The sequence below is a fragment of the Schistocerca gregaria genome, chromosome X, assembly GCF_023897955.1.
Source record: "Schistocerca gregaria isolate iqSchGreg1 chromosome X, iqSchGreg1.2, whole genome shotgun sequence".
Taxonomy (NCBI): Eukaryota; Metazoa; Arthropoda; class Insecta; order Orthoptera; family Acrididae; genus Schistocerca; species Schistocerca gregaria.
Window position 1 is genome coordinate 864203090 of NC_064931.1, and position 144179 is coordinate 864347268.

The 144179-nt window shown below is 41.5% G+C and overlaps 1 protein-coding gene and 1 non-coding gene across 3 annotated transcripts; both read right to left on the minus strand.

Moving 5' to 3' along the window:
- Positions 1-54378: 54378 nt before the first annotated feature.
- On the minus strand, positions 54379-107036 carry LOC126298368 (biogenesis of lysosome-related organelles complex 1 subunit 3). 2 transcript variants are annotated; one of them, XM_049989669.1, is made up of 4 exons: positions 106381-107036; positions 106212-106308; positions 88278-88412; positions 54379-55283 (listed from the first exon to the last, which is right to left on the minus strand). In XM_049989669.1, exons 1-4 carry the CDS (start codon positions 106453-106455, stop codon positions 55039-55041), a joined length of 552 nt encoding a protein of 183 aa, XP_049845626.1. In that variant the 5' UTR covers positions 106456-107036; the 3' UTR covers positions 54379-55038. The 2 variants fall into 2 exon arrangements, with proteins under 2 accessions (XP_049845626.1, XP_049845627.1); XM_049989670.1 differs by having other exon boundaries at positions 106212-106290; positions 106381-107013.
- A 26283-nt stretch (positions 107037-133319) lies between these two features.
- Positions 133320-133425, minus strand: LOC126300045 (U6 spliceosomal RNA). Its single transcript, XR_007552866.1, has one exon. It is a non-coding gene; the product is annotated as a U6 spliceosomal RNA (small nuclear RNA).
- Between the last annotated feature and the right edge of the window lie 10754 nt (positions 133426-144179).

Below are 144179 nucleotides of genomic sequence, written 5' to 3' on the forward strand. Positions count from 1 at the left end.
GAAATCAGTACCCAGAACAACCACCTCTGGCCGTAGTAACGGCCTTAATACTCCTGGGCATTGAGTCAAACAGAGCTTGGATGGCGTGTACAGGTACAGCTGCCCATGCATCTTCAACAAGATACCACAGTTCATCAAGAGTAGTGACTGGCCACAATTGACAAGACGTTTTTCAATTGGTGAGAGATCTGGAGAATGTGCTGGCCAGGGCAGCAGTCGAACATTTTCTGTATCCAGAAAGGCCCGTACAGGACCTGCAACATATGGTCGTGCATTATCCTGCTGAAATGTAGGGTTTTGCAGGGATCGAATGAAGGGTAGAGCCAAGGGTCGTAACACATCTGAAATGTAATGTCCACTGTTCAGAGTGCCGTCAACGCGAACAAGAGGTGACCGAGACGTGCAACCAATGACACCCCATACCATCATGCTGGGTGATACGCCAGTATGGCTATGACAAATACACGCTTCCAATTTGCATTCACCGCGATGTCGTCAGACACGGATGCGACCATCATGATGCTGTAAACAGAACCTGGATTCATCCGAAAAAAAGACGTTTTGCCATTTGTGCACCCAGGTTCCTCATTGAGTACACCATCACAGGCGCTCCTGTCTGTGATGCAGCGTCAAGGGTAACCGCAGCCATGGTCTCCGAGCTGTTAAACCATGGTGCTGCAAACGTCATCGAACTGTTCGTGCCGATGGTTCTTGTCTTGCAAACGTACCCATCTGTTGACTTAGTGATCGAGACGTGGCTGCACGATCCGTTACAGCCATGCGGATAAGATGCATGTCACCTCGACTGCTAGTGATACAAGGCCGTTGGGATATACACTTCTGGAAATGGAAAGAAGACCCCCCATACTTGCTCCGGACACTGCGAGAGGACTGTACAAGCAATGATCACACGCACGGCACAGCGGACACACCAGGAACCGTGGTGTTGGCCGTCGAATGGCGCTAGCTGCGCAGCATTTGTGCCCCGCCGCCGTCAGTGTCAGCTAGTTTGCCGTGGCATACGGAGCTCCATCGCAATCTTTAACACTGGTAGCATGCCGCGACAGCGTGGACGTGAACCGTATGTGCAGTTGACGGACTTTGAGCGAGGGCGTATAGTGGGTATGCAGGAGGCCGGGTGGACGTACCACCGAATTGCTCAACACGTGGGGCGTGAGGTCTCCACAGTACATCGATGTTGTCGCCAGTGGTCGGCGGAAGGTGCACGTGCCTGTCGACCTGGGACCGGACCGCAGCGACGCACGGACGCACGCCAAGACTGTAGGATCCTACGCAGTGCCGTAGGGGACCGCACCGCCACTTCCCAGCAAATTAGGGACACTGTTGTTCCTGGGGTATCGGCGAGGACCATTCGCAACCGTCTCCATGAAGCTGGGCTACGGTCCCGCACACCGTTAGGCCGTCTTCCGCTCACACCCCAACATCGTGCAGCCCACCCCCAGTGGTGTCGCGACAGGCGTGAATGGAGGGACGAATGGAGACGTGTCGTCTTCAGCGATGAGAGTCGCTTCTGCCTTGGTGCCAATGATGGTCGTATGCGTGTTTGGCGCCGTGCAGGTGAGCGCCACAATCAGGACTGCATACGACCGAGGCACACAGGGCCAACACCCAGCATCATGGTGTGGGGAGCGATCTCCTACACTGGCCGTACACCTCTGGTGATCGTCGAGGGGACACTGAATAGTGCACAGTACATCCAAACCGTCATCGAACCCATCGTTCTACCATTCCTAGACCGGCAGGGGAACTTGCTGTGCCGACATTGTGCATGCTCTGTTGCCTGTGTCTATGTGCCTGTGGTTCTGTCAGTGTGATCATGTGATGTATCTGACCCCAGGAATGTGTCAATAAAGTTTCCCCTTCCTGGGACAATGAATTCACGGTGTTCTCATTTCAATTTCCAGGAGTGTATTTGCAGAAATCGGCATTGGTCCTGCACTGCTCGGAGATCCGTAAGAGGTAACTGCACCGTCAGTGAGGGAGGGCACATGTGGTGGGAACAAAAGCGTTTGATAGCCGGAGTCATGCACACTCCTAACCTCACTTATTGTTGCAGGCTCGAAAACGTCCAGCGAAATCCGCGTAATCGTCGAGTGAGAGGCATTGTGTTGCAGTCCTGGCGGGTGTACATCTCCCACAACACAATGCATGTCAATCACAAAATCCGGCGTTAGGCGTTGGCCGAAGTCATTGTTCAAATGCTGTGTCGATGTAATACACGCGAAAATAACCGACGCGGAAGTTGCGGACACAGTAAAACAGCGAAAACGGAAGATGTTACAACTCCATATCAGAAGGTTGGGTGTTCAGATCACGTCGGGGTGGCCAGTGAGGGAGAAGTTCAGGTCGGTTACACCAAACAACACTCCCATTTTGGAGTAGTTCGTTTATTCACCTAAACACATCAAAGGCTTACGAAGAACTGACATGGCGGAACTGCCCAAAGATAACGCTTAGCTTAGTTCAAAGACAATACTCAGATCGATGCTGGTGTCGGCCTCATTTGCGCCACACCATCAATATGTCACCCACATAGATTGGCAGTTCGCTCAGAAACTCTCTACATAAAACATGATCAAATGCTCTTATAAAAATAGCCACAGAAATGATTAGACAAAAAGGAACTATCTTAAATTGGTAGCATCTACCACAGAATAAGAAAGCAGTATACTGCCTACTCTTCTTGGCTAAGGGAATTTGCCACAAACCATAAGTCAGATAAATATTTGATATTATTTCAGTATGGTGTAACTAATAGAGTAAATCATCCATATTTTCTGGATGGTCTTTTTCCCAACAGATTATGGTATTCACCCTTCCTTAGTGAAACAGCTACATGTTATAGCCTCTGCATGAATGGTTTATGTGGCTTAACATTTATAACACATTCGAAGTCATTCACCCTTCCTGCCACATCACAAAATACATAATTATATTCACATAGCAGATCATGCAGTTCCTTCCTTTGTCCTTCACTTATCCATCAAATATTATCAGTTTTGTGTTTAATTTCTGACATTGTCTTCTTCATATCTCTGTGGCTTCCCACCCACTTTTCACTATTTTCTCTTGCCCTTTGATCCACCAGTGATGCTATCATCATTTTACCTGTTAATGGCTCCTTGTAGTTTTAACTAAATTAGCCCCTCTTTCATCTATTTTTAACTGGTTTCTTTTACAGTCTAGAACAGTTCCTACATCGGTCATTAAATCCATCCCAATAATAAAACTCATACATAGCTCAGAAATAATCACACAGTTGTGACTAAAGTCAATACCACCTATCTTAAAACACAGCATTACATGGGTCCTAGCAGGTTTGCTTAACCTCTTAATTGCACCCCTAATGCACATTCCAATGACTGACAATTCCATAACTTGTGTAATGGATTTCAGATGTCCATAAAACATTCCAGAGATCCCACTAATCTCACTGCTTGAATCAAGAAGTGCTTCAGTCTCAAACCCTCCAACACTCACTTTAATTTTTGGTTGTAATTTTACCCTATTACTTCTAAAAGGCAATCAAGCAGATCCTTCTCAATGTTTTGAAATTCTTCTGTGGCAGCTTCCATGGTTGTGATATTGAAATCTCCCCCTATGTGATTCATTGCCTTATTGCTACCCCCAGAACTAATATTACATTTTAATTCAACACAGTCTACTTCCTCATTTACACCTCTACTACTTGAATCTCTTGTTGTATCGACAACAGACAACAAAACATTGCTGTCTGCCACACCTGTTTCATGAAAGAGTTCCTCAGTAGCTGGCAAATAATTTTATATTTATTTCATTTGCCCCAAGATAAATATTTCTCCATTTCGCTTCAGTATTTCTGGTGACCTGGCCTTTTCTTATTGCTCTAAACTGCTGACTATTTTTATGAATTCCTCACAAATTTCATTTCTCGCTGACTTTGGTACCCTAAAAGATGAAATTTAATTTTGTTTACAATTTTCACTCATATTCTTACTTATTGCTACCTCTACATTTCCATTTGTATCAGATACATCTGACAGTGTCCCCTCACTGCAATAAATTTCGTCTTCTGTGTATGTAGAACTATTTACACCAATAACATCTACATTGCACACAGGCTCTGCCTCTGCAGCACTACTGATTACAACAAAGACATCTAAGGCATTGCTCCCAATAATGGCTTTAGAAAGATCTCCAGTAATACCACATGCACCATTAATATTATTAGGTGGATCTGCTACCATTACCCCGTTTACTGCACCCTGTACACTAGCATCAACATCAGCAATAGCACATGCAAATCAGCAACTTTCTTGACAAAAGATTCAAAATTCACATCACCATCAACAACATTTGAAATATCACATATAGAACTAGCACAAGGATTATTAGCACATAAAGGATCCACCCTTCCGACATTTGAATGCATAGAAACACGACTTCCAGTAACTTCATTTACAATTGTCTCATGCTGCTCAGTGAAAACACACTTGACCTCTTAGCAACAAATTATCCAGAGTTAATAACGAGCATGAAAACCGATTCAGGGATTAGTGAACACAGGGTTATCGTTGTGAGATTGAATACTGTAATCCCCAAATCCTCGAGAAATATACCTATTCAAAAAAGCAGATAAAAATTCAGTTGGCACCTTCCTGAGAGGCAATCTCCACTCATTCAAAATTAATTATATAAGTGTAGACCAGATGTGGTTAAATTCAAAGAAATACACTCCTGGAAATGGAAAAAAGAACACATTGACACCGGTGTGTCAGACCCACCATACTTGCTCCGGACACTGCGAGAGGGCTGTACAAGCAATGATCACACGCACGGCACAGCGGACACACCAGGAACCGCGGTGTTGGCCGTCGAATGGCGCTAGCTGCGCAGCATTTGTGCACCGCCGCCGTCAGTGTCAGCCAGTTTGCCGTGGCATACGGAGCTCCATCGCAGTCTTTAACACTGGTAGCATGCCGCGACAGCGTGGACGTGAACCGTATGTGCAGTTGACGGACTTTGAGCGAGGGCGTATAGTGGGCATGCGGGAGGCCGGGTGGACGTACCGCCGAATTGCTCAACACGTGGGGCGTGAGGTCTCCACAGTACATCGATGTTGTCGCCAGTGGTCGGCGGAAGGTGCACGTACCCGTCGACCTGGGACCGGACCGCAGCGATGCACGGATGCACGCCAAGACCGTAGGATCCTACGCAGTGCCGTAGGGGACCGCACCGCCACTTCCCAGCAAATTAGGGACACTGTTGTTCCTGGGGTATCGGCGAGGACCATTCGCAACCGTCTCCATGAAGCTGGGCTACAGTCCCGCACACCGTTAGGCCGTCTTCCGCTCACGCCCCAACATCGTGCAGCCCGCCTCCAGTGGTGTCGCGACAGGCGTGAATGAAGGGACGAATGGAGACGTGTCGTCTTCAGCGATGAGAGTCGCTTCTGCCTTGGTGCCAGTGATGGTCGTATGCGTGTTTGGCGCCGTGCAGGTGAGCGCCACAATCAGGACTGCCTACGACCGAGGCACACAGGGCCAGCACCCGGCATCATGGTGTGGGGAGCGATCTCCTACACTGGCCGTACACCTCTGGTGATCGTCGGGGGGACACTGAATAGTGCATGGTACATCCAAACCGTCATCGAACCCATCGTTCTACCATTCCTAGACCGGCAAGGGAACTTGCTGTTCCAACATGACAATGCACGTCCGCATGTATCCCGTGCCACCCAACGTGCTCTAGAAGGTATATGTCAACTACCCTGGCCAGCAAGGTCTCCGGATCTGTCCCCCATTGAGCATGTTTGGGACTGGATGAAGCGTCGTCTCACGCGGTCTGCACGTCCAGCACGAACGCTGGTCCAACTGAGGCGCCAGGTGGAAATGGCATGGCAAGCCGTTCCACAGGACTACATCCAGCATCTCTACGATCGTCTTCATGGGAGAATAGCAGCCTGCATTGCTGCGAAAGGTGGATATACACTGTACTAGTGCCGACATTGTGCATTCTCTGTTGCCTGTGTCTATGTGCCTGTGGTTCTGTCAGTGTGATCATGTGATGAATCTGACCTCAGGAATGTGTCAATAAAGTTTCCCCTTCCTGGGACAATGAATTCGCGGTGTTCTTATTTCAATTTCCAGGAGTGTAGTATCAGCAGCAATTGAGAGATTTATACCAAATAAATTAACAAACGACGGACACAAAACGGGTTAGAACACTGTTGCAGAAACAACGAAACAAACATGCCAAATTTAAACAGACGCAAGATCCCCAAGATTGGCGATCTTTTACAGATGCTCAAAATTTAGCGCGGACTTCAATGCGAGATGCCTATAACAGTTTCCACAACGAAACTTTGTCTCCAAACCTGGCAGAAAATTCAAAGAGAGTCTGGTCGTATGTGAAGCTGCAAGAAACAATCAATGCCTTCTCAAGACGATAGCTCTGGAGATACTATCGAAGACAGTGTTGCCAAAGCAGCGTTTCTAAACACAGCCTTCCCCAAATGCCTTCACAAAAGAAGACGAAGTAAATATTCCAGAATTCGAATCGAGAACAGCTGCCAACTTGAGCAACGTATCCTTGGACTAGTGAAGCAAATTACATCACTTAATAAAAGCAAGTCTTCTGGTCCAGACTGTATACCAATTAGGTTCCTTTCGGAGTATGCTGATGCATTAGCTCCATACTTAAAAATCATTTACTACCGTTTGCTCGACGAAAGATCCGTACCCAAAGACTGGAAAGTTGCACAGGTCACACCAACATTCAAGAAAGGTAGTAAGAGTAATCTACTAAATTACAGGCCCAAATCATTAACGTCGATATGCAGAAGGATTTTAGAACAATATATTGTGTTCGAACATATGAATTACCTCGAAGAAAATGGTCTATTGACACAAAGTCAACATGGGTTTAGAAAACATCGTTCCTGTGAAACACAACTATCTCTTTATTCACATGAAGTAATGAGTGCTATTGACAAGGGACTTCAGATCGATTCCGTATTTCTGAATTTCCGGATGGCTTTTGACACTGTACCACACAAGCGGCTCACAGTGAAATTGTGTGCTTATGGAATATCGTCTCAGTTATGTGATTGAATTTGTGATTGGATTTGTGATTTTCTGTCAGAGAGGTCACAGTTCGTAGCAATTGACAGAAAGTCACCAAGTAAAACAGAAGTGATTTCTGTCATTCCCCGAGGTAGCGTTATAGGCCCTTTGCTGTTCCTTATCTATATTAACGTTTTTGGAGACAATCTGAACAGCCGTCTTCGGTTGTTTGCAGAAGACCAAAACTAACTGCAAAACGACTTACAAAAGATATCTGAATGGTGCGAAAAGTGGCAGTTGAGCCTAAATAATGGAAAGCGTGAGGTCATCCACATAAGTGTAAAAGGAACTCGTTAAACTTCGGTTACACGATAAATCCGTCTAATCTAAAAGCCGTAAATTCAACTAATTACGTAGGTATAACAATTACGAACAGCTTAAATTGGAAGGAACACACAGGGAAGGCTGACAAAGGACTGCATTTTATTGGCAGGACACTTAGAAAATGTAACAGATCTACTACGCTTGTCCATCCTCTTTTAGAATACTATTGTGTGGTGTGGGATCCTTACCAGATAGGACTGGCGGACTACATCGAAAAAGTTCAAAGAAAGGCAGCACGTTTTGCATTATCGCGAAATATGGAAGAGAGCGTCACAGAAATGATACTGGATTTGGGCTGAACATCAGTAAAAGAAAGGATTTCGTTGCGACGGAATCTTCTCACGAAATTCCGATCATCAACTTTCTCCTCTGAATGCGAAAATAGAAAATATTTTGTTGACACTAACCTACATAGGGAGGAATGATCACCAAGATAAAAGAAAGGGAAATCAGAGCTCGTACGGAAATATATGTGTGTTCATTCTTTCTACGCGCTATACGAAGTTGGAATACAGAGAATTGTCAAGGTGGTTCAATGAACCATCTGCCAGGCACTTAAATGTGATTTGCAGAGTATCCATGTAGATGTAGATGTAGTAGTTTTATTTATTATTTTTTGTTTACACATCAAGTTCCGTAGACCAAATTGAGGAGCAATCTCCAAGATTATGAAACGTGTCATTACTTGAAATTACAACTTCAAAGTAATAACAGGTAAAAATAAAACGTTTATGAACCCAAAAAAAGTCAGTCCATAAGTTTAAGTAAACACAATCAACAATACAACAAGAATCAGCTTCATTTTTCGAGGGACTCTTCGACAGATTGAGAAAACTCTTCAGTTTCGATTTGAAAGTGCGTGAATTAGTGCTAAGATTTTTGAATTCTAGTGGTAGCTTATTGAAAATGGACGCAGCAGTATACTGCACACCTTTCTGCACAAGAGCTAAGGAAGCCCGATCCAAATGCAGGTTTGATTTCTGCTGAGTATTAACTGAGTGAAAGCTGCTTATTCTTGGGAATAAGTTAATACTGTTAACAAAAAATGACAGCCAGGAACATATATATTGAGAGGCCAATGCCAAAATACCCAGACTCGTGAACAGGGGTCAACAAGAAATTAAAATGTCAAGTTTGGTTGAATTGTGTGCTAGAAACTGTAAAAACTGAGTCTTACTGTGATTTAGCATTACTTTATTTTCTACAAGCCATGAACTTAGATTACGAACTGCATTTGAAACTGAGCCAATGTTGCACACAGCATCCTTTACTACCAATCTAGTGTCTTCAGCAAACAGAAATATTTGAGAGTTGCCCTTAATACTAGAGGGCATATCATTTATAGAAATAAGGAACAGGCCTGGCCTCAACACTGATCCCTGGGGCACTTCCCAATTGACCATACCACACTCACACCCCACATCACAGCCATTGTCAATACTGTGAATAATGACCTTTTGCTATCTGTTGCTAAAGTAAGAGGTGCACCAACTGTGAGCTACACCTCATATTCTGTAATAGTCCAACTTCTGGAGCAAAAATTTGTGATCAACACAATCAAACGTCTTAGTTGCATAAAAAAAATACGGCTAGTATTCAAAACCTTTTGTTTAACTCATCCAGTACCTCAAAGAGAAAAAAGAATATAGTATTTTCAGCTGTTAAATGACTTCTAAAGCTGAACTGTACATCTTATAGCAAATCATGTGATATAAAATGATCAATTATCCTTTATCAAACAATGAAGGCATAGAAATTGGTATAAATTGTCTACATTATCCCTTTCTCCATTTTTATAAAGCAGCTTTACTACTGACTACTTTAATTGTTCAGGAAACTGACCATTCCTAAGTGAAAAATTATGAATATGGCTAAATACAGGGCTAAAATGTGCAGCAAAGTACTTTAATATTCTGCTAGGCACTCCATCATATCCATGAGTGTCCTTAGTCTTCAGTAATTTAATTACTGACTCAATCTCCTCGTTGTCTGTATCACAGAGCTGTATTTCAGATATCAGTTGTGGAAAGGCATTTCCCAAGAGAATTATATGATTCCCTGCAGAAGCTAATTTTTTATTTAATTCACCATAAATGCACAGAAAATGATTGTTAAATACTGTACATACATCTGATTTAACAGTAACAGAAGTATTTTTACTATGAACTGTCTTTATATCGTCGACCTTGTGCTGTTGACCATAAACTTCCTTCACAACTGACCATATGGTTTTAATTTTATCCTGTGATTTAGCTATTCTATTTGCATATCACATACTCTTTGCCTTCATAACAACATTTTTAAGCACCTTACAGTACTGTTTGTAATGGGCTACTGTAGCTTGACTGTGACTACTTCTAACATTTCGATATAATTCCCACTTTGTTCTGCATGATATCCTTATCCCACTAGTCAGCCACCAGAGCTGCCTTTTACTACCAGTACCCGAGTATGAGAAATGTGTTAAGAAAAGCGTTATATTTATCATCTATGTTATTGGCACTATAAACATCCTGCCACTCTTGTTGTTTGACAAGATTTAAAAAAACTCTCTATTGCTGTTCAATAAACTTTCCTACGTATTTTGTAATTATATTTCACATTTCTTTGAGTACAAAAGCCTTTTCGTGTTAAAATCTGCGCATCATGGTCTGAAAAGCCATTCACCCTTTTACTAACAGAATGCCCATCTAATAATTAAGAATGAATAAAAATATCGTCTATGGCTGTGCTACTGTATCCCTGAACCCTATTTGAAAAAAAAAACACAATCTGCATCAGATCCTATGAATTTAGGAGATCTAAGAACATCCTTTTTTCTTCCACCATCATATACAAAATTTACATTGAAGTCACAACATATAACTAATTTCTGGTACTTCCTATAAAGTTAATCAAGAAACCTCTCTAGCTTGAGCAGAAATGCTCTGAAGTCAGAGCTAGGGGACCTATAAACAACAACAATTAGAAGTTTAGTTTCACTAAATTCAACAGCCCCTGCACAACATTCAAATATCCGTTCATTGCACTGCTGTTATACATCTATGGACTCAAATGGAATACTGTTTTGTACGTACATGGTCACTCCCTCATCGTGCATTCAGCTCCTTGAAAAACAGCCAGCTAATCAGTACCCTGGTAAAGGAAGCCTCTGAATTGTCAGATTATTTATGTGGTGCTTTGATATACCAATACTTCCAGAGTTAACCCCCTATAAGCAGTACACTAACTTTATCTTTAATACCTCTTAAATTTTGATGAAATATGCTAATTCATTCTCTGCTTGGAAACATGATATCCTCTGAAGGTGAACCCTTAGTTGGAGGGACTTCCTTTAAGCAGGTACAGCTATCAGCTGACTTCAATCTAAAACAGGTGCACCTCTAACACCAACTACTACAGGAATTTTTCCATGACTGGTCCCATCACCACCCACTACGCTATCACCTATGAGCTTTGCCAGTCTCCCCTTCCCATACCTATTGAGGTGCAGGCCATGCCTAGTGAAATACGATCTACTAATACACACAACTGGCACCACTGAATAGTGACCTATGCCTTCTGTCATCAGTGCCCTCCCCGGCCCCAATGTTAACTAACATGCCTAACAGCCGCCTTTAGATGAGGCTGATCATGACACTGAAAAACTTGCACGAAATGCACATAGTGCCACCAGTTTGAGCAGCTATCTTTAACAGGTCACCGCCTACATCATATTTCCTGTCCCTACCAAAACTGTTTCCTGGTCCAATCACTATCAGTTCTTGATCCTCCCTTGTAAAATTCCTACATGACTCCCCTATGCAATCAGTCACCTGAGCCAACCCTGCACTGGACTTCACAATGCTGGTGATGTGGTACTCTCTTCCAAACACCTCCTGCAACTGGTGGCCCACACCTCTACCATGTAAACTACCTAGCAGCAGAACCTTCTTCTCTCTGGTAGGCTTTGCAACTGACCTAGGCCTCGTAGCTGCTGAGGACTCCTGCATGTTTCCTACACCTACAGCTACAAGAGGCTCCTCTCCACTCAACTCTGACAGTTGGTCAAATCTACAGCATATACACGAAGTATAATTGTCTGAATACCTCCTCATCCTTGCTGCCTTCTTACCAATGGCCAGTTCCCTTTCCCCACCACCCTTCACTCTCCTCAACTTATCTAGTTATTCTTTTGTGTGTTGTGATTGCAACTGAAGGGCACAAAGATTACACTCGTGCTCCTCGATCAACTTATTGCTACTACAGATTCTGCATTATCGGGAGAGGATCTCGCTAGAATGCCCACTGGCTTCCCCACTGCATTCCCCCGATGGAAATACTTTGAACAAATCCCACACCATAACCCACTACTCAAAAACCTACGACAGAGCCCACATTTTTCAATCATGGTAAAATTTTAGAGTTACTGAAAAAAACTATATATCTACAATACCTAAGTTCAGTTACACCAGTAGAACTATTTATAGAACTAACAATAGTGGTCTCAAAACGCTCTCTCTGCTAAGAAAGCAACTACTTGTATTAACACCACTAAACCGCAACTAATACCAACACCAACAAAACTTCACAAAATTATTATGTAAAACTAAAAATTCAAGGGGCCACTGGAACACGCAATGAAGTTGAAACACTGAATGAAAATTTTGTTGAAATATTTCACTAGAAACAACAATAAATGTCACCTGAAAATCCCAAGCTTTCGATGACTACCTTTACCCCTGACGAAGATGACGGAGGTAGTCATTGAAAGCTTGGGAAGATATCCAAATTTGACGCGGCAAGTAAACCGAGAACTTTTTATGCAAGGACTCCGTCGCGAAAGACTTCGTAGCCTGTTAGTTTCCTCTACGGGGAGGATGTAGCACGCAGCGTTCGTCGGCTGGAGAAGCTGCGCTTGAAACAGTCACAGCTGCTGAGTAATCTGGCTTTTCTACAACGTTGTCGTAACAAGGAGGCTGTATGAAATTTCGCAGTTGTCAAACATCACATCCGAACATCTGCAGTGAATAGAATTTTGCGGAAGTCATGTCATGCGATCGTCAGGGAGAGGATACATCATACGAGGTATGAACTGGATGCCAACGCTCGCTCCTTATGTAGTTGCTATCGGTTTTTGTCTGCAGTTTTGGCACCTTGGGACTGGGGATGGGTAGACACGACCTTGGCTGCACATCAGCGAGATAATTTAAGCAAGACTACAGCAAAACAGGCTGATAAATTTGTGCATCTAAACCGAGGAAAAGGAATTTCGGGGTCCAACGACGCACATCGCACTGTTATCAACTTCTCCGACAAGGAAATTGATAACGCCACCATCTCGGTTCTCAGCAAGGGACTGAACTTTTCTCCAGATCCACAAAAGCTACCAGTGGCCGAGATTATCAGTGGAGCAGAACAAGCGGTTCGGCACCTTTCTGAAGAGGCTGCAGATGAGTTAAGATTTGCAACTAGTCGTATTTTAGCAACAGCCAAGCCGAGTCGAATGTAAGCAGAGTAGAGAAACTGGCATTAAAATCGTTGGGGAAGGATGAAGAGTTAGTTGTACTACAAGCCGACAAAGGGAATGCCACAGTTATCCTCAATGCTACCGATTATCATAAAAAAGTGGCCATATTATTGGAAGATGCCACGCACTGTATTCATAAACGAGATCCCACAGCAGCACTTAGTAGGAAGACAGGGGAGCTACTGAAGAACTCTGGCCTCCCACAAGAACTAATCAAGAATCTACGACCAAGAGAACCAAAGCCACTCAGGTTATATGGTCTACCCAAAGTCCATAAGGATGGGGTTCCGTTGAGACCTATTGTTAGTGCTATTGGGTCTCCTACATATCGATTGGCAAAATACTTAACCAAATTATTAGCACCTATAGTTGGCCACCGTAGCCATCATATTAATAACTCAAAAATGTTTGTTGACATTATAAAGCATATGAGGATAGGTCCGAATGACATCATGATCAGCCTAGATGTGGTCTCTTTGTTTACAAAGGTGCCGGTGGGAGATACGTTAAAACTGTTGGCTGCTCATTTCTCTCCTGAAATACTGAAATTATTTCGACGCACTTTGACGACCACTTATTTTTTGTATGGTGGAAAATATTATGAAATGACTGACGGAACAGCCATGGGTTCGCCACTGTCACCAGCCATAGCTAACTTCTTCATGGAGGATTTCGAAGAACGAGCGTTGAACAGTGCTCCCTTACGTCCATCCTGCTTCTTCAGGTATGTTGCCGATACATTTTTAATCTGGCCACATGGCAATGAGGCACTGCCGCAGTTTGTTGATCATTTGAGTGGTATACACCAGAACATAAGATTTACAGTGGAGGTGGAGAAGGATGGGAAGTTACCCTTCTTAGATGTGCTGGTGGAGCGAAAATCAGATGGACGTCTCGGACATTCTGTGTACAGCAAACCGACGCATACAGATGTATATCTAAACGCGCGTAGTTTTCACTACCCAGCTCAGAAGAGAGCTATGCTGAATACCTTGGTACACAGAGCAAGGACTGTTTCGGACAAGGATCATCTCGGCTCGGAGAAAACCATCTGACGACGGTATTCATAAAAAATGGATATTCCGATCGTGATATCAGATCTACTCTGGCGATGAAACCAAGGAAGGACGCTGTTCGAACATATCAAGAGGACCAACACATCGCGCGGCTACCATTCTGCGGTGCAACGACCAGCAAGATCGGCAGAGTCCTGAGCCGGCAGGGAATCAGACCAGTCTTCCGGCCATCCAGGGAGATTAAGGAAATGCTGCGACCCGTGAAAGATAATCTTGGCCTGAGAGTACCGGGAATTTACAGTACTCCTTGCGAGTGTGGCAAAAATTATGTGGGCCAGTCTATGAGAACTGTTGTCGATCACTGTGTGGAACATCAGCATCACCTGAAAGGTATCTAGAAGAATCAGCGGTAGCTGAGCACAGTTTGTTAAATAAACATAAGATTTTATTCGATGAAACAAGACTACTTGTTCACGCTTCAAACTATTGGGACTCTCTCACTCATCAGGGAAGCAGTTGAAATTAGACTCTGTGAAAATAATTTCAACACAGACTCCGGTTATGCACTCAGCAATGCATGGAAGTGTGCAATTGATAAAGAAAGAGCGCAGAGGGAGACTTCTTACATTCCTCGCAGTTCTCCGCCTGTTGTGATAGATGGCGTTGCAAGGAACACTGGATAAAGCGCGCAAAAAAAATCTATCGATATAGAGGCCGCCACCTCAGTACGCGCCGGTTTCACCATGACGTCATCCAGCCAATGAGAAGCCGTCCATTGTTTATGAAAGGCTTACATAGACATCCTTGGACTAGCAGAGACCTGGACCAAACCTACCGACAACATGAGACTAAATCGCAACTATGACCATTAGGCCAAACACCGACCTGACGGCAGAGGCGGCGTTGCTATATACACCAAGAAAACCCTGGCCACCCAAGAGGTCCCACACCCACGTCAATATCAACATCTAGAGGCAGTCATGATATCCATATCCCGCCCCAGACGCAGACGCCTCATTATATCCTGCCTATACAACCCACCAAACACTCCACTTCCAAGATCCTTCCTCCGCTACCTAACAACCTTTAAAGAATACTTCCTCCTAACTGACCTTAACGCAAGACACAAACTACTAGGAGACACCACACACAATCAAAATGGAACCGACGTACTTGACTTCCTCACCACCGAAAACGCAACACGACTTCCCATCAATACCTTCACCTTCATAGAACACAACAGCTGCTCCCTACCCAATCACATCCTATATAGCCCCTCCCTCTCTGATACCATCACCAAGTATTCAGTAGGTGACACCCTTACCAGCCCCCACCTACCCATCCTCTTCAGCACCACTGCCATCAATCACCCTCCCCCAGCACCCACTTCCTGAACGACAAAACTCTACAGCAAAGCTGACTGGGTAAAGTACAAGGGGACCAACAACAATAACCTACTAGCCTCACTAACCATTACCGACACCGACGACCTTAATCACATCAATGACAAAATAATAGACACCATCAAGACAGCCATCGACGCAGCCATCCCCAACAAAACCATCGCCTTCTTCAAACCACACCTACCCCCGAAATACTCAGACTGATCCGAGAAAAAAGAAAGCTCTACCGCGAAATCAACAAAAACAGAAACCCCGACCTTAAAACAATTTGGAACAGGCTGAACAACGAAATTAAGCGCTTCACCTCTGAACACCGACAAAAACAATGGGATGAAACCTGCTCCAAACTTGACTACAGACAAGAACGCAAATTTTGGAAGAAGTTCAAGACACTCATGGGACAAAACACTAACAGGACCTTCAAACTAAACGTAGACAACTCCCCAACCACCAACCCCACCCAAGTAGCAGAAGCCTTCAAAACCATCTTAGAAGACACCCACAAATTTCCACAGGACCCCCTATTTACTGAAACATTCTACCACACAGTCGCCACAGAACTCCCGCTGCTACTCGTCTCCCCCACGGCCCCCAGTGAAGAAGACATAAAACTGCAGAATGCAATCACTGAGAGAGAAGTAAAAAAGCCATCTTCTCAGGCACGAATTCAGCCCCTGGCGAAAACGGAATACAGCGACTACATCTCTGCAACTGCCCCCTCAACACCATTATCCCCCTCCTCTCCCTCCTTTTAAACTTCTGCCTCTCCCACAACACCATCCCCACAGCGTGGAAATCCGTCAAAGTCATCATGATCCCCAAACCAGGTAAACCCAAATCAGATCCCAAATCCTACCGCCCCATATCCCTCCTTGATGTCCTCCGTGAGACCTTTGAGAGAATAATTACAGACAGAGTCACACACTTTACCGACAAACTCCAACTCATCCATCACCACCAGTCCGGCTTCTGCAAACTCCACTCCACCAATGATCCCCTTCTCCGACTCACTTCAGACATAACAAGACACCAGAAGCTTGGACAGTGCATGCTCGCTGTCTTCCTGGACATCGAGCGGCCATTTGACAAAATCTGGCATGACGGACTTTTATACAAAGTGCTAAAGACAGGCTTCCCACCTCAAACAGTACGACTAATCCAAACCCTCTTACATGACAACCGCTGCCAAATCCACATCAACCAAACCACCTCATCCCCTTTCTGCCCCGAAGCAGAAGTAGCTCAGGGCGGGATTTTCTCACTCCTGCTCTACTCCCTTTACACCATAGACATCCCCACCCCGACAAGAACAACCGAACAACTCCAGCTATACGCAGATGACACAGCATATTGGAACTCAGGACCCTCGACAAACACCATCAACAACCAGACAGCGACCTACCTAACCAAACTAGAAGACTGGATGCGACAATGGCGCATTAATCCCAACCCCACCAAAACCCAACTCATCCTTTTCAAACACCGCAACATCCATAAAAAGACCAACCAAAACGCCAACCACATCTCCCTCACGCTGTGGGGTACCCAGCTCCTCCCCTCCTCCAATGCAAAATACCTGGGCGTCCATCTAGACAAATACCTTAACCTGATCAACCACATAAAGGAGACCCTGAGCAAAGTCCGTCAACACCAATCCCTCATACGACGTGTCCAAGGGAAATTCATAGGCTGTAACGATAAGACAGCTATAAATACTTACAAAACGTTCGTCCGCCCACTATTCGAATATGTGGCAGCACCTCTCGCCTGCATCTCCAGAACCCAAGCAGAAAGAATCTACTGCACTGAGAGACGAATTTTACGCAGCATCCTATGACTCCCACCCTCCACCCCAGACAAGAGGTCTTTGAGGAAGCAAAAGTAACACCCATTCAAACAAGACTAGCCATCCTGAGAGCCCACAATGGGAAAACCACCCTCACCTCCCGACATGACCTAAACACAATATACACCCACACAACCAGACACAGAAACAAACCCAAACACAAATACACCTACCCACCCAGAACAATCATAAACAACACCCTACACACCTTCCCTGACACAATACACCAAAACGAACACGCAAGACAAATACACATACAGAACAACGACACTCCCACCCCTCCCCACCTCCAGGCGCTGAACCCCGACCGCCCACCACCATAAACCCGAACTAGTCAGTTACAACCAAAACGGCAAATAAATCCGCTTCCATTGTCACCCTAGCAACATAGGAACAAAACCCATCACTCAACACGTACAGTGGCCTGAGCTCACATACAAATATAAAGTAAGTCAATGTAAAGTTGTATCAAAGCAGCCCAATCACACAACTGTTAACCCATTCCCATCCCCTCTCAGGCCACAGGTACTAGGTACCTCTGTAAGATACCATCAAAATTCAATTTCCATATTAAGAAAAATACTACTAGCTTATAAAATAGGGTAAAGTTAAATAAAAACGAAATCACTTATTAAAATCAGTAACTAGGCAACTACTTATTTCTTGAAAAATTGTAATTAGTCTCTAAGTTAACAAAACAATCATATATTGCTAAAAGCTATTAAAGGAAAACTGTAATTAGTATGTAAGTTAGCAATAAGTTCAATATAAATAAAGAAAAGCAAAAGAAATACCCTCACCTCTGGCCCCAATAGAGCAATAAGCTATACAGCAGCCCATTCGCCTCCCTTAAAAAAAAAAAAAAAAAAAAAAAAAAAAAAAAAAAAAAAAAAAAGTCCACGACAGTCAGTTTTACCCCTGACGAAAATGATGGAGGTAGTCATCGAAAGCTTGGGATTTTATCCAAATTTGATGCGGCAAGTGAAACGAGAACTTTTTATGCAAGGACTACGTCTCAAAAGACTTCGTAGTACAGTGAGAAAATGTTTCAAAAATTTACGACGTAAGCACACTCATGAATAACAGACCACTGAAGTCAATAACACAGGAAGAAGGACTGAGATTAATGAAAATCCTCAAATAAGTTACTTTTACAGCAAATATTAACACAAAAAACTTTAAAATAAGTAACTGAACACCAAAACTTTATCAAATTTGACGAGTAATTTCAACAGCAGTCCAGAACATGTGATGTCACACCAAAGATCGAAAACTGACACACACTCTCAACTTTTCTATTGTCAGCTGCAATATCAGAACAAACAGCACTATGGTACCTCAAAATTGCTAGACTGCCATTTCTATTATCATAAATATTTGAATCTTCACCATTCACTCCATTACTTGATTCAGCCCCTATTGAAAGAGATCATTTACATTTTCATTGACATTCTTTACTTTGAATTTTCTCCTTTTCTTCCCAGCACTTTCAAAAAATTCTCCCCAAAATTCACCTTCACCCAAAGTCCCCTCCATATGGAATGAATTAAACTGCCTACACATAGGTTCCTTAGTCAGACTTTTCCTCTTGGTCCTTTTCCAAGCCTTGTCAGTCTTTATCCCAGCTCAGACCTCAGGTGGAATACCTATTCTTTTCTCCGGTTGTGAGATCTGTCTGCTCCCCAAGCTGTCCCTTCAACATGATCATATTGTGATCTATTGTAATCCCCTCTATCATTTTATCCTGAATTTCTCCTACCAACATTCCTGGAATCTCTGTGGCAGTTTCTGTTGTCATCCCTGTAATTCCTCTTCCATCATGATTTCTGTCATTTTGGAATTTTTTTCTGTTTCTGAATGGTAAAGCAGTATCTGTATTCCCAACGTAATCAAGGAATGAGTCTACATCATCTGCTGGAGCATTTTTGAGATCCCATTGTACATTTTCAGGCAGTCTCCTCTTTCAAGTGGAAATTATGATCAATGGCCTCATTGGCTTGTCCAAATATGATAATTTTTCTATTTCCCTCACACAAAAATCTCTCATATTTCACTTCCCTGGTCTATATACAGTCCCATTTAAAAAAAATATTTTGGATTCTGGGTTGTTTTACCTCTCCCTGGTATTTATTTAAAAATCGCCTCTCAAAGTCTTCATAAGTCATAAAATTGTTCCAATTTTGGTTTGCCCATGTCAAAGCTTCCCCTTCAAATGCCCCTGTCATAATCTTTGCAAATCAGTTGTGGCGCCGATGAGGTCGACACAAGTATCGATCTGAGCATCATCTTTGAACTAAGCAAAATATTATCTTTGTGTAGTTCCGACAATCCAGCTCTTCGTAAGCCTTACTTGTGTAAAGAGAGGAATAAATGAACTCCTGATTGTAAGGTGTTGTTTGATGTATCTCATCCGAGCATCCACCTCACTGGTGACCCAGAATTGTAACGTCTTCCGTTTTCGCCGTTTTACTGTGTCCACAGCCTCCACGTCGGTTATATTCAACACAACATTGGAACAATGGCTTCAGCCCAACTCCTAAAGCCAGATTTTGTGATTGAAATGAATCATGTTGCGGGCGACGTACACCCGCCAGGACTGCAACACGATGCCTCTCACTCGACGATTACGTCGATTTCGCCGGAGGTTTTCATGCCTGCAACAATAAGTGTGATTAGGAGTGTGCATGACTCCAGCTATCAGACGCCCTTGTTCCCACCACATGTGCCCTCCCTCGTCGACAGTGCAGTTACCTCTTACGGATCTCCGTGCAGTGCGGGATCAATGCCGATTTATCCAAATGCTTCATTGGATAACCTGCCACCTCGAGGACAACGGTTTGCCACGCCGCAATCTGTGCAGTACCGCGCTGATTCCTGCCACGTGGCCGGAATTGCTTTGTTCACAGGTCAGCCTCCTCAGCATCTGCCCACAACCACGCCTGCCTCAGTTCAGCATCAGCACATGCCTTCCTGCTTCAATACATTGGCCTGCAACAGCAACAATGGCTTGGTATCTGTGCCTGGCCTCCATCTCCGTCCTACTGCTATGCCTCAGTGTTTTGTGTCACGACATTCACCTTATCCGCACACTGCTTTGAGTGAAGTGACTATTAACAGTGAACATTCACGCATTCCGCCCAACGTTCGACGTCATTTTCCTCACTGTGCTACTGGACAGCCCGCACCTCCGCAGCCTCCCTGCAACACAGGTGGCTCCAACTCTGATCGCACGTCGAGTTTTCCACGGACTGGCACGCGTTTTTCAAACTTTGAACTTTTTTCTCATCTGTCGCCCCTGCGCCGGCTCCAGTCGAACTTCCGCAACCGCAATTGACACATTACGGTGTCTCACCCGCATCGGCCTTCCGCATTGTGACGGATCGCACTCAACCACAACTCGTCACCTTCACGCTGCCACCCGACCGGACCTCATTGCCACATACCCTAGAGACACACTCTCCTGGAATACTGCAGCAACAACAGCTCGTTTCAGGCACTGCCGCAACAAAATCAACTCACCCTGTTCTCCCGAACGTTCTGCAATGCTTACCGACGCTGCCGCCGTTCAATCCCGACAGGGCAACAACCTGGTTCAAAATTGTGGACGAAGTGTTCGACCATTTCAAATTCGACGAATCAACCAGATTTCTGTGCCTTATCACCCACCTGCACGACCAGGAGGACTTGATTGCTGACCTGGTCGGTGCCCCAAACTCTTCTACCCAGTACATTCTAGCCAAGAAGACAGTTCTACGTCGGCTTGCGCGCTCAACTGAGACAGCAATACGGCAAGTGCTCCACGTCGAGCAACTAGGTAATGACAAACATTCACAACTTTGGAGACGGCTACAGGCACTGGTCAGGGACGATCTACTCTCTGACACAGCTCTCCTCGCCATCTGGACAGATGAAGTACCTCCCCACATCCGCTTTGCTCTGGCTCAGAGATCTCCCGAACCTGTCGAGCAACGAATGACAATTGCTGACAAACTACATAATGCATCACTGCTCTATTTCGCCAGCCACTGCCTACCTGGGAAGTCTCAGGTTCAGGCTCCTCGTCACGCGGCCAGGGCCGCACTGTACTGACTGTTCCACTAGCTCCAGGACGCAGTATACAAACAGCTGGGACATCACCGGCTCTGCCCTCGGTCACACCCCCTCCTGCAACCAAACTGACTGCAGCCACCAAACCTCAGCCCATCTGGAAACGAACTTCCCGCAGGAAATGCAGCCGCACTACCCATACTGTTACTTCCACACACAGTTTAGTGAGGTGGCACGGAACTGCAGACCACGATGCAACTTCGGCTCCTGTGCACCGCCGAGCGACTGCCACTGATAACACAAACAGTGCACTGGCGCCAAGCGCTTCGCCCACGACCGTGTTGCCACAGGCTGCAACCTCAGACAATGGACTCACTAACACTTCACGAGCTCTACCAAGCTCACCCAACCACGATGCCACTGCTTCGGGCTGGCGGCCATCTTGTCACATTGACTCCGGGGACACTTCACCGCCTCGGCTCCCGTCAGATCCGCCGAGTGGCTACGAACACCATGACCACGCCTCGAATGCTCCGCCCACCTCACATTGAAAACAAACCACCTCCCGTGCCGCTGGCACCACTTCTGTCATCACCAATGGCACGGTTCACAAGCTCCGCCTCACGCCAGGCCCCCCGATCTCCAGTAAACTACGTCGACTTTGTCTCCAGCACCTCTCGACCCCAAAAAGCAGATTTATGAACTTCTAAGCTCCGGCGTCATCGAACCCTCTGCCGGCAGCTGGTCTACGCCCATTCATATGACACCCAAGGAAGATGGGTCGTGGCGCATGTGCGGAGACTACCATCGACTAAATGCATGCACAATTATGGACATCTAACCCATTCCCAACATTGCCGACTTTACCAGTTCCCTTGCAGGTGGGACCACGTTCTCTGTCATTGATTGCAAAAGGGCCTACCACCAGATCCCCAGGGCTCCTGAAGACATCAAGAAGTCAGCAATCACCACCCAAATCAGGTTATTTCAGTTTCAATTCATGCCATTCGCTTCATCAACGAAGTGCTATTCAGACTAAAATTCTGCTTTGCATATCTTGATGACATTCTTGTCCTCCGTCAAGGACAACATTCGACATGTACAAACTGTTATGGACACTATTGTGGCAGCAGGCATAAAAGCCAACCAGGACAAATTGCAGCTACTTCAACCAGCTGTCACTTTTCTTGGTTTTCGGGTCACTGCTGACGGCATTTCACCGCCCCCTGAGAAAGTACAAACAATACTAAACCTACCCAGACCTTCGTCATTCAAAGAGCTCCGGCGCTTTGTGGGGACGGTTAATTATTATCGCCGTCATCTACCTCCAGTTGTGGAGATTCAGGCTCCAGTGACGGACACCTTGGTAGGCACCAAAAAATCTTCTTGCCGAGGCCTGCACCATCGTGCATCCTCATCCCAATGCGCAGCTTTTCATCACCACAGACGCGAGCGATACTGCCATTGCCGCTGTGCTTAGCCAGACAGTCGACGGCCAAACTTCACCTCTGCAATTCTTCTCGCACAAGCTCACCAATGCACAATGGAAATATTCCGCGTTTGACAGGGACTTGCTTGCAGTCTACGAAGTAATAAAGCATTTTAAGACCGACGTTGAGGGACGCCCTTTCTATGTTTTCACAGACCACAAGCAACTGGCTGCGGTCATTTCAAACCTGCCAGCTGACCCACCTCCTCGCCGTTTCAGATACATGGACTACATATCTCAGTTCACCAACGATGTCAGACACATAAAGGGTGCTGACAATATAGTTGCTGATTTCCTTTCATGAGTCGACGGCGTTCATTTGCTGTTAGACCTCTCTGAACTGCCTAACCTCCAACCTGCTGACAAGGACACACAAAACCCGATTTCATACTCTACCTCTTCACTATACTTCGTCCGCACCACCTTCCCATTCATTTCTAGTGAGATCTGGTGCGACGACAGTAAGGGCATGTTACGCCCTCTCATACCAACCACACTCCATCGAGCTATCTTCAACGCAATGCATAATTTTTCCCACCTGGGTGATCGTGCGTCCACCCGCCTCATAGTGGAGCACTTTGTGTGGAGATATGTCAACAAGGACTGACAGCAATGGGCACACTCCTGCCTCATGTGCCAACGCTGCAAAGTACACAAGCACACTTTACCTCCCCTCGGCGCCTTTTCGATCCCTCCTGGGCGTTTCCAGCATATTCACATTGACATTGTTGGCCATCTCCTCCCCCCCCCCCCCCCTCTAACGGCTTTCGTTATGTTCTCTCGTCTATCGACCAAACAACTCGCTGGATCGAGGATGTTCCCCTCCCCAGTATCACGGCACAAACTGTTGCTCGAGCTTTCGTCAAGTCATGGGTATTGCGTTTCGGATGTCCAGCTATCGTCACGACTGAACCAGGGCAGACAATTTGAGTTGGCCCTGTTCAACGAGATTTTTAACATTTGCGGCATCTGGCGCATCCATACCACAGCATATCACCCACAAAATAACGGGCTAGTTGAGCACTGGCACCGCACTTTCAAGACGGCTCTTTGATGCCACGACTCTATTTGGATGAAGGCCCTTCCCCTTGTGCTGCACGGCATTCGTGCGATCTATAAGGAAGACCTCGAAGGCACAATAGCTGAGTTTGTATACAGCCAGAACACTGTTCTCCCTGGCGAACTTCTGAGCCCTTCCGCTTCTCCCCCTCAGTCTGACTTACCTTCCTTTGTGGACCACATCAGACGCCACTTTATCAACCTCCACATCCCTCCGCCCGCCAGCCATTCCCGCCCCAAGGTTCACGTCCCGAAATCTCTGAACAATTGGGAGTATGTCATGCTCCAAGATGACACTGTCTGCGCTCCCCTCCAACATCCATATACCAGCCCGTACCGAGTTCTCGTGCACTCAGACAACACCTATGGCATCCAGATAAAAGATTCAGCTTTTACAGTCTCTCTCAACAGCCTTAAGCCTGCTCATGTCGAGCCTGCTTCTACCCTCCTTCAGGCCCCAACCACGCCACTCACTGTCGTGAGTCACAACACTCCGACCACTCCCTCCACATCATACTTACTCACTCAGTCGAGTGACTTCCAGCTCCAATTGTCAAGCTCTTTTCCGACCTCGCCCTCCACTCCGGTCTCATGCACTCCGTCAAGTGATCACATGCTCCCCACATCGAGCTTATCTACGATCACGCCCTGGCCACTGGGCCCTTCTCCGGTCCCTTTGACCTCTCCCCCATCACCTGCCTTGCACTGTCGAGGTTTCTCATGCCCCCCAATCTTGAAAGTACCTTCGTCCGAGGTGTTTGTGCCTGTCCCCCCAGACATAATCCACAACATCTCAATAATATTATGCGATGACACACTGTTCGTGGAGTCCGCAGGTCGTGCAGTAGTGTTCTTGCTTCCTGCGCCTGGGTTCGATTCCCGGCGGGGTCAGGGATTTTCTCTGCCTCGTGATGACTGGGTGTTGTGTGATGTCCTTAGGTTAGTTAGGTTTAAGTAGTTCTAAGTTCTAGGGGACTGATGACCATAGATGTTAAGTCCCATAGTGCTCAGAGCCAGTTGAACCAAAACTGTTCGTCATGTGTTTCCCTTCATCCGGTGCTCATGACACAACCTGCACCATTCCCTGCCACCTGGTGAAATGTGTTCCCCTCTCGCCTGACGTCGACCTGGACATGCTTCGTGTGTTCGCCACGCCCACCAGAGACATCATCGTCATCCCTCTATTCCTTCCACAAACTGCCAGCCTACCTGTCATCGCACGACCAGCACATCCACGACGACGCCTGGCGCCCTTCAATGACTTCCAAGTTCAGTGGCCGGACCTTCCTTCACGACATCTACCCACACAGCTTCCCCACGACGCTGTCGAGCTGACCGTGGTCCACACCTGCCGATGCCATAGTCATCCCCCGCTCCCCGGGCTCTCCTCTGAACTGCGGAAGGGGGGGGGGGGATGGCCTATGTTGCGCCGATGAGGTCGACACCAGTATCGATCTGAGCATCATCTTTGAACTTTGTGTAGTTCTGCCATCCAGTTCTTTGTAAGCCTTACTTGTGTAAAGAGGTGAATAAATGAAGTACTGATTATAAGGTGTTGTTTGGTGTATCTCACCCAAGCATCCACCTCACAGTCATTCCATCCACAAATTGATCTCTAAAACATGCAACAAAACTGGCAGGGTGACATATTCCATCATTATTAAAACAATTTTCTGAACACTGTCTATGGGCAGCATATTTACTATATTGCTAATGTTTCCATGTTCCATCCTGGCTACCTTTGACTCTACGTTTTCCATTTTCTTTGATATCACAGGATTAATGTCAAGCTTTAATAAACTCACATTACTATGTACTCCACTAACATTTTCTGTTATACCAATATGATTCCTTTCGAACTGCCCCTTCAGCTGTTCCTCCAATTTGGAATTTTCAGCTGTGCACTTTTCATTCAACTTAACAATTTCGTCCCTTATCTCTGCATTTAATCTGACACATTCCTATTCATTTCTATCTGTTTCTAATCTTAGCTTGCCTTCCGTTTCTGACAGCCCCTGATGTAATCTCTCCTCCACAGGCTGCATACTCTCTATTCCATTCATACTACTCTTATCTTCTTTTACTTGTTCATTCATTTGGCTCCCTTGAACATCATTTACAGTTTTATGCAATCAAGCAAGAGAGCTTAAAATTTCTTTGAATGTACCTACATCAGTAATGTCTATTGTAACAATAATATTTTCGTCTGTTGATTCCACATCACTTGCAGCATTACTTTCTGTTGTTGGTTCCCCCATTATGATAAACAAAGGAAAGCAAACACAAACATTTGTAGTACATGACAATAAATGTTACACATAGCAAATACTCGAAGATTTACTAAACTTTAGAAGTTTTTGTCTCTGTTACTGCACTTCATAGTGCCAGAAGATGTTGCTGCACTGAATCTGCCGTTGTCTCTTGTTGTGCTGTGCTTCTGCTGCCCACGTGGTTCCTGCTGCTTTATTTGCTGCCAATCTCCAGTTGAAGCACCAAATTGTCATTTAATCCTTCTTCACTGCTTCTTGCTACAACCAACACTGCTTTTGGGTAATCTGACACGAGTCAGACATCAGGGACGGGCCCCCATTTTGTCAGACCTCCACTGATAAGTGCTTACGAGGTTACTGTCAGAAGTTGAAAGAACTACATAAATGTACTTGCTGAAACGTGTAGGAAAACATGAATTGGGAAAGGATAACAGATATCCACTGAGAAGTGCTTACGAGGTTACTGTCAGAAGTTGAAAGAACTGCATAAATGTGGTAGGAACATTACAACATTTTGATATCCTGCTCACTACGAAAATCTTGTCATTGTTTTCTGTTAACTTATTGGGTCTCGTGACGAACAATTTTGCTTGGCATCTGGCCAATACTAGGTTACCTGATATTTGTTCACTTAATGCAGCTGCTTGGGCTAAATAAAAATCACTGTTTTAAAACATATTACTTTAACCCAGTTAAATGCTCACATCCACAATCCAGAGCTGCTCAAATGGTAAAGACCCCAAGCAAGATGCATCTGGCCCCGCACCACTTGCACTGCTTCTCTCACATTCTGACACACAATGTAGTCTGTCCAAAATAACAAAAATTTCTACAACTTTCCAACATTCTGGCATTCTAAAACTATTTTCTATGGCTAAATGTTGCTGCTCTTGAGTAAATATAACTACTGTATTTGAATTCTAAGGACAATTCTTATAAGACATATGGCGGATGGCTACACTATGTAAGCATACTGATTTCCTGCAAAAATAACCAACATGTGGAGATAGCATCTTTGCATTATTTCAAAGAGCCTCTATGATGTTGTCTGCCCCTAACCATTGATGTTATTGTAAAGTTATACAGTGAACCCAGGCCTCCAGCAGAGGGATGCTGAGGGAGGGGCAGAAAGAATGGAAAGTGGTCACTACCACAGAGGTCATCATTGACTCTTCACTCGATGGACGGGGGAAGACGAGGGCTGCAAATGGATAGGTCAATAGCCGAGAAAGTTCCGTGAGTCACACTGAAGTGTGTGAGGGCACCAGTATTCAAGAGGCAAAGGTCAAGTTGTGCTGGTAAGTTTACGAGGTCTCTACATGGCCAGTGATTGTGGTTCCATCCCACAAAAGGTTATGGGTGTTGAAATCATCCAAGATTAGGAAAGATTGGCGGGGGGCTGAAAAACCAATGAAAACAAATCAATATGTTCTGAGACACTTCACCTTCAGATTGTAATATCCTGGAATGCCCTTACCCAAACAGCCACAGCCTAACAAGGTGTATTGTGAGGCTGAAGTTTGCTATATAGAGTGTCCAGAACAAACGTACAAATTCTGCCTGATGTCCTGTCATACGTAGCATGATTCATATAATATCCTTGGTATCCATGAAAGGCCAGGGCCCAAGCTGCTGGAAACCAAATCTCCTGGAGGCCACTGCAGAAGACAGAAAAGTGCTTAACACATGTTGTAGCTCAGCGAAGTAGTGGGAAAAACTGCTACAATTCCACTGGAGAATAATGTTGTTATACTATGAGGCCATGATGGGACCAAAGAGGAGGGTTATGTGCTAGGGTTACCTGCTGCCATTGGTTGAGGGGTTATGGCATCAATACACATAGATTCTGGATGCCATTGTATGGTGCAAGCTGGGGCCTCAGAGGCCACTAGAATTTCCACAGGAGTGGAACACATGGGATTTGGTAGCATGGGAGTTCTTCTTGGAGAACTTATTTTCTGTGGCTCCTTCAGATACTGGCTGGTATCTGGTTGTAGACCAGCTGAAACCTTGGAAGGAAGTGTCCTGAGAGACCCCTTCCTGGTGACAGAAGCTGGAGGAAGGTGATTTGTCTCTGACTGGAAGGTGGGGACCAATGTTCCTGATGGATGGGATGCCAATGTTCTAAAGCAGTTGTGGGGAAAGCAGAAAAAGGAGGGCTCCCAACTATGTGGGAGGGGGCAGGGAGCATGGTGAAGTGGCCTTGAGGACCCACTGTAGGAGATGTAAAGGGTGGCAGTACTGTTGCCAAAGAGGGCAGTGTTGTCATAACTGTAGTATATGACACTGTTATCCATGCTGGGTGCAACTGCATGTACTTCTTCATGGTCTCTTGATGAGTCAGTTTGTCCAGTCTCTTGTTTTCTTGTATCTTCTTCTCTCTCTGGAAAATGATGCAAACCGGTGAGCAGGGAGAATGGAGCTTTCCACAGTTGATACAGAGTAGGGGGAGGGGGGGCACAAGAAACAAGAAGCATTCAGATGCAGTACTTGTCCACAATCTCTACAGATGGGGCTAGCAATGCAACATGAAGACATGTGCCCTTTGACCTTTTCAGGCATGAATTGAACTCAAAGGCCATGATGAAGGCACCAGTAATGGCCCCATTGTCCTTTGACCCCCTATGTACACTACAGAGTGTGCACCCCATTACTCCAAGCTGGTGTGTAGCTCATCATCAGATTGCAATAGCAGGTATCAGTTGAAAATGATGTTCTGAACCATATTTAGACTATTATGAAGAACGACAGTTGCTGGTAAGTTGCCCACCTTGTTACAAGCATGCAGTACCTGTGACTGGGCAGGGGATGTTGTTTTAATCAAAATTGACCCACTTTTTATTTTAGAGATGGCTGCTACTTCCCCAGACTTGTCTTCTGTGTTCTCCACAGAGAATAAGGGCTTTCTGGCCAGGAAGGAATCCCCATCAGTTCTTATGCAAACTAAGTATTGGAGGGCGTTTCTCCCTGCTTGCTACTTAGTTGCACACTCCTCCCATGGCATAGCCAGGGAAGCGAAGATTTGAGACTTATATACCTCTGCATTAAACGAGGAGTTTCCTTCCATTGAGACAGCTGGGGCCATATGGGCACCAGGGGGAATACATAGAAAGAAGGATCCTTTATTGTATGATTATATGATAGTGGAACAAACACTAGTAGCAGTTACTTGTGTAATATATCTGGGAGTATGTGTGCAGAACAATTTGAAGTGGAATGATCATATAAAATTAATTGTTGGTAAGGCAGGTCCAGGTTGAGATTCATTGGGAGAGTCCTTAGAAAATGTAGTCCATCAACAAAGAAGGTGGCTTACAAAACACTCGTTCGACCTATACTTGAGTATTGCTCATCAGTGTGGGATCCGTACCAGATCGGGTTGACGGAGGAGATAGAGAAGGTCCAAAGAAGAGCGACGTGTTTCGTCACAGGGTTATTAGGTAACCGTGATAGCGTTACGGAGATGTTTAACAAACTCAAGTGGCAGACTCTGCAAGAGAGGCGCTCTGCATCGCGGTGTAGCTTGCTCGCCAGATTTCGAGAGGGTGCGTTTCTGGATGAGGTATCGAATATATTGCTTCCCCCTACTTATACCTCTCGAGGCGATCACGAATGTAAAATTAGAGGGCGCACGGAGGCTTTCAGACAGTCGTTCTTCCCGCGAACCATACGCGACTGGAACAGGAAAGGGAGGTAATGACAGTGGCACATAAAGTGTCCTCTGCCACACACCGTTGGGTGGCTTGCGGAGTATAAATGCAGATGTAGATGTAGAGATAACTCCATCCGCTTCATTTGCGACTCATCTGCTGTGGTGCCACCCACTCTTTAACAGGGGCTTTCACCATGGGGGCCAACCAGTCTCAGCAATAGCTAACTGGCCAGTAATCTGTTGCTCAGAATCCCTATGCCCCAGTCAAAATGGGCACATACTTTTTGGCATATATTGGGAGATTTCAGCTCAGGCACCACTCGTGTGATCCCTGCATGGTCTGGAACCTACTACCATGCAGGTACTTGACAACACTCCCACAACAGGATGACTACCATGCTGGGTTTTGAGTATGTTACCATATTAAAGAAAATAGTGAAAAGATGGAAAGGCACAAAGGTGTAGGGTACACTGCATCACACCACCTTCCACGTACAAACAACGCTTCTGGGGACTTTTGAAAATTGGTGGCAGGTCAAACCCAACAATGGGGATCATGTGTTTATTTAATGAAAAGTAGAAAATGCTGGAAGTGGAAGCTTGAGTCCTAAATCATAAAGCAGGTCCAAGCAGGGTCCGCACTAAGAAAAATATGTGATGGAGAGGCACAGGGGGAAATGGATAGTGGAAATATATAAGCTTGCAGCATGGAAAGTACCAGCTTGCAAGAGGGGTGATCCTGCCATGATAAAAAGCTTCAGACCAATCTCAATAATTCCATTCTTTGATAACTCATTGAGACTGAATGAAAGACCAAATCTTAAATTTGAAATAAATGAACTCTTCTGAGATGCACAACAAGGTTTTGGGAAGGTAAATCTACAATAGCAGCAGCATTAGGTTCGGTTACTGTGATAAAGTCCAGTTTTGAAGAAAAATAATCTTTAGTACTGACAATTTGTGACCTTCATAAGGCATTTGAATGTATTCCTCACAAGATCCTTCTATATAACCTCAGTCAATATGGAGTTGGAGGCACTGTTCTGTCAACCCTCAAATTTTATCTGGGAAACAGAAGACAGATCATCTCAGTCCAAAGAGTACTATCATATGAACAGAAGTTGGAATACGACATGCCACAGAGTTCAGTAATGGGCCCCTCCTGTTCCTAGACTTTATAACTGACTTAGCTCTCATCAACAGGTCTTGCAGTTTGCAGATGACACAACTTTGTACTCAAAAGTCATCAATGCCAGAAAGGGTCAAGAAGAAGCAGATGCTTTATTTTATGTGAAAAAAGAATGGTTTGTTACAATCAAAATGAAAATCAATGAACCACAAACACAAAAACTGATATGTAGCCTCAGTGACACAGGCTAGTCAAGATCATAACATTGAACACAAGACAGGAGCACTGCAGGCCATTACTCAAAAAATTGGGAATAATTACTGTTTATAGTTATTATGCATTTTTGTACTTCCTTCATGTTAAAGAAATTTAAATTCCTTCAGCAAGAAGCATGAGATACATGACCACAACACCTGCAACAAACAGAGCATAAGCATACCAGCCTGTTGACTGTCCAAAACAAGAGATAGCTTTCTGAACATTGCCATGAGAATGTTTGGATCACTAGCATGGAAATATAGGTCCTGTGACTGGAGAAATTCATGAACAAATTTTCAGGAGACTTAAAACTGTGTCTGCAACAGTCCCATCCAGGAATGTTTTGACTGTGAAGAAAGTGAATGAATTTATTGAACTTTCTCCAAAAATAGTAAATGTCAAAACTAAAATGTTAATAGCAAAATAAATGTGTCTGTAATAAAATGCTTAATTATTAAAGAAATTTTTGTAACATTACTTATTAACTGTATTTTAATACATCAGTCTGTAATTTTTGACACTGTCTATCCAGCCACTGCTGATGAACAACAGTACTTGGTAATAAATAGTAATAATAATGGTAATTTTCACCTTCCAATCTAACCTACATCTCAGACTACAAACAAAATTTCAGGTGAAAGATGTTCACTATCAGACTCACTCAAAGCAGGCCATATTCTTAACTGAATAACTGGTAAACAATTAACTACAGTTTATTCTCAGTTTGCCTAAAGAGTTATATTTCATAGAAAGTGAGTAAATTACTATTAGCTAAAAGCACATATTGTGTTTGAACTTAAATGAGCATATCGATTTGTCTTCTGAATACAGAATCACAAATCAAGTTCATTAAAACCATGCTCTGTGTGAGTTAGAGTATTTTGTCATAACAGACTTGGTAGTTAAGCACTTTTGAGAATTTCAGAACAAATCATCCAGTTTCTTTTTTTTTTCAATAGAAACAAAGACATGCTGTAGCATGACATGAAATCCTTGAATTTTTCGTGTTTAGTACAACAGTAAAAACGTGACATAAATTCCATTACTTTCTTGTCATCTTCTGTTCATTCAAATTCTTTGCCAAACTCTGATGCAGACTAATGATAAATGTTTCATTGAGCAATGAATTTTCTTGTCAACAATTGGATATCACTCAATTACAGTGTAGGGATTTATTTGAATTTAACAAGATAGTGGGATAACATTATTTTAGTAAATCATAATTAACAAAACTCAATACACGTAGATAGTCAATTTTTATTCACCTAAAACAACAACAACATGGAATGTTGCATGCACACACACAGAAATATTGCCATAGTGTACAAAAAACCTCCTTTATTTACATTAACAATATTAGGAAAAGAATAGATTGCTACTTACCATGAAGATGATATGTTGAACTGCAGACAGGCACAATGAAAAGACTGTCGCACAGTTAGCTTTAGGCAAAAGCCTTCTTCAGGAAAGAAGACACATACAAGCAAGCACACTTCACTCACACATGAACGCTGCTATAAATAGTGGCCAGGTGTGCATGAGGTATGCTTGCTTGTATGAATCTGTGTGTGTTTTCTTTTCTGAAGAAGGCTTTGACCTAAAGCTAAATGTGTAAGTCTTATTGCTGTGCCTGTCTGCAATTCAAAGTGTCATCTTTACGGGGAGTAGCAATAGATACTTTTCCTAATATTGTGGATATTCCAACATGGGGATTCCTTTATTTGATTAACATTTCATAAGCTGTCACGAAATCCTCCTCCCCATTGTGGAAAAAAATCTAGCTTGAATTTTAGCCTTGGCATTCACGTTTGGTGTATTTTATTGTGAGAAACACAAATCCCCATTCAAATCATGAATAATCTTCTTCATACATTTCAGACTTTTGGCCTTCATTTGCTGACCACACTGTGTTCTTTTACTGAGTGCAACTATAGTTTTGCAGTGAGATATCGCATCCTGTTCAAACATGTTCGCAGATTTTCCTCAATCACATATTCATGATCTACACTAGAGAGCAACTCTTCTAGACAGCACCAGACATGGATTTGACACAGGCACGTGTATGTTTACAAATATTAAAATTTAAAATGTTGTCTAAACAACTGCATTTATATGAATGCACAATATATTTCAGATATTACACTTCAGTCAACATTTTCTTTCACATGTTAGTTTGAGATTTTGGTATACTTCTGAACTAATGGAAGAAAGCACTTCCCACAATCCTTCACCCCTGCAAAAATCATGTAATTTGTTATCTCGCAGCTATTATTGTTGCTTGCTTTCATTTATGATGCCCTAGAGCATTCTTTAGGTTTTGAGAGCTTCAAAAAACCTTCAAAAACTTTGTCTATCACTAAACACAACACCACATTTAATGAACTGTCCATCCTTCTGCATTTTTTCTAATAGGTAACTGTATTTAATTACCTTCTGTAGCAACTCCAAGTTATTGTTTGTATGATTGCCTAATTGGTGCCTAAACCAATATACCCACTTTTTGGCAGTATGTCCTATGAATTTACTTTCCAAATTTAACAGTGTCCGGATCATGTATGAGGGTCATTCAATAATTAAAGAGACAAATTGGTCTGGAGAAAAATCATTTATTTTTACAAAACAATACTTTCTCTACTTTTCATTATAATCCCATTGAACATTTATGCACTTATACATCTACATCTACATCCATACTCCGCAAGCCACCTGATGGTGTGTGGCGGAGGGTACCCTGAGTACCTCTATCGGTTCTCCCTTCTATTCCAGTCTCGTATTGTACGTGGAAAGAAGGATTGTCGGTATGCTTCGGTGTAGGCTCTAATCTATCTGATTTTATCCTCATGGTCTCTTCGCGAGATATACGTAGGAGGGAGCAATATACTGCTTGACTCTTCGGTGAAGGTATCTTCTCGAAACTTTAACAAAAGCCCGTACCGAGCTACTGAGCGTCTCTCCTGCAGAGTCTTCCACTGGAGTTTATCTATCATCTCCGTAACGCTTTCGCAATTACTAAATGATCCTGTAACGAAGCGCGCTGCTCTCTGTTGGATCTTCTCTATCTCTTCTATCAACCCTACCTGGTGCGGATCCCACACTGCTGAGCAGTATTCAAGCATTGGGCGAACAAGCGTACTGTAACCTACTTCCTTTGTTGTCGGATTGCATTTCCTTAGGATTCTTCCAATGAATCTCAGTCTGGCATCTGCTTTACCGACGATCAACTTTATATGATCATTCCATTTTAAATCACTCCTAATGAGTACTCCCAGATAATTTATGGAATTAACTGCTTCCAGTTGCTGACCTGCTATTTTGTAGCTAAATGATAAGGGACCTATCTTTCTATGTATTCGCATCACATTACACTTGTCTACATTGAGATTCAATTGCCATTCCGTGCACCATGCGTCAATTCGCTGCAGATCCTCCTGCATTTCAGTACAATTTTCCATTGTTGCAACCTCTCGATACACCACAGCATCATCTGCAAAAAGCCTCAGTGAACTTCCGATGTCACCCACCAGGTCATTTATGTATATTGTGAATAGCAACGGTCCTATGACACTCCCCTGCGGCACACCTGAAATCAATCTTACTTCGGAAGACTTCTCTCCATTGAGAATGACATGCTGCGTTCTGTTATCTAGGAACTCATCAATCCAATCACACAATTTATCTGATAGTCCGTATGCTCTTACTTTGTTCATTAAACGACAGTGGGGAACTGTGTCAAACGCCTTGCGGAAGTCAAGAAACACAGCATCTACCTGTGAACCCGTGTCTAAGGCCCTCTGAGTCTCGTGGACGAATAGCGCGAGCTGCGTTTCACACGACCGTCTCTTTCGAAACCCATGCTGATTCCTACAGAGTAGATTTCTAGTCTCCAGAAAAGACATTATACTCGAACATAATACGTGTTCCAAAATTCTACAACTGATCGACGTTAGAGATATAGGTCTATAGTTCTGCACATCTGTTCGACGTCCCTTCTTGAAAACGGGGATGACCTGTGCCCTTTTCCAATCCTTTGGAACGCTTCGCTCTTCTAGAGACCTACGATACACCACTGCAAAAAGGGGGGGCAAGTTCCTTCGCGTACTCTGTGTAAAATCGAACTGGTATTCCATCAGGACCAGCGGCCTTTCCTCTTTTGAGCGATTTTAATTGTTTCTCTATCCCTCTGTCGTCTACTTCGATATCTACCATTTTGTCAACTGTGCGACAATCTAGAGAAGGAAGCACAGTGCAGTCTTCCTCTGTGAAACAGCTTTGGAAGAAGACATTTAGTAATTCGGCCTTTAGTCTGTCATCCTCTGTTTCAGTACCATTTTGGTCACAGAGTGTCTGGACATTTTGTTATGATCCACCTACCGCTTTGACATTTCTTAGGATTTTCTGCCAAGTCAGTACATAGAACTTTACTTTCGAATTCATTGAAAGCCTCTCGCATAGCCCTCCTCACACTGCATTTCGCTTCGCGTAATTTTTGTTTGTCTGCAAGGCTTTGGCTATGTTTATGTTTGCTGTGAAGTTCCCTTTGCTTCTGCAGCAGTTTTCTAACTCGGTTGTTGTACCACGGTGGCTCTTTACCATCTCTTACGATCTTGCTTGGCACATACTCATGTAACGCATATTGTACCATGGTTTTGAACTTTGTCCACTGATCCTCAAAACTGTCTGCACTTGAGACAAAACATTTGTGTTGAGCCGTCAGGTACTCTGTAATCTGCTTTTTGTCACTTTTGCTAAACAGAAAAATCTTCCTACCTTTTTTAATATTTCTATTTACGGCTGAAATCATCGATGCAGTAAGCGCTTTATGATCGCTGATTCCCTGTTCTGCATTAACTGATTCAAATAGTTCGGGTCTGTTTGTCACCAGAAGGTCTAATATGTTATCGCCACGAGTCGATTTTCTGTTTAACTGCTCAAGGTAGTTTTCAGATAAAGCACTTAAAAATATTTCACTGGATTCTTTGTCCCTGCCACCCGTTATGAACGTTTGAGTCTCCCAGTCTATATCCGGCAAATTAAAATCTCCACCCAGAACTATAACATGGTGGAGAAATCTACTCGAAATATTTTCCAAATTATTCTTCAGGTGCTGAGCCACAACAGCTGCTGAGCCCGGGGGCCTATAGAGACATCCAATTACCATGTCTGAGCCTGCTTTAACCGTGACCTTCACCCAAATCATTTCACAATTCGAATCTCCGTCAATTTCCTTCGATACTATTGCACTTCTTATCGCTATGAACACGCCTCCCCCTTCACTGTCCAGCCTGTCTCTGCGGTATACATTTCAATCTGAGTTTAGGATTTCATTACTGCTTACATGTGGTTTCAGCCAACTTTCTGTCCCTAGTACTATATGGGCGGTGTGACCGTTTATTAATGAGAGCAGTTCTGGGACCTTTCTATAGATGCTCCTGCAGTTTACTATTAGCACATTAATATTGTTATTCCCTGTTGCATTTTGCCTACTCCTGCCTTGCCGCGTCTCAGGAGACATCTTGTTGGGCCTAGGGAGGGAATTCTCTAACCTAAAAAAAAAAAAAAACATGTGCACTCCACACGTACTCCGCTACCCTCGTAGCCGCTTCCGGCGTGTAGTGCACGCCTGACCTATTCAGGGGGACCCTACATTTCTCCACCCGATAGCGGAGGTCGAGAAATTTGCACCCCAGCTCTCCGCAGAATCGTCTGAGCCTCTGGTTTAAGCCTTCCACTCGGCTCCAAACCAGAGGACCGCGATCGGTTCTGGGAACGATACTACAAATAGTTAGCTCTGATTCCACCCCGCGAGCGAGGCTTTCCGCCTTCACCAACTCCGCCAACCGCCTGTACGAACTGAGGATGACCTCTGAACCCAGACGGCAGGAGTCATTGGTGCCGACATGAGCAACAATTTGCAGTCGGGTGCACCCAGTGCTCTCTATCGCCACCGGTAGGGCCTCCTCCACATCTCGGATGAGACCCCCCGGCAAGCACACAGAGTGAACACTGGCCTTCTTCCCCGACCTTTCCGCTATTTCCCTAAGGGGCTCCATCACCCGCCTAACGTTGGAGCTCCCAATAACTAATAAACCCCTCCCCCCGTGTGCCTACTCGGACCTTGCTGAAGGAGCGGCCACATGTCCACTCACAGGCAGAGCGGGCGATGCCACACGGCCAGCCTCCACATTGACCCTCCGCCTCGTGCGCCGCGAACGCCGCTGAACCCGCCACTCCCCTTGGGGAGAGGGTGGCCCAACCGCGCCCGGTACCCGCGAAGATGTCTCGACAGCAGGGACAGGCTACAAGCTTTTTTATTCTGGCTACAAAGAACTCTTTATCTTGATATTTTAACCAATTTCCCACAAACTTTTTCACATCCTCATTGTCCTGGAACCTCTTCCCATGTAATGCCCCCTTCAGAACACCAAACAAATGGAAATCACTAGGTGATAAATCAGGACTGTAAGGGGGATGATGCAGTTCTTCCCAGCCCATTATATCAATGTTTTCATGGGTTAGTTGAGCAATATGAGGATGTTTGTTGTCTTGCTGGAGAATCACATGTCTCCTCTGAGAATCACGTCATCTCTCTCTCATGGCTGGCTTCACTTTGTTTAAAAGCAAATCCAAGTAGTACTGGTTGTTCATTGTATGCTGCTCTTCAAGGTAATCACAAAAACTGGACACCAACAACATGACATTTCCTGCTAATTCTTGGGTTTTGAATTTTTTCTTGACAGGTGAGTTGGTGTGCTTCCACTCCATGCTTTGTCTTTTTGGTTCTGGCTCATAATAGAGAACCCAAGTTTCATCACAAGTTAAATTTTGTTGAGGAAGCACTAACTTTCTCTTTCATAATGCACACTCTCAACCTTGTTTCCTCGTGTAGCCACTTTAACTCCTTTGGGACCCATCTTGCACGTGTTTTGCAGTACTTCAGCTTATTAGATAATATTAACTTACCAGTACTAACTTGAACCTTATCAACTATCATTTCTATAGTCACATGGTGGTCAGTACGAATAATGCCATCAATTCAACTTTCAAATGAGGGAGTTGAAACTGCAACTGGTCGACCAGAACAGTGTTCATCAGTCACTGAGACGCAACTATTTTTGAACTACTCTACCCACTTGTAAAGATTTGTATGATTCATACAAACTTCACCATAAACTTTAGACATTGTACAGTATACAGTCACTTGTTTCTCACCTTCAGCAAGTAAAAAACGAATAACATAATGTTGTTGAACTAATGTGGATGTTTCAAACTGACTCGCCACCTTGAAATCTATTTTTGAGGTTATAAACAAAACAATGTTGAAACATTAGCTGATCAGGGCTCATCCCAGTGATGCCAACTTAAACCCATGAAAGTACCAAACTTGCCCTACTAACAGTTTTTTCCTCAGACCAATTTGTCTGAATTTTTATTTGAATGACCCTCGTAATAAGTCTTCCATCAGTTTCTCTAGAATACCACTAAAAGCATTGTTATCCAGTTCAGTCTGAAACTGATTCAGTGAACTGAACCCTGCTGATTTCTTCTCACTACCCCCCACAATTCTCCTTAAATTCTGAGACCAGTTCTGCTGTATATACCAAGAACTCAGCAGCTGGTTTGGCACAGGTGCCATTACTGCTGACCATGCTTCATAAAAATCTGGAAGTATCATCAGAGACAAAAATTTTGGTGTTTACACATTGGATATAAAAAGAGGGTGCGCAGTTATCTCCCCTATTCAAAAATCAAAATGCAATGGGCATTCCAGCACCATAGATATCAACAACCATAATACACACATCAAAAAAAAGTTTTTCATTACTCTAGTTCCCAGAACTCCTGAAGATAGGCATTGACAGTGGATATAGTATTACAGACACAGTCCCTTTGACTGTTCAGAGATGTCACTAAACCTGCCCAAAGATGTAAACAAGCATGCATGAGCAGCACCTATTAGACGGAAGGGGTCCGACAGCCAACCAGTTCCAGTCATTTCACCAGGAAGGAGGTACACAGCTCATGTTGTCTGTGGTTCAACCATGCCTAGATGGTCAATGCCAAGGTTTGATTGCATCCACATTGTTACTTTGTGCCAGGAAGGGCTCTCAACGAGGGAAGTGTCCAGGCATAACGGAGTGAACCAAAGCAATGTTGTTCGTACATGGAGGAGATACAGAGAGACAGGAACTATTGATGACATGCCTCGCTCAGGCCACCCAAGGGCTACTACTGCAGTGGATCACCGCAACCTATGGATTATGGCTCAGAGGAACCCTCACAGCAGTGCCACCATGTTGAATAATGCTTTTCATGCAGCCACATTATGTTGTGTTATGACTCAAACTGTGTCCAATAGGCTGCATGATGCACAAATTCACTCCTGATGTCCAGAGCAAGGTCCATCTTTGCAATCACAGCATCATGCAGCATGGTACAGATGGGCCCAACAAGATGCCGAATGGACTGCTCAGGATTGGCATCAATTTCTCTTCATCGATGAGTGTCGCATATGCCTTCAACCAGACAATTGTCAGATGTGTGGAAGCAACCTGGTCAGGCTGTATGCCTTGCACACACTGTCCAGTGCGTGCAGCAAGGTGGATGTTCCCTGATAATTTGGCGTGGCATTATGTATGGCCGACGTACGCCGATGGTGGTCATGAAAGGCGCTGTCGGCAGCATATCGGCAAGGCATTCATCTTCATGGACGACAATTCGTGCTCCCGTCATGCACATCTTGTGAATGACTTACTTCAGGATAACAACATCGCTCGTCTAGAGTGGTCAGCATGTTCTCCAGACATGAACCCTATCAAACATGCCTGGGATAGATTGAAAAGTGCTGTTTATGGACGACATGACCCAACAACCACTCTGAGGGGTCTACGCTGAATCACCATTGAGGAGTGGGACAATCTGGACCAACAGTGCGTTGCTGAACTTGTGCATTGTGTGCCATGGCAAATACAGGCATGCATCAAAGCAAGAGGATGTGATACTGGGTATTAGAGGTACTGATGTGTACAGCAATCTGGACCACAACTTCTAAAGGTCTCACTGTATGTTGGTACAACATGCAATGTGTGGTTTTCATGAGCAATAAAAAGGGCGGAAATGATGTTTATGTTGATCACTATTCCAATTTTCTGCACAGGTTCCAGAACTCTTGGAACTGAGGTGATGCAAAACTTATTTTGATGTGTGTAGTAAAAAGCTGAAAATCGTATGCAGTCAAGGCATTAGTGCCATCCATACATTTTCTATCTTCTCCATACTTTAGAAGTTGTTCTGCCTGAAAGTCTGTCATTATAATAACAATGGAGTTTTCATCCTAAAAAATTAGGATCCACTTTTTTCTGTTTAAAATACAGTACTTCATTCCTTCAATCAACTATTTCACACTCACTGCACGATTTTCATGTTTCTTTATTGTATAACTAATATCAGAATCCCTATTTACATTATGCAAATCTTTTTCCTCAAGAACATGAATTCTCTCCACACTTGCAGTGACTGGGGCACTTGATACATCTTGCAGAACTTCTGCAACACCCATCCTAACAGAAGAAGAAAATGATGCTACTTGTCTATTTAGATAAATAAAATTCATAATTTGATTTACAAAAAGAGTTGCATTTTTCATTTTACCTACCAACTTTGTTCTCTCATTCCTATGCAGACACATTCTTCCAATATCTTGAGTGTCCCCAACATATTTTGGAAACAATTTTGGGAAGCATTTGTTGTCTGTTACAATCACTTGCATGTTAGGTGGACACTATGATGCAACAGCCTCCCCCAAGATCAGTATGAACTGTCCAATACCACCTTACCTTATATGCGTCTGTGTGTTTATCATACAATTCAGTGCTGCCTAGGGCCTTTTATGTGTATTTTTATAGGTATGTTCAGTTCAGTTTGCCCAAAAACCTATTCTTCTTTGTAAATACATATAGAATATTCTGGAATGACGTACATTCTCGTGATTGTTAATAGATTGTTGTCATTGACAAAAATATGTACATATGCCAAATTAAATATCAGATTGTGAAATTGAAGTAATAAATGTTTAGTAACAAATATTAAGAAGCTGTGGAAATGTTAGCATAAATAACTAACACCTCTAATTACCATAATTGCAATTTGTAAATTCACGAACACAAAAACCTCATTACGACTCAAATGAAAATAACAATCATCATCCAGTGATGTAATTTCATTCGTTATTCATTTTTATGTAATTCATTGTAATTAATTATGCTTGTAAATAATGCAGATATTTACCTCTTGTTGATTACAACACCCAAATTTACAAAACTCTGATATTTAAGAAAACGTGTGTATTTAATTTATGTCATCTGATGAAGCACGAGGTGTATACTTCAAACAAAATGTTAGCAATAAAATCCATACAGTCACTAATTAGGAAATTAAAATAAAATCAAAATAATTGTTGAAATCAGAACGTGAATTTATTTTCACACTTAAAACCAAGATGATGATAAAAATATTATGTTATTTGTCATTATATTTTTAACCTGTACAAATGTAACAACAATTAATTTAGACAAAATTGTTTTTAATTGTAAGTTACATTTTGCAATAAATTAACAATGGTAGCGATTGTTAAAATGGTACTGAAAGCTACGCAGCGATGCTGTGTGGGAGTCAGTCCTGTTTAATTCAGGAGTCAGTGCAGTTCAGTTTGATTTTGTCAGTTGTCAGTTCTGTCAATCAGCTGATGTCATAGGTCGCATGGAGGAGTCTTTCCTGAAGACCCAACAGCTGCTTCCCCTGGCCTGGTATAGGTTTATAGATAACATCTTTGTGGTCTGGACTCATGGTGAAGAAACACTCCTTAATTTCCTCCATAACCTCAACTCCTTTTCGAATCTGAATTTCACCTGGTCCTTCTCCAAAACCCAAGCCACCTTCCTGGATGTTGACCATCTTGTTGAAGCTCACATCCACACCTCTGTCCATATCAAACCCACCAACAAACAACAGTACCTTCACTTTGATAGCTGCCATCCATTCCACATCAAACACTCCCTTCCCTACAGCCTAGGTATTCGTGGCAAACGTCTCTGCTCCAGTAACGAATCCCTCACCAATTACACCAATAACCTGACCAGTGCTTTCCTCTCCCGCAACTATCCTGCAGACCTTGTCCACAAACAGATCTCCCGAGCAATACATTCCTCCCCGTCCAACAACAATATTCCTACCCTCAGACCACACAGAAGCATCCCCTTTGTCACCCAATATTATCCTGGCCTCGAATGCATCAATAAATTACTCCGCCAGGGATATGACTTTCTCAAGTCAACCCCTGAAATGAGATCATCCCTTGACAAAATTCTCCCCACACCACCCAGAGTTGCCTTTCGTCGTCCCCCTAACCTCCGTAACATCCTTGTTAAACCCTACAATATTCCCAGACTACCTTCTCTACCCAGCGGTTCCTACCCCTGTAACTGACCCTGCTGCAAAACCTGCCCCATGCATCCCCCCACAACCACCTACTCCAGCCCCACTACTGGTAAAACATACACAATTCAAGGCAGGGCCACGTGTGAAACTACACATGACATTTATCAGCTGACATGCCTGCACTGCACAGCCTTTTACATTGGTATGACAACAACTAAACTGGCTGAGCGCATGAACGGACACAGACGAACTGTCCGCCTAGGAGATGTCCAATACCCAGTAGCAGAGCATGCCCTCCAGCATAATTCTAGGGACCTAGGAACCTGCTACACCGTATGTGCCATTTGGCTTCTCCCACCCAACACCAGTCCCTCTGGACTGCGGAGATGGTAACTTGCACTCCAGCACATCCTTTCATCCCGCTATCCCCCTGGACTGAACCTACATTAAACAACCTCACTCCCATTTACTTTTCAGTCTTCTCCTCTTTCCCTTTCCTCTTTAGCCATTCATGCATCTTTTCATCCTACATCTTTATACTATACACCTCTTTACTTCTGTATGCATCCTCTTTGGTTTGAAGCTGGCACAGTACCTACAGTAGAATATCTTTGGCTTCCCTCTGACAACCATACCGCCATCTTTGCTAACCTACCTGTTTTCCTTTCCCTGTTGCTTCATAACCTGGGTTGTGAGTAACTAAATTCACTTTCCCTTCTTTCCTTTCTTTCCCCTCTCTCCTCCCTGATGAAGGAACATTTATTCCGAAAGCTAGGAACTTAAATTTTCGGTTGTTTTTTGTGTTTCTATCGGCTGTACTGAGCTGAGGTAAGTACTGGCCAGCCCCTCTATCTCTTTGTTAGTAATTGTTTCACATCTTTATATGAGATTTTCCATTAATTAGTTAGATGTCAATAAATAATTTGTCAAGCTTGAAATTTTCATGGTGTTCTCATTATTTGCAGCTCCATACCATCAATGAACCACAGGCCAACGCAAGTTAAGTAGTAATGTTTTAAAAGATTGTTACAACAGGTACTGCCTATTTTATTTGTGCTCATACTTTTGACACCTGGCACCTGTTCCTTTAGCACCGAAACTCTGAGGTCTGAAAAAATGTTATGACAGTATTTGTAAGTCATGTACATAGGACCAACAAATTCATTAAACTGTGACTAACACAATAAATGTAAAATACAAACCTGCAATATATCAAATTCACTCTCTTGGCAGTCAAAAGTAGCATCATGGCTTTACTGGAGATTTGTTCTCAGTGTGTTGTAGGAGATAGTTTTGTGGGTATCTAATGGAACAGTTCCATCCATTTTCGTCTGGCTTCATAATTTGATGCCATTTTAATACACTACTGGCCATTAAAACTGCTACACCAAGAAGACACGCAGATGATAAACGGGCATTCATTGGACAAATATATTATGCTAGAACTGATATGTGATTACATTTTCACACAGTTTGGGTGCATAGATCCTGAGAAATCCATACCCAGAAGAACCACCTCTGGCCGTAATAACGGCCTTGATACGCCTGGGCATTGAGTCAAACAGAGCTTGGATGGCGTGTACAGGTACAGCTGCCCATGCAGCTTCAACACGATACCACAGTTCATCAAGAGTAGTGACTGGCGTATTGTGACGCGCCAGTTGCTCGGCCACAATTGACAAGATGTTTTCAATTGGTGAGAGATCTGGAGAATGTGCTGGCCAGGGCAGCAGTCGAACATTTTCTGTATCCAAAAAGGCCTGTACAGGGCCTGCAACATGCGGCCGTGCATTATCCTGTTGAAATGTAGGGTTTTGCAGGGATCAAATGAAGGGTAGAGCCACGGGTCGTAACACATCTGAAATGTAATGTCCCATGTTCAAAATGCCATCAATGCGAACAAGAGGTGACCAAGATGTGTAACCAATGGCACTTCATACCATCACATAGGGTGATACGCCAGTATGGCGATGACGAGTACACGCTTCCAATGTGTGTTCACCGCGATGTCGCCAAACATGGATGCGACCATCATGATGCTGTAAACAGAACCTGGATTCATCCGAAAAAATGACGTTTTGCCATTCAAGCACCCCGGTTCGTCGTTGAGTACGCCATTGCAGGCACTCCTGTCTGTGATGCAGTCTCAAGAGTAACTGCAGCCATGGTCTCCAAGCTGATAGTCCATGCTGTTGCAAATGTCGTCGAACTGTTCGTGCAGATGGTTTTTGTCTTGCAAAAGTCCCCATCTTTTGACTTAGTGATCGAGATGTGGCTGCACGATCCGTTACAGCCATGCAGATAAGATGCCTGTCATCTCGACTGCTAGTGATATGAGGCCGTTGGGATCACGCACGGCATTCCGTATTACCCTCTTGAACCCACCGATTCCATATTCTGCTAACAGTCATTGGATCTCAACCAACACAAGCAGCAATGTCGCGATACGAGAAACCACAATCGCGATAGGTTACAATCCGACCTTTATCAAAGTCGGAAAAGTGATGGCACGCATTTCTCCTCCTTACACGATGCATCAAAACAACGTTTCAACAGGCAACGCTGGGCAACTGCTGTTTGCTTATGAGAAATCGGTTGGAAACTTTCCTCATGTCACCACGTTGTATGTTTATGGATGTTCGTAAAATCATTAAAACTAAGGGAAACTAATATTTACTGGAGGGGATGTAAAAGAAAAATACCTGTTAGCTGAAAAGAAATCTGCTAAAGAGTGTCTAAAAAAAAATTTATGCTTAATACCATTAGCAAAAGTTCTTATTTGATGCACTGGAATATAAATGGCTCAAGTTCTAAATCTTCCAGCAGCCTAAGCTACAACCTCGACGAGTTACAAATTCTTCTCTCAGAATGTAAAAACATAAAAATTATTTGTTTAAATGAACACTGTCTTAGCTCTAATACAATAAATATTTTATATAAAATTGAAAACTCGAATGTTGCAATCAGCTATTGCAGGGAGAAAAAATCTCACGGAGGTTGCTGCATACTCTTTGACTCTTCTATAAGCTATGAAGTGAAAACAGATTTTAATTCTTTAAATAATAATTATGTCGTGTGATGAGGGCCTCGCGATGGGTAGACCGCTCGCCTGGTGCAAGTCTTTTGATCCGACACAACTTCGGCGACTTTCACGTCTATGGGGATGAAATAATGATGATTAGGACAACACAACACCCAGTCCCTGAGTGGAGAAAATCTCCGACCCAGACAGGAATCAAACCCGGGCCCTTGGGATTGACAGTCTGTCGGAAATTCCAGTGTTTTGTAGATAAACTAAAGAAAGAAAAGAAATAAACACTGCAAATGACAAAGAATCAACAACATTTATTGATTCAATTAAAAAGCCTGGGTTGAAACTAAATTTTTCGGAGTTCACCAGAGAAAGTATTCACTCAGCAACATACATCGACAACACTGTAACAAATTACTACTTTTGATAATGTAGATAAATTCTGTCTAGACTTGGAACTTTCTGATCACTCAGCCTTATTTGTCTCACTGCCAGAATATGATAAACATAATATAAGAAAAACATATCAAAAGAAGTTTCAGTAAAACAAATATTGAAATATTCTATGAGAAACTAATATTCTATGAGAAACTAATCCACCTAAAGGCAGCACGTCACACCAGGGGCACATGTCAATGTTCACAAAGGGCATGGTCAGTAATACAGGTGTGTCCAGTGGAAAGAGACTGAAGAAACTGTGGTGGAGCTCACAGGCACTTACCACCTTCTAGCAAGCTACTTGCTTACCTCCTGTACTAGCTGACAGATTCATCAAACTGCTGTGGTACTAACTTGGTTTCTGTACACTCTTTGTAATTATGCTAGTGACAAACTCTCGTTATGAACTCATTCCAAGTGAGAAGTGAACTGCTTAACCTACAATAATGCTGCTGATCAAAGGACTGTACTTCTGTGTTTTTGTACAGTTCACTGCTTTAATAAAGTGTGGCCTTGTGCCAACAAATGAATCAGAGCATAAAGCATTATTATTCATGTCCATTACACAGTACTTCAAAATTCATAAACTTTCATCCAACAGCACAAAACGGGAATATATTTCAAAATGATGTCAAGTAAGATGAGACTGATACACGACTCGAAAGCGCTCTGAAAGGTTTAGAAAACATTGCAGAAGTAAAAAAAGGAGATGAAGGAAGATACAGAATTCATAAGTGCCATAAGAACCTGTCTTATAGAATTGAAAACTGCTCAACGCGACATGAAAAATGAAAATGAGAAGGTTAGAGGAAGACAAACAGATGACATAAGGAAAGGGCTTCTCTACAGGACAATTGACTATATCCATTCCTCCGTGCACTAACAGGAGACAGGCAATGCTTATCAACAGAACAAATAGTGACACCCTGATACACAGAAACAAACTAGCGACAGCTGGCATCAACATACATCTCCTGCTTATGTGGCTGAGCCAATATGCAGGCAATGCCCATACAACACAAAACCACGATCGTTGAAAAAGATGGCATAAGAGACATAAAAAGGGTCATGCTATTTATAAAGGATTTTATATCAAATAAGCTAAATGTAATAATAGAGGAGAAAGTAAAAGTGTAAACCAAAATATGGTGGCAACACATTTAACAACTCAAAATGAAAACAATGAGACACACAATGAAAACGAGGACAATCATCACTGAACAGCAGAGAGTACGTCAGCAAACAACAGCACAAACACACAAAGTAGCAAAAGAAATACCAATCAAGTAAAATCTATCATTGAGACCAGAGCAGATGAAAACAATGATCTTGAATCTGCAGAAAGAAGGGACTGTATCTAGGCAGCCTAAAGAGGAACACCACTTCAGAAAATGTTAGAAGCTACCTACAGAGAAAAGGAACTGAAGATATTATAAAATGTGGAGAACCACACATGCAAGCGGACAAAAGGGCATTAAAAATGGGGTTTCCATTCAGATTTCTCAAGGATATAGAACAATTAGAATCTTGGCCACAAGGAGTAAGAATAAGGGGATTTCATTTTCTGACAACACACAACAGTGAAGGAGCAGAACTGCAATACACACACAAATATTCTCTTATGAAACATCAAAAGGTTAAAAAAAGTGATGTTATTCATACCGACAGAGTCACTAGCAAACTATGACACCATCGTCCTCACGGAAACTTTTTACCAGAAGAGTGTACTATAAAAGGATACTACGAACTTCACTCTATTGCACCCCAAATCACAGGCAGACCAGCAAAAGCAGTCTCTCGCTTCCTCAAACCATGCCTAGGATCAATAAATGAAGCAATATGAGATGAAAGCACTATTATTGTCAAAATAAATCATGTTGCACTAATAGGCATATATCACAACCACAGATGATGGTAGAAGATGAGATTTTAAGAGTAACAAATGTATTAACACAAAGATTGACCAAAGAGTACAGTAGTCTTTGCAGGTGATCTCAACCCAAGAACAGACCAACCAAACACTGAAACAGTTACGATCTTGAAAACGCTATGAGGAGGAAGACAAAGCCTCATCGACAAACTTGACCCGTAAACCTAAACAGCACCACATAGAAGAGGAGGTTAGATGACGGGCAGAATACACTCAAAGAGACCCATTTGCACTGCTCAAAAAATCAATACCACCAGCAATAAAAGGAATTTCAATGGACACATGGGAAAACTATTCTAAAGTCATCCTAAACCTCCAACACAAGGAAGCAGCCTATGAATACAGTACAATGGAAACAACAGAAAGTCAAACCCCTATAACAAGACAAGAAATACGCCAAGTGAAAAAGAAAAAAGCCTTCAGGACCTCTGTGTGTGTGTGTGTGTGTGTGTGTGTGTGTGTGTGTGTGTGTGTGTGTGTAGAACACACCAAGGAATCTTGTCACATGATGGAAGACTCAGAACTATTCAACAACTGCATGAGCACAGAAAAAGAACCACCAGAACAATGGAGAACATCAACAATCCAAATTCTTTTCGAAGATAAAGGAGAAACCTGCAACCCAGACTCTTACAGTGGCATACGCCTCGAAAAAACATTTTACAAAATTTTCATGGACATATTAATCAGCAGGTTTACTGCTAAAGTAGATGCCCAAATGCTACAAAACAATTTTGGTTTCAGAAAGAAAGGATGCAGTCTACATGCAGTGAACTGCTTAAAAGAACAAGGGCAAGACTCACTAAGGTACCCAAGGAAAAAATATTTTTTAGTCTTTTTGGACTATAGCAAAGCCTTTGACAGTTAACAGAGAAAGACTTATCTGAAAATTAAGCCTCTCAACTGGTGACACAAACCAAATAACAAAAGTACTTCAAGACATCCTAATATACAACCACATCCAAATGTCTGACAATATCGCCATACTCGAGAATCTAGCACAAACACATTGATCAGTCTGACACTGTTCAACATCAGGACAGCAGACATCATGAAGATTATCACAGACAGCCCAGCAACACACACACTTTCTGTGGATAACATGGTAATAGGTTCAGAAAATTATGAAGAGCCACAAAAGGCGCTAAACAGACCCACATCTGTGGGAAATGACCTACAAATAAACTACACCAAACGCAAACAGATGATTTTTCAGAATAGGCAGTAAACTCGTACCAAAAGACATGCTGGCCCTTCAAAACAAAACAGTGTCACTCTGCAAACAACACTGACATCATTCAACATCCATGTGAAAGAAAAGAAATTTACAACATCCAACTGCCTCAAAAACTCTCAATAAAAATGGCAACGAAACTTTAAAATGGCCAAAGCAACTTACAGGATCCAAATAATCCTTGACAAATTAAAAGTCAGTGACATAGTAATACTAGAGAAAGTCAAAGCCTACTATATGAAATTAATTGTGACAATCAGGAAGACAGCAACTTCAAGACTTGTTTACATCTTAATGAAAGAAGAAATCAGAATGCAGATGCTGCTCCTCACCATCAAGGACTATGAAAGCCCACACTAAATACTCATATAAAAACACAACTCTTTCTGGAACAACATCTATTCAATTGACACCATAATGACAACAGTGGAAACGATAAGCAACACATGGATTCCAGCGCAAGTTCTGCCGCCACAAGAGACTCCACCAGCCAAACGAAGCATATGTGAACTGTGCAATGAACACTGTGAAAGATATTGTGCAAAAAACTACAGAAAAACAACAATGCCCATAATAAAACTAAGGCTAAAGTAATGTAACTCAGCTTTGTATTTGCACAGTGAGCACATTTTCATTACTAAAAATTTCAAAATTTTATCTGGAGTAACTGTCGCATTGTGAACTTAACTTTAAATTACAACATTATTATTTGTTGCAGACATCTGCGTGGCTAAACCCTATAAGAGTTTCTGCATACATAGTAAAGTCTTAATAACTGTACTGATCAAGCCACACTTCATCTCAATGAAAACTCTGGTCAACTGGTACAATTTTATTTTTTATTTTTCACACACAGCACAGTATCAATGATATTTTCTTTAAGGAAAATAAATATCATGCATACTCTTTCATTACAACACTACTCTAAACACCATTTGTGACAACTGCACTAAAAGACTGTTCAAAAATATAAATTCAGAAGCACCTGTGGATTTCCGCGTTCACTTTCATGCCTGAAGGTTTTGAGGAAAAGGTAAAACACTACATTAGAGATTAGATGGAGGAGCAGACACTGAATTTTTAACTTTACTTTGATCAAGAAATAAAATTAGTTCTTGTGAAAGCTATGTTTTTTAAAGAATGTGCCAGTAATTTGATTACTATGATCACTTTCAGAGTGTTCAAAATATGCTACTTCGAACTAACTATTTCAAGCTACAACATCTTTAAGATGACTTCACTACTGTGGGAAAGTACGTTTTGCTGGTTAAACAAGCAAAATAAATGAAAAAATACAAATACTTCAGGCAAAGATCAAAGAAATAATCCAAGTAAGTTTTTAACAACCCTAGGTTCCTGATTCAATCACAAGACAATAAGCATGGACTATCATTGATACCATGGTAACGTGTCTTGTATACCCCAGGAATGACAGGTATCAACAGCCTCAATATCTTGTAGGGATTCAAATTTCTTAACAATTTAGTGGAAAAACAAACTTCCACAACACCAGGAAATGTTGACACTGTAAAATATTTACACGCAACAAAACTATAATGTGACAATTTGCAGTTGTGGCAATCAAGCTGATTTCGTTTTTGTATTCAAATGTAGACAGTAACCAGCTATTTTTCCACTATAGTGGATTGTTGATAGGTGGGCAATTACGACCACAGTCTCATTCACACAATTGTTCAGTAGTGTTCAGCTGACAAACTATTTGCCTCTAATTGTTATTTTTCTTTAATTATTTAGGCTTGTCAAGTTAGACAAATATCATGTTGTGTGTAGTGTCTAGTAAATACAATGTAAATAATATATCCATTTTTCATGTCAATCTAAAACTAAAAAGAAAACAATCCTTTCCTGTCCATACTTGTTCCTTGCTTGAATATTTTATGCTGTTTGTACAGAATATTCCAGTCCTACATTCACGTAATCTTTCAACTAATGCACATCAGTTTAGATTTTTTCCTCTTGCAACCCATTCATAAAGTCCTGCTATAGTGGCACAAATTGTCTGAAAATCTACACATTTTATTTTCTAAAAGTAATAGCTCACCATTCAAAGAAGTGTGTTTCAACAAGGTTGCCAACATCACTGAAGGTGTGTTTAGTGCGAAGTTCCACAGGCCTTTCCTGTGGTTCAAGAGATTTAATGTTTTTCACTTTACAGATACCTGTATTTGCCCCACTGCCATTGTTTAGCATTTTCAACCTACAATATCTGTTTCATTAGATAAAGTAATTGCTTGTAAGTTTACAATACTGCTTCTGCTGTAGTATACCTACTGGATGAATTGTCAACTTTATATTACTGTTTATGAAATAGTCTCTTTATTTTCCTTGTCTCTAGTATGTGGCAGAGTATTTCTATGAATTTACGTGTCCAGCACATATGTCACTAGCTATTTTTTATGGCTCATGAGTGATGGCCACTAAATTTTAAAACAGAGCTAAAATGTTAGATTTGTTTATATGGTTTTGCAATACAACTGTTGTTAATTTCATGTTTTTATTCTACCTCCTAATTCTCATCATAACAACAATTCATTGTATCCAAATCGTACAAAGCAAAAGGTGAACAGCCAAAATTAACCTCCTAAAGTAACTATTACTGACACAAAACTTTACCTACATTTTTCTAGGTAATTTTATGCTTTTTTGAAAATATATTGCTTTGGCAATTCATTCTTGTGTTTATCTTTAAACTCTAAGGAGATGCTGTAGGTGGAAGTGGATGAAAGGTATCATCCCGAGGTAACTCAGGCTCATCAAAAATCTCTGCAAATAATTGTTACTACACATTTATTAGACACATGAAAATTTTTGATTTTAATATACAGATACATGGTAGATAAGATATACATATGAGAACCACACTGTAGAATGGTATCAGAAATTGTTTTGTGTACGGTACATTCTGAAGCATGGTGTAACAGTGTATAAGAGGACCTGGCACTGAGGGCAGTAGTCTTGTGTTTCTCTCCAGACTCACCTCCAACACGTATCCTGCTTCTTGGAGTGAGCTCTTGCCTTGCTTCCTGGGTACTGGATACAATGCCATTCTCTGATTAGCTTGAGCCACTCCTCCCACTGTGTCGCCATAGTCAAGCACAAGCTTTGGCTTCATTATTTCCTTTGAACTCTTCTCAGTCTCCACTGTACCTTTAATGTGGATAGTTGAACGAAGAACCACATCTTTCTTGTTCTTCTGTATCAATGCTAGAACTTTTCCTTGTCTTTCAGCTGCAGTTCCCCCCTTTTGTAATTTTTTATTTCAGAGAGATCATGGCATCTCTTTTTGGGTCATTTTTACTGTTCTGTGACTATCAGTGGATTTAAAAATTAGGAAATCCACTAACTGTGGGGGTGTGTAAAAGTTCTCTGTCATCAGACAGTAGCCTTGCTTTAGGAGTGGTTTTAAAAGTTCCAAAACAACTTGTGATGACACAGGAAAATCTGTGAAGTCTGCATCCAGCTCTGTCCCTCTTCCTGTGTAAATAATCAGGACCACACATATCCACTAGCTGATTCACAGAGCATGTACTGTACCCAACCCAGTTCACCCTTGAAAAAAGCAAATTTCCAGTCACCATAATTTCAGGAATATATGAAGTTCTCAATTTATTTTCAAGGTGCTGGTAAACTGACCAAATTTTGTTCAGCTTAGGATTTGGACAATTTGAGGCATTATACACTTTCTTATCATGAAAATAAAAATTTTTGATTCGGCTAAACCTCTTTCAAGACATTATGTCATTGAAAAATGGAATTGATATGCTTGCCCACTGCAACCAGTACATCTGCAATTCGGGGTTCTGAACAACACTTTGTAAAAGGGTCAGAGCAAGGAAAATTGAAAGTTCTTCACATGATGGTAGCAAAACATTGGACCTGATGGTTGAAACATGTTGGCTGATATATTTAATGTTTCCACCTGTATCATTTTCATCAAACCCCTATAAAATAAGTGTTCAAATATTTCAATTTCATCATCGGAAAAGGAATCGTACCGCGAGGATTTTCAGCAAACAGAAATCTTGTAGAGCACAATCAGTATTTGTATCAACAACATGCCACACTCTCAGCTGAGACCAATCTATATCTGTGTGTTCCTCATGTTCTTCCTCACTTGATTAAAGTTCAAAGAGCCATCACCAAATTCTGAAACAAGAATGTCTTCCTATTGCTCTTCCTCATTGGAATAATCACTAATCATTTTAGGAGACTGCAGGCAGATGTAACATCTGCAAAAACTGCTCCAAAATACTGCAAAACAACATGGTAATGTTTCAACAACTTCATGAGGGGAAAAAAAAGAGAGAGTGAAACTACGAAAAAATGCTAACTAGTGACAGCGAAAGGAACTACAAAAGTTATAATCTGGATGCTGGTGCAGAGACATGCAAAATTTGAAGGCCCGAGTTATCTCAGGATTATATTTCTCAGCAAAACAGTTTAACCTTACGTAATCACAGAATAATCAGTTAGGAGGTATTTAAACCACTATTCATAGTCTGCTTGATACTTTCCACTTCCTCCATCTGCTTATCCCACTGCTCACTTTAAAATTTAGGTAACATCATTATAACGTATAACAAATTTGACTGCAGAGAAGCAAGAACCTCTCACTTGCTCTGCTATTAGCTCTCTACTGATAACATTTTTAACCATCACATAGCACCCACTTGTAATTTCCCCTTATGTGAGCCTTTCAGTAATATTTCTCCTTTAGCAATATGATACCTAATGTACATACTGTCTCCACTCTTGGTAATATACATATTTTGAAAACAAGCAGTCTTCTTTGTACTAATGTGTTAAATGATATACATGCCTTTCCTGTATGTATCTATGGAAATATGGGTCTTTCTGAGAAAGCCATTGAATAATTTCAATGAAAACTAAATTGTTTCATTTTTCATAAAGCGCAGTTCCCACCTTTATTTTTATATTCCTCTGCAGAATAAAAGTACTCAATTTCTTGCCCTTGCATTTAAGAACATCCACTGTATTTTGTTAAGAGATGGTTAAAAGGTACATGGTCCCCAAATTGTGGAAGTCATTATCCAATACCTGTAAATTCATTTCTCTATTTACGAGGGTTGAACGAAAAGTAATGCCTCCACCTTCGTTAATTGGGTTTGGATGGGAATATTTTAATAAATCAAATGCAGAAACAATTCTTAGAATGTGATCTTTAATTACCAATATTCACTTTTCTACATAATCACCTTAAATTGTCCTTGGGTGGCTGAATGGATTTGTTCCACATCAAATAACAAATTTGATGGTGGGTACCATATACTAAATAAACTTTTAGAATTAGAATCTTTTAGGCCCAAAGTAAGAACAGTACTAAGTCCAACTCTTTTCAGCAGTCTAGTCCAGACAATGAAATTGTCATCACCTTCATCATGTCAAGATATTAGCTCCCACCAAAAAGAAATCACATTTGCGACACACCGGATACTAGGATCTTCGATTGCCAATGCATAACCCAACACCTGTAACTCTTGGTAAACCGTAAGTGCAAAATATGCATTATGATTACAGAGTCAGTGTTTTACATATCTGTTAGATCTTTGCAACAGTGAAACCATGTTTATTAATTACAACATGTAAGTGCTATTTCATAAGAACATAAAGAAAAATATATCTTTATCAAGCAGCTGACATGCACTTGTTAGTTAATACAGCTTATTCTTCTAAAATTAATTTAACCCCCCTCCACACACACACACACACACACACACACACACACACACACACACACACACACACACACACACACACACAGACACACAGACAGAGAGTTTTTCACACCTGTTATTTCATCATAGCTATTCCTGTTCACACTGCTGAACATAAATTTGAGGTATAAAGGTAGAAGTGCTTACTGCTGCTATTTTAGTATGCAGCTGAGTGAGATGTGACTGTAATATGTGAAGAGAGGTAGCCGCTTCTTGAAGTTGTACCTGCGATCTGAGAAGTTGCTGGTTTGTCAAGTTCAGATCTCTGCCTGCACTTGTGAGAGTGCTGTATGCAAACTCTGATATATTCTTATAGAGTGAAATGTTACGCTCACCTGAAACAGTAAATTTTCAAGCATTGTGCTGTAAATTTTATTACACTCAATTCTACAAAATTAATTTTTTTTACTATCAGTCAATACTTGTCCCTTCAGAATTCATCTTTCTGTAATTATATTATCACTGGCTGCATTTCCTTTGACCCAACATCAAATTTCAACTGAAATATTCTACATTTACAATTTTTTTTTTAACAACTAATATTGTCCACAACCTTGTGAGCCTACAGCCACAGTTATAAGATTTATGAATATAACAATGCAATGACTAACATGAAATTATAGAATATTTCCCCTAAATGCCATTTCACATCTGAACAGAGTTTCTTTATGAATGCAGATGGTACGATTTAAATGTTGTTACATGAACAACAGCCTAACAGATAATAATGACAAGGGTATCAAACTACACAGTATGGTACTTTGAAGCTGCTCACAATTCACACACAATTTTAAAAATGTTGAAGGATAACCAATATATTTTAAGAGATAAAAACTGTTGTCCATAGGTGAAGCATTTCACAATTAAGAGTTTCCATCTAGATATTTTAAAATACAGAACAAAGATCAAAAAATAAGAAACCAGGTTGAGTTCAGACGACATTTTACTTTTTTCATAGTATGTTGATAGGCAAGGCCTACATTTGCGACTTGACATCTTTATGGGCAGCACTAAAGTGTTGTACGGAAAACACTAAATTGCATGATTCTGTTGCAAAGTGAGCCAATTGAAGCATGTGGGTCTCTTCATATATTGGGAGAGCTAACGCTGCGGTGATGCATTTGGTATCTCTCACGCCATGAAAAGTATTCCAGCAACTGATAGTAGATACAATGAAATCTACATTGTCATACATATTGATACCATGTTACACTTGGACAAGCTCTTCAGTGTGGTAGACAACTCCAGCTGTTGAGCTTTTCTACTTAAAAGTGCACCTAACAACTGCAAATAGGAACTCAATAAAATGAAAGTATCTCCATTATATCAAAACCAGATCAGTGATGTTACTTTTTCTACTCACATTAGAGAACAGGACAGGAAATTCAGGAAAGATAGTCTGCTTGTAAACTGAAAAGCGAGTAGCAATCACGGTAGGGGGAAGTTACCTTTCCTATAAGAATCCTGCTGCTGCCGTACAGGATCACTTAATAACCAACGTATGTAGATGTTGTCCATGTGTGTTTCTTGCATTAGTATTATTAGTAACTCTTGTCTGTATTCCAGGTACTGTTAGCACACTTTGTAGAAAATAACTCACCGGACACACATGTGCACTATGTTGCTAGTGATTCATAAGGCGCACGGCAGAAGGCTTGGTATAACTTTGTGAAGCACCTGGTAGTTGCTTCTTGTGGTTTAGTGGGATAGATATGAATGGGGAGTCACCTGATTGCTGTTTTGTTTGTAGGCGTATCCAGGATGGAACTGCACGAAAACAATCTGGCAACCTTCACTCACATTTCTACCCTCCACTCTGTTGCAACCCCAGAATACAATTTCTCTATTAATTTGGTCCTACTCCACTTAGATGTGGCACACACTGAATATTTGTTTTTAACCTATTTTATTTAAAAATAAACATTTATTTTATACCATCAATAATATTTTTAATAATCTGTTTTTTTTGCATCCACTGCAATGCAGGAACAGGATTTTTATTATGTTTTTCATGGCACTTCCTCCTGCCACAGCAAAATAAAAAATTAAAAAAATAAACTGCAGTTATATGAATTTTTTCTGCTAATTTCCCTCATTGACTCTACTATGTTACCTAGTCTGTTTATAATTATTTCAAATATAACAATGCAATCACAAATGAAATGCACTTATATTGCGTATTGCAGACTGTCTAGTAATGATCATTGGATACAGATATGGCTCTCCGCAGTCCATACATAAATTCCAGGAATGTTCCCACCAACGTTTACAAAAGCTGGCATTAACTTTGGGTATTTATTTACATTTTTCTACCTTAAGTCCTGAAGTGAATGCCTTTTGCAAATGCCAGAAATTATAATAATAAAAGAATTGGAACTAACAACACAGTGTCACATAATGAACTTATCATATTACATCTGTTTTATAAATATACACTATGTGATCAAAAGTATCCAGACACCCCCAAAAACATATATTTTTCATATTAGGTGCATTGTGCTGCCACCTACTGCCAGCTACTCCATATCAGCAACCCCAGTAGTCATTAGACATGGTGAGAGCAGAAAGGGGCGCTCTGCGGAACTCCTGGTCTATAAACGTGATCAGGTGATCGAGTGTCAGTTGTGTCATAAGTCTGTATGCGAGAGTTCCACACACCTAAACATCCCTATGTCCACTGTTTCCGATGTGATAGTGAAGTGGAAACGTGAAGGGACACGTACAGCTCAAAAGCGTACAGGCCGGCCTCCTCTGAAGACTAACAGATACCGCCGACAGTTGAAGAGGATCGTATAATGTAATAGCCAGACATCTATCCACACCCTCACACGGGAATTCCATACTGCATCAGGATCCACTGCAAGTACTATGAAAATTAGGCGGGAAGTGAGAAAGCTCGGATTTCATGGTTGAGTGGCTGCTCATAAGCCACACATCATGCCGGTAAATGCCAAACAACGCCTCCCTTAGTGTAAGGAGCGTAAACATTGGACGATTAAATATTGGAAAAACCATGTGTGGAGTGATTAATCACAGTACACAACGTGGTAATCCGATGGCAGGGTGCGGGTATGGTGAATGCCCAGTGAATGTTATCTGCCAGCGTGTGTAGTGCCAACAGTAAAATTCGGAGGCGGTGGTGCTATGGTGTGGTCGTGTTTTTCAGGGAGGGGGGCCTTGCATCTCTTGTTGTTTTGCACGACACTATCACAGCAAAGGCCTACATTAATGTTTTAAGCACCTTCTTGTTTCCCACTGTCAAATAGCAATTCGGGGATGGCAACTGGATCTTTCAACACAATCGAGCACCTTTTAAGTCATTTTCAGCTAGGTGTCTGGGTACTTTTGATCAAATAGTGTACAAAACAGTTCACACATAATGCTTCATTCTCAGTCACAATGGAAGCAATATCATAGTATTTCAGAACTGCCACTTAAAATTCTTTAAGTAAATATAAACAACGTCCTACCACAATTTTTTTAAATTTTGTGTTGAAATCATTTCCTCTACATGTTCTGTGTGTTTGATAGCCAAATCAATAGCCAATTTGATAACCAAATCAAACCACTGATTTACAAGTTTCAAGATATTATTTTAGTTATTTGTGGAACACAATCATATACTGTCCTTGGGCTCTGATCGTGTGCAGGATTGCGTAAATTTCCTCCAACTTGTTGACCCACAAAAATTAAATACAAACAGAAAGAAATAACATTTTTTGAAGTAATTCTGCTTATGTCACAAATAAAGGACAATTAAATGACAACAAGACAGACTATACAATCAACATGTGGCTGACGTCGGTAACTGAGGTAGCTGCATGTACGGAAGTGCCCTCTACTGGGACTCAGGAAGGAACAGTGCAAACATTCACTGCTGTGCCACTTGTCTGTTAGGCACGCTTGACATGAGGTGGAAGTGTCGTGTGTGCATCCTACTTAAGTATGGAGGCCAGGCCGGAAAGAGGAACAGCAAGGTGTAGTACCACTTCTGACTCTGAAAGGAGTGTCAGGAACTGAAATTCATGCCCAAATGTCTGCTGTGTATGACAAACACAGTATGTCACATGCACATGTGTTTGCAGGGAATACATAATTTCGAGAAGGTTGGGTGTCGTTTAAAGATACCAGACAACCAGGACACACTCATTGTGTCATTACCCCTTCTGTCACTGCTGTAGTTGATGCTGCCATCAGTAACAACTGACAGAGGACAGTGGAAGACATTCACTGTTCATGTCATCATGACAGTGTGTCTCAAGTTTCCAAAAATCTTGTGCATAGTCAGTTCCCCTCACCCTCATGGAGCATAATTTGAACAAAATGTCGACACCACTGCAGCACCTGGAACACTATCATGATGAAGAGTATTATTTCCTGTCCTGTATAGTCACAGGAGATGAAACACTGTCATCATTTTGAGCTGGAGAGCAAGCATCAGAGCCAAAAGTGAAAGTACAAGATTCGGCTTCACTGAAAAATCCGGAAGCCAGGCACACCAGTCACAATGACCTTTTTCTTTGACTGCAGAGGCCCACTGCTCATTGACTTTCTGGAACACAGTGTCACAATTAACCATCTGACAGTGGACAATTTTTAACTTTTCCATACAAAATAACAGGGCATTTTTATTCTATCAGCAGAATAGTTGCAAGGACAAAATTAGAGAAATGTAACAAGAAAACCAAAAAGTTATTTTAGAGCTGACTTTTAATTGACACTTAAAGAAAATAATGCGAGAAATGTGATATCTCACTGAACACTATAAAAGCAGAAGAAACACACACAAATTTTCTGAGTGTTGTATATCTCAAAGCAAGGTTCCATACACAAGCCTAGGAATATGGTTATGAAATTGCTAGCAAGAGTAGATACACAAGTAAAAGTATGCGAGAGAGACTGTAAAATATATAAAATTTGACTCCCATGTTTCCAAGTGGAAAAAATAGTGTCCTCTGATGTTCCAGAGCAATAGGAAAGGATTTAATGGCAAAATCGCACCCAACAATGTTCAAAAGCAACAGAAAAGTACTAAAAGTGAAAAATTGTACGACTTCTGATATGCAAGCAGAACAGAAATTAAGTCCAACATGATAATCACAGGCCCCGCAAAATTAATGGTAAAAAGCTAAAACAATTGTCCATGTTGCCTGCAACTGGAGTGTTAACATACAGTGGTATGTGGATGCTTTGCAGAAACTGAAGCACGCCCCCTAGTCCAAATGCCCAAGAATGTTTATGGATGGCATCATTTGTCGCACAATAATGCCTACCCCCATGCTGCCTAGGTTGTTTCGACTATGGTGCACAAGCTTCACTGGAAAACCCTCCATACAATCCCAATCTCTTCCCATGCAGTGTCCGTATTTTTCAAGCCCTCAAGAAAGACATTTTTGGCTGCCGATTTGCTTCAAATGAAGAGATACCTGCCCGGGTACAACCATGGTTCTGGAGGGAACTGCAAACAGTAATGGTGATTACTTTTGAAATACTACACAGTTTACTTACTTTTTTCTATCTGTCTTATTTTCATTTGACTGCTCCTTATATAAGGTCTTACTGCCCTTTCCAACAGCAATATTCTGTTGAAGTATATGTCCAAAAGTAAATCAAATGGATTGGGTGTTGGTAATCTGTCATCATCATCATCATCATCATCATCTAAGACTGATTATTGCCTTTCAGTGTTCAGTCTGGAGCATAGCCCCCTTATAAAATTCCTCCACGATCCCCTATTCAGTGCTAACATTGGTGCCTCTTCTGATGTTAAACCTATTACTTCAAAATCATTCTTAACTGAATCCAGGTACCTTCTCCTTGGTCTGCCCCGACTCCTCCTACCCTCTACTGCTGAACCCGTGAGTCTCTTGGGTAATCTTGCTTCTCCCATGCGTGTAACATGACCCCACCATCTAAGCCTGTTCGCCCTGACTGCTAAATCTATAGAGTTCATTCCCAGTTTTTCTTTGATTTCCTCGTTGTGGACACCCTCCTGCCATTGTTCCCATCTACAAGTACCTTCAATCATCCTAGCTACTTTCATATCCGTAACCTCAACCTTGTTGATAAGGTAACCTGAATCCACCCAGCTTACGCTCCCATACAACAAAGTTGGTCGAAAGATTTCAACATCCTATAATTTAAAGGCTGAAGTACAAGCTGCTACCCGAGCAACAGAAACTTGCCAATCGGCTCTAGATCAGTTTCTAGTGAAGAAGAGTTCACACAATGCCTCACAAAATTTTTCAATGCAGGTTTTAGTGACCGTCTTGCTCAAATATTAAGCATAAAAGAACAGGGCAGTATTATTAACAACATGTCTTTCAGAACCGCGTGTAGAAGTTATAATCAGGATAATGTAAACTACTTCAACAGCTTGTTACAGAAAGCAAAATGGTCAGAACTGTACAAAATGAATGATATAAATGAAAAATTGGACGCTTTCATCGATACATTAGCCCGTTTCTTTGAAATTGCATTCCCACTGAAAACATTAACCATACGGGGCAACTCTAGAACAAACAGCTGGATCACAAGGGGAATAAGGGTTTCAAACCAGAAGAAAAAACTACTTCATGAAATATGTAACACAAAAAATTCCTCACCTGAAGTATGCACATACTATAAAAAATACTCCAAAATATTAAGAAAAATAATAAAAGCAGCAAAAATAATGCATAATGATGAATTTATTTATAATTCAGCTAATAAACCAAAGGTTATGTTGGGTGTTACAAAAAAAGAATCTGGAGAATACAAACAACTTTGCAAAAATATAACACTATCACATAAAAATAAAAAAGTAGCAAACTCCTTAGAAGTAGCCAACGCATTTAACAACTTTTTCACAGATGTTGCTGATAATATGTTACAATCAAACTTTAAGAGTACCCAGGAAAATGAATATAAAATAAGTGCACGTAGAGGACAATGTATGTCAGTTCTGTTTCAGAAGATGCAGTAGCTAAAGCAATAAAAGGACTAAAAAAATTCCAAGTCTACAGAAAGTGACAGTATACCTGCTACAATATTAAAGAAGAGCACATCAAACCTAATTGAAATACTCGCACACTTATGTGAATGCTCACTTCAGGAAGGCACTTTCCCCAATGTATTGAAAACATCAAAGTTACTTCTGTATATAAAAAAGGTGATAAAGACAATGTAAATAACTACAGACCCATCACAATTTCCTCCTGCACCTCTAAAATACTAGAAAAAGCTATGTATGACAATCTAATGAAATTTATAAATAAAAACAGCATCCTATGCTATGAACAACATGGATTCAGAAATAAGACATCAACGACAACTGCTATTTACAAGTGCATCAATTCCATCCTCAACCATGGACAAAAAGCAAGAATTAATAGGAGTATTTGTTTACTTGTCAAAAGCTTTTGACACAGTGGATCATAAAATTCTGCTATCAACGCTTGAAAGATACTGTATTCAAGGTCTGTCCAACAAATGGATCAGTTTCTTCCTGACTAATCTAAAGCAGACAGTGTGCATCAAATCACACAAATATTTAACTAAAAACTGTATCTGAACACTTATCCGACTACAATGAAATGTGGTGTACCTCAAGGATCAGTAATGCGACCCCTTTTGTACATAAATGATCTAAACTTAAATGTTGATGTACAAAAAAACAATCATATTTGCAGATGACACAATGATTCTGCTAAAAGGAAGACAACACTGATCAGTTATAGCAGACAGTAAATGTGGCCACGAAACAACTTAGCAGCTGGGCACAGAGTAATCAACTAGTAATAAATAGCAAAAAAAAAAACATTGCACTAAAATTCTACAATGTTCCTAACAAGTCTCTATTGATGACAAACCAGTTGGTAACAATGCTGAAACAAAATTCTTAGGACTTTGGCTGCAGAGCAATGTCAGATGGACTAAGCATGCGGAATATCTCAATGCAGAACTGAGCAAAACATGTTACCTTCTTTGCTCATTAAAATCATGCTGTAGTGAGAAAACAGTAATGAATGCATATCATGCCTACTTTCATTCTCATCTTAGATATGGGGTCACCTTCTGGCGAAAATCTAGAACAGCTAATAGCACTTTTAAACTACAAAAAAGGGTCATTAGAATCTTGTTTGGGTGCAAGCCTCAAGACTCTTGTAAACCTCTGTTTAAGAAATCTGGTATTCCTCCATTACCATGGTTATACATTATGGAAAACCTTTTGTTCTGTAAATTAAATGTAATATGTAAGAAGTGCAGACTGCAAGAAAACTGTGATACACATGATGACTTTACCAGACAAAACAGAAACTTACATATAACTCAAATCAGCACACCTCTGTGCCAAAAAGGTAAGTTTCACATGGGAGTTAAGCTTTATAACAAACTTCCTGAAAACATAAAAGCTATTACAGAGGTCAATATCTTTTGAGCATCTCTAAAGTCCTATTTACAGCATCACTACTTTTACTCCATTGAAGAATATTTAAACTTACAAAGTGTGTTATATAAAAACTTATGTATAAAGTGTATTATTGTAACCTTAAATACATATGCCTAGAAATGACTTTCAGTTATATATTTATAACTTGACTTGTCCAATGTCTTATGCATAAGTTGCTTTGTAGACAACAGGACCAATAAATACTATAACTCAATCCCTTGGTCAGGGTATAAACAGCCCAATAATATATAATATATAATGTATGCCTATGGGCATGTTTTGATAGCTCACTAAAGAGATGTAAGACAACTAATTTTTCCACAAACAAAATTAATATGCTTCATCCACTGAACATTTTCATCCACACAATGCCAAGAAATTAAAATGTACCAGTTTTGGTTGCTAATGTAGTACAAGCATAACTAACAATGGTGTTTTTTTTTTTTTTTTGTTATGGTTTTAGGACGCAAAACTGCTATGGTCATTAGCGCTCGGTCTGTGACTAAGGGTGAGGGGGGGGGCAAAAAAAAAAAAAAAAAAAAAAAAAAAAAAAAAAAAAAAAAAAAAAAAAAAAACGAAACTGCAAACCAGCAGCGATGGGAGCGAAACTCAAAAAATTGGGGAAACTAAAAACAGAAGGAAAGCTAAAAAAACCACTATAGAAGGGGGGCTGTTTGACCCCAAAAAGAGCTTCAAATGACTGATGTCATCTCACTGGCACTAATAAACTCGAGAACACGATCGGCTGAGCGTGCGTCATCTGCTAAAATGGAAGATATATCAGGCGACAGCTGTAAATGGGTGCGTAATGGAGTAAAATAGGGGCACTCAAGTAAGAGGTGTCTCACCATCCACAGCTGAGAGCAGTGGGGACAGAGTGGGGGAGGATCACCACTGAAAAGATGTCGATGGCTGAAAGACAGTGCCCTAACCGGAATCTAGTTAAAATACCTCCTCCTGACGACGAGCTCGGGAGGAAGAGGTCCAAGCACAGGGAAAAGCTTTCACGTCCCGCAATTTATTATTGGGAAGTGTCAACCAATGTGCGTGCCATAAAAGAGCAACATGACGACATAAAACACTCCGCCGATCGGCGAAGGGAATCATGCGAATAGCGGGCTGAAGAAGAAAGATTGCAGCCTTGGCCGCTATATTGGCCTCATTTCCACAGATACCAACAAGGTCCTAGGATCCACAGAAACGCCACAGACGTCCCCCAAGTGGAGCAAGTGGAGGCAGTACTGAATCTGGTGGACCAAAGGGTGGACAGGGTAGAGAGCTTGGAGACAGGAGAGAGCTGAGCGAATCTGAGAAGATAACATACTGTATCCACTGATGGCGACGGATGTATTGGACAGCCTGGAGAACAGCATAAAGCTCCGCAGTAAAAACCGAACACTGGTCGGGAAGCCGAAATCGATTGGGGGTGTCGCCAACAATATAGGCACTCCCAACTGCAATAGATGTTTTTGAGCCATCAGTGCAAATAAATGTGGCATCCATTTGTGCGCATAGAGCAACAAATGCCCGATGATAAACAAGAGAAGGGGTACCACCCTTGGGAAACTGACAAAGGTCACAGAGCAGGCACATCCGGGGCCAGAGTCAAGGCGGTGCTGAACTCCAAGTTGTCAAGAGAGTTTTACGAAAGTGGAAGGAAAGAGAATGGAGCAGTTGACGGAAGCGGACTCCCGGTGGTAGCACGGAGGAAGGGTTGCCTGCATACCCTAAATCCAAGGAGGTGTCGAAAAAAATGTCATGGGTCGGATTAGCAGGCATAGAAGACAGATGACTAGCATAACGACTCAGAAGGACAGCTCGCCGATTGGGCAGCAGAGGTTCAGCAGTCTCATCATAAAGGCTTTCCACAGGGCTGGTGTAAAAAGCTCCAGACACTAAACGTAATCCACAGTGGTGGACAGAGTCGAGACGCCGAAGAACAGACGGCCGAGCAGAGGAGTAAACTATGCTTCCATAGTCCAATTTCGAGCACACTAAGGCGCGATAGAGGCGGAGAAGGACCACTCAGTCCGCTCCCCAGGAGGTGCCATTTAGGACACGGAGGGTGCTGAGGGATCGCAGACAGCAAGCCGAAAGATAGGGAACGTGGGAGGACCAGCACAGTTTTCTGTGAAACATAAGATCCCAGAATTTAGCGACGTCCGCGAACAGAAGGTTGACAGAGCCTAGATGTAAGGAAGGCGGGAGAAACTCTGTACGATGCCAAAAATGAACACAAACGGTCTCACTGGGAGAAAAGCGGAAGCCGTTTTTGATGCTCTAAGAGTGGAGGCAATCGAGACATCTTTGAAGACGTTGGGCAAGAAGGCTGGTCCGTTGAGAGCTGTAGTAGATCGCAAAATCGTCCACAAAGAGGGAGCCTGAGACATCAGGAAGGAGACAATCCATAATTGGATTGATGGCAATGGCAAACAGTACAACACTCAGCAAGGAGTAGTGTCCAACCATACATTCATGAAGAAAAAGGGGCAGCCGACTTCGAAATTCCAAGAGAACAATGTGCGGAGGATGCCTGCCCTCCAACAAGTATTGTATGCTCTCTCCAGATCAAAAATTATTGCTACTGTTTGGCGTTTCCTGAGAAAAATTTCATGATATAAGTGGAGAGAGCAACAAGATAGTCAACCGCAGAATGATGCTTTCGGAAACCGCATTGGGCAGATGTTAAAAGACTTCGGGACTCCAACCACCAGGCTAAACGGCAATTCACCATACGCTCCAAAACCTTACATACACTACTCGTGAGAGAAATTGGGCGATAGCTAGAGGGGAGATGTTTTGTCCTTTCCAGGTTTCGGAACAGGAACAATGATAGCTTTCCGCCATCGTCTGGGAAAAGTACTGTCGGTCCAAATTCGATTATAAATGCGAAGGAGGTAACACAGACTATCATATGATAAATGCAGCAAGATTTGGATGTGGATACCATCTGGTCCTGGGGCCGAAGAGCGTGAAGAAGAGAGTGCGTGTTGGAGTTCCCGCATGGAGAAAACAGTATTATAGCTTTCGCGATTTTGAGAGGAGAAAGCAAGAGGTTGCACTTCCACTATATGTTTCTTCGGGATAAATGCTGGCGGGTAATTTGAAGAGCTCGAAATCTCAGCAAAGTGTTGACTCAATGAGTTAGAAATTGCAACGGGGACCACTAATTTATCATGCACGATAGTGAGCCCAGAGACTGGGGAGAAACTAGGTGCGCCAGATAACCGTCGAATCCAACTCCAAACTTCCGAGGAGGGAGTGAAGGTGTTAAATGAGCTAGTAAAGATGTCCCAGCTGGCCTTCTTGCTATCGTGGATGACGCGACGGCATTGTGCACGGAACTGCTTATAGCGGATACAGTTGGCCAAAGTAGGATGGTGGCAGAAAACACGAAGAGCACGTCGCTGCTCACGTGTTGCATCTCGGCATGCCTCGTTGCACCAAGGAACTGGGGGGTGGCGGGGCAAGTCGGAGGTGCGAGGTATTGAACGTTCTGCAGCTGTAAGAATAACTTCTGTAATATGAGTGACCTCATTGTCAACACTAGGAAAGTGACAGTCATCGAATGTCGCTAGAGACGAAAAGTGTGTCCAATCGGCTTGGGCAAACGTCCAGTGTCTCGGGCACATATATGGCAGTTGTGGTTGCAATCTAAGGACACATGGAAAGTGGTCACTGGAGTGTGTATCAGCAAGAGCGAACCATTCAAAGCTCCAAGCTAGCGGAACAGTACTGACCGCAAGGTCCAAATGAGAGAAATTTGTCGTGGAGGCAGACAAAAATGTAGGGTCCCCAGTGTTGAGGCAAACAAGATCCACTTGGTGGAAGACGTCTGTCAATAGTGAGCCGCGCAGACAAGGACGCGGGGATCCCCAAAGCGGGTGGTGGGAACTGAAGTCCCCAACCAGCAAATAGGGAGGCGGAAGCTGACCAAAAAGATGAAGGAGATCAGCTCTTGCCATTGGTGTGGATGATGGAATGTACACAGTGCAAAGAGAGAAGGTGTATCCAGAAAGGGAAAGACGAACAGAGAGAGCTTGGAAGGAACTGTTTAAGGGGATTGGGTAATAATGGACAGTATTGTGTAGAAGAATCATGAGTCCTCCATGTGCTGGAGTGCCTTCAACAGAGAGGAGATCAAATCGGACTGACTGAAAATGGGGGAAAACAAAGCGATTGTGGGGACGCAGCTTTGTTTCCTGAAGACAAAAGATGACCGGTGGGTAGGATCATAAGAGAATCGACAATTCATCCCGATTGGCTTGAATGCCACAGATATTCCAATGGATAATGGACATAGGGTGGACAGAAAAGGGAAGAATGCGACCAAGGTTACCCTCAACTCAACAACTGCTCAGACCTTGCGAGCGACAGCATGGAACGGCACTTAGCCAAAGGCAGAAGATCCACATCCATAGGTTGTCTGGGAGCAGCTCCTGCCACCAGCGATCGGCAGTTTGATCGGCCACCAGCAGTGCGCCTCGGTGACACAGAAGATGGCCGAGGGCGGTTACCACCAGGTGGTGCTGTGGAGGAGAGACGCCGTAGGGGAGAAGGAGAGGAACTGGGTTTCTTATTAGCCTTCTTGGAAACTGGACGTTGAGATGATGGAGGAACCAATGGTTGTGAAGTTGGGGTACATAAAAAATCTTATCGAGTAGGCTCTTTTTTGGAACTCTGGGTGTCTGATTTGGGGGCTCGAGATTTAGCAGAGCCCGATGAAGGGCGAGTCAGAGTGAGCAGGTGAGAGTGGGGACGTTGAACGGGTGATCTTTGCGCTGACCGATTTGACGAGCGTGGCACTAAAGGCGAGATCACAAGTCTGCATGGCTGTCTTCTTTGTTGGATGAGGAGAGGCAAGGACAGTGCTGTATTTACCTGTGTGAGGCACAGTGGGCTTTCGACTGGCAAATAACTTTCAAGCAGCAAAGGTCGATGCCTTTTCCTTCACTCTAATTTCCTGAATGAGCCGTTCGTCTTTAAAAATGGGGCAATCTCGAGAGGAAGCAGCGTGGTCACCCATACAGTTGATGCAACGAGGGGATGAAGGTGGACAAGCATCCTCATGGGCGTCCCTGTAACACGTAATGCATTTGGCCGGATTGGAACAGAACTGGCTGGTATGATTGAACTGCTGACACTGATAGCAAAGCATAGGGTTTGGGATGTAAGGGCGAACGGAAATTATCCCATAGCCTGCTTTTATGTTTGATGGAAGTTGAACTCTGTCAAATGTCAAGAAGACAGTACAGGTTGGAACAATGTTCTTGACAACCCTTTTCATGACTAACAGCCATTACGCCCTGGTCAGACAGGTAGTTTAGAATTTCCTTGTCGGACAATCCATCTAGGGAGCGTGTATAAACGACCCCTGCGTGATGAATTTAAAGTGCGGTCCGCTTCCACCCGGACAGGGAAGGTGTGTAGCAGAGAAGCACGCAGCATTTTTTGTACCTGGAGGTCACGGACTGTTTCTAACAAGGTGCCATTTGGTAAATGGGAACAAGGCTTTACAGGACCTGCAATTGCATCAACGCCTTTTTCAATAATGAAAGGGTTAACTGTGGAGAAGTATTGACCTTCGTCTGACCGAGAAACAACAAGGAACTGTGGTAACGATGGAAGAACTGTCCGTGGCTGAGACTCGTTGAACTTACGCTTGGGAGCTGACACAGTAGATGATCAGGAAACCATTGCGGAACTATCCCCCGTGATTACCGGCATCTCCGATGGCACGCTCCTTCCTTGTGGGGGCCCTCTCTGAGGGCACTCCCGCCTTAGGTGATTGTTCACACCTCAGGTCACACCTCCCAAAAAACGGACTGAGGGACCAATTGGCACTTTTGGAAGGTATCGGCTCGGGTAATCACCCCTCCCTGAGCCTGGCCATTACCAGGGGGTACATACGTGTCCTACCTGTATACCCGTGGTGGGGAATTACGCGTTACCCCGTCACCAGCTGCGCATGGGAATGCGTGGGTCGGCCTTCGGACGCGCACAGGAAGGAAAAACGAGAAAGTGAGGAACAAAGAAAAGGAAAGGAGAAAAGAGTAAAGAGAAGAGGTAAGGAAAAAAGAAGGACAGAGGAAGGACAAAGACTTGCCAGCAGAGAAAGCATAGAAGAGAGACCGAATTACAGTTTCGAGCATCCATCTCTGGACGTAGGCACTAAACATACTCTCAGAGGGGAAGAAAGGGAAGGGAAGAGGCGGAAGTGAGGGGGAAGGGAAGAGGCGGAGGTGAGGGGGAGGGGGAGGGGAAGATGGGCGATGGGGAAGGATGCGGAAAAGGAAGGTGTGCAGCCCCGAAAGGAAGGAGGGCCACACTAGCTTGGGGTCCCGTGCCTCACTACGCACATATCCACAAAAGAGTTGTGGACCCCCTGGGAGGGGCTAGATATGGCTGTCAACAACATGTTTAGTGACATTCTCACTGACGTTCTGACCAGTGACATATTTTATTATTTCAGTTACATCCTTGGTCTCAAAATATAGCAGCTCCTCACACACACTATCAAAGAATAAGACTGTGGTGGAGTTGTGCCATGTCATTAACAACTATCTGGAAGAGAAGAAGACGAAGTATTTAGCCAGGAGGTAACCCCAGATGTACTATATTAACTGATGAATTGAAACTTTATAATCTTATCTATTGTCTACATTATCTTTGTACTTTGGCTATAATTCATTAGGTATGTGCTAAAAGATATATACATTAACCCCCCAATGTTACGGGATTTCACGTTTCCTAGAAGTAATCTATGGTTTATCAAGTCTGAAGCTTTTGTTAGAACTAAACATATACTGCATTATGCATCTCTTAGATCACCATACAACATATTTCATGGAAGAACTGTGTAATTTATATAGTCATTCTAAGCTCTTTTCTAAAAATCATGCATTTACTATAGAAGTAGTTTGTATCTCGTGAAGAAGCCACTATGCTACTAAGACTGGATAATACTTTGAAATGTTTTACTAAATGTGGAGAATAATTGATATTGGTGAATAATTTGGGACTTTTTCCTTACTTCCCTTTTTATGTAACACTTTTAGGGCCGCTGGATACATGTTCTCTCCCATACAGCAATTAAAAAGGAAGTAATATCCCTTTTAAGCACATCTTAGTAATTACAATGGACACATGATCCCATTCAAATGACTATTTATTCAGTAATAAGTGTACTACTTGGCACATATCCCACCCAATCAACTCTACAATTTTTCAGAGTTCTAAGTGATATATGGTGTGTTGAAGTTTCCTCTATAATATGAGTTGGTTGTTTAATAGGAGAAAAGGGCTTCTTACAAATATTGCACATAACATTTTTTTACTGCATCACTGGTCTACTATTTAATTTATTAGTTTTCATTGACTTAGTGGTTTCATATTTGTCAATTAGTTCACTAGATATTTTTCTTGTATTGCTAAAAGCCCTAATGCTAAGCTGATCACATGTTTCCTAAGAACTGTAATTTCTATCTCAAAGGTTTTTAAAACTTGAGTGTATTTAATAATGAAGGTTCATATTACGTATACTTTAACTACAAAAGGGCAAAGTTTCAGCCTAACATTACTTTTACTTCTACTAGATTTAAAACTTTCTACATTTCTCTGCACATAGCAGTAATCTTCATTTGTCAACACAGTCATCCACAACTCGTTCTTGTCCTGCCCTTTCACCTGCTGAACATAATCCCATTTATTATCTGCTAGAGTATTTTTAAAGGTGTTGATGTCCCTAGCAAAAGGTTATATGTAACCTGTACAGAAACCAGATTGTAGTTATAAGGATCTGGGAACGTGAAAGGGAATCTAACTGAAAATGGACTGAGGCAGGGTTGTAGCCTAGCCTTGACATTATTCAATCTGTCCACTGAACAAGCTGCAAAGAAAAATCTGGAAAAGGATTTAAAGTTCAGGGAAGCAGAATAAACACTGAGGCTTGCCACTTACATTGTAATTCTGTCAGAAACAGCAAAGACTTGGAAGAGCAGTTGACTGGAATATACAGTCTCTCAAAAGGAGGATGTAAGATGAACATCAACAAAAACTAAACAATAGTAATGGGATGTAGTTGATTTAACTCAGGTAATGTTGAAGGAATCAGACTAGGAAACTATACACTAAAAATAGTAGATGAGTTTTGTTACTTGAACAGCAAAATGACTGACATTAGTCAAAGTAGAGACGATATAAAATGCGGACTACCAAGTGTTTTTGGAAGAGAAGAATCTGTTAACATATAATACAAATTTAAGTGTTGGGAAGTCTTTTCTGAAGGTAGTAGTGTGGCATGTAGCCTTGTACAGAAATGAAATGTAGATGCAAACAGTTCATACAAGAGGAGAAGAGAAGCATTTGAAATGTGGTGCTAAATTTTATTTGATTTAATTTATTGTATGGTATACATTGCTATTCTTAGACACCTTATATATAATTTAATTATAAATTGACATCCAGACATTGAATAGAATCGATAGTCTCCTCTGTTGCAGCTTGGAAGCCATTGAAGGTTCCCTTATAAGCCGGAACTGGGCATTCTTCCACAGTGTGCTGGATTGTTTGCATTTTTAGCACTGCAGTTGCAATTGCAATTAGGAGTTGGAATCTTTCCCCATTTGTAGAGGGTGTCAGTACTTCTTCCGTGACCAATGTATATGCAGTTTAAAGCTCTCCAAAATTTGCCTGACTGATTAAAGCTGGGCAGTTTCTCATTTATCATGAAGCTTTGTCATTTTGGTGGGTGTTGTTTCCAGAGATTGTGGATGTCAAAGCTGGAGGTCGTCCTCTCTTTTGCAGGGAGTAGTGGCTGTCTTCTGCACTCCAGGTCAGCTATATCATTATGTATGGGCAGCTGAGGGTTATTAATTACCTCGTTGTGTTGTTTGATGACAGCATTTTTTCACCGTCTCTCTCTTGGTGGTATATGGCTCAGGGTTGGCAGCCACACAGCAGGGGTAGATTTTATTGTGCCACTGATGACATGCATGGTGGTGTTTAATACCACATCAATCCTGTTTGTGTATGGGCTGTTAATCCATACTGAAGCACAGTACTTTGCCACTGAATAGACAAGCCCAATTGCCAATGTGCAGAGCTTGTTTACTGCGGGGACCCAAGCTGTGCCGCACAGTTTATGGATGATGTTTCTTGTCCTCATTTTGCCAGCAGCCTTACTCAGGTGCTCCTTGTAAGAGAGCATCCTGTCCAGTGCAAATCCTAGATATTTTGGGTGGGGTGGTAGTTATTGTTAAGGTGTTTCCTTTCGAAGGTAACATGGAGCTGCAGTCTCCATTTGCAAAAGTAGCCACTTAGTTACTTCAGATCGGAGCAGAGGATGTCTTCAGTGGTCTCAATTGATCTGTGTTGTGCAGCTTGGGCACAGTCACCCAAACTTCATAGACTGTGTGTTTGGAATGTCTGAAATGTGAAGACTGAAGATCAGCAGGGCAAATTTGTGGTAGCTCGTTGTTGTGTACCTTGGTGGAGCTCTTTTTTCCTCCAGTATAAACTTGAAAAGCTCTCCCAGCAAGCAGGTTATCTATCAGTCTGGCAGTATTGCAACATGAAATTATTTGAATTAGTTTGTGCAACAGCTCTTGTCTCCAGACAGTGTCACAGGCTCTGCTCAGATCGGTGAATACAGTTGATATTTTTTGCATCAGGAAAAGCACTTGGTCAGTGCAGCTTCTCTTAGCTCGGAATCCTGCTTGTTCATCTCAGACTGATTCCAGTATTTTTGGGCTCAAGACTATTATACAGGGGTCTCTCGAGCAGCTTACATATGACACTTAGCCGTGTGGTCTATAGCTCTCTGGCTGGTTGTTTGGTTTTCCTGGACTAAGCAGCATGATGATCTTTAAGTTTGTAATTTTCTGCGATATGTTCCTTGTTGTCATTAGATTTGTATAAAACTCTGCAAGCCATTTTTGGGCATATATCCACAGTGAAGAAGGATGGGTGTATTCCATCCAGTCCAGATGCCATTCCTGCCTTGACTGTATTCAGTGCGTCTCTGATTTCAGGAGTGGTTAATTTAGAAGAATATTGACCCATAGATGTGCTGTTGGTCTTAAGGGCACTCTTAGGGAAACTACTTTCACGGCCCATTGTACTTGTATTGTTTTTGACCCTCGGAACTCTTGATGTAGCCTGTATGTGAGCTACAATCCTATTTGCATAAATATCTGCAGAGCTATGATGTAATTTGTTAGCTCCACCTAGTGTTTGGAGGGGGAAATAGGTGTTCTACTAGATGTTTTGAAATCAAGTGACTATGGCTTCAATCCATTTCTCTCGACAAGCATCGTCTAGACCTTGTAGCAGGTCATTAACAATCTTAGGCTCTCCACTCTCAAGAAATCTTTGATACTTGCTTACACACTTTTTACCCCAGCCTGATATATAATGTTTGCAAAACCCCCTTGGGACAGTGGCTTTGTTTGTTTGACTGCCTCAAAGTGACTGTTCTTTAGCACCACACAGGGACATGTGTAGCTTAGGTATGCTACAGACATGGTGCTAAAGAAGAATACTAAAGACTATATGGCTCAATCAGATAATGTACTGAATCAAACTGGGGGAAAAAGATACTTATGGTACAATTTGCCTAAAAGAGCACATCGTGAGGCATCAAGAAATCATCAGTTTGGTAATGGAAGGGAATATGTGTATGGGGAGGGGGTAAAAAATGTAGGACGACACCAAGGCATGAGTAAAGTAAGCAGGTTCAAATGGATGTAGATTTCAATAGTTAGACAGAAATGAAGAGACTTACACAGAACAGACAACTGTAGAGAGCTGCATCAAACAAGTCTGAAGATAAAAACAATATTTGTTATCCAGAGTGTTTTTACTGAGCAATTTTTTCCATTTCTGGCAGCTGCATTTACTTACTCTTGCTCTAACTAACTGACAAAATTTGTTGCAACAATGAACATTAAATTACTGTATTTAACATTACATTCTGTTACAGTTTGTAACAGTTACTCTGATGTCGGAATTTACCACATTCATAAAATTATATTACTTTCATGTATCAAAGAGTTTCATGTAGCCTATATCATTAACATTTGCATCTACACTAGGTCAAATGTAAAAACCAACAATCGTCTTTCACTGCAAGTAAAGTAATTAAGCCCTCAGGCAATAATTCTATCACTACTCTATATGAATATAATACGAGGGTTGGAACTTAAATAGTGGCAACTATTTATTCACAACCGATACAAAAGTTACATGTCCTTCAAAGTAGTCACCAGCATTGTTTAGAACCTGTTGCCAGTGATGTGGAAGGTGTAGTATACCATTAGCAGAGCCTGTTCTGTTGATGGTGCGAATGGCGCGGACTACTGTATGTCGACTCTCTGGAACAGTTCTGAAGCAAATGCCATGAAGTGGTTCCTCCATCTTCGGAATCAAATCAAAGTCATGAGGACTTAAGTGCAGGGAGTGTGGTGGGAAGTATGGTGGATGGTACAGTATTTCCCAGTACCATCAACTGAATAGAGCAGCCACAGTTTGCACTGTATGCGCCCGCGAATTGTCGTGCAAAATGATGGGTGGGTTGTGCAGAAAGTGTTGCTGCTTCTTTTGCAAAGCTGGTCACAAGTGATGCTCCAAAAACACACAGTAATACTGTGCATTAACGATCTGTCATGGGGGACGTAATGCGTTAGGATAACACTATCACAGTTGTACACAAGAATCACAATAACTTTCACCATTCTGGGGCTCTGATGCACTTTTGACTTTCGCGGCGACCCATAATCACACCGTTTGTTGGATTGGCATTTCAGTTTTGGCTCGTACGATGTGGCCAATATCTCATCCAGTGTTACGATATGGCGTAAGAAAGCCTCTCCTTCGTGATCATAGCGCTCCAAGTGCTTCCGAGCAGCGTTGCAACGCATCCAATTCCGCATTTCCATTAAGTCATGGAGAACCCATAGTCATGCAATTTTTCACATGCCCAGGTGTTCCTTCAGGATGCAAAACGCAGTCATATGCGCTAATCTAGTTTCGTGGACAAGCTCACAAATCGTGTGGCATCTATCACTGTCCACTATGCGGCAACAGCATGCACTACTACTTCAGAGACGATAGGACGACCGGCCCAATGCAGTCTGCCACAGTTTGCTGACCTTCATTGAAGGCTTTTACCCAACATGCCACTGTTCTGTATGGCAATGCCAATTCCCGGCATGCCTCTTTAAGACCAATATGACATTGTGGTGCTGTACGACACTCTGGCACATTCAATCTTGATCCAACTCCATTGTTCCTGTTACGAAAACATAGTGACACCATTACGTCATACCGCTTGATAACAAGTGACTGTTTCCCTCGATTGTGCGCATGCCGGTGACGTGGAATGGGCGAGTCCATTTGCTCAGAGGTAAGGTAGGTATGTCAGCAATGTGTGCGATCAGCGACAATAGTAGATGCCATTGCATAGTGTCTCCACAGCAGTTTTGCCACTATTTCAGTTCCAACCAATGTATATGGACAAGAATATGAAGAAAGTCAGTCACGTCTGTTTCTAAGGAATCATCCTGGCATTTCCCGTGAGCAATGTAAGGGAACTGCAGAAAAAACTACATTGGCTCTATGGGGACTTGAAGCACCATTACTCTGAAATGGGAGGCCAGTGTATTAAGGACTGTAATCTTAAACATCAAATGGAGTATGAAAATTAATCAAGAAAAAAATGAAATTATCACTAACAGTCTCAATCCTCAAATGAACTGTTAATTCCCAAGTGAAATTCTAATCAAGCTTTACTGTTTGGTGACAAGCCCATAAGGTCTGGTAAAGTAAATCTTAAGAATAATTCTCAAAACAACAACAGTCATCTCAGACAACAATGGAATGACTCTGGATTAACCCCCTGTGACTTTTGTGAAAAGTTTCAGTTTTGAATAATCTGATGTAAGAAGAATGTCGTGCAATGTTTCAAAAGTGCTTAGAAATGTTGATGTATGGAAAAGTACACAATAATTTGTATAATTTGATTCTGATTTTAACAATTCTTCAAAATCGACTTCTTGTTTAAATAAGTTTACATGGGCTATATGCTGCTGACAATATATACCAACAACATGTCGACCACATGAATTGCAGTCACATGTACCACAACATTACTGGCCTTCCCACTACTGTCCAGAATTTCATATATCTCATAGAAGCACTTTGAAAATTGCCAAAACCCATGCAAATATGAAACTGTGTGTATCAATTACAATCTTATTGCTGATAGCCCATTGGTTTTTTGCTATGACGATTTGTACCTGTTTAAAGTTCACTATTATCACAGTACCGTAAGTATGCAATGCTTTGGCAGAAGGTCAGAAAGATTTCATGAAGGTAAGTTTGAAACATAAAGAAAGTTTGTATTTAGTTTTGTTAACAAGCAAACACCACTGTTTCACAATAGATTCCTGCTTCAGGTATGCTTCGTGATGGTATTAAACTCACGACATCAAATGCAAACCATATTGCTGACAAGGAACCTGCACTTCCACTCTCCTATACAACTATTCTGCCATGCATTTGGCATAGGTTCAAGGACTTCAGAATTTTATGCATGCTTCCTCAAGCGTGACTCCTAGCTCATTGGCAATAGCTTGCCAACTATTTTTTCAGATCTTTATTTTTCTATTCTACATTAATTTTCATGTCCCCAAAACTGGTCCATTTCTCCATTGTCATACACAACACATTTGGGTACATGTATATTTATAAATTTCCAAACAAAAGCAAAATGACATGTGACTGAAGTGCTTTGGGAGAGAAGTCGGAAACAAAGGTGAGAGCAAGAGGGAAGTATTTACAGACAAGGACAGAGATATTGTCCTGCAACGTGAAATAGTCTCCACCCTTTGTGGACAACACCAGCAACACTGCACAGCCATACTGTAAAGCTGTGGTCTATTGCAGCCACATGGCAGCGATGTTGATGGAAATGTTATTGCCCTCAAATATTGTCGTAAAATATGGGGCATCTAAATGCACCTTTATAACAGGACTGATTGCATGGTCATCAATTTTTCCAGTCAAAGCATACTCCACTCAATGATGATGCAGGAGGAACAGTGGAAAATCAATACAACAGTTCACAAATGGAACACTGACACTGAATGTGCATGAGGAGGAAGCAGATGCTTAGCTAATTATTAGTATCAATGTACATAAATTATTTATTATGTTTTTTCCTAGACGATTAGATTGAGGGCCCTGGCAGGAATTTGTTGCAAGCAATGACAAATCGGCCGTCAGTGGTGGTACTTTCTGGTAGTTGAACACAATCTGTGGTGCCTAAACAGGTTTTACTGGTATGACTGAATGTGAAGCATCCATGAGCCAGCTGTCCAGAACAAATATACAGGGACAATAGTTACATTCAATAAATTCACTACACAATAGCTGTTTTGCTAGCCCGAAAACTTCCATACTGCTGCCCCAAAAATTCTTTTTGTTAATAATACAAAATTGATTTACGGTTTATTCCACAGTGCATACACATTATGCACCCAGCAAACACTGCACCACCAATATACTCATGCAATGCAATTACTTTAAGGGAAGGTTGCATTAAACACTATGATCAAATTTCAACTGCCTTATATAAATATCTATAAAAATCTTAGGCAAAAGTATTGAGAAGAGCAACATACAGTTTAATAACCACGTATCCAGCATCGAAAGGCCCACGAAGAAAACAGAATGAATAAGACAGAAACAGTAACCCAACTTCAATCACTTTGCCAAATACTGCATTGGAAAAATGAAAGAAACTGCACCCAACCACCAGTCTTTCCTTCTCATTCCACCCAGTAAGTCTCTCCTGAGCAGGGTTCTGGGTGACATTTACAAACTCTACGTCTTTTCCTAAACCTCACCAGTCCTTTGCTTTCACCCCTCTTCCTTCCCCCTTCACCTTTACTGTCAGAAGAAGCAGTCACTGGCTCTGGAAGTGTGCATACTTTAATACCTTTTGTATGTGTGTTCTCCTGCTGCTGCTTGGTGAGTAGATATTTTATCTATCCAATTACATTATGTAACACCAGAAATGTGAGACACATCAAATTCAGATGGCGTGTCCCACAAGACAAAAATAATCTCCTATAACACATCATACAATAATGCTTCCTGATACAGTTGACACCACACTAGCACTAACACAGTATCAAATGAGCAACACTCTGTAACACATTTAACAATTACATAAATGGTTGTGCAAGTCAGCTACGATGCTGCAAACTGTGTGTACTTCCATGACAGTAGTCAATTTATTTTTATTTTATTTATATGTCAAGTTCTGTAGAACCAAATTGAGGAGCAGATCCCCAAGGTCATGGAATGTGTCAGTACATGAAATTACAACATCAAAGTAATAACAGGTAAAAATAAAATGTTTATGAACCCAAAAAAAGGCAGCCATAAGTTTAAATAAACACAATCAACAATACAACAAGAATCAGCTTAATTTTTCGAGGGACTCTTCGACAGAATAGGAGTGACCCATGAGAAAACTCTTCAGTTTTGATTTGAAAGTGCGTGAATTACTGCTAAGATTTTTGAATTCTAGTGGTAGCTTATATATATAAAATAGAAAGAAACTTCCACATGGGAAAAATATATTAAAAACAAAGATTCCAAGACTTGCCAAGCGGGAAAGCGCCGGTAGATAGGCACAATAAATAAAACATTTGATGTGGTGATTGAAAATGTCTGCTTGTGTCTGTGTATGTGCTGATGGATGTGTGTGTGTGTGCGCAAGTGTACACCTGTCCTTTTTTCCCCCTAAGGGAAGTCTTTCTGCTCCCAGGATTGGAATGACTCCTTACCCTCTCCCTTAAAACCCTTATCCTTTGGTTTTTCCCCTCCTTCCCTCTTTCCTGAAGAAGCAACCGCCGTTTGCGAAAGCTAGAAATTCTGCGTGTGTGTTTGTGCGTTTTATTTTGTCCCTATCTACCAGCGCTTTCCCGCTTGGCAAGTCTTGGAATCTTTGTTTTTAATATATATATATACATATATTAAAAACAAAGATTCCAAGACTTGCCAAGCGGGAAAGCGCCGGCAGACAGGCACATGAACAAAACACACACACAGAATTACGAGCTTTCGCAACTGGCAGTTGCTTCGTCAGGAAAGAGGGAAAAATGAAAGGATGTGGGTTTTAAGGGAGAGGGTAAGGAGTCATTCCAATCCCGGGAGCGGAAAGACTTCCCTTAGGGGAAAAAAAGGACAGGTGTACACTCGCACACACACACACACACCCATCCGCACATACACAGACACAAGCAGACATATTTAAAGGCAAAGAGTTAAGGGCAGAGATGTCAGTCGAGGCGGAAGTACAGAGGCAAAGAAGTTGTTGAAAGACAGGTGAGGTATGAGCGGCGGCAACTTGAAATTAGCGGAGGTTGAGGCCTGGCGGATATCGAGAAGAGAGGATATACTGAAGGGCGAGTTCCCATCTCCGGAGTTCGGATAGGTTGGTGTTGGTGGGAAGTATCCAGATAACTCGGACGGTGTAACACTGTGCCAAGATGTGCTGGCCGTGCATCAAGGCATGTTTAGCCACAGGGTGATCCTCATTACCAACAAACACTGTCTGCCTGTGTCCATTCATGCGAATGGACAGTTTGTTGCTGGTCATTCCCACATAGAAAGCATCACAGTGCAGGCAGGTCAGTTGGTAAATCACGTGGGTGCTTTCACATGTGGCTCTCCCTTTGATCGTGTACACCTTCCGGGTTACAGGACTGGAGTAGGTGGTGGTGGGAGGGTGCATAGGACAGGTTTTACACCGGGGGCGGTTGCAAGGGTAGGAGCCAGAGGGTAGGGGAGGTGGTTTGGGGATTTCATAGGGATGAACCAAGAGGTTACGAAGGTTAGGTGGATGGCGGAAAGACACTCTTGGTGGAGTGGGGAGGATTTCATGAAGGATGGATCTCATTTCGGGGCAGGAATTTAGGAAGTCGTATCCCTGCTGGAGAGCCACATTCAAGGTCTGATCCAGTCCCGGGAAGTATTCTGTTACAAGTGGGGCACTTTTGGGGTTCTTCTGTGAGAGGTTCTGGGTTTGAGGGGATGAGGAAGTGGCTCTGGTTATCTGCTTCTGTACCAGGTTGGGAGGGTAGTTGCGGGATGCGAAAGCTGTTTTCAGGTTGTTGGTGTAATGGTCGAGGGATTCAGGACTGGAGCAGATTCGTTTGCCACGAAAAAAAAAAAAAAAAAATTATATATATATATATAGAGAGAGAGAGAGAGAGAGAGAGAGAGAGAGAGAGAGAGAGATAGAGAGATATGCCAATGTCAAAATACCCAGACTCATGAACAGGGGTCGACAAGAGGTTCGTGAACTTGCACCACTTATTGCCCGAACTGCATGTTTCTGAGCCAAAAATATCCTTTTAGAATGAGAAGAGTTACCCCAAAATATAATACCAAATGACATAAATGAATGAAAATAAGCAAAGTGTTTAATTTTCATGTTGAATGAACACTCACTTCAGATACTGTTCTAATAGTAAAAATGGCAGCATTAAGTCTATGTACAAGATCTTGAACATGGGCTTTCCATGACAGTTTACTACCGATCTGTACACGTAGAAATTTGAACTGTTCAGTTTCACTAATCATATGCCCATTCTGTGAAATTAAAATGCTGGGTTTTGTTGAATTGTGTGTCAGAAACTGTAGAAACTGAGTCTTACTGTGATTTAGCATTAGTTTATTTTCTACAAGCCAAGTCCTTTACTACAAAGCTAGTGTCATCAGCAAACAGAAATATTTTAGAGTTATCCATAAATAGTAGAGGGTATATCATTTGTATAAATAAGGAACAGGAGTGGCCCCAACACTGATCCCTGGGGCACACCCCACATCACAGCCATTCTCAACACTGTGAATAATGACCTTTTGCTATCTGTAAGAGGTGAACCTACTGTGAGCTACACCCCATATTCTATAATGGTCCAACTTCTGGAGCAATATTTTGTGATCAACACAATCAAACACCTTAGTTACATCAAAAAATATGCCTAGCACTCTAAATGTTTTGTTTAAAGCATCCAGTACCTCAAAGAAAAAAGAGACTATAGCATTTTCAGTTGTTAAACAACTTCCAAAGCCGAACTTGCGGAAAACTTTTCTAATTATTGCTGTTCTCAAGACAGACTCTCTAACTACAATGCTGGCAACCAGAAAGTGATAAGCAAAAACGTGATGCCTGTAATTAAAGTTCACTGTGCCCAATCTGATGGAGAAATAAAGTTATTGATTATTGAAGTTCATTAAGCTGAGGATTTAGGATGACGTTGGGGATTCATAGAAAATGCAGTTTACTATAACAATTTTCACTATATTATGAAAACGATGAAGCATAAAGTTTCAGACAAATGTTTGCCCAAGCAATGCTACTATCAGCGATTGTACTATCAGAGCTGTTCAGAGTCTATTGCATGGATCCTATTATCCCTAGATAACAAACTGTACAATAATTGTTATCGATGTAAATGTTCAAAGTGAATACTCACCAAAATTTGATGTTAATACTCATCAAATGCCACGCTAGTAATGGTAGAAGGTATGTCGTGTGGCACCACGTGAAAATACGACATACGCAACTGAGAATAAATCACTGAAGTCATTCTGCAGTTAACGCTTTACCACAATTCGAACTCATTGTTACGTGCATACCGGGTTACATAATACAGTATCCAAGGCTGTTCCTTGCAACAGCACAGACGCGATGCGGCTTCTGACATTGAGTGCGTGCTGATATGAATCTAGAAGAGAACTGGGGCCCGACTATCTTACAGTGCTTTTATTTATATAGGTGCAGTGCGGACTGCCGAAGATGCAGCCAACAACATTTACTTTTCTGGCTAGCCACTGGGGCTAGCAGACCACCACTTCAAGTTACTAAATAATTAATTGCTTCATTCGCTGAAGGACAATGAAGCTCTCAATTTAATTATGCTATCAGCACACAGGTAAGTATCTATAATAAAATTTTGATGTGGCTAGGTTACATACATTTTGTGAGAGAATTATTTTAGTTGCACTGCAAGTAATAGCTGAGCTCTGAACTTGTCCTTTGGAGAGATGCTACAGCTATAGTTTTATAGCTACCTTTTGGGAACTTAATATAGCGTATCTCCATTCTACCTAAATCTAAACATACTAGCTTTAATAATGAGAAAGTTTCTTCCTAGCTTTATCTAATCACTTACTTAATCTATCTTGCTTTCATACTCTTAGGACACAAAAACAGAAAATCATGAATTTCAACCAAAATATTAATATGTGAGATCCAGCATGCTGTTTCCATTAAATTACAATGAAAAAGGAATCCAAATATAAATTTTGAAGATTCTAGCTCCTTCCTGTTGCGCCAATGATTTTTATGTAAAACATCCAAATTTCGAAAACTGTTAAAGTTACTAAACTGAAACTTATCACATTATTATTTTAGCTTCACTCCTGACATGCTATTAACTTTTCAGATCATTTACTTTACTTTTAAGATATTTCACAACATTCGTGATGGCATAGCTAGTTACCGCAGATTAGGCTGGCACACAATGGAAAGCATATGAATTCTATATGGCGTGAGTAGGCTGCTTATCTATAAACTGTACATTTGATAGCAAATCATGTGATACAAATGATCAATTACCCTTACATTACACAGCCTTTTCAGTAACTTTAGCAAACACTGATGGCATAGAAATAGGTCTAAAATTATCTACATTATCCCTTTCTCCCTTTTTATAAAGCAGCTTTACTACTGACTAAGTGTTCAGGAAACTGACCATTCCTAAAGGAAAAATTATGAATATGGCTGAATACAAGGCTAACATGTGCAGCACAATACTTTAATATTCTGCTAGGCGCTCCATCATATCCAGGAGTGTCCTTACTCTCCAGTGATTTAATTATTGACTCAATCTCTCCCTTGTCTGAATCGCAGAGGAGTATTTCAGACATCAATCTTGGGAAAGGCATTTACCAAGAGAATTATACGATTCCCTGTAGAAACTAAATTTTTATTTAATTCACCCGCAATTCTCAGAAAATGATTGTTAAATACTGTACATACATGTGATTTATCAGTAACAGAACTATTTTTACTATGAACTGACTTTAGATCATCGACCTTGTGCTGCTGACCATAAACTTCCTTCACAACTGACCATATGGTTTTAGTTTTATCCTGCGATTTAGCTATTCTATTTGCACACCACATACTCTTTGCCTTCGTAATAATATTTTTAAGCACCTCACAGTACTGTTTGTAATGGGCTACTGTAGCTTGATTGTGACTACTTCCAACATTTTGATATAATTCCCACTTTGTTCTGCATGATATCCTTATCCCACCAGTAGGCCGCCCGGGCTGCCTTTTACTGCTAGTACCCTGTTTAGAATGTTCTAATGGCAAACGACTCTCTAAGAGCACGAGGAATGTTGTGTTAAGAAATGCATTATATTGATCATCTATGTTATTGGCACTATAAACATCCTGCCACTCTTGTTTGACAAGGTTTAGAAAACTCTCTATTGCTGTTGGATAAACTTTCCTATGTATTTTGTAATAATATTGGACATTTGTTTGAGTACAAAAGCCTTTTCATATGAAAATCTGCGCATCATGGTCTGAAGAGCCATTCACCCTTTTACTAACAGAATGCCCATCTACTAATGGAGAATGAATAAAAATATTGTCTATGGCTGTGCTACTGTTCCAAAAAAACAATCTGCATTAGATCATATGAATTTGGGAGATCTACGAACATCCTTTTTTCTTTCACCATCATATACAAAATTTATATTGAAGTCACAACATATAACTAATTTCTGGTACTTCCTATAAATTGAATCAAGAAACCTCTAGCTTGAGCAGAAATGCTGTGAAGTAAGAGTTATGGGACCTATAAACAACAACAATTAGAAGTTTAGTTTCACAAAATTCAACTGCACCTGCAAATCATCCAGATATCTGTTCAGTGCAGTGCTATTATATGTCTATGGGCTCAAATGGAATAATTTTTTTTTGTTTTGTTTTTGAAAAACAGCCAGCTAATGTATTCTGGTGAAGGAAGCCTCTGAATTGTCAAATTATTCAAGTGGTGCTCCAATATACCTATAATTTCAGAGTCAACACCTGTAAGCAATTCACTAACTTTATCTCTAATATCTCTTATATTTTGATGAATTATGCCAATTCCTTCTCTACTTTGAAATATGACGTCCTTTGAAAGTTAGCCCTTAGCTAGGGGGACTTCATTTAAGCAACTACCTGTTGACTTCAATCTAAAAAAGGTACAGCTCTGAACACCAACTACTACATGAATTTTTCCATGAGTGACCCCACCACCACTATCACCTACAAGCTTTGCCAGTCTCTCCTTCTGATACCTACTGAGGTGCAGGCTGTGCCTAGTGAAACCCGATCTTCTGATAGACTCAACGGGCACCAACTGCCAATAACAATGCATGTCTCGAGCTGCTACCAAACCCAGAATATTTAGCATGTATTTTTAAATTGCTATCGAGATGACAGCTACGGCAAAAGTTAAGCATGTGCCTTTCCAAAAGAACGTGAATTTTGCTATAAAACAGAAAATGTGTGAAAACTAAGGATGAAACTAGCAAACTGAATGGATGCACAAGAAGTTTAAGGTTTATAAACGGTACATTAAAAACAGGTATTACCAGATTACAGCACGAAAAAAGTAAACTGAACATGCTAAAATTTGTGTATGGTAGTGTGACACTTATAGAAAAGTGGACATCACCGATTGTGGAAGTCCAGCACGCAATTCTCATGAACGATGTGAAAAGGAAAAGGATAATGTGACTAAGGTAGAAGACGTTATACTGACACACATAAATAAGAAATTAAGCACGAATGGAAAAATGCAAATTTGCTGACCCAAAGTTATGTTTAAGTGTTTATTGAAACAAATCAAACAATCTTTGCCAGAAGATTATGGGTACGAAACTCACTGAAACGTTGCGACAAGACGACGCCACGACTCGGCTGATAACCTGAGAAGAATTCATCAGTGGAATACGCTGAGAAAGACTGCAATCGCATAAATCAAAATGACTTAAAAACTGAACTTCAATAATAGCAAACTGTTTATGCTTTCATACAGTCATGATCATGGACTTGCAAATAAACTAAAAGAAAAAACTAATAAATGTTTATGTGGTACAAGAAAGCTGGGGGAACCAGTCAGTGGCATTAAAAAGATGATGCATCTGCAGAAGTAAAAATACCTACCATGACCTTGAGACACAGTCATGTATTTATACAGAAAGACAAAGTGCCAATAATCAGTTTGCTAAAATCTGCACACATTTTAAAAACTTGAAATGCTGCTGTGAGTAATACAGGATGCAATATTCCACACACAACACAGACTACGCCTGAACAGCTTGGGAGAAGAATATCTGGATTACATAAAAACCAGGGGAGGGGGAAACCCCCCCCCCCCCCCCCCCACACACACACACTAATGTAACTCCAAAACTAAAATGATAACTGCAACATCATCACCAGGCACAACAAAAATACCTCAAAATGAAATAGAAGTGAGAACCACCATTAGTGTCAGCAAAAAAGGCAAGGAGCCAACAGAAACAACAATGGATAGTGAGATGAATGACAAGACAATGGTAGCTCCTCATCATTCAAATGACTTTTTTTGTTGAAGACAAGAAAAACAAAACTACTTCAAGGTAAGCAGTGCACCGTATAAAGGGAGGTATTACATATGAAGTAAGAAGTTACATTAGTTCATTAAGTGAGGAAAAGACATGTAGAGATATCAACTATAGAGATAAGCAACCACTGTGTTTCGAAGATTAACTATACTATTTATTTATAACTCTCTTGCAGATGAAAGATTAGAGGGTGGTTTGATTAGTCCAGTAAAAAAGAACAAAACTTCGTTTTTCATAAACAACTCACATTATTGCTCAACAGTCTCCTTTGATGGTTATACACACTTGCACAAGTGACCCTCCAGCTTTTGCATCCAATTGGAAAAATACTTTCTGTCAAACTCTGCAAAATACTCTATATATATATATACTAAGATGGTATCTGTTCTTTCGGACAGATACCATCTTAATATATATATAGTTAAGGCTTACCGGCCACTTGACCATCTTCTTCTTCTGTGCGAATGCACAAACAGTGCCCGAACTCTTACGGGAATCGGCAACGCGCCGCAAGCAATGAGTATAATGAGCGGGGGCACTACAAATGTAGTGCGGGACAATACGTGGAGAATGTGGATTTCGCGGGAGGCATGCCAGGGATAAATCCCAGCAGTTGCACTATCCTCTCTGTCCTCGGTGGCTCAGATGGATAGAGTGTCTGCCATGTAAGCAAGAGATCCCGAGTTCGAGTCGCGGTCGGGGCACACATTTTCATCTGTCCCCGTTGACATATGTCAATGCCTGTAAGCAGCTAAAATACTCTTTGACTGCAACTCACTTCTTCATTCAATGAAAATCAACCAATGGAAAATCCAGGATGAAGAGTAACAATATTATGAGAATGAAAGTTGCTACTCACCATACAGCGGAGATGCTGAGTCACAAAAAGACTGTCACAAATAAAGCTTTTGGCCATAAAGGCCTTCGTCACCCGCCCGCTTAGGCGTGCGGTCTACCACACTGCTTTCCGGACAGAAAGGCGTGCCAGGCCCCGGCATGAATCCACCTGGCGGATTAGTGTTGAGGTCCAGTGTGCCGGCCAGTCTGTGGATGGTTTTTAAGGTGGTTTTCCATCTGCGTCAGAGAATGTGGGCTGGTTCCCCTTATTCCGCCTCAGTTACACTATGGCGGCGATTGCAGCGCAAACACTTTCTCCACATACACCGTAATTACTCTACTACACAAAAATTGGGGTTACACTCGTCTGGTATGAGACGTTCCCAGGGGGGCGTCCACTGTGGGCCGAACTGCACAATAACCATAGGTTTGGTGTGGGGCGGCAGTAGTGTGAGTGGACTGCTGTGGCCTGTTGTGGGGTTGTGAACCACTGAGGGCTACGGCGGGGACGAAGCCTCTCTGTCTTTTCTAGGATCGCAGTTCAATACGGTAATACAAGGCCTTCATTAACAATAGACAACGCGCGCGCGCCCACACACACACACACACACACACACACACACACACACACACACACACACACACACACACACAGTCTCAGGCAACTGAAACCCCACTTAATGGCTGAAAACTATTTGTGACAGCCTTTTTGTGGTGCCTCAGCATCTCCACTATATGGTGAGTAGCAACTTTCCTTTCATAATCTCATTACATTCAAAGAAAACTGTTTCCCCGCATTCCAAAGTTTCTAGTAATGGAACAGGAAGTAGTCAGTTGAGTTTAAATCTGGTGAATAGGGTGGATGAGGAACCAATGCAAAACCCAACTGATGTACTTATGCCATTATCGTCACTGATGTGTGTGATGATGCATTATCTTCGTGAAAGAACACTGTTTCATGCCAACCTCAGTCTTTTTCCAGCCAACACTAGTTTCAGATGATACAGCATAATAGTGTCTGGTTATGTTTCTGCCTTTTTACTATTAATCTACGAGGATTATTCCCAGGGAATCCATCCTGGATTTTCCACTGTTTGTACTTTGAATAACAAGTTTATAATGACAATATTCCCCTCAATGTCAATGTGTGTCAAGATAGGTTCAATGAATTCACTCCTTTACACAAAGCAGACTTACCAAAGCAACACAAAAGCAATAATTACACACACACACACACACACACACACACACACACACACTTATGCACGTAGTATTACTTCATGCATTATTTATTCTATGATAAACTCACGCAATTTTTTATGCAGCAATGAGCTGTATTTGCTTTCCGATTTCTTTCCCTTATAGCCTTTTTTCAAATTTGTTGTCAGCGAAGTTTCCGAAGAAACACTTGCAGCACTACTGATGCTGCTCACACTACCAGGTTCTGAAATATAAGAAATGTACACTAGTGTTGAGACTTTTTTTTAACACAATGTACTAAAAATAACGGGGGGGGGGGGGGGGGGGGGAGGGAGGGAGGGAGGGAGAGGGAGGGAGGGAGGGAGAGAGAGAGAGAGAGAGAGAGAGAGAGAGAGAGAGAGAGAGAGAGATGGTAAGGGTACAGGCAGCAGGCAGTGGGAATAGGTTGAAGTATAGGAAAGACTAGTGCCAGTTGCTGAATGTTGTTAAGAATTAAAGACATAAATGTCATCTACCTCTATTTCTAAAAACATTTGATCTCTGCAATAACTTAACTAAAAGTATTCTCTGCATAGCTTGGAGAGAATTTAAGGTAACAGAATTTTGCGAGTTCAGTCTGTTGCACAAGCTAAATGATGAATGCCTACACAATTTCACTGTGTTAACAACTGAATAATTTTGTACGCAAATTTTAAAATAAGTAAAAAAAACTGGAACAAAATAAATTCTCCTTCCTAATCTCACAAGTGTGGGCAATAATACATATACAGTTACTGAGTAACTTAGATTTCTCAACAAAATGACAGGAGCAACACTGATCCATATGCCAAGAAACCAGAAATAGATACGATTCAAATAAGTGTACAAAGTAGTAGTTTATTCCAACTTTTTTAATTCACTGAAGGCAGTTTCTTGGATTAATTAGGAATGAGCCAATTATTTTCAGATTATTAAATAGCCACTCAACAAGTGATTAGATAAACAGTGTGGGAGGCAGACAAGTGAGTAATGTACAATAGCCCGATACTGTCCAACATTAAATGAGAGCTTACCAGCCTGAACTCAAGGTGGTGCTGCTGCTATCAATATGAAATGTGTAAGTTCAAATTTCTTTCACGTCCATAATATCACAACAAAAATTAAAACAGATACTTTAAATTTCTATTTATCTGTTTTGTTAAGTGGAGCACTCAAATGGCTTGCTCTGCAAATTCTGTGGCTTTACGTATACTCCAAAAACCCTGATTACTTGAAACTCTGAAGTATCCTCCCTCCCCAACTACAAGTACAGGTAAACTAAAAACGAGATATAAATACCTGAAAATCATGACTTTTAGCTAGAAGGCTGGAAAAATAGCAGATATACCTCTGAGAAGAACTGGAACAAAACCTTTAATTTACACACTATACAACAGCAACAATATTCCACCAGAACACACTAAATTGAGGACGGCAAGAAATCATTGCTATTATTCACGAGACGAAGAATCGGGCAAGGATTGGGAGATGTTCCCAAAAGCTCGTACCTTGTATATGCTCAGTGTAATTTTGAAAGCTTTCTCAATAAAAGCTAGGTAAGACAGGTTCAGCTGCCCACTGCAATGTCAAGTTATCAATTTACGAAATTAATTACTAATAATACGAGTAACCAACAGCACATACACAGCTTTGTAAAGGATCTCTACCACAAATTCAGCATTACTAAAGACGACATTACATATAACTGAATGTAATGTAGAGAGCATAAATGAGAGAAATTTTCTAAATGACTTGATTGTATTAACAGTCACAAGTGAATTTTCTATTTCCTGCCATCAAATGACATTCCATTGTTTGCCAATTGCTACTGGTGTTTTATTGATCTCCATTGTTTTGACAACTTATGTATTTAAATTTGTTAAATAACTTCCATAATCACAGATACTTGAAAACGAAGTAGTGGAGTGACTTGTAGAAAAAGATGGAAGAAAGTAAGTGAGGCATTTTCCCAAACATGACAATTGGATTCATCTTTCACGAAGTCCGGTGCCAGTAATGAGAACCGGCTATCGTGTAAGATTATATTCCGTAATCACAGCTCGTAATGGATACCTCAAAGCTGACGACTCGTATTGAACACTCCTCTTGACCCGACCTCTGTAGTATAAATACCAACTCACACTTGTACAGACTTTGTAACAGATGTTTTGTCACCAGTAAAAGCCTCTGCAATCCACACAGCACTTTTACTACTATCCTCTGCAATGACTTTAATCTTTTAAGATTTCTGCACTTAATTCTTTCAAGACATTATCTCACCTGGAGGGAAGGAAGGAAGGAAGGGAAGAATGAACAACCCACAAGCACGAGAGGCGCCGATCATAATATCTTACTCGATAGCTAAACTCTTGAGACATTCTAACCACCTCAAGAGATGTGAGTATTAGAAATGTTTCATTTCCAAAGTACAGCACACTGACTGTTTAAAATGATATTTTCCATTCATGTGCTGTGACATTCAAAACATTAACTTTTACTCTACATTTACACTGAGTAGCAGGGTTTGTGACTCAGTCTATTACTTTATTGTGCAAGAAGTCAAACCATCTTATCATTCCCATTTTACTCTGCAACCATGGAATAACTTGTATATCTTCTTGACAGTCATGGTGCATGACATAAAACTGCCTTGCAATAATACAATGAAGCTCCAATGAAACTGGTATAGGCATGCGTATTCAAATACAGAGATATTTCAACTGGCAGAATACGGTACTGCGATCAGCAGTGCCTATATAAGACCAAGTCTCTGGCACAGTTGTTAGATTGGATACTGCTGCTACAATGGCAGGTTATCAAGATTTAAGTGACTCAGAACAATGTGTTACAGTCAGCGCATGAGCAATGGGACACAGCATCTCCAAGATAGCAATGAAGAGGGGATTTTCCTGTACAACCATTTCATGAGCATACCACGAATATGCGAATGCAGTCTTTCTCGGCATATCCCACTGATAAATTCTTCTCGGGTCATCACTTCTGACAAAGTGTCTGAAGATGATGGGTACAAAACTTATTGAAACGTTGCGACAAGACGACGCCACCACTTGGCTGATAACCCAAGAAGAATTCATCGTACCATGAATATCAGGAATCCGGTAAAACATCATACCTCCAACATCACCAGGAGAAGATCTTGCAAGAACAGAACCAATAACAAATGAAGAAAATCATTCAAAATGACGAAAGTGCAACTCTTCTGCAAATTGCTGTAAATTTCAATACTGTGCCATCAAAAAGCGCCAGTGTGCGAACCATTCAATGAAACATCATTGATATGGGCTTTTGGAGCTTAAGGCCCACTCACGTACCCTCGAGTTGTTTCAAATTGTACTGAGCAGATGGACATGCACAGGTATGGAAACAACCTCGTGAATCCAAGGACCCTGCATGTCAGCAGGGGACAGTTCAAGTTGGTGGTGTATGCAGTTGGAGTGATGTGGAACTCCTGATACATCTAGATATCACTATGACAGGTGACATCCTGTTTTTATCACCTGCATCCATTCATGTTCATTTTGCATTCCGACAGACTTGGGCAATTCCTGTAGGACAATGCAACACCCCACAAATCTAGAATTTCTACAGAGTGGCTCCAGGAACATTCTTCTGAGTTGAAACACTACCGCTGGCCACCAAACTCCCCACACACAAACATTACTGAGCATATCTGGGATGCCTTGCAACACGCTGTTCAGAAGAGATCTCCACCCCTTTGTACTTTTACAGATTTATGGACAGCCCTGCAGGATTCATGGAGTCAGTTCCCTCCAACACTACTTCAGACATTAGTCGAGTCCATGCCACATCATTTTGTGGTACTTCTGCACGCTCACCAGGGCCCTACATGATATTAGGCAGGTGCACCAGTTTCTTTGGCTTTTAGGTGTATTTAGGAAGATACCAAATGAGATTAAATACTATCAGAATCATGAGCAGGCTAAAAATTCATGTAACATTTCTGATGACAAAAAGTGGAAAACAGAAGGCAAAAATGATTCAGAACAGTTAAAAATAAGCAAGTACAAGTAACGAAGATCGACACCTTTTATTTGGCGAGTGAAACAGTGCAACTTTCATGCTTATTGAAGTCAAAGAAAGTGATCTCAAAAATTTCAGCATTGGCTTGAGGATTCCCTAATGGAAAATTTTATGTTATCAATGATACATTATAACAGTCAACAGTTTGCAACTAAAGTTTCTCTAGGGAACAGGACATTACTGACTGGCTAAAATGGAAGAATATTTGGATTCTAGACAACATGGGTAAATTGGTGGGATTTGTGAATATGGAAATGGAATTCTAAGGCTGCCACTACATCTACATCTATACTCTGCAAACCACTGAAGTGCATGGCAGAGGGTATGTCACATTGTATCATTTATTATGGTTTCTTCCTGTTCCATTCAGTATGGAGTGCAGGAAGAATGATTGATTGAATGCCTCTGTTGATGCTGTAATTATTCTAGTCTCGTCCTCATGATCCCTATACAAGTGATATGTAGGAGATTATGGTATATTCCTATGAGTCATCATTTCAAGCTGGTTCTTGAAACTTCATTAGCAGACCTTTCATGGGATAGTTTAAGTCTCTCTTCAAGTCAGGCAGTTCAGTTTCTTCAGCATCTCTGTGACACTATCCATGGGTCAAATGAACCTCTGACCATTCTTGCTGCCCTTCTCTGTATAGGTTCATGATGAATGGTTTGTGGGGCGCGGTTATCAGCGCCCATACAAATTCCCAACCTTTGCTCAGTCCAATCTTGCCACTTTCATGAATGATAATGAAATGACGAGGACAACACAAACAGCAAATCATCTCGAGGCAAGCAAAAATCCCTGACCCCGCCGGAAATCGAACCCAGGACCCCGTGCTCGGGAAGCAAGAACGCGACTGCGATACCACGAGCTACAGACAGGCATAGGTTCAATATTCTCTGTTAGTCCTATTTGGTATGGGTCCCACAAAATCTTCAGCAATATTCCTGATTGAGTCACGAGTGATTTTTAATCAATTTTCTTTGTACACAGTGTGTATTTCTACCAATCAGTACAAGTGTACCATCTGCTTTACCCACGACTGAGTATGTGGTCATTCCATATCGTACCCCTACAAAGTGTTACACCCAGGTATTTACACGAGTTGGTCAATTCCAACAGTGAGTCACAGATATTAAAGCCATAACACACTAGATTTTTTTTTTTTTTTTGTGAAGTGCACAGTTTTATATTTCTGGATATTTAAATGATTTGCCAATCTTCACACCACTTTGACATCTTATCAAGATCTGACTGAATATTTATGCAGCTTGTTTCAGACAGTAATTCGTCGTAGATAACTGCATCATACACAAAAAGTCTGAGGTTACTATTAATATTGTCTGCAAGATCATTAATATACAACATGAACAGCAACAGTTACAACACACTTCCTAAGTGCACACAAAGTAACTTCTACTTACTCCCCATCCAGGATAACATACTCCAGTCACAAATATAACTTGACACCCCATTTAGCATTGGGGGGCAGCGTGGAGGGTAAAATTCGCAGAGGGAGACCAAGAGATGAATACACTAAGCAGATTCAGAAGGATGTAGGTTGCAGTAATACTGGGAGATGAAGAAGCTTGCACAGGATAGAGTAGCATGGATAGTTGCATCAAACCAGTGTCAGGACTGAAGACAACAACAACAACAACAACAACAACAACAACAACAACAACAACCCCCATATGAACATACTTTTGACAATACGCATAAGTGTGTCACTGAGTGAAATGCTTTTGCGAAATCGAGAAATACTGCAATCACCTGACTGCCTTAATTCAAACCTTTCAGTATGTTATGAAAAATATGAGCCGAGTTTCAAATGATTGATGTTTTCAGAGTTCACACTGGTCGGCATGGAGGAGGTCATTCTGTTAATGATACCTCATTATGTTCCAACTCAGAGTATGTTTTAAGGCTCTACAACAAATTGTTGTCAAGGACATTGCTTGGTAGTTTTGTATATCAGTTCCACCTTTCTTGTAGAACTGTGCTTTCTTTCAAGAACTGGGCATGGTTTTTTGTTTAAGGAATGTATGACAGATTACAGTTAGCCCCTCTTCTAAGTCAGCCACAGATTCAGTACAGAACCTAAAGGGATTCCATTGGACCCCGAGGCTTTGTTCAACTTCAACAATTTCAGCTGTTTCTCAACACCACTGACACTAACACTTATTATTTTTGTAGTGGTAAGAGGATTAAATTGGGACAATTTTTCCAGGTTTTCCCTTGTGAAGGAACATTTGAAAACAAAGTTAGGCATTTCAGCTTTTGCTCTGCTACCCTCAATTTCAGTTCCTGTCTCATTCACTATGGACTGGACACTAAACCTGGAGCCACTAACAGCCTTTACATATGACCAGGATTTCTTTGGCTGTTGTGAAACATCATTTGACAATATTCTGCTACAGTAGTCACTGAAGGCTTCAAGCATTGCTCTCTTGAGAGCGAAACTAGTTTCATTACCACATCTCATCTCATGTGTTGTCCTACACCTATTATGCAGTAGTTTTTATTTCTTTAGATTTGTTTACAGTGACTGTATACCATGGAGGCTCGACTGGGTACGTATCTACCCAATGTACAATAAATCATTCTTTTAAACTTGAGCCATAGTTCCTCTACATGCTCTTGAGCTGTGCTGAAAGTCTGGCATCCCTCACTGTAGCCACAACCGCATCATTGTCACTATTACCAGGTTTGATGCAGACGTCCTCAAAGAGCTCAGGACTATTTGTCACAATTAGATCCAAAGTATTTCCATCATGAGTGGGTTCCGAACTATCTGTTCTAGGTAGCTTTTAGAGAAGCATTTAGTAATGTTTCACAGGATGTCTTATCACACCCACGTCAACAGTGAAAGTGTTTCTTGAACTGGTGATGCAACAGCAGCAGTAGTGCTGAACTGTGGCACTTCAACAGAGATATTGGCCATATCATGGTAGGAACCATTCTGGATATTGCATTCAGTAATTTAAATAGAACATTGAAAACCTGGATCAGGATGACTCAGTGTGGATTAGAGCCCCCATACTTGTTACCAATAGTACCGTCTTATTCCGTTCATTCATATTGTAAGGAGGGGAGGGTGTTTTGTACTATACCACAAAGCAGTGAAAGTGGCAACTGACGGAATAGGTCAGATCCTCCCATCCCTCATCTTCCCTCCACTTTTAAGTGCCAATGAGATGCTTTTGGCCCAGTTTGGCTTGGTCCATGAGTAAGCTCTCACCGCTGCCACAGTAACATTTCCACCACGGGTGCTGAATAGGTAGCATGTTAAGAAGCAACAGCTAATAAATGAATACCTATCGTCAACACAGTTTATGTGACGATGCTGCACTTCATTTACACACAGAGCCAAATAGAGAGAGATGTACACAAGGTATGCAAATTTCTTCTGACCTTAAATACAATGGCAGCAGAAACAAAATCTTACTGGCACCACAGGCTGCAACAACAAGGACATGTTGTGTTTCACTATGAACTTTGTGAAGTACAGGCAATGGAAACCTGTGGTGAAGAAATGAAGTTTCAATCTTCATGACAAGATAAGTGGAAGAACAACTCACCAATCTGCAAGACTTTGCGAAAGCCGTCTTTTATATTCGAATTTTGTGACTGTGGAGAGTATCCTACAATGGAAAAGGTAGCATGTTTTACACAACAAGATTGCTTTCACAAGGGGGCTTCCATTTGAGTGGAAGAATTCCAAAATCTATCAGATTTAGGTACACAAAATGCAACGATGGACAATGCATTCTGATAGAGAGATCCAATATTGTAGCAAAGAAGAAAAACTATCTACAGGCCTAGTTCAATCAAAATTGCACCACAAAGTATCAAAAAGCAATAGCAGGTTTTATGTACTGAATGGCAAACAAAACAGACATTGCCATGCAGGATCATCTGACTATGGCTTTATCAAAAGAGCAAAACTAATATTTGCACCCTGCAAATCCAGCAAGAATATTTCATTAAGACACGAATACCACTTAACGTAAACAATGATTTTTATTTATTTTATCACATTATTATGTGGTTTAGGAGAAGACAGGTCATCACAATTAATGCCATTTATCACTAATCAAAAATGGAGGCAATTCCTTATTGAAGTGTGAACAAGGAAGAAATTGCATAGTGACCAGAAGAGAAACATATTTCAATTTCAGACCATTACACAAAAGTGAAGATATTAGAGGAAGTCCGGCACCTCGAGCACCTTTATAATCAATACGAACTTGACAGCTTAGCAACAGAAATTACCCATGAAGTTTAAATGCTGCCCCCTTACCACTGCCTATACAAGCCAATAGGAAATGTGTGAAACCCAGCAAAAGTAAGTCGCATTCACGAACTGCTCATTCAGAATGGAAGGTGTGAGGAAATTACTTGAAGCAATTGATGTTACAACAGAAGACTGGATTAAGTGTATATGTGACGCTGAAAACCTGCAAGAAAATGAATTTCTGAAGCAAGGAATCCGAGAAAAATGCGTTGAAAGCATTGACGTCGCTTCAAATTACTCCTCGCAGAGTGAGTCTACAGAACTGAACAATTAACATACTGACTGCTAAGAGGCCTCTGACAGTGCAGCAGAGCTGCTTATTGTCGCCATGCCAGCCACACGGCACTCAACTTGGATAACAGCAATAAATGTTATATCATTTGTTCTACATCCTCCCCAATGCTGTAAACACTATTTTCTTTTTCAAACCTATGTCCTCCTCCTCTGCCTCCTCCCCCCCCCCCCAAAAAAAAAAAGTATCAATACAAGGCAGAACAGCTACCAGGCGTATACCGCCTATGCTGGTGTGCTTGTCAGAATTAGCTTTGGAGAGCAGAGTTGGGTTGATTCGGGGGACGGGGGTGGGGGAGATCAAACTTCGAGGTCATTGTGTCATCGGATAGGGAAGGATGGGGAAGGAAGTCGGCTACACCCATTGAAAGGAAACGTCCCAGCATTTGCCTGAGACGATTTAGTGAAAATGTGGAAAGCCTAAATCAGGATGGCCGGACGCAGGATCGAACCATCATCCTCCCAAATGAGAGTCCAGTGTGCTAACCACTGCACCATCTCACTCAGATGAAGTCTTTGTCTGCTTCTTATCCTAAATTCAATACTACAGTGTGCTACCTGCAGATTTCAGATATTATCATTCTCCAGCGAACACCATGTAACATACTGAGCACTCATGTGGCAGACAGCATTGCCTGATGACAGTTTGTTGGGATTGGCTGGACACAGACACAAACTGGGAAAAGACTTCTGATATGTCGCGGCTGAGATGTGCGGCAAGATCACAAGTGAGAAAACTGTGCAGAAAGGTGGAGTGGGATGCCTTCTACACCTGCCCCTCCAGCCACCACTTTCACTGCTCCCCAGCATACTTCGTTTTTCCACCTTCAAATATGTTATTACCATTTACATATCAATTTCTATCACTTACGCTGCGCCAGTCACCAAAACATGGAACTCGTTGGTATCAGTTTCACTTTTTTGTTTTTAACAGCAACTGCATAATTGCCAGCTGCAAGAACACCCAGCATACTGCATGTCATCCAGCAATAACATTGCCTTGTCAAGAAAAATTTTATTTTAAACATTGTTTTGGGTTATGAAGTAAGGATATAAAACTTGGAGCGTTGAATCAGGATATACAACTAGATGAGGGAACATTGGCGCCGGTAAGTGTTCTTCAAATTCTTCCAGAGGGCTAATCCAATGTAGCTGTTCTAGTGATTGGTTTATGATAGTGTGTTCAAATAATATCAGGCTTTTAAAGGTATTTTGGAATGCTTTGCATATTTTGGCAGTTAGCTGTCAGCCTCAACAGCAAGAGATTGTCAGCTACAGGTACCATCTTAACAATTCTTAACGTATCTGATACTTCCGTACATTATTACATTGCCCCCCCCCCCCCAAACATTGATGAACATTATCTACAAGGTCATTTACACATACTGACTGAACAGTCCTACTGCACTTCCTCAAGGTACACATCTTACTACCTTCATAGCAGCAAAGATATACCTAGGTGTGAATATCTTAACACAATATAACACGAAAACAAGTTATTGCAGGAGAGGCATAAGCTAGCCTTGTTCACTGGAGGTTTTTTTTCTGAGAGGGTGAGGGGGGGGGGGGGGGGTGTCTCACTACACAATGTGACCCACACTTCAGTGTTGCTCACACAGCTACAATGCTTTAGAAGTCATATGTGAGAAAACGGAATTTGCACAAGCGCATTTCACAGATGTTTAAAGGAAGGCAGGAAGATTAATGTTATAGTATTGTCAATGATTCCACTACAGATGGAAAACAAGAGTGTAGTGGCTACATGGAGATTAGAATTCTCTGAAATGACGCTCGAATGTTATCACAATGGCAAGAAGATAAACAACAAACACCAATGGAGGAAGATTACAAGAAAAGAATTACTTTTACAGGTAGACCTGAGAATAATATTTCACACATGGTTCTAAAACTACATAATCCATCCTCCTGTCACACCTAATAAAGCACACAAACAAACAATATGGAGCTGGAAATAATGCACTACTTTCAACATTATGGTCTACAGAGTAGGAACGCAATTTGGTAATAAACTGAGTACGCAGTAAATGACAAAGAAGCTGTACACAGAAAAAGCACGAAGAAAAAAAACTGTAAAAAGTGACTTAAGAATCGAAGAAATGTTAAGATAAGTTCTTGGCACAATGTAGAGTTTTTAAAGCTGGCAGTGATTACAGCAAGGTTTTCTTTCTTCTTTACTTAGGTATTCTGTAATATGTAATACTCTAATATTGTTCACATAATTTTTGTAAACCTTTTTCTTCTTAGTAGTTTTATTTGCTCTAAAAAATCCATCACTCCTGACATTTTCTTCCTGTTATATCTATACTTATTTTCGGTACCTTACTCAATCAACTATGATTTTTCATGGCTTTCCCTAACCGCTGAAGCAAAGGTAGGTGATTTCTTTGAAGAGACTATTTCCACAGACAAGTAGGTTTTTCTTTCAAAAATATACAGATGTGAATGAGTAATTTTTACCCACAACAAATTCTTCTACAAACTAGCAGGAGTTGTCATGAAGAAACTTTTTTAGTTTGTTGACTAAATTTACTTTGCTGTCTGTCAAACATTTTATGTTCTAAACCACTTTATGTGCTAAAGACAACCTTAATGTGAAGTGATGAATGTCAATTTTCCTTCTGGTATGGTAATTATGTACATCATTGTTCTTGTGAACTGTAGAGGGTTATTTACAAACAACTTCATGAAGGAATAGATGTACTGCGAAAAGTAGTCACAATGACCAACTCCTGAAGCAAATGTCTACAAGATGAACGTGGGTTAGCACCATATATTATTTCTACAGCACATTTTTGAGCAACAAAGACATCCGTCCTTAAAGGTGAGTAATCCCAGAACATTATTCCCTATGACATTCATGAACCAAAATATGCGAAATAATAATAATAATAATGGTTTATTTGTCCATAATAACTTTCACAGTTGTGGACACAGTACATACACAAACAATAATAATAGTTTAGTAGTAGAAATAAAGTACATACAACGTTAAAAATGCTTGGAGTACAAACATTTAGCAATTAACAGCTGCTTTAATTTTATTTTAAATATGTTTCCTTTTAACATTTTTATGCTATTTGGCAGTCTGTTGTAAAAAAAATCTTCCATCAGAAAATGGATTATGATCAGTTGCTTTTTTATTTCTGAATTTTATGTGGTAATCCTCTTTCTTCCTTTTACGAACAGTATAGTCTTTAGAACATATAATGAATACACTGTTAGTATATTATACTTAATGATGTATTGTCTACAGGATTGACGTTTACTAATATTCGCTATTATCCTAATTGCTCTCTTCTGGGCTCTAAAAGCCCTATCCATGTATACTGTTGGTGCCCCGCCCCAAATCTCAATACCGTATTGCAGGTGGGAGTGTATAATACCAAAATAGATTTGTCTTAAGACTGGTGACACTATTATGCAAGAAAGGCATTTTAGCAGGTAGGTATTACATGAGGGTTTTTTTTTTTTTTTTTTTTTTTTTTACACACACACACACACACACACACACACACACACACACACACACACACACACACACACGTAGCTGATGTGCATCAGCTCCTTCCATGTAAGATGTTAATCAACTATAATACCCAGGAATTTATGTTTATCAACTGTTTCAATTGATAACTCTGTCTCAGTATCCACTTGTCTTGATTTGTAATTTAGCATAAACTCCATTAGAATTTTCTTTTCCTTATTTAATGCCAATTCATTTTTAGTCATATATTCTGTGATGAGGCTAGTCTTCTTCATATTATTTTGCACAGCTAGCTGTTTTGTAGGGCCCCAGCTTATGAAGGAGGTGTCGTCGGCATAATTCACAAGGTCTGCTTTTTTTTTTTTAATTATTATGTCATTGATGTACACAATGAACAGAAAAGGCCCAATAATACTTCCCTGAGGGACTCCAAAGTTAAGAATTTTATAAGATGATTTTACTGTTTGTATAAGTCCCCCGGTTGTATGATACAACTTAACACATTGTCGCCTGTCAGCAAGCTACGATCTTAGTAAGTCTAATGCCATTCCTCTGACCCCATAAGTTTCTAACTTATGTAGAAGAATGGAGTGATTTACAGTATCAGAAGCCTTAGATAGGTCTACAAAGGTGCCAATAACTTTGTTTCCATCATCAAGTTTATTCAATACTGCTTGAATAAATGTGGCTATGGCTGTTACTGTAGACTTGCCCTTCCTGAAACCGTGTTGAGAACTTTTTAATATATTATACTTAGAGAAAAATGATTCCACTTGATAAAGAAATAGCCTTTCCAACAACTTACTAAGTTCTGATGTCAATGAAATAGGCCTATAATTTTGTACATCAGCAGTTTTTCCCTTTTTATGCACTGGTCTTATTTCAGTGACTCTTAACAAGTCAGGAAATGACCCCTGTCTGAAAGAGCTGTTTATTAAATGTTGCAGTGTCTCTATTAACTCATTACTCCATTCTTTCAGAAATTTGGCTGAGATGTCATCCCAGCCACTGGATGTACTTGCTTTTAAGTTGGAGATGGTTCTCAGGATTTCCTGTTCTGTAACACACCTCAGGAAGAATGAATTACTGAGATTTAGCACCTGCGGTGGGTTGATCACATCCTCCTTACTCATCTTACTAAATTGATCTGTGAATCTCTTGCATACTTCTTTTGGGTCACTAACCCATTTTTCATTGCCCCTTATTATTATGTTGTTACACAATGCCTTGTCATCCCCCCCCCCCCCCCCATTTTCCTTCTTTACTATATTCCACACTGTTTTGCTAACATTACAGGATTGACTCATCTGTTCTGCATACTTCTGTGCCTTTAATGTCTTAAGTGCTTCGCTATAGGTTTTTCTACAGGCTTTGTATAGAGTGAAAGTACTGCAGTTTGGTGTCTTTAAAAAGAATATATAGATCATTCATGTCATTCTTTAATTTCATCACATAGGGGGGGGGGGGGGGGGTTAAGATTCCTGGAACTGTCAGTTTTCTTTAGTATTTTGACCCTTGGGCATACTTGATTTAGACAATGGGTTAATGTTGTATAAAATATTTCCCACTTTTCATTAAAGTCTTTTTCCATATAGGCCTACCTGATACCAGTTTGTGTGTGCCACTTTTTCCTTTAATGCATGATAGTCAAGCTTTCTTTTATAAGTAAATTGTTCCTTATGAGATACTATTTCTTTGTCAGTGTGAAGCTCTAAGACTAATGCACTATGATCAGAAATGTGGTTCTCAACAGTTCCAACTACAAGGTCCTCCTTACTTAAGTTTGTAATAACATGGTCAATACATGTCAGTCACCTGTAATTCTTGTTGGAGTTGAATTCATATGGTTGTAATTATAGGACTGTAATATATCAATATATCTAAGGTACCTTGCACTATTAGTTAAGGAGTCAATGTTCACATCCACTACTATCATAGTCTGTTTTTTATGAGGTGAGAGTTTATCAATAAGTTCCTCTAAATGGCAAAAGAATTCTTCCATGTTTCTGTTAGGGGATCTGTACAGGCTAGCTATGATTAAACTGCTATATCTGAGCTTTAGTCTTATGGCAGCTATTTCAAAGACCACTCACATGCAAGTTTATCTATCCAATCAATTTTTTCACACTGGACATTATTTTTGACATAAATACCAGCACCACCACCTTTATGTTGTTCCCTACAATAGACACTGAAAATTCTATAATTACTTAAATTAATGCTGCCTAATTCTTCAGTTTTACATCCTAGTTCATTCACACGATAAATATGAGGGCTACTAACACTTAGAAATTCGTCAATTTGTTCAATTTAATTGGTAATATATTGGATTTCTCATTTATCTCTCCCCAAGGTTTTCGATGATTCTAAGTCCAAATGTGGTTGAACTACGCTGTTTTAGGAGTCCCATAATATGTTCTTTTCCCAGTTTAATTTCTCACCATTTTGGAAACAGGATTACAGAAGTGTCCGATTCCACCCAACCGCTTTCATCTATGACGCCATTAACATGGGGGAAATGGCTATTTTTAGAGTCTCCAATATGGCGCCTATGGTGTCCCTACATACACACGTCAATGAACACAAAAATATGTATAAATAAGACAATAACATGTCCCTTCTTAAATACAATCAAATTAATGGGACAACCACGTGAAATGGGGGGTTTTAGGGCGGGGATAAGCTAAATATAACAGTAAAAATACACACCATATCCCAAAACAAAAAACGAGGGGGGAAAAAAAATTACAAAATCTGCAGGAATCAGACACTTCCCTTGACCTACATACGTCAACCACAGCTGACTGTAGCGAAACACCAACACCTACAGCAAAGACTATGAAAATTGGAATCTGAGATTTCCCTTGACCTATACAGGTCAATCACAGCTGATGATACCAAAACACCAATACCCACAACAAAAACTATGAAAATTGGAATCAGTTATTTCCCTTGGTCTATATAGGTCAACCATAACTATTGACACCAAAAGGCAACACCTCCAACTACGAAACCCAAAACCACAACACCTAAAAAATTCTAAAGTGAAACATACCTATGTAAGTTAAAACACATTCAATACAAAAAAAAAAAAAAAAAAAAAAAAAAAAATGCACAAAACATTACAACTCGACCAAAATAAACCACCACTACCACCACCAGAGGACAGCATCGAACACAAGACGACATCTACAAACACAACCAACTCGCTGAAATTTGGCTGATGTCCATCAACAATGTGTTAACTTACTTACTGGATGTATGAATAGCCACCTCAGCTGTATAAAATTACTGTCAATTTCATCATGATTTCGACAGCACTAAGCCAGTCTTCATCAAAATAAAAATTATATAGGATTACATGTAATCACACCATAGGTGGAAAACATTGAGCAAAAATATTCTTGTCAAACAGAAACTGTCACAATAAAAAAAAATTAAACTGTAAAAATGCAACATGCTTGTCAACTGAAATAAAATGTTCCAACAAAATACAATGGCAGCCGCGAGGTCGCTTAGGGCCAAGAACTGCATCAAACCTCTGCTACCGAGACACTCAACTCAAACTCTTCCATAATGACGTCACATACCACAACACCCTTACTTCATGGATCAAAGCAGATTGGTGGAATCAGACGATTGCATTGACCCATGGAAACTTAAGAACTTCCCCACCCTGTCTATTAATTCCTCACCATGTGTTACACATCATATGATATTTTTAAGAATGTTGCTACCATTTCTTTTGTTTCTGTATGTATGTTTGGATCCATTACTAAACTAGAGTCATCTGCAAAAAGAACAGAGTCTGCTTGTGTGTTAGACAGAAGACAGTTTACATATGAAGTGCTTATTTCAATAGTGGTACAAGTCAATTTTTGTTTATTCTGAGATACAAAGTCCTAAAGTTAAACGAGTGCTGAAAAATCTGTGCTCATTTAACTTTAAAACCTGTATCTCAGAATGAACGGAAATCTGACTTTTACCACTATGGAAATAAGCACTTCATATACAAGGAACAACGGTGAAAAAACAGTGGAACCCCATACATGATTTCTCCCCATAGAAATATCAAAGGAGTATGCTGGGTGAATAGAACTATCTACAGTCTTTTGGATGTATATGACATCACCCATTTGTTAACTATAACATCAGTCCAACAAAACGTCAATTTATCTAGGAGATTACTGTGATCATACAGTCAAACACCTTAGATAGGTCGCAGAAAATACCAAGCGGGACTATTTTATTATGTAATTTGCTTAAAACTGTGAGTGAACATGTAAATGGCATTCTCAGTAGGGAAACTCTTCTGAAACACAAACTGATGTACTGATGATATTGTTGCTAAGATGAGATACTAGTCTAGAATACATGACCACCTCTAAGATTTGGAAAATTGTCCAGCAGTGAAACAAGTTTGTAGTTATTAACATACCATCACCTTTCTTAAAGTGTAATTAAACAATGCCACATTTCAATCTGGCAAAATGCCTTGAGTTAGTGATGCATAACATATACCAGATAAGACTATGTTTATTACATGGGGAAAAAATTTTACTACTCTACTGGAAAAACCACCAAAACCAGATGAGAGTTCATTTTCAAGATAATGTATAATGTTCTTAATTTCAGAAGGAGAAGTTAGTGATACATTCATAAGACAGTGTTGTGAGTCACTTTTCCCATGTACTGCTCAGATTTTTCACCTTTAATTATTTGCACTTGTGCTTTCTACTATATTCAAGAAAACATTATTAAATCTATTCGCTGACAGCCCTCCCATTCAGTTCAATGGTGACGTTACCCTGAGTGTGGGTTCCCTATATTATACATAACCGTATACCTGTTTTTGGAATAACTGATTATTGAATCATGTGCATGTTTCTTGTTGTTTTTCCAAAAATCTTTTTTAGTAAGTCTAAATACTTTTAGTAGTGTGCAACTACTGTAGGATCTCTTGACTGTTCTTGCCAACACATTCATTCCCCTTTTCCTTTCACCTAATACTTAAATCCCTCTAGTACACCTTTTTTAAATATTTTTTATTAGATGACTGTATTATGTCCGTTCTAATTAGCTTTCAAAGAAAGCTTTTTCAAATGATAATATGAATTTAACATGGGATAAATTTTATGTTAACATTTGGTTCAACATTCATTTCATCACCATGTATTTCTTTTCAGCTCTTCTTGAACACATCTGACCTGGATTCAATTATTCTGACACCCACTGATGAGTGCCCATATTGTAAGGCATTACGTTATTTATCCTCAAAGAAATCTTGAGATGAAATTATAGTCATTCTCCATACAAAAACAGTAGACAGACGACTATCACGCTTGTGATATTATTTTGCACTTTAAATAATTTCCTTGCTCGAACTAAAGAATGTTGGAAAATTATGTGAATGTACACCACTTATAAAATGGGTATATGCTCTTCAGTACACAAAGCACATAACATGAATTGGGGCTTGTGTACTACTAAATTAACACATAGGGAAGCCCAATTTTCTTTTATCTCCCCTATGTAGTTTTAGGTAGTGTAGAATAGAAAGTAACTACGTTTAACACAAGTGGTAGGCATTATTTCTGTGCAAAAACACTTGTCATTGAAATTTGTTCTCTATTACTTAAATTGTTCATTATAAAACAAATTTATTTAGAAAATAATTTTACCACATTTTTTCAGTATTTATTAATGGACTACTGATACACTACACCTATTCCAGTCGTAAATATTACACAGAAATACAAATGCCGACGACAAAATTTACAGATGACAAGACGCAATACATGCATGGTATTGAAAGTACTGCACATTAAACTAGCTGCATAACATCGCGAATGAGTTTACCAAAAAATGTTACCCTCGCGTTCCTCGTCCGATTCGGGCGCTTCTCCTGCGACTATTATGCCTTGCAAGTTGCTAGCACTCGAAGTTCCAGCCTGTTGGAATGGAGCATCCTGAAAAACAATGTATCTACAACAGTTGCAATACATTTACCACATACAAACAATTCACGAACATAGCACTACCGAAACAGCGAATTCCTCGCCACCACTGTCAGATTCCGGAGCTTCACCGGACACAATGTATGGCTTTTTCTCCATACTCCATCAACTTGCACCACACTCGACACTTGTACCTACTACGGGTGGCAAAAAATAACGTAGGTGATACAAATAACCGGTTACTGAGAAATAACAGTTACTGTGATAACCGCTCATCTGATGTTGCAGTTACTTCAATAACTGCCAACAGTGCCTCGCGTCATCTGTTGACCGTATATCGTACTACGCTTTCGCCTCAACTCATCGGAGATCTGGCGACGGAGAGACCATTTGGAATGCGTTCTATATGTCATGAGAATAACTAAGGCGCCATCTGTTGATAAGAACTGTGTACTATTTCGTGCGCCTTCGTTACTTTTAGCAAAAACTATTAAATAAAGTTATCATCAGAGCGCTTGCTTATAGGAACTGCAGTACAGGCATTAATTAAATACGGTCGTTCCCTTCAGCCACCGCCTTATATGTCCATTTAGCTTGGACGGGTAGTGCAAAGAGAGTTACCATAAGGAATTCAAGCGACTGTGAAATCAGAGATCGGTATTTTCCTCCGGTAGTTATCGTTATTAGCTCATAGTTCTCGTTCTCTTGCAGTCATTGGGCTACCACTACAGGTAATCTGGAAGTTGGTAACGGAATAACTCTGTGTTCCTGACTCGCTGATGTTTCCAGAGAGTATAGTTACTAGAGCGAACAAATGTTTTCGTACTGCAGACTGCTTCGGAAATGCCCCTGGCCATCGCGAACGACAAATAACATGTCAGAAAGAATAACATAAAACATTTGAATACAATAATTTTTATCCTCATCATTTGTCAGGAGATTGTCAAAATATGTGGATATATAATAGTAACTGCTAATATGTACAGAATTAGTACACTGTCAGAATAAAACACAGTTATGCACTTTTAATAAATTTACCATACACAGAATACCTGATATTGACTGTTGCAACCAAATACTGTCAAAACTGAAATAAAGCATAATTTTTACTTAAGCTGGTTTAACAGTCTCTATTAAGATATTCATCTACAGAGGAGGGTTACGGGTCAATGGAAGCGTCGGATTACACCCGTGTGCTTTGACGTAAAGGTGCTGTGCACGGTGTTTATGAGTTGGTTCTCTTTGTGTTTGAAGTCGTTGGCAGCAGTGATTGTAATTCCAAACGTAAGATTTGGAAGTTTGTTCAGTGAACTATCAAGTTTTTTTGTTTATGTGTTTGGCGTTTTCGTTCGGTGTTATTGGTTTGTTATTTGTAGTGTGGTAGGATGTTTAATGTGTGTGTGTGTGTGTGTGTGTGTGTGTGTGTGTGTGTTTGGGAGGGGGGGGGGGGGATGGGTGGGTTGGGCTGGCCGATCTACTTTGCAGCGCCAGAATTTTCTAGTGGTAAATAAATTTCTTTCACTAGTTGTCATGTTTTGTGTATTTATGGAGCATTGAATGTGTTTTAATTTATGTACGGATGTTTGATTTGTGGATTTTTGAGGTTGTGGTTTTGGTTTTATTTTTCGCAGTTGTAGGTGTTGGGTTTTTGGCATTAATAGTTGTGGTGGACCTATATAGGTCACCGGAAATGACCGATTCCCATTTTCGCAGTTGTAGGTGTTGGTGTTTTGGTATCGTCATCTGTGGTTGAATTATATAGGTCAAGGCAAATGTCCGATTTCAATTTTCATAGTTTTAGTTGTAGGTATTGGTGTTTTGGTATCGTCACTTATGGCTGACCTATATAGTTCAAGGGAAGTGTCTGATTCCCTCTGGTTTTGTTGGTGTAATTGTTTTTCTTTTTGTTCGTCATTTTGTGTTTTGGGATCGTGGTGTGTTTTTTTACTTTATATTTAGCTTGTCCTCACCCTTAATCCTCCAACTTCTCGCGGTTGTCCCTTTAGTTTGATTGTATTTTTGGAGGGACATGCCATTGTCTTATTTATACATATTTTTGTGTTCATTGTCTTATTTATATGTATCTTCTTGTTTGCTGCTGTGTGTATGTAGTGACGTCATAGACACTCTTAAAATAGCCATTTCCACCATATTGAGGACGTCATGGGTTCAAGTGGACAGGTGGAATCGGATACTTCTGTATCACAAAGTCTTTCAAATACTCTGTAAACCGTGCTTTATCTGAAACTTAGTTTTTAATGGTTGCTGGCTTGCTGGCAGTTTATTGAAAATGTGTGTTCCTGAACATTAGATCCCTTTTTGAACCAAGGTAAGTGATTTTAGGTCTTTATGTAGATTTCTGTAGCTATTTCTAGTATTGATATTATGTATTGAGCTATTGCTTAGACTTGCAACAAATTTCAGTAACGAATAAATATACAAGGAAGCAGTGGTTGGAATACAAAGTTCCTCGAATAGGTTCTTACATGATGTTCTTGAATTTATACCACAAACGATTTTTATCACACGCTTTTACATGCTACAAACTTTTGCTCCGTTTGATGAGTTACCCCAGAATATGATCCCTTATGAAATAAAGAATGAAAGTATGTAAGCTTTTTTATATTTATGTCTCCTACATCTGACACCATTCTCACTGCAAATACAGACTTGTTTAGGCGCTTCATTAATTCTGTGGTATGCCCTTCCCAACTGATTTTAGTATCGAGTTGTAGTCCCAAAAATTAACACTGTCAACCTTTTCGATCAGCATCTCTTCATATGTTATACACATGCTGCAGCTGGAGAAATCGAGCAGTTTTCCAAGGCCCACATAAAACTTGGATTAGCATGCTCTCACTCTCCCCTATAGACCTAGCTTGTACAGGACAGGAGTAAGTGAATCTGTCATATTATGTATATTTTTTTGTTTATTAAAAGGCTGTACACTTATTCCATTAAGTGAGCAGCACAAGAAATTAAGCTTCGTATTTAACCTACAATATTGAGTTTACATTATACTTCGTACTTAAAAACGCACGTTGTTAACATTTTACTTAATAGTGCTGTGCGAAGTTCCGCGTACTTTCTGTTGCATCTGCGAGGATAATATTTCTAATAGCGACTGATAACCTACACACATATAATATGAAACACTAATATCGTTCTAACATCAACTGAAATGTACCCGGAGTTAATTTGCTAAGGTTATGGCACGATTCATACGACATTCGTACCATTTCGCATTACTCGCAGTTATACTTATAACTAAACTGATGTATTCCAACTACGTCGTTATTTGACTGTAACCCCTTCGGAGTATTCGGTAGTGAAAAATAACTTGACACTTTTTGATAACCGTTAAAAATAACGATTATCAAAGAATAACTGGAACCGTTAAGGATAAACGTTTGGCCCACCACTAGTACTACGTACCAATCACAGAAAACCGATATAGGTACTGATATTCCAACACTCACCGGATGACGACTGGGAATCAGTGGCAAAGTGGCCAACGCTTATCGACAAAATTACCCCTTCAGCACCTTCAATTTACCCGATTTTACATCAAAATGCCCTCTGTTTCAAAATAGTTGCAGAAGTACTTACATACAAGAAAAATGACCATAAATTACATGGAAAATTAACAGTTACACAGACTGATGACCTGAGAAGTTAAGTCCCATAGTGCTCAGAGCCATTTTGAACAACTAAACATTTTACTTACCTTATCCGAGTACTCTGGCATCGAAGGATGCCATACACTGCTTATCATCATTTCTCTCTCTTATTCGAAAGACACTTATCCTCCTTCCCGGTCCCATACTTGGGACCGATGACCGTAGCAGTCTGGTCCCTTTAACCCCCACAAACCAACCAACCAACCGGTCCCATACTGCTCAGAGCCATTTGAACCTCCTTCCCCTTCTATCCACTCTTTTGCAGCCATCAATGCTACTATTGTTTCAGTTTTCAGTATTTCCCTACAAACCGTTTTGAAGGGTACTAAACACTCTTTTCATTGAGACCACTGGAAAAGTGGAGAAGGAAGAGTAGTTTATGTAAATTTTGAAAAATTGGGGTTTTGGCTCACAATTTCATATCAAAAACTTGCTTTCTATGTACAGTGGTAGGTCTAATATTGTCGCAGTAGAAGGTGAATAGCACAGTTACCGTGATGTAGTGGTTATGATACTAGACTGTTGCATGGAAGGCTGTGATTTTAAAACTCACCTGAACTATAAAATTTTAATTTCTATATTCGGTTCGAGTGCACTCTACAAGTATCCACAAATGTCAAGCATCATTGTACTGGAATGTCACGTAACTGTACATAATACCATATGTGTTCTAGCCACGGGCAGTTTGCTCCGTGCTCTTTTATGTGCATGTGCTGAATAAACCTTCGTTAAGTGAAGTTAGTGTTGGTCATTAATCTAATTACACCCTCTTCTACGTGACAGTATTCTGGTGGAGGTGTCAGGTATTGGAACTTGTGATAGTGCCCATAATCGGCGACATAGTGACTCCCGTCAGGCCACGACAGAACCGCCGTTTACGTGGCGAGAAACTCGAGTTCGAGCCATATTCAACAGATAGCAATCTATCGGAGACAGAAGAAGAAGAGGAGGACGTTAAGATGACAGCAACTGCGCGCCACCACATGAGACATCCTTCTGGGTTCTCTGGTGACTATGGACAAGATCCAAACAAGTGGCTGAAGGTATATGAACATATAGCCAAATTTAGCAAATGGGAAGACACTGTGTGTTTAGCTAACGTATTTTTCTACTTGGAGGGCACTGCCAAATAATGGTATGAGAACAACGAGGAGAAGTTCACAAGTTGGGAAGTATTCCAAGCGGAACTGCGCAAGTACACTCCTGGAAATTGAAACAAGAACACCGTGAATTCATTGTCCCAGGAAGGGGAAACTTTATTGACACATTCATGGGGTCAGATACATCACATGATCACACTGACAGAACCACAGGCACATAGACACAGGCAACAGAGCATGCACAATGTCGGCACTAGTACAGTATACATCCACCTTTCGCAGCAATGCAGGCTGCTATTCTCCCATGGAGACGATCGTAGAGATGCTGGATGTAGTCCTGTGGAATGGCTTGCCATGCCATTTCCACCTGGCGCCTCAGTTGGACCAGCGTTCGTGCTGGACGTGCAGACCGCGTGAGACGACGCTTCATCCAGTCCCAAACATGCTCAATGGGGGACAGATCCGGAGATCTTGCTGGCCAGGGTAGTTGACTTACACCTTCTAGAGCACGTTGGGTGGCACGGGATACATGCGGACGTGCATTGTCCTGTTGGAACAGCAAGTTCCCTTGCCGGTCTAGGAATGGTAGAACGATGGGTTCGATGATGGTTTGGATGTACCGTGCACTATTCAGTGTCCCCTCGACGATCACCAGAGGTGTACGGCCAGTGTAGGAGATCGCTACCCACACCATGATGCCGGGTGTTGGCCCTGTGTGCCTCGGTCGTGTGCAGTCCTGATTGTGGCGCTCACCTGCACGGCGCCAAACACGCATACGACCATCATTGGCACCAAGGCAGAATCGACTCTCATCGCTCAAGACGACACGTCTCCATTCGTCTCTCCATTCACGCCTGTCACGACACCACTGGAGGCGGGCTGCACGATGTTGGGGCGTGAGCGGAAGACGGCCTAACGGTGTGCGGGACCGTAGCCCAGCTTCATGGAGACGGTTGCGAATGGTCCTCGCCGATACCCCAGGAGCAACAGTGTCCCTAATTTGCTGGGAAGTGGCGGTGCGGTCCCCTACGGCACTGCGTAGGATCCTACGGTCTTGGTGTGCATCCGTGCGTCGCTGCGGTCCGGTCCCAGGTCGACGGGCACGTGCACCTTCCGCCAACCACTGGCGACAACATCGATGTACTGTGGAGACCTCACGCCCCACGTGTTGAGCAATTCGGCGATACGTCCACCCGGCCTCCCGCATGCCCACTATACGCCCTCGCTCAAAGTCCGTCAACTGCACATACGATTCACGTCCACGATGTCGCGGCATGCTACCAGTGTTAAAGACTGCGATGGAGCTCCGTATGCCAGGGCAAACTGGCTGACACTGACGGCGGCGGTGCACAAATGCTGCGCAGCTAGCGCCATTCGACGGCCAACACCGCGGTTCCTGGTGTGTCCGCTGTGCTGTGCGTCTGATCATTGCTTGTACAGCCCTCTCGCAGTGTACGGAGCAAGTATGGTGGGTCTGACACACCGGTGTCAATGTGTTCTTTTTTCCATTTCCAGGAGTGTATTTCGGCGACACACAACGACAGAAGTGCAAAGCTGAAGATAAATTGAAGTGCAAGGCACAGCGTCCAGGAGAAACTACAGCATCCTACATTCAAGACGTTTTGGAGCTGTGTAAAATAGTAGATCATAGAATGAAGGAGGAAGATAAGGTTGCACATCTCATGAAGTGTGTGGCAGAGGACATGTACCAAGCCCTACTCCTGAAGGAGGTTTCAACAGCAGACGACTTCATAAAATTGTGCCAGTACAACGAGACAATGCATCAAAAAGAATTACACGCAAGAAGTTTGAACTGCTTCCAAACGTCGCATCAATGTCTGTGATGGAGGAAGGAACTGATTTCACAAGTGTTCTTCATCAGATAATGAGAGAGGAAGTTCAGAAGGCACTTGGATTTGCACGGCGAGCAAAAAACCGAGACGCTTCAAGAGGTCATAAGGAAGGAAGTGGAACAGACATTGAACGCAATCTCTCGTCCTTCATTTCCCTTTAAGACAGTGAAAGACTCGAGACCCAGTCGTAGTGACATTCCTGCAATGCTGCATGAGGAACCTGTTTGGGCACCAAGGGAAACTGATGTCTGGAGGACCCAGGATAACCAACCAGTTTGTTTCCACTGCGGACGACGGGGAAATGTGGTGTGCTATTGTCGAGAAAGGCGGTGGATATTTGATGACACCTGCGCCAGAAGACAGCAGACTGGTCTTAGCCAGGACCACGAAGATGAACAGGAAGATGTGGGTGCAGGACGACGTAGGTCACCATCGTCGCAAGCTAGTCACTGGAGAGGACGCTCTCCAACACGCCGATCAAGGTCTTCATCACTGTTTAGAAGCTCCAGCCAATCACCTAGCCACCGCAACCTCGAAAACTAAAGGGTGCGACCTTCCTCGGAGATGAGGCCGCCGAAGAGAAAAATCCTCCACCATCGATTACTACAAAAATGATGGGAAACTACGTCGAAATTCTCATGGATGGCTGACCAGCCCAAGCTCTTGTGAACTCTAGGGCATCATATTCAGTCATTTCGGAGATGTAGTATCGCCAGTTGCAGAAAACCGTATTGATTTACAAAAACAAAAATCTCTGCTGAAGGTGGCTAATGGGAAATGTGTAAAACTTACAGGAAGATGTGTCGTTCGTGTGGGTATAAGTGGCCATACACAGCTCTTAGAATTCATCGTCTTACAAGAGTGTAGTCATGACGTCATTCTTGGATGCGACTTTTTTAAAGCGTCTCAGACAATTATAGATTGTGATCGTTCGAAGATTATGCTGGACGAAATGAGATACTGTGAAAATGCGCATCCGAGTGTGTGGAGACTATGTGTGCTGAATGAAGTGATCATTCCTGCAGTCAGCGCTAGAAAGGTAACTGTCATGTGTCATGCCACGCATCAACGAATGGATCTTGAACAGATTCGAAGAATTGTGGATAGTTAACTGTCGCCGAGAACCGCAGATCCTTCCAAGACGCATGTGCATAGCAAACGCTGTGCCATTAACTGCCTAACAGCTAAGTGTCATAGAAACCTCCCATGCCGAGTCTGTGGGCGAAATTGGCGCAACCACTATGAGACAAGATCTTCTAGTTCACCTATCACCAGGTCTCACTAAGGAACAACAGAAGAAGCTATTTGCCATTCTTCAAGAGTTCTCTGAATGCTTCAATCCACAGGTGAAGAGCAAATTAGACAAATCGATGGTGAAGCACCGGATTAGCACTGGAGATCATCAAGCAATAAGCCAGAGAGCCTACTGTGTGTCAGCAACGGAATGTAGGATAATTCGTGATTATGTAGAGAAAATGATGAAGAATGACATCATCCAACCATGGCAGAGCCCATGGTCGTCACCAGTGGTTCTCAACAGGAAGAAGGATGGCAGTTGGCACTTTTGTGTTGATTGCAGGAAGCTTAATAAGATAACTAAAACGGACGTTTACCCTCTTCCTCGAATCGACGATACACTAGATTGTCCGAAGGGGGCTAAGTTTTTCTAAATAGTTGACATGTGCTCGGAATACTGGCAAATCGAAGTAGATGAGGCTGATCGTGAGAAAACTGCAATCATCACCCCTGAGGGCCTGTATGAGTTTAAGGTAATATCGCTTGGTTTATGTAATGCACCAGCAACTTGTGAACAGATGATGGATAATCATCTACGTCACCTGAAGTGGACGATGTGACTTTGTTATTTAGATGACATTATAGTGTTCTCAGAGACATTTGATAAACACATAGAAACACTGAGGGCCTTTCTTAAGTGTCTCCAAAAGGCGAACTGTAACTTAAACCAAGAAAGTGGCTCTTTGGAGCAAAAAAAAATCAAAATACTTGGACGCCTTGTGTCAAACGAAGGTGTGCGGCCAGACCCAGAAACGGAATTTCCTATTCCTAAGAGTATTAGAGATGTGAGAAGCTTCCTCGGTTTATGTTCTTATTACCGTCGTTTTATCAAAGGCTTTTTTTTTTTACCAAAGCCAGACCACTCCAAGAGATGTTAAACGCCGATGCTAAATTTATCTGGGGTGGTGCTCAACAAGATTTTTTCGATGTGCTGCGAAAAGCTCTGGCAACTGACCTTGTACTTGCTCTGTATCATGAGAGAGCACCTGCAGAACTGCACACAGATGCCAGTGGGTATGGGATCGGAGCTGTTCTAGTGCAAATTTCGGATGGAAAAGAGAAGGTTATAGCCTATGCTTCTAGAACACTTACAAAAGCCGAGAGAAACTACTCAGCTACAGAAAGAGAATGTCTTGATGTCATCTGGGCCATGTGCAAATTTCGATAGTATCTCTATGGGAGGCCATTCACAGTTGTTACAGACCATCATTCAATTTGTTGGTTGACAGGTTTTAAGGATCCAACAGGATGACTCGCCAGGTGGGCACTACGTCTTCAAGAGTATGACGTTACCATAGTGTACAAAAGTGGAAGAAAACACCAAGATGCGAACTGTCTCTTAAGATGTGCAAGACCATCAAGATTTTGATGGAGATAGTGACTGTCTCACTGCAGTTCAGGATCTCTCTGCTGAGCGGAAGAAGGATACCAAGATATCTCAAATTATGCTTGCCTTAAATCGATCAGAGGATGTGAAAGGATAATTTAAGATAGTTACCGGAGTACTTTGCAGGAAAAACTTTGATCCATTTGGAAAGAGGTGGCTACCAGTGATTCCTAAACTCATGCACTTAGATGTTCTACAGAAATCACACGACACACCTCGAAAGGTTCCCTCAATTACTGCAGTTTAACACTACGTGTAACGGATTTATTTGTGGGAACTTTGAATAAATGCTCTAACGTGACAGCTATGTCAATTCTGCTTAGCTCAATGGTTGACATTCACACATATAGTAAAATCATTAAATAAAATTTCTTTTTTCAACAGATAATAAAATAAAATAAGGAAAGGTTTGTCTACTGTTATAGAAAGCATGTTCCGACTTAAGTTTGAATTTTATACAACAAATGGTTTATTCATTAAACATTTCAGATAATTATAAGAACAAAGAAATTCACTTCTTTCAACAAATCTTAACGCATCTGATCTTTATACAGCATGAAATTTGCATCAGATTCCACAATGTAAATTAAATGCATTACACTTTCTTACTAACAATGTAAAATTTAATGCATCTGACTGTGTATTTAAATTTGTCGTTAACGCATCTGACTTTTTTTAACTAAAATTATGGTCTCCTACACAATGGTGTCTCTTATTAACACAAATGCCCTCTTTTGGATCGGAAGAAAAGGATATTCCACAACTGTATCCATTAATCGACATGCACACACAATTACTGCACCAACATATGCACAGGAGAAACGTAAGGCTCAAACCGTTAGCAGTTCCGATATTCAACATTCAGTAATTATCTCTACCCAAAATTATCCCACCGAAAACCAGAATTATCACATATAAATTCGGCACCTACTTGATCATTCACTTTAATAGCCACTATTGTACTGCTGCCTACACCCAACACAACTTCACCCGTTGAAATATAAAAACCCTTCCAAAATTACACATACATAATACACACACTCAAGTTGAACTACTTACTTCATTGCAGCCAAAGTTCATGGCTACGTTATCAGTTTACTAATCTCTTTCCCCACTTTGCAATATTAATTACTCAGAAAGTTTCCCTACGTGACTCTACATTCCAATAAACATGAATAAGCAAGCATTATCTTTACTTGGTTTGCTAAAATTCGACACACGTTTTCACACGAGATACCACGTGTCCTTAACGAAGAAGCCACGTTACTAAATCTTTCAAGATTCCAGATATGTAATAAAAGTGTAAAATTCTAACAGTACTTAATTTCACACGCATATTTCACGTAATAGCGCACTTCCTACTTACATGCTATAGGTCCCTAGCACTCATGCCTGCACTAGTTACAAGATTCTAGATCAGCATCACGTGGTGAGTGCCACGTGTGAAACTAAGTAAATTGTCACACGCACTTAAATATTTCATTTTTTTCTAATGAACTTGCTTGCTCAACAAATTAAGATTAAATTATTCACCCTGAAATTGTTATAAAACCTCAAAAATAGCGAATTATTGTAACAAATCAAAGCAACATTTCTACATCACCTACTATTGTATATTACATACTGTAACATTACAGGACATATTGGGACATATTGAAGTATTCGATACTGTAGACTTTTAGGGGATGTCGATACAGATATGCAAAATATAAAGGGAAACTTTGGTGATGTTTAAATATTGTACTGTGTCAATATTAGGACATTTTGCACAGAAAGAACAAAAATAGAATTAATGTAAATATATATTAGTGTTAGTAACCTATTTTCATTCAATTTTGTGATTATATTTCATTTTGTAAAAGAAAGACTCACTGTTTGCTGTAGCTCTGATTAATTGTATAAATTATCAGTTTTGAGCTAAATTATTTCGTATAATATGGACAAGATACTTTAAAAAACTCACCAGCTAAAGAGAAAGTCTCTAAATGAACGTTTAATGCACACTTCTGGAGCTTTCTATGGAGAAATTCTATATTATGATCGCAAAAATACGAAAACTTGTGAAAACTGTTTCATAACCTAATTTCGAAAGACGATTTGTATCAAGAAATATTGCTAAAAAGATTTGTTTACGTTTTGAAACACGATTTAAATCATTTTACATATAAATAGTTGTTCTAAATCACTCAAGAAATATCCAGAATCAAATGTCAAGATATTTCTGGAAACATCGGTACAAATCTGGTGAAGGTTATCCAGAAGCTGGTAGAAAAATGTTATAAAATCTATTTGTAAATTATGCTTGTAAGAATTTATATGTACTGATCCTTTTACTTACTTTAATCTGTACTAAAATTCTGTAATGTCTAATTTAGTTTTAAGTCGTGAATTGCTATCGTATTGTAAAGAAAACATTGTCAAGGACTCTCATTGTTTGGAAAGATATTAATACACCTAGGAGTTGTCAGTTGCCAGTTCGGATATGCAGTGCGGTTAGCTCGGAGAGTCAGTTGTTGAGTCTGTGAAGTCTGTCAGTTCTGTTTGTAAATAAACGTCTGTAATGAAGAATTACTTGTTGTCGTCAATATGAACTCAAGACCTTTTGCACGAAGCAGACACCTCGTAATGCAACGTTTTAAATGTTATAATTTGGTGCAGAAAGTCCTGGGACGTTATAATTTGGTTGAGGAAGCTGGGATGTTATAATACCTAAATAAATTTCGTTCCCCCAAAATATTAATATTACGTTACGGCTAGCTGCAAAAAGAGGGTTGTTCACCTAATGTGAAACCATTAATCATAAATATAGCACATTGCCCACTTTCAAATCGAGCATTGCTCGCCCCATCTCAGAAAAGCGTCCTTTCTGTCCAAGTTTTCAGCATTAGTTCCCTACTTGGACCCACGCAACTGTTCTGCTCGCCTGGCCACTCATGGTGGAGGCGGCTCCCAATCAATTATCAGCTCAGAATTTCCTCGGTTTAAATTTGCCAGTCAAACCTCCCTGCTACACAATGGGAAAGATCCCGTTCTTTGCCTCCCAAAGACAGAAACGTAAGTTTTGCAGACTATCCAAACTTCCTACACCTCGCTACAGCCAAAGGCTGAAGTTTCAGAACTTTCATAATCGCTGCCAATCGACTAGTTGTTCCCTATCGTACACCCACAATCGCTAAATGTCGTTCTATCCTTATTCTCTCCCCAAACATTCTTCCTGCAATTGTTTTCATACATTCATTTCTTTCTCCCTCCTGCTGTGGACTCAATAGGATAAGGAAATATAGAAAACAGAGGGCATTCTTAACTTTTTTAATCAATAAAAACAGTTCGATTCCTCTCGTCGTTCTTTTATAACTTGGTGTTGGTTTGCAGACACCGACAGTAAATCTGTGCAAAGTAAATCAAATGATATTATTACAATGAAAAATGATATTATTACGTTGCATTAAATATTGTTACATTATTAGAAACATAAGTGAGACTTCCCATTGCTGAAGACAACGGCCACCTCTCAACCTGAGATCGGACATCTAGGATTTATTAAGGCCTACGATAGAATCGGCTAGAGATTTTCCTGGCCAAGTTGATTTAGGAGTGTCCGTCACTATGTGATGCACTGTCGAGAGTGCCAGAGGAGAAAAGCAGTTCCTCAGAGACCACCTGGCCGGCTCATACCAATTACACCAGCCGAAACGCCTTTCCAGCGTGTCTGATTGACCTCCTCGGACGATTTCCAACGTCTGCTAGTGGCAATAGATGGATTATTGTTTGCACTGATTATCTGACACGCTATTCCATTACAAAAGCCGTGAAAATAGCCGAAGCATTTGAAGTAGCCAAATTCATCGTGGAAGACATTTTATTAAAACACGGTGCCCCAAGGTTGTTAATTACGAATTGAGGGAATGTTTTTCAATCGAATCTTGTGACAGAGATAAACTGTTGGTGCAACATTACTCATCACATGACGACTGCCTACCATCCGCAAACTAACGGGCTCACTGAACGCCTTAATAAGACCTTGGCCGACATGCTATCAATGTTGCCCGCATCTCGTGGTTGTGCGGTAGCATTCTTGCTTTCCACGTCCGGGTTTCCGGGTTCGATTCCCGGCGGGATCAGGGATTTTCTCTGCCTCGTGATGGCTGGGTGTTGTGTGATGTCCTTAGGTTAGTTAGGTTTAAGTAGTTGTAAGTTCTAGGGGACTGATGACCATAGATGTTAAGTCCCATAGTGCTCAGAGCCATTTGAACCCATTTTTTTGCTATCAATGTTCGTCAGTGTGGAGCTGGGATGACGTGCTACCTTTGGTGACGTTTGCCTACAACACCACCAAACGAGACACCACAGGATTTGCGCCATTTTTCGTGGTGCATGGGCGCGAGGCGACTACGACGATGGGCAATGTAGCTCTGATGACGTGAGCGACGACTACATCGGCCAGGGCCCCTATTCTGTATCGTTCATACCGATCGATGTAGCAGGTTTGTCTCGGCAGTGACGTCATTTTCGGCTCTGTATCGAAATATCCTATTCAGTAAGCTTCTGAGACTTGTTACCGAATGGTCCTCTCACCGATTTTGCGACAGTTGTACCAAGAGGTTTTGGATTTCGGTCTGGCCCTGTCGATCAGTGAGCTGTGGTTTATGTACTCCCGTAATTCGTTATTTTAAACATATTTGGTGGTTTTAGCTTTGGATTTAGTGATTGTGTTACTAGAGAATCATCAGAGGACGCATCCGGTTTGAAAGTGAGTTCATAATTGACTATTTTTCGTTTGTTCGAAGTATGGTTAGGTTAGGTTGTTACTGTGAATGATTACATAAAAAAGTACGTTTTCGGTCAATATTCTCTCAAAATACGTTTATTTTTATGCAAATAAGAATTTAAAGATCATTAAATATCAAGACATTGGTTCTGCTAACGTATATTACATGAGCATGAAATGATGTTACTAGTGCCTTTGTGTACTTTATTCCCACAAATGGGTTAGTTTGTAATTTTCTAAACGTGTTTACAACTTTCAAGTAACAATGGAAAGCAATTACGTGAAGCATGATGTTGGAAACCTTCCAAACTATCACGCATTTATGACTTACGCAGCACCGTTTGACAACGAAGTCAGCCTACATTCCAGCTGGCATGGTAACTCAGCGTGTTCGGTCAGAGGGTTCGCTGCTCTCTGTAATTAAAAAAAAAACTGAGTTAATGGATCAACGACGAACGGAACGGGTGTCTTGTGACGTCCGCCCCGAACAGATACAACGAACGAAAACGAAAAAAAAAGTGCTTAGCGCCCAGGATTGCGATACGAAAGGACACGGGTTCTCGCATGGGTGAAGACAAAAAAATTTTTTTCCTCTTTATAGATCCAACACATTCTGAGACATTGTTATTCGTGTAAGTTAAGATTTTTGTTCAGTATTCGTTATTACTTACATGTGAGAGCGCGCTTCCTCAGTATTGATTTCGTGATTTCTGTGTGTTTAAAATACGAAATATGGTTGGAGATGAAATTGCTGTTGGTGAAACAAGCACCAGTAAGCTTTATATTTTTTCTTGTCAGAAATAATGCACCATTTTTTTCCGAATATGTAGCGATTTCCGAGTATGCGGTTAGACAGAAATCTAAGAGCACAACTTAAATTACTGGGAATGTAACTAGCAGCAGTCACCTTCATAATCTTGCCTGTCACAAGTATTTATCTGAGATCGAATCCTCAACCACAGTAGACAAAGATGAAAGATCTCTGCCGTAATGTTTTCATTCATGAGATGCATGTTATGAACTTCGACGAACTGCAGGAGCTCTCGAAAATGCGTTTTTCTTTTCAATTTTGTTTTTAAGACTCAAATCGTTGACGTATCATATAGGGAAGTGGTCTACTTAATCATTTGGATCTCTAGGAGCGAGTTATAACCACATTCTGTTTATCTTCTTATTCTTTGAAACTCTCTGACTCAATTTTTCGGGTGTTTTATAGATGTATCAGTACAATGTGGTACTACACACTATTCCTAACTCATTTTCCAAAACGTAAAATCCAAAACACGTCAGTGTGAATGAGAATAAGACCTCATAATGCGGTATTTACGACAATCTGCAGAATACAGTCAAATATGCTATCGTTATTATGAATGCATGGAAACATGCGGTCAGAGAAAAAAAATTATGCATTTCAGTCGAGAATCATGGAAATGGATATACTGCGCCTGATACTGTTAAGGAGGAGGCAAGGGCGATGAAGGATGGCACATCAGCTCGATGGAATGCGGCGTCATGCATTATGGCAACGTAAACACAATTTTCGGTACTTGGCAGAAAAGCGCGCTTCTGTCGTCTGCTAGCTATTTTTTGTGTTCGTGGCGCTGTGCGCGCTGCAGTGCGCATGCGCGGATCTGCGGCCGCTTGCTTTTGATTGGCTTGCGTGACACAAGCCGACAACAGCGCTTTCGTTCTCTAGACCTGAACGGTATCGCTACCGAAATGCATACTGAATATTGCAGGGATTCTAAGTCGAGTACTAGACAGTTCGGTGGTGTTGAGTATCGAAACGATCGGCACAATGGCGGAAAGATACAGAATAGGCACCCAGGTGTTAACCAGAGCTGAGGAAGCTCGGCAGTTAGATCGACTCCACACGCTGCAGGCTCAAGAAAACGATTGCCAAAGGTATGCCGCGAGCCACCGCCCTGTTGTCTGCCAGCCTAGTGACCTCGCATGAAGATGAATCATATGACATGAGCATGTAATAGATGCTACATACGAAAAGTCTCCTCTTAGGTTTGAAAAAACTGAATGACGCTCTCCAGCCATAACATTTGCTGTATCTCTGCTAAAACCAATGAGATTGTCAAGACTAACACTCTTTGCTTTCACAGGATCTATCATTGCCTTGCATAAGTTGTCAGCAGTACCTGATGAGATTTCAAACATATCAAAGAAACTAGTTTTAATCTCGTCTGAATCCCTATCATAATGCATGACTGTTACTGCACATTGTTTAGTAACAGTTAGATCGGTATTTTCATCAATGATGAATGAGAAAAACGTACCTGGATGTCTCAGTTTATCAAAGTAAGGACTATGAAAATGACTTCCCGATCAAATTCGTGCCGGCCGCGGTGGTCTAGCGGTTCTAGGCGCTCCGTCGGGAGCCGCGAGACTGCTACGGTCGCAGGTTCGAATCCTGCCTCGGGCATGGATGTGTGTGATGTTCTTAGGTTAGTTAGTTTTAAGTAGTTCTAAGTTCTAGGGGTCTTATGACCTCAGCAGTTGAGTCCCATAGTGCTCAGAGCCATTTGAACCATTTTTTTATCAAATTCGTAATAACATTTGAAGATTTTATACGCTTTAAAGCAATCTTCTGAGAGATAGTTGAATCAGAAAAGACATTATTACAACGAAGAATCAATGTATCCAAAGTGCTGCTTGGTAAATTATTGGCAGTGAGAAGAGCTGTTAATTTAATTTATGCTCTTTTTACGTCGTCGGCTTTGCTATTTAACACTGAAGGTATGCAAGAAGCAGACGTAACAGTTTTCATTTGAGTCATACGTTTGGAAGACTCTGTGTCCCTCAAAATTTCGAATTATACGCTGTTAAAGCAGTGTCACATACCTTGCCATGTTGTTGATGTTGTGGTCTTTAGTCCTGAGACTGGTTTGATGCAGCTCTCCATGCTACTCTATCCTGTGCAAGCTTCTTCATCTCCCAGTAATTACTGCAACCTACATCCTTCTGAATCTGCTTAGTGTATTCGTCTCTTGGCCACCCTCTACGATTTTTACCCTCCACGCTGCCCTCCAATGCTAAATTTGTGATCCCTTGATGCCTCAAAACATGCCCTACCAACCGGTCCCTTCTTCTTGTCAAGTTGTGTCACAAACTCCTCTTCTCCCCTATTCTGTTCAATACCTCCTCACTAGTTATGTGATCTACCCATCTAATCTTCAGCGTTCTTCTGTAGCACCACATTTCGAAAGCTTCTATTCCTTTCTTGTCTAAACTATTCATCGTCCATGTTTCACTTCCATACATGGCTACACTCCATACAAATACTTTCAGAAACGACTTCCTGACACTTAAATCTATACTCGATGTTAACAAATTTCTCTTCTTCAGAAACGCTTTCCTTGCCATTGCCAGTCTACATTTTATATCCTCTCTGCTTCGACCATCATCAGTTATTTTGCTCCCCAAATAGCAAAACTACTTTACTACTTTAAGTGTCTCATTTCCTAATCTAATTCCCTGAGCATCACCCGACTTAATTCGACTACATTTCATGATCCTCGTTTTGCTTTTGTTGATGTTCATCTTATATCCTCCTTTCAAGACACAGTCCATTCTGTTCAACTGCTCTTCCAAGCCCTTTGCTGTCTCTGACAGAATTACAATGTCATCGGCGAACATCAATGTTTTTATTTCTTCTCCATGAATCTTGATACCTACTCCGAATTTTTCTTTTGTTTCCTTTACTGCTTGCTCAATATACAGATTGAATAACATCGGGAGAGGCTACAACCTTGTCTCACTCCCTTCCCAACCACTGCTTCCCTTTCATGTCCCTCGACGCTTATAACTGCCATCTGGTTTCTGTACACATTGTAAATAACCTTTCGCTCCCTGTATTTACCCCTGCTACCTTCAGAATTTGAAAGAGAGTATTCCAGTTAACATTGTCAAAAGCTTTCTCTAAGTCTACAAATGCTAGAAACGTAGGTTTGCCTTTTCTTAATCTTTCTTCTAAGATAAGTCGTAAGTTTAGTATTGCCTCACGTGTTCCAACACTTCTACGGAATCCAAACTGATCTTCCCCGAGGTCGGCTTCTACCAGTTTTTCCATTCGTCTGTATAGAATTCGCGTTAATATTTTGCAGCTGTGACTTATTGAACTGACAGTTCGGTAATTTTCACATCTGTCAACACCTGCTTTTTTTGGGATTGGAATTATTATATTCTTCTTGAAGTCTGAGGGTATTTCGCCTCTCTCATACATCTTGCTGACCAGATGGTAGAGTTTTGTCATGACTGGCTCACCCAAGGCTGTCAGTGGTTCTAAAGGAATGTTGTCTACTCCCGGCGCCTTGTTTCGACTCAGGTCTTTCAGTGCTCTGTCAAACTCTTCACGCAGTATCGTATCTCCCATTTCATCTTCATATACATCCTCTTCCATTTCCATAATATTGTCGTCAAGTACATCGCTCTTGTATAGACCCTATATATACTCCTTCCACCTTTCTACTTTCCCTTCTTTGCTTAGAACTAGGTTTCCATCTGAGTTCTTGATATTCATACAAGTGGTTCCCTTTTGTCCAGAGGTCTTCTTAATTTTCCTGTAAGCAGTATCTATCTTACCCCTAGTGAGATATGCCTCTACATCCTTACATTTGTCCTCTAGCCATCCCTGCTTAGCAGTTTTGCACGTCCTGTCGATCTCATTTTTGAGACATTTGTATTCCTTTTTGCCTGCTTTATTTGCTGCATTTTTATATTTTCTCCTTTCATCAATTAAATTCAATATTTCTTCTGTTACCCAAGGATTTCTACCAGCCCTCGTCTTTTTACCTACTTGATCGTCTGCTGCCTTCACTACTTCATCCCTCAGAGCTACCCATTCTTCTTCTACTGTATTTCTTTCCCCTATTCCTGTCAATTGTTCCCTTATGCTCCCCCTAAAACTCTGTACAACCTCTGGTTTAGTCAGTTTATCAAGGTCCCATCTTCTTAAATTCCCACCTTTTTGCAGTTTCTTCATTTTTAATGTACTGTTCATAACCAACAGATTGTGGTGAGAATCCATATCTGCCCCTGGAAATTCTTACAATTTAAAACGTGGTTCCTAAATCTCTGTATTACCATTTTATAATCTATATGATACCTTTTAGTATCTCCAGGGTTCTTCCATGTATACAACCTTCTTTCATGATTCTTAAAACAAGTGTTAGCTATGATTAATTTATGCTCTGTACAAAATTCTACCAGACGGCTTCCTCTTTCATTTCTTACCCCCAATCCATATTCACCTACTATGTTTCCTTCTGTCCCTTTTCCTTCTCTCGAATTCCAATCACCCATGACTATTAAATTGTCCTCTCCCTTTACTACCTGAATAATTTCTTTTATCTCATCATACATTTCATCAATTTCTTCATCATCTGCAGAGCTAGTTGGCATATAATCTTGTACTACTGTAGTAGGCATGGGCTTCGTGTCTATCTTGGCCACAATAATGTGTTCACTATGCTGTTTGTAGTAGCTTACCTACACCTCTATTTTTTATTCATTATTAAACCTACTCCTGCATTACCCCTATTTAATTTAACTTCACTAATTCCCACTATATCTAACTTTAACCTATCCACTTCCCTTTTTAAATATTCTAACCCAAAAAGTTAAAGAATGGTTTGAATGTAAAGAAAAATGTTTGCTGTCAAAATTGCAAAATTACCCAGAAAATAACACCAGTTCATATTACCCTCTGGAATACCCACCGATTAAGGTTTTACACAAAGATTGGGTAGTTACTCTCCAACTGGCAAGGCTGCAGTCGTCAGTGAGAGGCTGCACATCAGTATCTGACGCTGATTGGCTAACATTCCTGATGCCATCAAAAGGCATATGAGTGTACAGCTAACGCCATCTGTCGTTGCAGGGACGTTGGGGCAAGTGATGTCACACACTTGTGGTGACAATCACTTGTTAAAAGTGGATTTGATCGTTCGTACTACTGTGCATGGCACATGCGCTTATTTTCTCGACATTTTATCCATTCTACTCCAAAGATAAATCTCGCCAGTGCAGTCAACCAATGAGAATGGACGAAAAAAAAAAACCAACAGCAGAGGCCAAAATTTGAGTGTCAGTAGTAGCTGCTTCATTGGCGGAACAGAGTCATTTCTTAAAGAGAGAAAAACAATGACATGAGATAATTTGTTTGACAATTCAAGAGAAATTTAGAAACATAACTTGCTAGCCACCCCTTCCCTTGTTATGATTATGTAGATTCAATAACTAAAGATTCCCTGTTAGCTGAATGACAAGTACATATGTTCTTGTGACACTCAGATAGCAATTACTCCATGATAAATATAGATGTGGTTATGTGGGTGATAATAATAACAGAGAAACACAATAGCCCTATCCTGTATCTTTTTTTTTAATGACTGATTTTCCTGTTATTTTTACTGTGTCGAACTTAGCTTGAGTAATCACAAATAATTTGTGTGTTTACAGGAATAATTCTGTGTGGTTTATAATTTCTTTTTCTCTGAAGCATTCACTAAAAGATGGAAAGTTGTTGTCCCTATGGGAGATACGAGTGAACAATGTTTTCTGCTATAGTGGTGGTTGAGTGAACTCTGGACATTACTATACTATCAAACTTTTTGTTACATTAAACAGTCATAATAAGCCCTTACTTTCAGAGCAATAATGCTCCTGTTTAAGACACCTTCAGCTAGCTACAATCTGAAATAAAGGCGAACATGATAAAAACATAGCATTCTAGACTCTCCTTCCAAATGCTACAGCCATGTAGATTCATTAACTAGATTACGGTTCTGATCATATAACATACATGTGTAGCTGTTATTTTACGATAAATATGAAAGGGCTTGTGTGGATAGTACTGATAATTGAGAAACACAACTGCTATCTTCTGTAACGTTTTATCAAATACTAACTTTCCTGTTAATCTTAGTGTTGTCAACGTTCGACCTTTGTATCTCCATAGTGAGTGTACTAATGTGTACAAACTTAGCTTACCACTTAGTGCGCAAATGAAAAAAAAACACCTGAACTGTCTTCTCAAGCCCAGGGTGTCAAACAGACATTCTAAATAAATATGAACCTAGCCCTGTAAGGTGGCTAATACTAGGTGCGGATCGTAACAAAAGTCATCAGAAATGCTGCTGTCATGTTACTAGAATGCATTAATTAATAAAAGTGAAAGTTTAGGAGCTGTTCTAGAAACACAAAACAGCTATTCCCCATTTATTCTACATATAATTTATCAACTGTGCTTTCATGGTTCAAGTGATACACAACAATCATGTTCAATTACTTTTGACACTCAATAACAAAATATTTAACTCTTGGACATATTCAACTGACGATTATTAGAATCGTTATCTCTACACATAAAAAATTTTTATCGTAAGAAAGAATGATTAAAAATCTTAATCAACTGATTTACATCTATGTTTTCGTAGCTGCTCAATGCACTGAGTTGGTGTAGAATAAATTTATTTTTTGTGTCAATGAGAAAACTCTCATGTACTCTGTGTGAAGGTAGGTTAGTATCCTAGCTTTTAATATTCAATGGTCAAAGTGTACACAAGCTGGAGTGAGAAATTCGAGACTCAACATTTTTACTGTGGCCTAATGTGCGATGGTACTTTACCAAGCGGCATTTGCAATGGTGTTGTCTCTGTGCTGGATCTGAAATGCTAATGCCCTATTCTGGCCTTGAATGAATTAACTCACTTTCCAGCATTCCGTAGAACATTAATCTTTCTCTAGTTGAAATGATGGCTATTGCACACTCGCTAAGGGTAGGAAGGAGGTGCACAAATTCTTTGCCAGCAAAAATTCCCACAACAATTATTAACTACCTCTTTGCTGTCTATCACCTGAATATGTGAAGCAGATCGTCATCACTTCACAGAAAGCTAAGCTCTCAACGCCATCACTATTTTCCACACACTTGTACAGTCTGAGGCGAGACGAGAGAGAGAGAACTAGAAATTTTTGTACTCATAATGCTTTTATATAATGGTGTTCTCTCCACGTGTCGCGTCTGCATCGCCCAGTATGTCTTCAGCCAATCACCGTCTCACTAGAGGTGAATTTCGTTTTTCTTGCTGGGTCGCAGCCTAGCCCTGTCAATGCCGTGCAGCCACTTACCCTCAGTCCCGGCCGTATTTACGTTAAAAGGAATAACGTATTGTTCTGGCCTTATTCGTTTCTCCACCGAAGCTCGCCGTTCTCTTGTTAAATGGGGTTTTCCGATGTCATTAACCACCTACTCGGTTCATCTCCAAAATGCGTTTTACTTTAACTTGTTTATTCATCCCCCTGTCCATATATTGGTAGATATTGTTTTGTTATTTTTCGGTACATGAGATTAACTGCAATTGCCTTTTGTTGATATAATATAATCATTATTTTCTGAGGATCTCATATTGTATCATACTGTCATTATGGATCAAGCTCATGTAACGTCCATAAAATCCGGACACCTCACAGTGTTTTAAACTTAGCTTGAGTAAGCACATATAGTTCACAGGCTTCTGTGAATGCTGTGGTGTTTACAAAAAGGTTCATTCCTAATAGAAAACAGGGTGGATCAACATTTTCTGCTATTGAAGTAATGTAGCTGATAGAAATTAGAACACAACCACTTTATCAAAACGTTTTGCGACATGAAAAATCAACATTGTTGTGAAAAATGAAACAGCTGTTGATACAAATAGCACCCATAACTAGTGTGGTTCTTCAATTTGGCTAAATCTGTTAAGGCACTGCTAAGTAAAACGAAAGTGTCCATTCCACCGCTGCTGGCACTGTAACACTTGCCAGATAAATCAGACTATTTTGGCATGAATCTTCATTTTAATATTCCTGATTTATGTGAATAATACAATGAAATTCACGAAGTACTGAAATCAAATGCATCATAGTACAAATAATCAGGATGATTTAAGAAAACTGAGAAATAGTCTCACCTGTCTATCACATGCTGCGGTTTCTCACATACAAGATCGAGAAGACAAAGCACGGATTCCTTTGACAAGCGAAATCTGGATATAAATTCGGATTCGGAGTCGTCTCACTTTTTTCTCTTTCATCACTCTCATAAACAGTTCAGACAAAATCTTATCATTCGTGTCTGAAACTGCATCTGCCACTATTTCTACCATCTTGAAAACTTATTCGCCGATTAAGCTCGCTAACCGGCCAAAAATCGCTATTCAAGTTATACAGAGTATATTCTCCGGTTAGGCGTTATTCTGAGTTCGTACAACGTGTTTTTCGCATTATTCCGGCTGGCACCCCTATCAGCCGGCAGAACGCAAGTGTGAACGAGGCTCGCGTGCCGGCCGCGATCAGCGCTGACATGTACTCACGCCTTGCCGCGGCGTGCAAGCGTTCCGTCACTTTCAAACGATGTGTTGATTTCATAGAACGTTTCTGGAGAGTTTCACCAAAGTTTTCTGTAACGTTCCATTAGTTATTATTGTGTAATCACTGCCTATGTTATGTGTTCTTTCCTGAGTGATCTTCAATAAAAACATGATAAACATAGAAGACGTACTTCTTACACAATAAGAACGCGATAGTTAATCGCGAGCCTAACGCACAGTGGGAACGCGACATTTGGTGACCCTGACGTGGTTGTGGCGAAGAAGACATATCATCTGGACCAAGAAAGTAACATTCGTTAGCGAAACATGACAGATATATCAGAAACTCTGGCGATATGGCCGGTGTGGCCGTGCGGTTCTAGGTGCTTCAGTCTGGAACCGCGTGACCGCTACATCTACATCTACATCTACATCCGTACTCCGCAAGCCACCTGACGGTGTGTGGCGGAGGGTACCCTGAGTACCCCTATCGGTTCTCCCTTCTATTCCAGTCTCGTATTGTACGTGGAAAGAAGGATTGTCGGTATGCTTCTGTGTGGGCTCTAATCTCTCTGATTTTATCCTCATGGTCTCTTCGCGAGATATACGTAGGAGGGAGCAATATACCGCTTGACTCTTCGGTGAAGGTATGTTCTCGAAACTTTAACAAAAGCCCGTACCGAGCTACTGAGCGTCTCTCCTGCAGAGTCTTCCACTGGAGTTTATCTATCATCTCCGTAACGCTTTCGCAATTACTAAATGATCCTGTAACGAAGCGCGCTGCTCTCCGTTGGATCTTCTCTATCTTTTCTATCAACCCTACCTGGTACGGATCCCACACTGCTGAGCAGTATTCAAGCATTGGGCGAACAAGCGTACTGTAACCTACTTCCTTTGTTGTCGGATTGCATTTCCTTAGGATTCTTCCAATGAATCTCAGTCTGGCATCTGCTTTACCGACGATCAACTTTATATGATCATTCCATTTTAAATCACTCCTAATGCGTACTCCCAGATAATTTATGGAATTAACTGCTTCCAGTTGCTGACCTGTTATTTTGTAGCTAAATGATAAGGGACCTATCTTTCTATGTATTCGCATCACATTACACTCCGCTACATTGAGATTCAATTGCCATTCCGTGCACCATGCGTCAATTCGCTGCAGATCCTCCTGCATTTCAGTACAATTTTCCATTGTTGCAACCTCTCGATACACCACAGCATCATCTGCAAAAAGCTGTGCTACGGTCGCAGGTTCGAATCCTGCCTCGGGCATGGATGTGTGTGATGTCCTTACGTTAGTTAGGTTTATGTAGTTCTAAGTTCTAGGCGACTGATGACCACAGATGTTAAGCCCCATAGTGCTCAGAGCCATTTGAACAATTTTTTTCTGGCGATTTCAAGACTGGCAGTACAACTACCACCATTCTGGCCTCACAACCCCGCGTTATGGTTCGCACAAGTCGAGGCGAGTTTTCTTTGTGCAGGTGTGACGTCGGATTCCACCAAGTTTGCATTGGTAGTGAGCCAATTAGACCATCGATACGCTGCCGAATTACATGATATTATAACTTCAGCGCCCAACACAGAGGCCTACATGAAACCCAAGACCGAGATAATTCGATAAGTATCCGCCTCGTAAGAGGAGAGGGTACGACAGGTTCTAACACAGGAGGACATTGGAGACAAAAAACCGTCCCAATACCTCTGTCACCTGAGGAGAAAAGTCGATGCAGGCACTGTCCCGGATACGCTACTTCGTACTTTATGGAGCACTAGATTGCGGGCTCAAGTGAAAGCCGTAATGGCATCACAAACCGATATGCCACTCGACGCCGTACCCGATCTCACTGACCGTATTAGAGTCGCAATCGTGCCCGCTGCCTATTCTGATCCGTCGATGGCGTGTTCCAGTGCTTCAATGGGAACGAAACCCGACTACAACAGTCTCGCAAATAAAGTGGAAACACTTAAGAAACAGCTGAACGAGAACTTATTAACCGAGCTCGATGCCCTCAGTAGACAAATGAATGAACTGCTTGCCGACCTGAACGTTAAAGGGCAGTTCCGACAGCGATCCCGAAGCCGCTCTGCATCGTGCACACACACCTCTAATGACGCGCCGCCTACTAATGTGTGTTGGCATCACCAGCGATATGGAGAACAGGCACGCAAATGTAATCTGCCTTTTGCGTATACCAGCAACAAACATCACGCGGAAGTAAATGCGCCGGGCAGATCTGTACGTCTATTCGTAACGGACCGCAAGACAGGTCAAAAGTTTTTGGACGTGATGGAACCCATCATCAGCGCAGACCTCTTGGCGCATTACCGCCTGATGCCTGACGTCGCCAACGCTCGGCTGCTGGACACAGCCACAGGGCTGGATTCCGGCGCCTTACAGTGCCAAGGCGATCCAGGCTGCGGACGACAGGTACTCTAAGTTGCGAGGCCTCCAGGGACCCCACAAAAGCTACGTCATGATACAGTACACTACATTAATATGATGACGGGCCCCCCGATTTCGTGCAGACCCAGACGATTAGCCCCCGACCGGTACGCGATCGCTAAGGCAGAGTTTGATGCTATGCTGGCCGAGGGCACTATCCCCCATCTGGTGGGGCGTGGTCGTCACTCCTAAATAGAACGGCAAGTGGTGGCCGTGCGGCGACTACCGGGCCTTAAACGCGAGGACAATTCCAGGCCATTATCCAGTGCCTCTCCTAAAATTCTACAATCGCGCACTGTGTGGCAAACAGGTGTTTAGTGTGTTGGATTGTGGCAAAGCATACACACGAATTCCAGTTGCTGAGAAAGATATTCCGAAGACAGCCATTTCAACGCGTTTTGGCTTGTTCGAAAGCATATTTATGGCGTTTGGCCTGAGAAAGGCCTCACAAATATGGCAACCGTTCATTGATTCTGTATTACGAGGGTTACCGTGTTGTTTTGCCTACCTAGACGACATACACGTCTTCTCAGCGACTCCAGAGGAACATGGACTGCATCTCACCTAAGTTTTTGAGCGCCTTGACAAGTACGGCATTGTTTTGAATGTCACGAAGTGTGTTCTAACAACCGGAGATAGCGTTTTTGGGTCAGCTAATTTCTTCTGCGGGATCGCGCCCTTTGCCAGTAAAGTTAAGGCCATTTTGAATATTACTCGACCAGAGACAATCAAAGAATTACGTAGATTCCTCGCAATCCTCAATTTCTATCGCTGCCATCTGCCACATGCGGCAGAATTTCAAGAATCACTCATAGCAGCGCTGGCCGGTCCGAAAACAAAAGGCAAAGAGCCTGTACAGTGGTCACAGACAATGACAGACGCTTTCGAAACCGCCAAGAAAAGCATAGCTGAGCAACGCTTCTTGCTCACCCTGCTTTAGAGGCGCCTCTTGCACTCTTGGTCAATGCTAGCCAGGTGGCCATCGGCGCAGCATTGCAGCAATATGCGGACAAAGTCTGGCAGCCCCTCGCTTTTATCTCCCGCCCAACAACAATGGAGCTCTTACGACCGGGAATTGTTGGCCATCTACACTGCCGTGAAATATTTCCGAACGCAGCTGGAGGCGAGGGTGTTTACAATTTATATGGACCATAAACATCCTTGCGCAGGGGCCATGCTAATCTTCTCTGTATCGTTCCAATTTTAGTATATGTACCGCCGAAGCGAGTACTGGACCATAAACGTCTGACTTTCGTCTTCCGCCAGAATAACAACAAATGCTCGTCGAGGCAGTTTAATCAGTTGGAATGTATTGCTCAATTTTCCACCGACATTATACACATGTTTGGGTTGAACAAGGTAGTGGCAGACTGTTTGACACGCGTCAATGCAATCACGGAGACTATCGACCTCACACGCCTGGCCCAAGCACAACATTCAGATAAAGAACTTGAAAATTGCCCAAATGATGGCACAGCAGGCCTGCAGCTCAAACTCGTTGATGTACCAGGATCAGACACTAACATATACGAGATGTGACAATAAAGCGATGAGACTCATGTGAAAAAAATGTTGCTTACCGTTTTAGTCAAGTTTAGTGTTGCTCAAACAGTCCACGCGTGTACTGCCGGTCCATAGTGTCCAACGGGCATAATATTTCGGCGATCAGACATTCGCCATCGTCAGGGGTGCTGGAGAACTGAGCTCTTGAGGGCGGGCGGCCGTCTTAAATCCCTTCCTCTCGGGAGGCGTTCTCTCCACGGTCCACGCCCGCGCGTCAGCGTTCGGTGAGACGCTGGCGTCGGCGTCGGCGTCGGCGTCTGTGCTGGCGTCGGTGTAACTGTCTCGTCCGTCCTGGTCGCTCGTTCGTTTTCTTTGCTGAGCCTCTTTTTAATTAGACTCAGTGCTGGTTCCCATGCCTTGCTGAGGCTATAGCCGCAATCTCTGTTGATGAGTCCGTCCCTGGTACGAATTTCGATAGCCTCTCTGACGTCACTGTCCCAGTATATAGATGTCTGTGCCGAGGCCCCGGTATGTTGGTAGTCCATTTCGTAATTTTCGGACAAACAGTGCTCTGCGACTGCCGATTTGTTGGGGTACATAAGTCGAGTGTGCCTCTGATGTTCTCGGCAACGATCTTCAATGGTGCGCACTGTCTGTCCAATGTAAGTCATCACACACTCACAGGGAATCTGGTATATGCCGGCCTTCCGCAAATCGAGATCGTCTTTGACACTTCCCAATAATGCTCGTGTTTTATTGGGTGGGCAAAAGCTAGTTCCTACTCGGTGTTTCCTCAATATTCTTCCTATTTTCCCCGATAGTGCGCCAGTATACGGTATATAGGCGGTGGCTATCTCTTCCTCCGTGACTTCGTTCATCTCCACACGCTGTACTGTAGAGGTGGGGCGGAGAGCGCGTCTGATCTGCCATTCCGAGTACCCGTTTTTCCGAAATACAGTTTTGAGGTGTTCCAGCTCATGGGGCAGGCTCTCTGCATCCGAGATGGTGCGCGCCCTGTCTAACAGTGTTTTTAGTACCCATTCCTCTGCGAAGGGTGGTGGCAGCTATTTGCATGCGAATACAGGTCGGATTGCGTTTTCTTCCTGTATACCCCATGGCCCAGGTAGCCATCCGCTCTTCTTTTGACCATGACGTCCAGGAATGGTAAACTTCCTTCTGCTTCGGTCACCATAGTGAATCTGATGTTTGGATGTGTTGAGATCAGGTGTGTAAGGAAGTCTAGGAGCTTGTCCCTTCCATTGGGCCATATCACGAACGTGTCATCAACATAACGTAGAAAACAAGTAGACTTCCATTTGGATGACGCCAAAGCTTCCTCCTCGAAATACTCCATATAGAAATTCGCGACTATAGGCGAAAGTGTGCTCCCCATTGCGACTCCTTCTGTTTGCCCATAGCATTCCCCATTAAACAGAAAATATGTGGAGGTCAGAACGTGCCTGAAAAGGTCGGTCGTCTTCTTGTCAAATTTCTGTGCAACGAACTCAACTGACTCTCGAAGAGGCACCCTGGTTAATAACGAGACAACGCCAAAACTCACCAGGATTTCTGAGTCTTTCAGCTTGAAGTTCTCCAGACATTTTACGAAATCCATAGAATTCCGAATGCGATGAGGGCATTTACCCAAGTAAGGGCTTAGTAGTTCTGCCAGGTATTTGGCCAGCATATGCCTTGCGGAAGGCCGGCATATACCAGATTCCCTGTGAGTGTGGGAAGACTTACATTGGACAGACAGTGTGCACCATCGAAGATCGCTGCCGAGAACATCAGAGGCACACTCGAATTATGTACCCCAACAAGTCGGCAGTCGCAGAGCACTGTTTATCCGAAAATCACGAAATGGACTACTAACATACCGGGGCCTCGGCACAGACATCTAAACACTGGGACAGCGTCGTTAGAGAGGCTATCGAAATTCGTACCAGGGACGGACTCATCAACAGAGATTGCGGCTATAGCCTCAGCAAGGCATGGGAACCAGCAGTGAGTTTAACTAAAGAGAGGCTCAGCAAAGAAAACGAACGAGCGACCAGGGCGGACGAGACAGTTACACCGACGCCACCAGAGACGCCGACGCCAGCCTCTGAGCGACCGCCGACACGTGGCCGTGGGCGCGGACCGCGGCGAGAACGCCTCGCGGGGGAAGGAGGTTTAGGGCGGCCGCCCGCCCTCAGGAGCTCAGTTCTTCAGCGCCCCTGACGGTGGCGACATGTCTGATCGCCGAAATATTGTGCCCGTTGGACACTATGGACCGGCAGTACACCCGTGGACTGTTCAAGCAAGAAATACGCCGGGAGAAGTTGAAGAATCACAAGAATAGAGTTGTCTTCTTCAAAGTGGTTTCCTTCTGATTGCACACACTTTTTCCAGTGCTTCCGCCATTGAGGGTAATATTTCTGGAACTCATCTTCTGTGATATCATTCAAGGCCATCGTCACAGCTTTTTGGACATCTTGCGTTGTTTGAAAATTGTATCTCTTTGCTGCCGTTTTGACTCTTGGAAACAGAAAAAAAGTCGCACAGAGCTATATCTGGTGAATAAGGTGGCTGTGATAGTACTGAAATTTGCTTTGAGGTTAAAAGTTGCTCTACTGACAGAGCAGTATGGGTGGCGCATTATCGTGATGCAGAATTCAATTATCAACAATGTTGGCATGGACACAAAGAACTCTTTTACGAAGTCTTTCTAAACTTTCTTTGTAGTAACATTGGTTAACTGTTTGTCCAGGAGGCACCCACTCTTTATGAACAATCCCCCTTGGAATCAAAGAAGCACACAGCACGAATTTCACATTTGACTTTGACATGCGAGCTTTTTTTGGTCTGGGTGATCCGTTTGAGCACCATTGTGAACTTTGCCGTTTGGTCTCTGGATTGTACTGAAAAAAAAAAAAAAAAACAACTTTCATCACCAGTGATAACACTGTTCTACAATTCTGGAATGATTTCCATTTGCTCTAATAGATCGGCTGCCTCATTGTTCCGTGTTTCTCACTGTTGTGGTGTGAGATTTTTGGAGACCATTTTTGCACAAATCTTTCTCATACCGAGATCTTCAGTTTTTATTAGACGAACCGTTTCTCGATTGATGTTCAGTTCTTCTGCAATCATTTTCACAGATAATCTTCGATCAGATCGTACGAGTTCACGCACTCTGGCCAAGTTGACATCCATTTGTGAGGTTGATGGTCGTCCACTGTGGTCCTCATGTTCAACATTCGTTCTGCTTTCACACTAAACATTTTATGCCAAAGAAAAACTTGAGCTCTTGACATAACCTCCTCTCCAAATGCCTTCTGAAGCTTACCACAAGTTGTCGTCGCGTTTTCACCTAATTACACTCAAAAAGAAATGGCATACCATTGCGGAATATTATGCGGTTCCATTTCCGTGACTAGAGACACAAACACATGTTTACTTATTACAGCACAACTCACGACTGAGCAGTTGTATCGGTGTGCCGCTTGAAGTAGAAGCAGCTTATGGACCAAGGTCAAAGATATTGTGCCTACACAAGCCTGCAGGGTTGCCACATCTTGCAAAGAAAATCAGTCTCATTACTTTATTGTCGCACCTCATATTGCGACACCTCCAATAACAAAGCACACCCACTCATCACGTCATACCTGTGTAAGCAAATATTTAATAACCTCCTTGATTTATGTCATCCAGGGGTAAAGGCGACGATGAAGCTCATATCTGGTGGATGGGAATACAAAAAGATTGCCGTCAGTGGGCTCACGCATGCATCAATTGTCAATGCAGTAAAATTTCACGTCTTGTTTACGCGCATTCTGGCAGATTCCCAGACACAACCGAGAGGTTTGCCCAAGTCCACTTGGGCGTCGTGGAACCTTTACCGCCCTCAGAGGGTCAACGTTATTTGCTAACCATCATTGATAGATTCACTCACTGGACAGAAGCTATTCCGATTGACAACATATCTGCAGAAACGCTGGCTGCCGCATTTATGTCCAACTGAGTGCCTCATTTCAGCTGTCCATTACATATAACAACTGACAGAGGATGCCAGTTCGAGTTTTGTGGCACATCACATCACGTAACAATGAGCTATAATCCAGCCAGCAACGGCATGGTTGAACGGTGGCACCGATTCCCCAAAGCCACCCTAATCGAAGTGGACCACGGCTCTTCCTTTAGTGCTACTAGGTCTCTGCAGTATCACTAAGCCACACCTCGACACATCCCCTGCTGAGTTGGTCTATGGGGAATCCCTGCAGCTACCAGACGAGTTTATTGATCCAGGTGCCTCACCGGGGGACTTGTCATAGTCGTCCTGGTTTATGATCCAATTGCAGGGTCGAATTTCACACATGCGACTGCATCCGGCATCGCAACATGGGACACCGCAAACGTTTGTGCATATAGAGTTAAAGCATAGCACCCATGTCATGCTACGCGAAGATGGCATAACACCAGCGCTCACGCCACCTTACACTGGACAACACCGCGTAATAACAAGATGGGACGAAACGATGGACATTATGATAAATATACTTTTATGGAGTGGGACACTATGAATGTAGTGTGTGGACGTACAAGTTGAGAATGTGGCTCTCGCGGGAGGTGTGCGCGAGATAGTCCCTGCAGTCGCACTGTCCTCTGTGCCCTCAGTGGCTCAGATGGATGGAGCTTCTGCCATGTAAGCAGGAGATCCTGGGTTCGAGTCCCGGTTGGCGTATATCAACGCCCGTCAGCAACTTAAGGTATTAATATAATTATAATTTCATTACAGTAAATTGAAAAAGGAACACAGTGTCGGTCAAGCGAGTTAAACCTACTTTTGTCTTGGACGAATCTTTAGACGCGTACTGTTCCCTTACCGACCGGCGTTTCCGCCAGCTGATAATCCAGCACCTCACGCAGCTCCTTCGATGCAGACGCAATGTACAACGGGATCCGGACGTCGTGTGCCCTTTCTGGCCAGACTCAAGGACAGCGTATGAGGCAGTTACCAACAACAATGGCACCCGCTCTCCACTGGGGGGCGAGGGGGGAGGCTGTGTGGCGAATAAGGTGGTTGCGCGGCTGGCAGCCGCGATCAGCTGATGGAACGCAAGTGTCAACAAGGTTCGCGTGCTGGGCGCGATGAGTGCTGACATCTACTTACTCCTTGCCGTGACATGCGAGCATTCCATGACTTTTAAACGATGTGCTATGTTATAATTGTTCCGTTGTTGATTTCAAAGAACGTTTCTGGGGAGTTCTACCCAAGTTTTCTGTAACGTTCCATTGGTTATTATTGTATAATCACTGCCTATGTTATGTGTTCTTACCTGAGTGATCCTCAATAGAAACATGATAAACATAGAAGACGTACTGCTTCCAAAATAAGAAGGCGATAGTTAGTCGCGAGCCTACTGCACAGTGGGAACGTGACAAGCTTAACTAGCTGCTAACCAGAGATTGTACAGCTGGCCCCAAACGTTCAGAGGCAGAAAAAAACCATCATTCACGAAACATTTAGGAGCAAAAGCCACAATTCGCAAACTAAGAAAATTTGTGTGCTGCCTTGTTTTAGCCCCACAAATTCACGATTCTCCAAGACATTTCGTGTTTCATGTTTGTTAACGTTAGAATGTGGAATTTATTAAATTTGTGAATATGGAGTAGATGTCTAGCGAAAATTAACGTCTGTGGAAACATAAACATTATGCATCAGTGAAAAATGAAATGACTCTTCATACCCCAGAAAACTAAGATTCGCTATGAAAGTTAATATGTTGTGTATGCAGGCTTTATGTGATTTTGTATTGTGGAAGCCGTTAAAACGTTGGATATAAAGTGGCTCCAGTGATCAGTGTTGAAACTTTTGAATTTGTGCCCTCTGTATGGCTTTTTGAATCTTCTAAAAAGATAATGATAAAAAAATTGTGGAGTGATACTTCGTTAAATAATAAATAAAACTTAAGGTGAAATGTGTGTTGCTGTTAATGATAGGAATTAGGTGCTACCAGGTATTTACATAAGTGCTAACAATTTATTATTTATCATAATTACAACCATGAAGACAAGATACAGACAGAAGGAAGAAAAATCCAGATTAAAGCACATGTAAAAAAACAAAGGGGAAAAAGTCAATGCAATTTAATAATTTCATTAAGTATCTGCAAATTCCACTAATCCCATCGTCTATTGAACTGTAGTTACCTCTGTTAAAATATCTGCCACTTGGTTGTTGGAGCCAATGTATTGAACAATCAGATACCCTTTGTTATAAAGCTGATGTATGAAACTGTATTTAATGTCCACATGTATCTGCTGTCTATGTTCCCACGCTTGTAATAGATATTTATAACTGATTACCTTCTTAAATTGTTGGAGTTTACACAAACATTTTAAACTCTTCGAGAAGATTGAACTTCAGCCAAGGTGTGTCTGTTGTAGTTGTGGCCAAAGCAATATAATTCAGCTTCTGTTGGAGATAGTGAAACGCAGGTATATCTCTCCTTTTAGCCCAACTAACAGTATTTCCAAAACCCTAAAATATGTATCCTGTTGCAGCCTATATTTTCTTTCTTCTTCACTTCCCCAATCCGAATGAACATAGCAGAGGCAAGCATCTGAATATCTGTTTTTGTGATTCACACCAACATCAAATGTTTCTTTAATATACTTAAGAATTCATTTCAAATCTTTGCGGTAGAGTTCTGGTGGTTCATATTGATGTCTACTAAAATAATTGACTGATACACATATGTCTGGTCTGGTAGGTACATCTACCATTACATACATCAAGCAACCTATTAATTTTCTGTTGGGCTTATTTCCAAGTGTATCACTATAAGCTTCTTTACAGTGTTTGATTTCCATATGTGTTTTACAGGGTTTACAGTCTTTGATGTTGACTCTTCTCAATAAGTTTTCAAGATGAGCAAGGTGACTAAGAAACATTTTGCCATTGGTTCTCTGTAGATTTATTCAAAGGTATAATTTTTGTTCTCCAAGTTCTCTCATTTGAAATTTTAACTTGAACTTCTTAATATCAGTGATTTTCCTTTTTAGATTCCCAGCAATTAGAGCATCATCCACAGCCAGTATTAAATAAGTATTATATTTATCAGTGCCTTCGACATAGACACATCTATCGACTTGGTATTGTCGAACCCGATTTCCTTCATAAAACTATCAAGTGTGGAGTTCGAAGTTCTTAGGGGCTGCTGCAGTCCATATAAAGCTTTACTGAGTTTGCGTGCAAGACCTTTCTTAATCTTTACACCTTAATGAAGTTTTATATAAATTCCTCCAGTCAGTTCACCATGCAGGAAGGTATTTTGTACATCCATTTGTTCCGCAAGAAATTCATGTTCATTCATCACAGTGAGAAAAGTTCTCAGTGTCGTGCAACTGGAGCATATGTCTCGTCACCATTATATATAGATGTAGATGTAGATAGATATCCTTTTACCTGAGCACAACCTTTAATTACTAAACGTGCCTCACACCTTCAATATTTCCACATGCACCTCTTTTTATTTTGAAAATGACTATTTTATTTACTGGAAGTGGTGCATAGGTCCATTAGACGGCAGAGTGCCCAATTTCTTCCCTTATTATTTTTGTTCATTCTTCTTTATCTTGCTGATGCTTCACATTTTCAAAATTCTGAGGTAACGTTTCTGCAACTGCTTCTGTTCACAAGGCCAACACTGTATAATCTTCCTAGTATTTAGGTTTTCTTGTTATTCTATTGCTTTTCCACAGAGGTTCTGCTTCCACCACTTTTTCTGAAGTCACAGGATCTGAGTTACCTTCAGCAGTTTGTTCAGTTTCACCAAAGTTAGTTTCATTCTGAAGTCCTTGTCTTCTGCTATGTTCTGCATTATCTGGTCCATTCGAACACTCTCCTTCAAGACCCAATCATCACAGGATAAGGACTATCTAACTGAGGAATAGGCTAACCATGGGCTAACTTGGAGTGCACATTGTACATATGCATTTTGAGCTGGGTTCACACAGGCAACTAATGTGGTGCTATAGATTGTTTCTTTCTGTAGTAGCATCGTGAGTCACCGTTCAAACAGGACATGACAAAGTCTATATAACTGCACAGCTTTCAATCTGGCATCCAGTAAAATCATATGGATGGGTATGAATGTTATAGTGCAAGTTATGACATTAGGGCTGTGGCAAGAGTTAAATACAAGGAACGCGAAACCTAAATGTTGTTTCTGAAAATAAATTTCACACAGGGAAAAATCAGGGGCCACAAACACATTTATAAAAGAAACAACACTGGAGACAAAAATGCTGTCTTCAATTTCCAACTAAACAACAGTTGGCATGTAAATATCATCTACAGACAAGTCACTCTTCCAAGATTTTAGAATCCTACTGTATTCGTTGATATTGGCATATCGAATAACTAATTTTTAGTTTAACATATGCCACATCACAGTTAGGAGATATTTCCTGCGTATGATCCACAATTTATGTAGTGTTTGGTCTCACAGAACACGAAGTTTATGTGACTCGCTTTTTTGGTTATATACAGGGTGATTTATTCCACCATGTACAAACTGTAGGGATTGGTCCATGAGAGGATACAGAACAAAAACAATCTAATGAACTTACATCCAGAAATGCATGATTTCTATTTATTCAATTATACATTGTTACAGAGACTGTGGTCTAACATGCGCTGTACAATGCAGCCACAGTTACAGTTGAAAACCTTTTCTATGTGCCTCAACACATGCATGTACATGTCATAGCATGTTCTGTCTCACACGTTCACGTCAACCTGGCTGCATCTGAAAAGTGTCAAAGGCAGCACGAACATGCTGCTCTGTGTCTCCATATCTGGGATGGGCTCTGCATCACATTACTACTGAGATGGCCCCATGAGAAGAAATCACACGGGTTGAGATCTGGTGAACAAGCAGTTCATGCAACTGGACCCCTTTATCCGATTCATCGACCAGGGAAGACATGATTGAGATGTGTCTGGGCTTTAAAGGTGAAGTGGGGTAACCATATGTAGCAGCTACATAATCCTTCGAAGCAGCAATGGACAATGACCTCAGCAGTTTGGTCCCATAGGAAATTACCACTAAATTTCCAAATTTCCATGAATGGCACTTCTCCCAGCAGGGGAGGCAAAGTCACCTGCTAGAAATGCTGATAGTTTCTGCCTTTTAGGCGACGTGGAAGTAAGACTGATCCCAAAATACAGTCATCAATTATCCTGGCCAACCCGTTCCAGCTGCACCGATGCTGATAATTTGCTGTCATCATACATCTACATCTACATGACTACTCTGCAATTCACATTTAAGTGCTTGGCAGAGGGTTCATCGAACCACAATCATACTATCTCTCTACTATTCCACTCCCGAACAGCGAGCGGGAAAAACGAACACCTAAACCTTTCTGTTCGAGCTCTGATTTCTCTTATTTTATTTTGATGATCATTCCTACCTATGTAGGTTGGGCTCAACAAAATATTTTCGCATTCGGAAGAGAAAGTTGGTGACTGAAATTTCGTAAAAAGGTCTCGCCGCGACGAAAAACGTCTATGCTGTAATGACTTCCATCCCAACTCGTGTATCATATCTGCCACACTCTCTCCCCTATAACGTGATAATACAAAATGAGCTGCCCTTTTTTGCACCCTTTCGATGTCCTCCGTCAATCCCACCTGGTAAGGATCCCACACCGCGCAGCAATATTCTAACAGAGGACGAACGAGTGTAGTGTAAGCTGTCTCTTTAGTGGACTTGTTGCATCTTCTAAGTGTCCTGCCAATGAAACGCAACCTTTGGCTCGCCTTCCCGACAATATTATCTATGTGGTCCTTCCAACTGTAGTTGTTCGTAATTTTAACACCCAGGTACTTAGTTGAATTGACAGCCTTGAGAATTGTACTATTTATCGAGTAATCGAATTCCAACGGATTTCTTTTGGAACTCATGTGGATCATCTCACACTTTTCGTTATTTAGCGTCAACTGCCACCTGACACACCATACAGCAATCTTTTCTAAATCGCTTTGCAGCTGATACTGGTCTTCGGATGACCTTACTAGACGGTAAATTACAGCATCATCTGCGAACAGTCTAAGAGAACTGCTCAGATTGTCACCCAGGTCATTTATATAGATTAGGAACAGTAGAGGTCCCAGGACGCTTCCCTGGGGAACGCCTGATATCACTTCAGTTTTACTCGATGATTTGCCGTCTATTACTACGAACTGCGACCTTCCTGACAGGAAATCACGAATCCAGTGGCACAACTGAGACGATACCCCATAGCTCCGCAGCTTGATTAGAAGTCGCTTGTGAGGAACGGTGTCAAAAGCTTTCCGGAAATCTAGAAATACGGAATCAACTTGAGATCCCCTGTCGATAGCGGCCATTACTTCGTGCGAATAAAGAGCTAGCTGCGTTGCACAAGAGCGATGTTTTCTGAAGCCATGCTGATTACGTGTCAATAGATCGT

Bases quoted from the DNA above. Each gene is read 5' to 3' on its own strand.
- LOC126298368 (XM_049989669.1), bottom strand. From the start codon at position 106,455: ATGGAGAAAAAGCCATACATTGTGTCCGGTGAAGCTCCGGAATCTGAC. The intron at 106,309-106,380 runs GTAGTGCTATGT...ATTGTTTTTCAG, and splicing joins GCGAGGAATTCGCTGTTTCG to GATGCTCCATTCCAACAGGC. The intron at 88,413-106,211 runs GTAACATTTTTT...CTTATATTTCAG, and splicing joins ATCGGACGAGGAACGCGAGG to AACCTGGTAGTGTGAGCAGC.